The sequence below is a fragment of the Adiantum capillus-veneris genome, chromosome 2 (genome assembly GCF_014529385.1).
Source record: "Adiantum capillus-veneris isolate H3 chromosome 2, ASM1452938v2, whole genome shotgun sequence".
Classification (NCBI taxonomy): Eukaryota; Viridiplantae; Streptophyta; class Polypodiopsida; order Polypodiales; family Pteridaceae; genus Adiantum; species Adiantum capillus-veneris.
The window spans coordinates 64,159,857-64,304,035 of record NC_140932.1 but is presented as its reverse complement, the minus strand read 5'-3'; the positions used below and the strand labels follow the sequence as shown (position 1 = coordinate 64,304,035).

The 144,179-nt window shown below is 43.0% G+C and overlaps 2 protein-coding genes across 5 annotated transcripts; both read left to right on the top strand.

The window, feature by feature from the left end:
- The first annotated feature begins 24,091 nt into the window (after positions 1-24,091).
- Positions 24,092-55,481, top strand: LOC147462891 (uncharacterized). Its single transcript, XM_086485924.1, has 9 exons — positions 24,092-24,564; positions 52,558-52,630; positions 52,706-52,780; positions 52,877-52,938; positions 53,020-53,088; positions 53,168-53,196; positions 53,674-53,869; positions 53,949-54,155; positions 54,245-55,481. Exons 1-9 carry the CDS (start codon positions 24,436-24,438, stop codon positions 55,202-55,204), a joined length of 1,800 nt encoding a protein of 599 aa, XP_086342050.1. The 5' UTR covers positions 24,092-24,435; the 3' UTR covers positions 55,205-55,481.
- Positions 55,482-84,645: 29,164 nt separating this feature from the next.
- On the top strand, positions 84,646-136,582 carry LOC147462890 (3'-5' exonuclease domain-containing protein). Of its 4 annotated transcripts, XR_015184717.1 has the most exons (10): positions 84,646-84,961; positions 133,080-133,459; positions 133,530-133,652; positions 133,977-134,097; positions 134,239-134,642; positions 135,321-135,391; positions 135,459-135,594; positions 135,669-135,872; positions 135,969-136,090; positions 136,194-136,582. XR_015184717.1 is itself a non-coding variant. In XM_086485911.1 (9 exons), exons 1-9 carry the CDS (start codon positions 84,718-84,720, stop codon positions 136,035-136,037), a joined length of 1,695 nt encoding a protein of 564 aa, XP_086342037.1. In that variant the 5' UTR covers positions 84,646-84,717; the 3' UTR covers positions 136,038-136,582. The 4 variants fall into 4 exon arrangements, 3 of the variants coding, with proteins under 3 accessions (XP_086342037.1, XP_086342029.1, XP_086342044.1); XM_086485911.1 differs by having other exon boundaries at positions 133,137-133,459; positions 135,969-136,582; XM_086485903.1 differs by having other exon boundaries at positions 135,969-136,582.
- The last annotated feature ends 7,597 nt before the right edge of the window (positions 136,583-144,179 follow it).

The following is a 144,179-nucleotide window of genomic DNA, read 5'->3' as shown; positions in this document are numbered from 1 at the left end:
GATTACTTTTAGAGACATTTGATACATAAATCATGTAAAGTCCTCCAGACTTTACTCCATGTGCTACTATCATAGAACCCTTGGATATCTTCCACATGTTCTGTCCAAAAGTGGTGACGTAGCCAGCATCATCAAGTAAACCTGTGCTGATCAAGCTCTTTGTAATTGCGGGAACATGTCTCACATTCTTCAGCGTGAAAGAAGAGCCATTCTGAAACTTCAATTGAACATCTCCAACACCTAAGATCTCACATGTCTGCCCATTGCCTAGCCGAACATGATCTTTAGTGGTCACATAAGAAGTAAACCACTCCTTGTTTGGAGACACATGAAGTGATGCCCCTGAGTCTATAATCCAATCACTCAGTGCATTTCCATCAAATGTTGTAAGAAGAGCTGAGTCCATTGTATTCTTCAAGAAGTAGATGTCTCCTGACACTAGACTGTCATCCTCTGCAACAGTGTTTGTCACATTTATTTCTTGAATCTTCACTGAGGACTTGTTCTTCTCACCATGGTCTTCAGCTTTCTCTTTGCCTTTTTCTGCTTTCCATTCTCTGCAGTCTCTTTTCATGTGACCCTTCTTGCCACAATGGTAGCATTCTATGTCACTCTTGCCTTTAGCACTGCGGGACTTGCTACGAGACTGATTCCTCTTTCCACCTTTGTACTTTTCTTTGGTCCTTCCCCTGACAACTAAGGCTGTTCCTTTGCCTTTGTCCATTGTCTTTCTATTGGTTTCTTCAGTAAGCAGACTTCCTTCTACACCTGCTATGTTCAAACCATCTGGAGGTGCAGAATTACTCAAAGCTGTGCGAAAAGTGTCCCAACTTTCCGGCAATGTGATCAACGGGAACATAGCTCTAACAGGTTCATCAAACTTGACACCTTGAGCTGACAACTGACTATAGATTGTGTTGAATTCATTCAGATGATTGGACATAGGCGTCCCTTCTTTCATCTTCAAGTCAACAAGCTTCTTAAGCCAGTATACCTGTGAAGCTGCACTCTGCTTCTCATAAAGATCACTCAGCTTTAACCATGCTTGATAAGCCGACATCTCGTCTGCTACATTGAAGTAAACGCTTTCTGCCAAAGTCAGCATAATGGTAGAAAGTGCCAATTCATCCATTTCGCTCCATTCATCTTCATCCATATCTTCTGGTTTTATCCCCTTGAGCTTTATAGGTTTTATTTGCTTCTACTGTACCAACACGTGCCAAATCTGCTGCTTCCACAATGGAAAATTGGTTCCATCCAGCTTCTTGATATTGTAAAGAGCAGTGTCTTGTGATCCAGCCATAGCTACGCTTCAGAGTAGTTTACTTTTCTGGGAAAAATTCGGCAAAGTTTCCCCTGTAAACTGACCTCTGAACCAATATCAACCTGTCAAATGAACCAAGAAAGCTTCAGATTCTGCAGAAATTTTGGCAGAGTCTCCTTTGTAAAATGGTTCTGGTGTACTCAAAAACAGACCAAAAACAACTCAAAAAACCACTCCTCTCTGACACTATAAGCTGCGGGTAAATCTGTCCTGCACCTGTACTGTCTCTGACTGTCCTGTCACTGTCCTGTAAGCATAGACTGCGACAATGCCTCAACGGCAATAAAGCAAAGATGCAATCCCAACTGTCTAACTCACAGTCAATACATCCTAGCTGCCTATCTAAGGGTGCTCGAGGGATCGCTCCAAGACCTGTATCACCGAAAGGATCTCAACATTCGAGAATCCCCCAGCTCAATAAAACCTCACTCGACCCTCAACAAAGGCTGCAGTAAATCTGACAGTACAAAGACTTCCCACAAAGTCATACATCCACAAATTTCCCACTGTATGTTGTAACCGCTGCGGCGGTTGTTTGCTGCGTGACTCACAGCCAGCAAACCCTCAACAGACATACATCATCTCTGACAATACACCCCATGTGGAAGTACCTGCAATGTCAGGATGAAATCTGGAATATCAAGCAGCAAACACAAGCTACCTGATGAACTAGTGGATGTCGCCTACAGTCTGTGTGTAGATGCGCCCGTGTCGTATATGACATGCCTCCAAGAACTGTGAGCCGTCCTTCGATGTGTAGACAGCCACAAATCAACACTCTGGGAGTGTCGATATCCTATGACCTTATTTTCTTGCTGAGGTTGCGATTTTGGGTTATGTTTGAATCAGACACGCTTGATATGTCTTCACCAGTACCCTCTTCAATCTCGGATAAATCACCATAGGCTGTTGTACTAGGCCTTGAGTGTTTAGTTTCTTGACTTGATTCATTAGTCATTTCCTCTAGTCCTGAATCAATCTCTCCCTGAGATTCCATTTCTGAGGTGTGTTGGTCAAAATCCCTTGAGGTATCCTTAGTTTCACTCTTAGGTAGGTCTGCCTCTCTTTTATCGTCAGAGGTTACATGCGTTATACCTAACATATTTATTGGTATGATTTGTGGGATCTCCTCCCCCTTATTTACATCGTTAGCTCCATGTTCGGAGCGAGTGGCTCTACTAAAGGTTTCCTTCAAGCGGTTAAGCACGCCCAGCCCGGACCATGGGCCCATGGCATGCATGCCTTGGCTTAAGCTATCAATATTAGGCATTGGGTAACCCTCCATGACGTTGTAGTCAGAGGAAGAGTCACTAGACGCTATCTGCTGGTCCTGAGTGGTACTACCTTGGGTCCGCGTCGAGGGCCTAGAGCCTAAGGTAGAGGAATAATGAGAACTCGCATAATTCAAAATGCTCGATAGTTGCTTGGCCTCAATCACACGACCAGAGCGCAGATGCATGTGCCTTTGGCACCCTACAAGCATCGGCAAATACCCTCAAAGGTTAACCGCCTAATTTTTTGGGCATTCGTTTTCACTCGTTTTTTGATGTTTTTTAATGTCTTTAAATTTCTTTTAATGATCAAATTTTGGATTAGAGCGTGTGATAGCTCGAAACAAGTGTATAGCTCAGGGGGTCATGGTGTGCTTTACAGCACAACGTTCGGTTACCCGAAGCTCTGTTGGTCCTCAAAAAGGTTGATTTTTATTTACGCGTGAAGCTAAAATACGTAATTTTAAGGGAGACTGAAGCTTGAGCGTGAGCGTGAGCTTGGGCTTGGGTCTGGGAGATATTCTCGATCCTGGTCCTACCTTTAAAATTTTAAATTATTTATTTATTTTTATTTTCGAATAAGGCCGCCGCGGCCGCGTGTGCGCGCAAGCACACATACTCCTAACCTACCTACTTACAACTAATACAACTACTATTACACACTAACACACTACTACAAAAACTCATTAGCTAACATAACTACTTACTGTACTTTACACAGAACTAACATTATGGATCTACTACCTTAATCCTAAAACCTTATCACAGAGAAAACACCTTATGAACAGCAAAAACACAGTACCTTTCAATACCTTATTAACAAAACAAGACACCCCAGCAAAACAAACTCCTTCTCAACACACACACCTTCCTTCTCTACCTTTCCTACATTTCAAAATGCACCACAAAGTAGCATAGAGTACTACTCGAGCTTAATGCAGGGCATTCCCCGGCACCGGCGCCAAAAATGTGGGCGTTTGTCGCACGTGTCAATGCAAGGGACTTGCCGATACACTATGTGCGAGCCACAAATGGCTCCAAGCACACAACTAGACTAATCTAGCAAGCTCAAGAGAGCAAGGGTGTGTCACTCACCGCCCTACGCTCGCCTTCGTGGAGGATTCCTCGCCCGTGAAGAAGAAGGAGCCGCCGATGCACCGCCCTCAACCGCTTTGCCACCGTCATGCCGTCATCACAATGCTCTCTCCCTCTCTCTCTCTCTCTCTCTCTCTCTCTCTCTCTCTCTCTCTCTCTCTCACGCATACACACACACACAAGGAGATGAAGAAGAAGAAGATGGATGGAGCAAGAGCACTCTTCAATTGCACAAATGAGAGAATAAGTGTTTTTAAGGTTCAGGTGACTTTTATATGAGCTCGCCCCATTCACACTTGGGCACCCATACTTAGCCAACTAACCCTTGATTGTTCCTGTTAGAGTGCACCTCTCATCGGCGATCACTCTTACCCCTTTTCCCATTGGACCTACAAGCCCGGCCCATGACTCAAAACAATGTAATGTCCATGGATGTGCCGACGCCTATTTGCCAAGGTCAACACCAAGCAATAGGTGGCATTGGGCAATCCCCACCTGGTGTTGACTTCACTATCGCATGTCATGTCTTCGTCACCAAGGTGAACACCAGGCGATAGGTGACATTGGGCACTCCCCAAGCCTCCTATTCGCCTAGTATTGACTCTACTGCCTCTTGTAGTGTCTTTAACCCCAAGGTCAACACCAAGCCATAGGTGGTGTTGGGCAGTCCCCAAGCCTTCTACTCGCCCAGTATTGACTCTCTACATGAATTGTAATCACCTCACCAAAAGGGTCTCCATCGTCTGTTACACCAAGGTCAACACCAAGCGATAGGTGGCGTTGGGCAGTCCCAAAGCCTCCTATTCACCTACTGCTAACTCACTGTCTGACTTGTCGGTTAACACTGACTTAGAGCTCCTTGCCGCACTCTTGCGTGCTATACAACCACCCCGAACTTTAAGACCACACTAGATTTCATAGATATGCTCTGTATCAGTACAAAAACAATTTTGTATGGTGACAAGTGCACAAAAAATATCAAAAAAAACTACACCAATCAAATCAAAAGAAGGATTTGGACAAATTGATACAAAACTTTTGGGAAGGCAAACCAAGATCAAATTTCAAAACAAGTACATGGAAATGCGCTCCCCTCACCTCGCAAAATTCAGCATTCTATTTTGATAGGATGGAACATGGATCACGATCCATGACCCCCCATCTCATTTTGCAAGAAAAAGTTGGGCAAAACTTTGTTGGTGAAATCGTTGTCTCACTACTGCAATTACAGTTCAAAAATCTTGTAGAACATGGATCACGTCGTGATCCATGTTCCCCAACATGGCTTAACAGGAAAAAATTTAGTGCAAACAGTTTGATACTACCTTGGGGAATGTGCCTACAAATTTGGCATGAAATGGACATTGCAATCATCAAAGTCAAGAGAAATTGGGATTTCATTCTGCAAATGGTCATTTTCACCCATGATTGGAAAATTTTGACCCAAATTCAATAAAAGTGCACAAATCACTAAGGGAAGATGTTTGGAAGCTGACCTATAAGTTTTGTGCAAAATGGTGTCAGAACATGGATCGTGATCCATAACCCCCTGAAGCAAACTAGTCAGGACTGAGTGCACATTGCTTGCAGTGATCTTAAAGTTAAGAAATGTGTGAAATTCTTATTGTTTTCTCATTTAAAGAGCTTCAATTGTCAAGATAAGCAAAGTCAAAGTGTTAAGTGCAAAATTTGTGATTTTGGGCAAGTTGCAGCGATAAGAACTTGGGAACTTGGGAACTTATTTGTGACTCAAGTAATGCTAAAAAAATGCTTGAGAGGTGACTCAAACTTGCCGGAGGGCCTAGAGTGTCCAAATAGGCTCCAAATGGGATAGAAATCAACAGGCAGTTGGGGTTGGGACTCTTCTTCAACTCCAAATCATCAATAAATCCAAACATCACACAGATTGACCCTAATCAAGGATCAAAAATTCCATCCAAAACCCATATGGAAAAGTCGAACCAAATCAGACCATAACTTGGAAAAGTGGGGAAACTAGAGATAAACTTGTCCAAATTTGAAAATAACTTCACCAGTGTGTTAGGATAGACTATAGGAACAAGTTCCCAAAGTTTCACCCCAGATGGTTGTCCAACATGGATCGCAATCCATGACCCCTTGTTAGTTATCCAAGTAAAAACCATCTTGTCTAGTTCCAAGTAGCGGGGACAACCTAACCCTAGAGTTTCAAGTCATTTGGATTGCAAAACCTTTGCCATAATGCCAAAATTCTCTAAGTCAAATAAAAATTCCAAAATCTGGCTTGAAATACCAACCAATAATCCAAATCCAAAAAGAAGTGAACCATAGTATCCCCAACCCTTGTCTGATAAGATGGTACCACTAGAAGTTCAAGATGCTATCCAACATGGATCGCAATCCATGCCCCCTAAGCCAGAATTGACTTGTAGCAATTTGACCTAGTGCCTGTAGCTACCCTAGATGCACTGGTGAAGTTTGGAAAAATTTGGACTTGTTTTGATCAAGTTATACTCATTTTTCAGTTTATGGTTGAAGTTTGTTTTTTTTTTGGCTTTTATCAACAACCTGTGGGCCAAATTTTGAATCTAATGTCTGGAATGTATGCTCACAAAATGCTTTGCAGACAACCAAGGAAGCAATGGGAAGCACCTCCCTACCAAGTGATAAAGATTGCATCAAATCAGAAAGCTCGTGTGTCAGAGGAAGAGCTTGCTTAAATATCGGCAAACATTATCATTGCAGATTTGAAGCAGCCAATGGAACTAAAGTGAAGACTACAATTTTCCCACAATAGCTCTAGAACCTCCATCAGCAACAAGAAGTAATTGAGGGAACAAGGTGCCTTAGATGGACACCTTCTTTTGGCTACAACCATGGGGCACAGATTTCCAAAGATCCCATGAATTGATGTATCAATTCAGTACAATGGAGAAGCCACTCTAACAGATAAAGATGGAGAGATAAAGTCAGAATCACTAAAGATATGATCAATCACGCACTGCATCTACCACCAAGCAACCACAACCTGCTATTGAAGACAAAAGTTGCAAATAATGACAAAGCCTTTGTCAAGAAGCAAGGGCATAAGTTTACCTATAAAGATCTGGTATACTCTAAACTGGAATTGCCATTGCGTCTGATCTCATAACACTTGAAGGTCCAAAAGCCACCTAGATACAATGAACCAAATCTCCATATTGTTGTGGTGATGGCCATAGGACTGTCATAGTAGAGGTTGATCAGATGTATCTTGGCACTTACATACTAGAGAATCTGGTAGAAGAAAACCTCAAGAACAGTGCCCAGAAAAGACATATATGAATGGGGGACCAGTGCTAACAAAAATTGCATACCAAGCATTGGGTATGCTAGGCAAGCTACCCCCGATGTAAACACAATTAGATTTACTCCATAGATCAAAACATGCAATTAGACGAGTGGCAAGGCCCTCAGCAACACAACCCCCTAAAAAAGCAGCTGGATAGATCTCTAAAAGGAAGAAGTCTGACAGTGAGGAGACGGAGTCAGACACAAGACTAAGCGGAGAATCAAACCAAAGAACACAGATACTCCTTCTAAGTACTAATCCTCTGATGGAGATCTAACAATGACGAAGAAGATGAAGAGGAGAAAGAAGAATACAAGCTGATGATCACCCTCGATGAAGTCATCAAAAACCATAGGCATGACATGATATCTCTACCACTGATGAGACAAGTCTTGACCTTACTTCGGAAAAAGAAGATGTTGCCTAGTCTCGAACCCAACCATAAGGGGGATTAAAGGGATGTCCCTATAACGGCTAATCAAGTTCAAATCATCCTCGAGAACCAGTCCCTATGGAGGAAGAAGTGGTTTGAGAAACGCGCCACAGATGAGACCTACTATAGGAATGCACGGCAACATCTCAAGATTGATCCAACATATTGTCTTATCAATAGAAAGCGATCCGGGATACTTTCTATTCATGGTAGCATCAAAGACCGGTGATGCTTAACTACCCAATCCTCACCAAGTCATTAGGGAACTTCCCTCCATCGAAAAAATATACGCTCAGCACTCTACAAGGAGTTATCAATCAAATGAAGGATGTCCCTGACTTGGCTTGCCATATAAGACCTAGGGTAACTGAACATAGGATCCTCCTCCCTACCGCCCCTTATATAGGCCTAGCTCCTAGCTCTTGCCCTAAGCGGATCCCCAGTCCGCACTGGTCCAGTCCAGGCCCTTGGCCTAGGTCCCTAACCCCCTAGGTTGGACCTTGCCCCGTAGGACCCTTGTCCTGACATGACTCCCGCCTTAAGGAAGAGTTTTCGTCCTCGAAAACTCAAGTAGTAATATCTTCTTAAGGATACTGATGTTTTCTTTATTGACGTCTCATACGTGAGCCAGTTGTCTGTATGGCCGATAATTGGTGCAGTGAGGAGGTTCAATGAAACCAAGAGCAACATCTTGATTTTCAACATTGTTGTCCTTTTGCAACCACTTGGGTCTAAATGGTAACTCTATTTAAAACTCACTTGAGTACTGTAAAGGAGTAACCGCAACTAAGAGTTGTCCAAAGGCATAACCAGTTTTCAGATCTTTTGAAGGTACTGGAATAATGCAAGGAAACCTTGGCGTAACTGTCCATGCAGTTGTGAGCCAGATTTCCTACTCGCGTGAGTATCTTGAAAAGTTCCTAGATAGGGAGTGTCCTCTTGTTAGAATTTTGAATAGTTTGGAACACAAAGAACTACATGTTCATCCCTAATGAAGGTTACTTGCCAACATACTTTGTCAGCACACCTGGTAAGTCCTTGACGTATGAAACTATTAAAACAATCTCCAACCCCACCACAACAGCTGTTCAAAGTTGAAAACCATACTTAAGAAAATTCTAGAATAGGGAGAAAATCATCTATTCAGAAATCATTGTGCTAACGTATGCTCTTAGCAAATCCTTTAGCAAAAGAAATATTTGCAAGTTGCCCATCCAACACGAGATGAATAGCAGCAGTAAGAGTGAGGGGTTGTTCCCCAACCACTTACAGACAGTCTTCCCTGACTGTCGATAAACTAGGACTCAATCATTGAGTATCCAGCCATATATTTTATATGGAGTGAAGACAAACAACTAGGTTGAAAGTGGGTGGACTAGAGTAGGCTCCTAGAGTTTAGACCATCCAACCCATAGACACCCATCCTGAGCCAGTACCTTGTATGGCAGGGTGTAAATTCATAATAAATTTGCAGGAGAGATTGCACATGCAGTGCAAAAAGGTTCAGAGAGAATAAAGTCCATGAATTGGCATGCCGCTCCAAATAAATCAATGTTAAACACTAGGGCCCATAACACCTAGTGTGCATGCATTTAACACAAATTTATCCAAACCGCAATTCCATGACGAGACTTTCCACAGTACGTAAGTGAAAGCCTTTCAACAAGAGTTGGACCATAACAGAATGTGAAAAATCAGTCACACCTAGGTACCAACCATGAGACATTCTCAGTAACTTAGCATACTTGGCTATATGTAGAAATGACCCTCTGTTAAGGTCGTTTCACAGCACTTGTCATCGCAACAAATCTGTACTGAGTACCCGACAATTTCTGGCCACTGAAATTGTTCCTGATACGGTGTGCTCCTAATGGTCTAATAAATGGATGCGACCAACACGTAGGGACTTTGTCGCGACACATCATTAAGAATTAGGCGCCAATGTCAGTCCCAGAGACTCATATTCACCACATGTGGAATATGTCTCAAAGAAGGATGGCCGAAAAAGCGACATCCATCAAGTACAAGATGTACTTGTGTGTGGAGGAACTGCAAAACAGTCCGCGACAAGAGTGAGAGGGACCCTCCTTATCTTGCTCCACACTGGCTAAACCGGACTCCTTGAGTTCCTAGACCATGTTGTATCCCATGTGACAACATGTGCCAAATTGAAGCCTACAAGTAGGTTCGTAACAACATAAGACAGAAAGATAGATTGGAAACTTGGCCCAAAATACTTTGTGCCGACATGCCCTTGGCATGGCTCTGTAACATTCAAGAGTACTTAGACGTCTTGAAAAACCAAGCAAAGCATACTAAAAATGGAATAACACCAAATCAATAGATGCGTACCTGGAGATTTGAACGTAATGTACACTTACCTGTATTCAAATGGAGAGGAGCACGTCCCCTACTTGAAAAAAACAAACAGCATTGCACTGGGAACCCTGGGTGTTGCCTTTGCAATCCAAGCCCTTGGAGTTCAATCTACATAGTCAAACCCCTTGGTAAGACTCTTTGTAGAAACTGCTCAACTAGAAGATAACGGTAACCAACATAGTCACCCGTGTACAAAATGATTGGAATCAACTTGAAAAATGTCTCCGTCCACTACCGCGTGTGGTAGATTGCGGAATTCTTTCCTTGAAAGTATAACTGGGAGAGATTAACTGTGATCGTCAATGCAGATCAAACTGTGATCCTTAATGCCTATGGAGTGATGTAACAATCACCCGCCGGGTCTTACCCCAAAACAGTATGTCCATAGACACGCCGTAGTGCTATAGAGAGAGCAGGAAATCCACACAAGTGAACTACCGATCTCTTATGGACAACCATGATGTCACAATTGAGTGCTGCGTCTATACTCCGTGGTAGAGGTCAGCCGGTGTGAGTTTAAGATTATCAAAAACTCACTTGAGCGTCGCACTGAAAGCATGTAGTGCAAAAATGACACCCTAAACATCCGTAATGACAAGACGCTTGCTTGTCAATTAACGTCCATGTGTACTCCACTGGGTAGAGCTGTCCGATCTTGAGAGCAATCATCTAAGGAATACCAACAAGTGGATCTTACCCTAAATTTAGCAATGGCTCTTAGCCAGCCTGTGTGTGGCTCCTAGCTCTTACTACAATTAGTGTTCAATCGATAAACCGATGAAAATGAATGTGAATGGCATCTTGGCCCATTTCTAGCTGAGAGTTAGAGCACCTTGGCCCATGCTGACTCCCAAACAAAACATGTATGACAAGCTTCTCAGAAGTTTGCATTATTCTTGAGAAAAATAAGAAAAAGAGAGAGAAGAAGAGCATGCTAGGCGGAGGAACATTCCTTAAATTTGTAGAGGGTGTGCCCAGAAGGTGTGCTCTTAGACATCTTATGCCTGAATTGCAGCTTATCCTATAAGCATACCACATTTTGTCTATATGACGCTCTCATCGAGAGAGGCAATAGAAAACACAAGTCAAATCTTGACCATCTACAATGTATGGTTCGTGACTATATGAGGATGCCTTGAAAAGGGCACCTTGCCGGTTAAGGTAGTCAAAGTTTTAAGTTCTTTTAGTGTTGTTGCGTATTGATAGCAACCAACAATCATATTAAACAATCCATCCGTAGTATGTCCTTGACAGAGGTGCGAGTGTGCTAGCAGAAGGGTAATGCATGAAGTGGTAGAATTGAATCCACTTCACTAGCATGCCTTGCATGAAGAATTGTAAGCCCTTGCGGAGAGTCAGGGCCTCAATCGTGAGAACCAAAACTATAAGTACCTTGCACAGTTTAGACTGGTAGGGATTCTGTGAGCTGATATTCCCTATTTTGCCAGTTCTATGAAGCCGTGCTTCATATAAAATTGCCAAAGCACTTTGCTTTGCACAATGACAATAATTGCCAAGTAAAGTGTAAACAGGGAAAAACCAGAAAAACTTAAACTTGGCTAACCTGGTCGTTGTTTCTGCAACCAATTGTCATGAAATTTGGAAGGAAAAACTCATTCCAAAATGGCTCATAGCCATATCTATTCCTTCCCAATTTTGTATGCGCATAGCATATGCCAAACGTGGCCAGCCTCAATGCAAGATGTATAAATTGAAGCTTTGCTTCATAGAACTATGTCTGGCCTCATTGCCAACAAATGCTATTGACGGCAGATGTCATAGCTTAGAGACTCGACCTTGTCGATCATGCACAAAAAATCGACCTTGTCTACTTGTAGATCTGCTGGAAAAACAGAATTATATGTGCAAAGTATGTGCATCTCGTACATACTTGAGTCTATGAATGATATCCACGATCCATCGTAGAAGCCCATTGCATACCATAGTTATCACGCCATGTGCAATAAACAAATACCAACTGCGTACCTCATGAAGTACACCTGCCGATGACATGGCCGTCGTAAGAATCGAATGAGTTGGAATCAAGGTTCACAGATGCTCCACTTCGTGTTGCCAAGGGCATTGCCCAATTTGCAAGCAATTTGGAAGCTTGTGAGCAACTTCAATGCTCTAGTGGTGTTACACAAACCATAGCCATGAGCATCTTTGATGAGCCTTGCTCCCATGTAATTCCATTGGATGAATTTATGCCTCACGCTTTGGACGATCGTACATGTACACTCACAAAGCGTCAAGATGAAAAAATTAAAGTTACGTGGATTCCGTTCTTCTGGATTCCATTAATGCCAAGAGTAGGCCTTGCTTGTAGCAAAATTGAGCTGTTAAAGAACCCTTCATAGAATCGGGAACTGCTACATGATTTCTCATACATGCTTTGCAAGTATCTTTCTGGAGCTTGTGTGTTCCTTGAACAACTTGAGGCTTGCAACCGTATCGAAATGTCAAAACTGATTGCATCAAGATCCCTTGAAATTTTGTAGTAGTCATAATCATTGGCCCACCCTGTCTTATCGTAGTTGTGGTGATTTTCCAGCTGAAGCTCAATGTTGCTGAAGCCACATTTGAAGACAAGAATAGGGTCATTCCCCTTGGGAAGTCTCGTGCATGCGGCCCTGAGGACCTGCACCTTCTTCGCATAATCGTGGAGTGGTTCCCGCAACCAAGATGTTCTTGGAGGCCTTGTTGAAACTCTGCAACAATGGCCTTGCCGTTTTCATGGGGTAGGCGAAGGCCTTGCTCGAAGCAGAGATGTCGCAGGCCTTTGCCATGGTGAGATGGGCCCTTTGGGTGGCCCCTTGGGCACCCTAGGGCGTCCAAAGTTTTTTTCAAAAAAATACAACGTGTGGACACACCTTCTCACCTCACAGCGATGACGACCATTATCTACGCAGAAGAAGACCCACGCCATGGAGCGCCGTACAAGCCGAACCAGGGGGCGATAGTGTGTTGAAAAAAGCTCCATGGGGTATGGCGAACAGAAAGAGGGAGAGAACTCCTCATTTGATGATGGTCGCAGGCCACCCCGTTCCTCGACTAAGACCCCCTTCCCGCGAGCTTCCATGTCGACCTTGCTCGGCTCTACAGGGACCGTTTCCTGCGGGCCGGGAGAGACAAAGAGACAGAGAGAGGAAGAGACCTTGCCATGCATGGCCATGCAACCACGACCCTACCTTTCCCCTCCATAGCTCGCTCTTCCCTGAGCTCTGATACCAATATAAGACCTAGGGTAATTGAACATAGGATCCTACTCCCTACCGCCCCTTATATAGGCCTAGCTCCTAGCTCTTGCCCTAAGCGGATCCCCAGTCCGCACTGGTCCAGTCCAGGCCCTTGGCCTAGGTCCCTGATCCCCTAGGTTGGGCCTTGCCCCGTAGGACCCTTCTCTTGACATGCCAAGTGCTAGTGAAAATTGAAAAGATGATCATCACATGCATCACAACATTTGAGGACATAGAAGCGGTAAAGCACCCATGGCAAGTATTCCTAGAAGGCAACAAAGGGATATGCTGGAATCTGGAGACAAAAATTTCAAGCCAGAGCATTATCATGGGGTTGTTTGCCCGTGTCATGTTCTTGCCCTCTCACTATATGCAAACCTTTGAAGAGGCATTCATGAATGGGTTCTTTATTTATCTATCTTCAACCCCATGACAAAGTATCTAGATGCTTTCCATATTGCCTATCAAAGCACTTTGAGTCACAATCCCTTCAGAGAGTTGGCAACAAAAGTGGAAATTGAAGCACGGGCAAAAAATTTCAAGAGGCTAACTCGTACATTCAAGAGGCATACACTAGTCTATTCAAGAAAGCTACATTCAACTACATCCAACAGATGCTAAGCAAGGCAAAGACACTAAGCAGCGCAGACCAAGACAGTTTGCACGAGGGTGTGCAAAGACGAGGAAGGGGGGAATGTTGGAAGTCAAGCCAGACAGGCACCCTTCGGGTCGATCCCTTCTTCCATGAGCCCAAAATTTTAATATGTCTTCATTATTTTTTCGAGAAGCCTGGTAATTATTTGATACACTTTGATTATAGATGGGTAAGCTCCAAGAAGCCAAGTTGTAAAGTCTATAATGGAGTCCGAATCTTGTAAAGTCGGCCAATGGCGCCAAAAGAGCCCTATGTATAAAGTCTATTTTGTAAAGTGGAAAAGGACACATTGTCATCGTCAAGTTTTGAGTTTGAAGCGTACGACTGAGAGATGCTACTCTCTTACAACTTGTAATCATCACAACTTGAACTTTGGTAATCACGTTTTGATTTTGAAACTTGCATTGTGTTCCTTGTCCTTTGCTCTTTCATTCAAGTATATTCATTGTCGATTCTGTTGTGATTTGTGACTATGCATTAGTAAGCTAAATCTATTGTTCTAAGTGCATTAATGACTATTTTTTGACATTTTGACCATAAGAGAGTGTTCCTAGATCCTAGGGCGACCTTTCCTGGTATGTTTTGTTGCAGTTTTTAGGACCTTGATCATGATGGATCGTGATTTTGGTACCTTCTCGGATTGCGATGAAACTTGGTAGGTTAGTGCCCCTAAGTGTCTTAGACCTCCTCCTAAAGTTTTGTAGCATTTGATGACTGAGTGCGGTGACATAGGACATACCAGATCCTAGAGTGATAGGTTTGCATGTGCTAGAGATATTGTTGTTTCGTAGGTTCACTTCTTGAGGTTGACACCCTCAAAGAGTTGTTGTGCCCCATCCAAGTCGCTTCTTTGAGTATTGACATTATGTTCGTGCCAGAAAGCTATGCTATAGACGTGCGTCGCGACGACCCACTAACATACATGAAAAGTTTTATGATTACACAGTGAGCAGTTATGGACCCTCATCATAAACACTTGGTAACTTACCCAGTTTATATTGCTCGGCTTGGTAGCACTATTACCAACCCTAGGTAAACCAAGGGGAAGATGTCCTCTCTACTATATAGTAGGTATGATGTGCACTACTACCATGTCTTGCTCACAAGAAAGACGCAAATATAGAAGCAAGTAAGAGAGTGGCATACAGACATTGAGTCCAATCGCGTTTCCATTGTTGAAGCCAATTTTAAAATCCACTCCAAAAAAGTACTATGATTATATTGACTTCTCTTAGTTTTCATCTCTTCACACCATGTTAACTTATCTGATCCATGTAATCAAGCTTGATAGCATTACTAGCCCAAGATAGAACAAAAGAAGCTCTCTCTCTCTCTCTCTCTCTCTCTCTCTCTCTCTCTCTCTCTAGAAGTAGAGCACTCCTAAGTTTGTCGAACAAGGGCTAGCAACTCACAAAATATATGTTTATGAGAAGCTCCCAAGTTTGGTATCAAAGAATGATTTGCAACCTCTTACACATATCCATGTTGAATCTGTCAAGAGGCTATGTCATGCATCACTTTTAGAAATGCAATATAGGTAGGAAGAGAGCATTGATAGTGCTACATCGGAAGATAAGATAGCACTATAAGAATGGAGGCCATGTTTCTTTGGCCGCAACAATGCATAGATCACATACTACTTCATGTGAAAGGAAAAAGGAAAACTTTTGTGGAGAGTTTAGAGAGGGAGGGAGGACGAGAGAGAGCAAGAGAAACTCAAGAGGGAGAGAAAGGTTTCCTGACGTCTTAACTCACTGAGTCCCCTCCCTTATCACACCATGATGGCATCTCAATTGCCCTAGCTCAACAAATTTAAATTCAAAATTGCATAAGCAGCATTGCAATGAAGTACGCACGCATGTGTGTGTGTGTGTGTGTGTGTGTGTGTGTGTGAGAGAGAGAGAGAGAGAGAGAGAGAGAGGTTTCAAATTTGCATGGAGGTTGAGGGTGTGCCACATGGAGGCAAGGGAAATCACCTTGTTTGAGTATTAGTTTAGATTTCTTGTACTTTTACTCCTTTTTCCTACTAAATTGAATTTTTACGTGTGTCTAGGATAAGCTGAGGCAAACCTTTCCCACACATTGCAACAAACATTGTTTGTTTTCAAAACAAGTGATAAAATCACGAGGCCTTCCTCCAATCAAATATAGCCTCCAATAAAATCACGAGGCCTACCTCCAATTAAATTTAGCAAAGGAATTTTAACAACTATTTTTTAACATTAAAATTACTTTAACAAGAAAAGATCTACATAAATAATTTAAGAACAACTATTTTTTATGTTTGCTTTAAATTTAATAACTATTTAAAGTTTTTTTAGTTAATTAATTTTAAACAAAAATAAATAATATAAAAAAAGATAAAAAATCAAAACAAAAAATGGTTTAATATTTTTTATAAAAAAAGATATATTAAATAAACATAGAAAATAATAAAATAATTTTTTTTGAATCCTTAATGAAAGAATTCTTTATCAATACCTTGTATCGTGTAAATCAACTCCTATGAATATAATGTTTATTCATTTGTTCTCTAAAGCATGCAAAAAAGTGAAAGCACCTTTGGACCTTTGGAGAATAGCATTTAAAAAGCTATGATCTCTTTCTATTCATTCACAAGACTTTTAAACACCCTCCGGACACTTGTCTAGCAAGGAAAATTGAACTACTTTCACCCTTTGGCGACAAAGGGACTTAAGAGGCCAAAATGGAAGGTAGTTAGCCCTTCATACTCCATTTAATTTTGAAGTACAATCAAAACTTCAATTTGTTTATAATGAGGAATTAGAGTGATCTTTAAGAATGGTCCCTTGCTAACCATATTCCAAAATCCAAGCGACTACATGGCAATCGGCCAAGAGCCGTGTAGAAGAGTGGAGTCCCAAATAATGGTCAATAGGGAAATGTTCTCAACCGTCACAATCATACGGGAGGAGGGCCAACCAATGTATAGTGCAAGAATCTCCCAGTGTTAAATTGGCACGTTGGGATTGCAATAGCTCTAGTGTTTTATTTGGCTTTAAGTTGTCAGCGGATTTCTGACGATAAGCTTATATGGAATGAAATGGTTGGTGAGTGTTATGCAGAATTTTGTGGGCGAAGATGACAAAAATCCATCTATTGGAATAGAACTTCCGAGCTAGAAAAGTGACTAAATTAATGGCCCTAATCTAGTGACCCCCGATTGTGACGAATTAAAAAAACGCCACACTTCAAAAGAAATCCCTTTCGAATGTTCAAAATGAAAAGTAGCGTGTGCCACCCATCAACTTCAACTTCAATGTGTATCCCCAACATGTGTCAATTCCAAGCAAAGTGCATGGTCAAGATATGCTTCAAATGCACCAATATACTTTACTAGTATCTTGGTCCATTATGTTAGAAAAGTATTATCTTTGACTAGTAGATTTGAAAACGTCAAACCGCAATTGGAGTTCATATACTACTAGTCAACAATATTGAAGGGTTTCTTCGAATCTTGTTTCTATTTAAAATTCCATAGAGTTTCTTTACCATTGAACAAGAACTTTCGTGCGAAAGCAAAGGTAGAGTCACAAATGCGTTCAAGAATACACAAAAGAGAAGGCAATGCTTACATCACTTGCCTATTTCAAATAGGCCTTGTGCATGTAACTAGGCCTTCGTTCAACTAAGCGTTACAAATGTTACTATGCCTCAATCAATACAAGCATTGTGTGTGACTTACAACTAAGCGTTGTGTGTGACCATCCACGAGGCTTAGGTGTACCTAAAGACTAAGCCTCGGGTGCATGCTCGTTTGAAACATGATGCTTGTAGAGTTATCTCTACTCATGCATCGTCCTAATGTGATGGGTCATTGAGTGGATGAGGAGTCACTCCCCAATCAGAACACCCCCAATCAGAACACCCTTGGATATTGTCTATTAACTACATGAAGAAATCCAAGTGTAGAAGCTCATGGTAGAGAATAACAACCTTGAGCACCCTTCTCTAGGCAATAAATATTGAATAAGCCTAAGGAGATACCCACCCATCCTTGTTCCCATATAGAGGAGTCCTTTCAACCCTAACTCACTCAACAAGGACCTTTCTCATGCGTTACTTCCCCCTTGTGCATGATTAATGCCCTTGAAGAAAAAGGTGGGACATCTCTCCTTGAGAGCACTAGTGTTGTCCCATATGGAACCCTCTTTAGGTCCATCTTTGCATGTGAATCTTCTCTAGGTCCATCATTCCATTGTAATGGTGTCATGTACAATGCTCATAAAAATCCAAATAACTTTTTGGGTCATGAAGTAGTACCAAAGGCTCTATGAAATTTACTAGGTCCACAATGTTGGCCTCAATGCCTAGGCGTTTCCTCAATTAACTACCATGAAACGATGGATGATGCAAGCTTGTGGTAGTAAATGAAGTAATATTGCAAAGGGTATATAGTGGAAAAGTGACAATTGTTTGGCACACGCCCTGTTTTTAAACTCTTTGGATGCTCAAGCACATGACAAAAACCCTTGAAAATGTTTTTTCATGATTATTACTCATTTTCTTCTATGTGTGTAGGGGTTATCATGGGCATGAGCTCGCTTGGTATTTTGATGAGGAACTTTTAACATGAAACAGTTTGCTAAAGAAAATCCATAATTGGCTTAGTTCTCATAGTAGCTTACCTCTCCATGTGAGGGTAACCTAGGTTGAAAACCATACATAGATATGCATGGACTAGACCCAATTCAACCACATACTAATAATTGGGGCTATCGTAAGAAATTCTAGGACTGAGAGATAATCACCAAGCTAGATCACCATACCCTCACAACGTATCTTCTTGATTGGCCCACTCAATTTGTTGTTGGTAGCCTAAGGGTGATCAATGGTGCTCACATTGAGCACATTGATCACATTGTCCGACCTTTTACTAGTTGTGATTCCTAAACATCAGTTGTGTGTCCACGGTTGTGTGCCCAAATAGCTAATAATATTCTTTGGATAGACCTGCTAATTCAAGAGGATTTAACAATTGTCTTGGTAGAAATAAACCTACACACCTTATTCAAACAATCAATTACAACCCCACTGTTGGAATTAGGGTTGCAAGAAAACACACACAGCTTGGAGAAGACGAAGGAAGCTCAAGGCACATGACAGAGAGTGTATTACTTAGTGTGCAATGGAAAGATAGATAACCCTAGAATGATGGACGTATATATAATGCAAGGGGGGAAAAACCTCATAAAGAGGGAAAAAATGCCCCGACGGTCCTAAGTGTGTTTACATAAATCACTACCACATGTATATGGTAACAAATCCCCCTTGGAGTGATGCGATGAACGAGAGCTAGCACATAGAGTAAAGGAAAGTGCCATGCCCTGAGGACATGATCAATCCACAAAGGGGAATAATCCCAAAGCTTTGAATTTCTCACAAGACAATGCCTTTGTGAAAAGATGTGCAAGGTTGTCCTATGTTGGCACATAAGCCAAGCTAATCTCTCCTGTTGAGAGCCTCTCCCTGACATAGTCGTAATGCACCTAAATGTGCTTTGTACGAGCATGAAAAACTGGGTTCCTTGGAATTGCCAATGTGCTCTAATTGTCAGTGTCGATAGTGTTGGCAGTGTCCTGTCCAACACCCAAATCAGCCATAAGGTGTATGAGCCATACACACTCAATTGTAGCTGTGAAGACTGCCTTATACTCAGCCTCACAACTGGAAGTGGCCACAGTAGGTTGCTTCTTTCTCAACCATGATATGCATGAGCTACCAAGCATGAAACAAAAACCACTTGTGGATACTCATGTGTCAAAACAATCAGCCCAATCTGAGTCCAAAAAGCATGTAAGTTTGGCAGCAATGATTCCCCCTTGGGATAAAACAAGCCAAGATGTAAAGTGCCACACAGGTAGCGAAAAATCCTCTTGACAACCTGCCAATGCTTAGACCCTGGGCTATGCATAAATTTGATGACCTGTGAGACTACAAACTAAATATCCGGCCTTGTGTTGCATACATAAATGAGGCATACCAACAACAGTTCTGTAAAGAGTGACATCTGTAGGATCACCAGCATCATGAAGACTCAATTTCAAACTTGTTTCCATGGGAGTGGAAATAGGTTTGCAATCCTCAAGTCCAAACTTACATAGCAATGTCTCTATGTAACTTTTTTGACACAAGGCAATACCACCATCACATTGCTTAAACTGTGTGTTCAAGTAATGATGCAATCGCCCCAAATCTTTCATCTTGAAAGTAGCATTCAAATCAGCCTTGAATTCAACAATATGTCTCTCATTTGGTCCAGTGATCAACAAATCATCCACATAAAGAACCACAATGAGAAGTACATCACCCTCATGCTTTACATACAATGTGCTTTCTGTTGGACTATTACGAAAGCTTCATTTGACCAAATGAGTGTCAGCCTTCTCATACCAAGAACGAAGAGATTTCTTCAACCCATACAAAGCTTTGTTACATTTGCATACCTTATCCTCTTGTCCTTTCTTGACAAAATCGCGAGGCTGCGTTACATAAACTTCCTCAAATATGTCACCATTCAAGAAAGCAGTAACAGTGTCTGATTGATGTACATCCCACCTAAAATGAGCTGCCAATGCACATAGAAAACGCACAGTAGTCATACGACAAGTGGGAACAAAAGTCTCTTCATAATCTATGCCTTTTTTATGTGCATAATGCTTTGCAACAAGTCGAGCCTTATAGCGATCAATCTCACCATCCGGCTTGCATTCAACTTGTAAACCCACTTTGTACCAATGGCCTTTTTGCAGGAGGCAAATCACATAGAGTCCATGTGTCATTTTATATACGTGCATCATATTCTGATTGCATGGCAGCCATCTAATTTTTTGAATTCTGTCCTTCATCAAAAGATAGAGGATTCTCAATATCATGTAAGCTAGACACAACCAAAGCATAACAATCTGATGCATAAGATGCATGGTGAGAGCTTGAACGAGTGCATCTAGACAAAGGTGCATCTAATTTACTATCATGCAATGTATGCACAATCCATTTTGGCATACCTCTAGCCTGCTCATTTTCAGTCCTTTCCTCATCAAGTACATCATGTACATCTACATCAACATTTTCAAAAACCCCCAGAGGCTGTACATTTGCCTCATTTGAATTTACATTCAAACTTCCACCACTGAAAAGAGGCAACAAATTGTCATAAATGTCTTGTGAGCTGACATTACTCTCTCTAGTACATGACAACAAGGGCTGAACAAAATTTTCCCACAAACACAACATCCCGTGAGACCAAGATATGCTTTGATTGCGGATGATACAACCTGTAACCTTTCCTTTCAACACTATAACCAACAAAAATACATTTGACAGCCTTATCATCCAATTTTCTACGCTGTGTTTGTTGCACCAAAGCATATGCCAAACAATAAAAAACACGCATGTGCTCAATAGAAGGCTTTCTATCATGCCATGCTTCATATGGAGTAATAGACTGCAAAGCTTTCGTAGGACACCTGTTAAGTACATAAGTGGCACACGTGAGGGCCTCAAGCCAAAAATAATACCGCAAAGCTTGTCTTTTGACCATACATCGTGCTATTTTTGTAAGTGACCTGTTTTTCCTCTCAGCAACACCATTTTGTTGAGGCGTATAAGGCACTGTACATTGGTGTTTTATCCCACGACTAGCTAGAAATGCATTAAATTCATGAGACATATACTCCCCCCCTCGATCGGAACGAAGGGTGCCCATAGTACATTTTGAGACATTTTCAGCCATAGCCAGAAATTGTTTGAAGCACATAAATACTTCGAACTTCGCTTTAAGCGGATATACCCATGCATGCCTAGAGTAATCATCAATAAAAGTCACGAAGTAAAGGTAATTTCCCAGGGATTAACACGGGCCCACAAACATCACTATGCACAAGTTGCAACCTGCATGTGGCCGTAACTGAAACATCCTTTCGAAACTTAGAAGGCTGCATCTTACCCAAAATACAGCCTTCACAAACATGTTTGATAGGTGCTTCAAGAGACGGTAAAGAAGCAACCATATCAGATTTCTGCAAACGCAGCAAATTGGAAAAATTCAGATGACCAAAACGTGCATGCCAAAGTTTTGTATATGAAATAGCCTTTGAATCCACAATTGCATTTGCAAAATTCTGCCCACACTTGTCATACAAAGTGAGCTTATACAGCCCACAACATAAAATGCTAGATGCAACAATTTCATCACCAAAACTGAGATCATGTACTGTACATCTGTCGTCCACAAATTTGACTACAAGACCAAGTCTAGCAAGTGCAGATACAAACAAAAGATTCTTCTTGATCCAGCATGGGGCATTTTTGCATGCACAGTGATGTGGTTCAGATTAAGGAACGCGCCCTCAACTTTTCAAAAAGATATGTTTCAAATTTTTGGTCCCTATTTGACAGATTTTATGAGGGTTTTTTTGGATGATCTCAGTGTTTTTGGAGCATACTGGAGCATTTGAAACAATTGCGGCTATGTTTTATGAAATGTCGAGAGATGAAATTCAGCTTAAATCCTCTCAAATGTGCATTTGCAGTTAGAAGTGAAAGGTTATTGGGTCATATAATATCTGAGGATGGCATCTCCGTGGACCCGGATAAAATAGCTGCAATTATGGAAGCGCCTCCACCGGTGAATTTGAAACAGTGTCAAGTTTTTTTGGGTCAAGCTCGGTACATAAAGTGCATCGACAAGTGTGAAAGAACTGCCATTTACAACAGTAAGCACAATCTTTCCAACTCCCTAAACCGGATAAGAGGCATTGTTGGCACAAGTAACTAAATTCCCATGAGGGAAAAACTCAAGAGAAGTGAACAAATCATGATGTGAGGTAATATGCTTTGTAGCACCACAGTCAAAATACCACACATGTGAATCTGCAACAACTGCCATGCATGCATCATGGACATCAAGATTATAGGTACACTCTGCACTAAAAGCCCATTTTGCATCAACATCAACATCACAGTCTCCTTTCACAGAAGACTCAACAATAACTGCATTTGTAGTGGAACTAGCATTTACAGTGGAACCACCCTCTTTCTTCTTTGCTTCTTTGGCCTTCAACTTAGGACACTGCTTGATCAAGTGATCATTAGCTTTACAATAATGAAAACGCATCTTCTTTTTTCCCTTATCACCAAAATTTCCAGACAAATTGTTGCCAGCAGAAGCATTAGGAACAAGTGATTTTCCACTCGCAGAAGAACCATAAGAAGTGGCTGCATTGATGTTACCACCCTTTCTTCTGTCATCTTTGCAACGACACTAGCTAGGTCTTTGATACCAAGGCCTCCTTTGTCTTTGGTGGGGAGACAACAAAACACTCCATTTGACCCTTGTCGATTTTGAAGTGAATAGGTCTCTTGCATAGAAAACTCTTGTAGACCTTAATGATTTGATCTAGATGATATTTTGCGGCTCTTCAAGATGTTAGGAAGAAAATCGGTCGTGGTTGATGACTAAAACCCTCCTACCAAAGGAGCCTTGGTAGTCGGTTCATTTGTTCAATTTGGTTCTAATATATGCGACCAACCCTACTTGGTAGCCAATTCATTTGTTAAGGGATTTAGGTTGGGTTCACAATGCCCAACCCTACTCATCTTTTTGGGTGCTGCCCCAATAAGGAGAAAAGCCCACGTCCAAGGTGTTCACAATGCACAAGATGAGCTCCAAGTCATGCCTACTCGGTGTGCTAACTCACAGACGACTGCGTAGTTGGTGATGCTTGGCATGTGTTTTGGCTCTGACAAGCACAACTCGGAGTGTGTGCAATGTGAATCGCAAGGCTACCCCAATTCCTCCTCAAAGATCTTCAATGCAAAAAAGGTAGCACAATTTGCACTTGTCGTGTGTGCAATTTGAATAGAGCCTAAGAGATGCATGGGACAATGGTCATAGTTTCAAATTTTAATGCATAACGTTGTGGATTCGATCTGGACTGCATCCCTTGTGCTTTTTGTGCTTTGCGCCTTTGCAAGGTGTTGCTGGAGCCACAATAGAGAGTTGCTACAAATTCATTTCCCTAGGAAACAACTTATTTAAGAATTGCTTTTTGTAAAGGCTCAAAAAATCAAAGACATTGAACTTTTGAAGGAAAGTTCAACAGAGCCAAGACAAAGTTTAATCCCGTGAAAAATTGATTATTATGGGCTGTCCAAAAAGCATCCCTTGTGCTTTTTGTGCTATGGGCCCTTGCAAGGTGCTAGTGGACCACAATAGAGAGTTGCTACAAATTCATTTCCCTAGCAAACAGCTTATTTAAGAATTGCTTTTTGTAAAGGCTCAAAAAATCAAAGACATTGAACTTTTGAAGGAAAATTCAATAGAGCCAGGACAAAGTTTAATCCCGTGAAAAATTGATTATTATGGGCGGTCCAGACAGGAATCCTTTTTTGACGAAAGTAACACAAGGTGGGCACTCGGCAGTCAGTGCACCATTGCAAGCACGCAACTGTGAGCGATGCTTTTTCTCTTGAGGGCAGTTGCGGTGATTTGGCTATGGTGATTCAGCTTTAGCTTTGTTGGCAACTCCGAAATGTGCTCTGGCGATCTTCTCGACAGCTTCTTTTGTCCTCTTCAAGTTTGCACGGATTTGCGCTGTGACCCCTGCTGCAGAAAAGATTCCGATCCTTGGAAACTGCTACCAAGGAACCTTTGCACAGTTTGATCTTGGATGAAGCTGACTCTTGATTCATTTGGGCACTCAAGATGAAGTCTTCGCTGAAGAAGTTACGTGACTTCACTCTAAACAAGGGTGGTGCAAGGGACAAGCGGCGGCCTTTGGATGCCCAGCACCAACATGGGGATGACACAGAGAGTATGGCACCAAGCATGCAGGTATCTATTGTTTTTTAAGTAATATAGTGGTCTGAAAGGCCAAGACATAGTTTTATGCTTCAAAATGCACAAAGTTTAATTTGAAGTGAATCACATGCTTTAATTCACTTAATTTTTAACGTTTCTAATAATTTTGAAATTTACCTTTATGCAAAGGCATCATTTCAAATTCTGGAAGGTCCATTAGAAAATGCAGCCCCGCCACATGCTCCATTAAGTAGCTGCAACGGAAATATATTCTTTGTTTTTATGCACATTTTCCAGTACCTCGGACAAGATGCAAAATGTGGTTTTTATTGCTCATGCTGAATGCTCAAAATGTTCGATACAGGGGCATGCTTTTATAGGACACATTGGCATATCGTATATGCCCCCCCCCCCCCCCCCCCCCCCCCCCCCCCCCCCTCCCTCCCGGGGCCAACATTGCCCTTTCCTCTTTCTCTTTCTCTTTCTATGTGAAATAGGGTATCAGCCTCTACCACCCAAATAGTCCCATCGTGAAAACATTGCGGGTGAAGATGGAAGGTAAGGATGCTCGGAGGTAATCACAATGGTTCCATGTCCACTGAAGTGCATGCACGCTACATTTGAATCTGAATGTAGAACAAGGTTAGGGACCTTGTCTCCAACCCCTTCCATACCCGCATACGAGGCAAGCAGATCTTGAGTAGCAGATCTTGGTACTCAAGATCTAGATCTTTGTGTATCCGATGCTCATCTTCGTTCAAAGGCATGGTGATGAAGACGAGAGCGGGCCTGATGTGCGATGGACTAAGGGTGGGCGTGGCTAATAATTCTAGGCAACAGGTATTTGTCCGGGGCAGCGCATTAGATTTCTCTGAGAAAAAAAAACTCAGATAGGTTCCTTGGGTTCCTGGTTCTTCTTGGGTTCTTGCTTCTTCCCTTGAGTTCGCAAATCCAAAACATGTCCAGAGCTCTAATACTAATGTTAGGTGCAGTAGAAGGGTTTAAGGATTTTAGCTCAGATCTAGTACTTCGCACAAACGCTAATATAATGGCTAAATGCTGAATACTGTGTGCTGATGCTTCATGCAGATGAATTGCAAAACGCTAGTTCTAATCAGATGCAAAACGCTATGCTGACTTGATGCCAAAAACGTTGGACTGATCTGATGCAAAACGTTGATGATGCTAGGGTGTCCGTGATTGAAACATTAGGTGTTACTGTGGACGTTGAATGGCCTTGCGGGTATTGGGTTCTAATGATCTAAAAATTGAAGGCCAAGTTACCCTTTTTATAGTTTTTTTTTTGCCATTTGTCCTATCTACTTCTTATAAATGTCATGTCAAAGTTGCTCATTAATAAATAACCTAAGTGACTGGTCATATGCCTATATATGCTAAGTGCTTAAGTGATTGTACTGTGCAAGTGACGGTATGCAACTATGACCTGCCCGATCATGCACCTCCTTCTAAAGGCTCACAAAGTGCCAAGCTAGATCCTAAGCTATCCAAGAGTGATGCTAACCTGTAGCAGTAGCTTGTCCACGTGGCTCAAGTGTAATGTGCACGTGACATGAACGGTCACATCACATTCTTATCATTATCCTCTTTGAGATCTTATATATGAATCATGATCATTGTAACTTATTTTGCAATCACATCCAGACTGTGATGATCTTTTGACGGATGTCTTGATCCACTATTAGATTCATAATATCTTTCTCCTATTTCAATCTGATATGCCAATGACTGTCCCAAACAAGACAATACATTCAGAGAGCATGCATTTCACTGTTAAGACTTACACCACTCTGTTGCCTCACAGGTCTAGGGCATACTTGTACGGCTAGTGTGCCTCCGGGCTGGCCACCCTTTGCATATGCATTTTCTTTGCACTGTCCGGGCGCCCATCTTATATTTCATTTATTTTTTGTTGGGTAGTGGGGGATTTTATCTGGCATTGCCCTACCTCCCTTGGGCACCTGTTTATGGGGCCAGGGGGTACCCACTTCCATCATTTGGTTATTGTGTATTGGGTATTTTGCTCATGGTAGTCATGGGGGGTCGATCGCCCCCTCTTCACCATATCTTGCATTTGTGGTCTCTCTCTCTCTCTCTCTCTCTCTCTCTCTCTCTCTCTCTCTCTCTCACACACTTTCGCACACGAGCACTCTCACATGGTATCAAAGCTAGTTGAATCCAAGGCATCACATGGTATTAGCAGCTTCACGCTCTTCATGGGATCAATGGTTCACCATCAGCATGCGGTTCTCCTCCCAAGGGATCAAATCAGCCTGCGATTTCTGCCCATCTGCAGCGTTTCCGCAAAGGTCTGCCAACGTTTTGCAAAAGCCAGGCACGCGATGGACTTTGGCGCTTTTCTGTCGTGGAAGACCCCCTTCCACCTGCGTTTTTGCAGATCAAGCCAGCGTTTTTGCTTCTTGTTGCCAACGCTACACTTTCTGGGCAATTTCGTTGCCGGAAAACCCCTTCAATCCATTATCATTTTTTGCTGCCTCTTGTGTTTTTGGGGAGCACTTGCGTTGGGACCTGCTGCGTTTTCAGCATGGAGGGGCTACGCTCAGCTTCTTGCCCACTGGAGCTTGCCTTCCACACCGGCTTGGCATTTGGTGCCTTGCCGGCCCGTATCCTCTCCGTTTCCACGAGATGTCAACCATATACACCTGCTGTGTTTTCTCTGTTTTCAGCCCACAACGGGTTGCTACTTTGATTTTCCACCCTCCCCACACCCTCTGCACCGCTCCGGACCATGCGGGGAGCGTAGGAGCACGCTGAAAATCGTTGGACAGTAGCGTTTTCATTACCTCGTAGTTGCGTTTTTGGGTGGACAGCAGACACTTGGCTTGTGTTTTTCTCAGAGGATGAAGTTACCTCCTACTAGGACACCATCCGGTGGTGGTCCATGCGGTCTCTCAGTGACTGCTGCAGTTCGACATTGGCTTGATCATCCACGGGCGTACGATTCTTGGGGATCCATTCATTCCAGCCATCATTTAGCGGTTGCGCACTCCAGAGGGGGTGGTGACTTGTGGTTTTCTATGGACACACCTATGCACTCATCAGAGGAGTTCACAAGAGATATGGTCATGCTCATGGCATCTGGGATTTCGACATTCCCAAAGAAGACACCACCATCTTGGGTGCACAGACACTTACCACTTGACCTCGACATGTCAGATCACTTGCCTACACAGGAGCATCTACATGGACTCAGGGAGAGGATCCTGGATTTCTTCTTGGGCAGGTTCATTGCTTGAATCTACAGATTGGACCGGGACTTCAATGCTTTGGACTCTTTTGGAGAGTTTACCTGCGAGATGCGGGAGATCAAGCATCCCGCGACTACATCCGGAGTCGCCCGGAGATTGGCTTGGATGGTAGTGTATTTGCTCTTCTACACACCTGATCATTTGGATTGCTACCTTCAAAGTTATTTACACTCACCCTCAGTAACCTTACAACAGATTTATACCCCCAACCTGGGAAGTAGGCCACACCCAGCTCATTCACATTGAGAGCCACACCAAGTTGCGGTTTGGTGGCGCGGATTCTGTTATGGTTGACACCGGAGGATTGGAGGCAGGATATACAGGCAAGACGGCTTGGATAGCCACTCCTCTTCTCAGAGGATCTTCACAGTGCAGACTACTCAGTCTGGCTTTCCTTCTTTATACAGGATGATTACAGTGCAGACAGCTTGGTCTGACCACACCTCTTCTCAGAGGCCCTTCACAGCGCAGACTGTTGAGTCTGGCTTTCCCCTCATCTTGGCTTACCCTACCTATTGACAGGACACCATCTGATTGTGGTCCGTGCTGGCGTGCGGTCTATCGGTGACTGCTGCAGCTTACGGTAGCTTCTATAGTGCAGACTGTTTAGTCTGGATTTCCTTGTTTCGAAGGACGTTTACTGCGCAGATCGCTACATGTGGCCTTCTTGGAGTTTTACATAGCTTAGCCACCTGGCCACCTTGGGTTGCAGGTTTATGCATTGACAGGCTTCCAGTCATTCTTAGGATGGTTCTTGGGCTTCCCTATTTTCTCCAGACGGTTTGACTACAAACACCACATATCTTATTGGGCAGGACACTTGCAGGTCTATTGGCCATAGTAACAGGGAATGGGCGGAACGGGGCCCTCACGTTTGCGGAACTCGTTCCCAAGCACGGCGCCTCCTCGAAACGGAAACGGGAACGGAACGTCGTTCCCTTCCCAAGTATAACTAGAACGAGGCCCGGAACGGCAGAATCCGGAACGCCAAAGTTAAAAAAAAATGATAGTTTGGGATAGGTCTTTTGAACTTTTGGGGGGTGTTATTTTAATCCTCTCCTATATAAAGAAGGGCTTTAAACCCTCTCTCGCAAGCTCTCTACCTCACCCTCTCCCTCAAGGCTCTCTCTCCCTCCCCCTCTCCCTCTCCCTTTCCCTCAAGTGTTAGGTGCAACGGAATGATTGTTTGTGCTTTGCTCAAGATGAGTGCTCTGAACTGTGCTCAAGGTTCCTTTTGTTCTTATGGAAGGTAGAGCCTTCCGTTCTTAATGAGAGAGTGCTATGATCACAAACAAAGTGAATGGATACTGTGCGTGCAAGTGTATGAGACTGAGAGATAGAGAGAGAAGAGAGATACGACACCAGAGACGTAAAACCCTCCTCCGAAGGCCCCACTCGTCGGCGAGAGTGGTCTACTTATTGATTGCACAAAGTGGTACAATGACGATGCAATGGACTGATGCAATCTGGGACTATGTCGGTGACGACGACGACTTTAGGGCTGAAATCTGTGGTCTTCTATCTGCTGAAACTCTGCTAATCTTTGGGCTGTTTTGGGTGGCTGAAAATGACTGTTTTGGCTGCGTTTTCGAGGGCTGAAAATGGGGTTCTTCTGCAACCAATTAGGGCTGAATCTGCTACTGTTGTGGAATGCTGAAAACGTTGAACATCTGCTGCGGTAAGGGCTGAAAACCAAAAACGCTGGGCTGCCTGCTAGCGTTAGTGAAAACGCTATGCAAATCTGGGACTGCTGCTGGCGTTAGTGAATGTTGATGCAACGCTAGGGATCTGGTGATGATGGCGATGATGCAAAGCTGAGATCGCCAAGGCTTGGTGCTTGATGCGGTGGAAATCTGCTAGGGACAGAAAACGCTAGGTAATGAGGGTGTGTTGGCGATGAGGTAAACTGCAAACGCCAGGTGCTTGTGGTCTTGAGGGGTTCCTGCTGAGAAGATGCCTGTTGAGCGGGAAGCTCCTGCTGCCTCTTCTGCTAGAAAGTGCTAACTTGGGTTTGCTTATATATTAACTTAGCAAAATTGGCCTACCTACTTTTGTTGGGAAGTCACTTAAAAATAATAAGTGAAAAATACCAAAAATAGGGAAAATAGGCTAAATGCACTGGAAAATTCCCCTGACTGAATCTGATGGATTCTGATGGGAATACTGATGATCATGCTGTGTGCAACCGGAGGATATGCATCTACACTCAGTGACTGGGCATGCACGGTCTACGAATAGACTCACAAAAGTGGCAGATCACTTCTAATCTAGACTTGACTGGACTGAGTGAACCCTGATTATGCTGTAGCTTGTCCACGGACACATAGGGTTGGATGTGTCACGTGACATCCCTTCCTTTTCAAAGTGAGGTATTGGTACCGAACTGTATGGCGTCGAGGGAGATCGCCAATAGCATCCGGAATCTTGGAAGGGACTCTTCGCCGGCCCACCCTGATGTGTGGGTCGTGCAGTACTTGGAACTTCATAAAGGTCTGCAACGCTTGCTTCTTTGGGCCGCGTCGAAAGCGACACCAAGTCTTTTGTGGCTCCTTCAATGCTTCAACTTCGTCTAGGGACTTGCTTCTTTCGTCTTCAAGAATTTCCATGGCTGAAAGTTCCTGAAACCATTTCCAACACAAAACCATGAACATACCCATTCCATGTAAAGTGAGTGGAAAAATTCTTGTCTTCGTTAAAGACTGTGTATGCAATGTAGATGAACATAGAGATGGAGTGACAACCCGTTCACCAAACATATGCAAACAATAAGATCGAATCTTTCTCTTTTGATCTAGAGCAATCAACTTTCGCAATTCACAACGGAAATGCCCATGCTTGGTGCTCTTACTTTCATGTGCTCGTTCGGAAACTGTGTCATGCCAAGGAAGAGACATGGAATGTGACTTTCTTACATACATACCTTTCAGCTTTTCATGAAAAATCCGCATACATTCGTGCTCATCCATGAGAGAAACGTGTTCAGCATACAATATGTCATGCCTAGGAAAAGGGATCACATAACGATGCTGACTAAAATACAGGAAACGATCACGAATGAAACATTCGAACAATGCGTGCGTATCAATCATGCGAACACATAATACTTCCTGTGAGGGTTCCTTGGACCTAGGCTCGAGAGCCAAGATTGGTTCTTCCTGAATGATCGAATCGTCCTGGGGGGGTTCTTTGGACCCCGACTCGAAAGCCAAGATCGGTTCTTCGTGATTGATCGAATCTACAACGAGGTTAGTTTCGCTAGAAAAAGCATCCACTAACACCTCATCCTTGTGAACAATCACATCCTTTTCATGCAACTCATCATGCTTGTGAGAAATCACATCTTGATCATGCAAATCACCATGCTCGTGAGAAATCACATCTTGATCATGCAAATCATCATGCTTGTCATTATCATCCAAATCATCATGCAAATCATTGTCAATCAAATCAGCATGCTTATCATTGTCAATCAAATCATCATGCTTCTCATAATCATGCAAATTCTGTGTGTCATGCTGTGGAGAAGCAGAGACTGAGAGTGTCCTTTTCCCGAATCTCTTGCATCTGTGCTTGCACTTGAGAAAAGAGTCACAAGAACTCTTGCATGCTTGCTTTGTCTCGCGATCAAATCTTGCTTCTCTTTCTTTGGTCTCGCAATCAAATTTTGCTTCTCTTGCTTTGGCTTCCAAGCGTGCTTGCTCGCTCTCACGCGCTATGGTTGCCATTCTTTCTTGGTACTTACGCTCGATGGCTGCGATTCTTTCTTCGCTTCCTAACTTCCTGTCCATCATCTTCTTGTCGAAAGCCTCCATAGAAGTTAGTGCAATCCTTGTCGTAGATGGGGAAGGGGGAGGGTCGAAAAAATCTCTTGGTGGGGAAAAATCTTCGCCGCCTCTCTCATGCTCATCACCTGTATGCGAAGTATCCATTCCGCTTCGGGTGACGACCATGCACTATGATCTTTGGTTCTTAAGTTCACGAGGAACTTGGGTTCTTGAGGGTCTTGGGTTCTTGAAGATCTTGAGGTTTTCTTTCGCTTGCAAATCTGTGTCTGAGAAGGATCTTCTCTTCACCCGAGTTCTACTCCTTTCTGCGGGCGCACCCCTTGGCGGCCTTGCGCTCACACCAAGGTTGCTTTTTCCCACCTCACGTCGATTGGCCGGCCCCTAAGTGCACGGTCCGCTCTCAATGAGTGAAAAGAGACACAAGGGGAGGCTGGACAAGCCCTTCTTTCTTGGGATTCCTGTCACTCTTCAACAAAACACGATTAGGAATCGACACGCCCAAGCGAACTTGGGTTCGTGCGACCTCAACAAGCAAAAAAAATATTCTTGTGGTTCTTTCCTTGAGTGATACAGAACACTGCCAAAGCTCTGATACCAATGTTAGGTGCATCGGAATGATTGTTTGCGCTTTGCTCAAGATGAGTGCTCCGAACTGTGCTCAAGGTTCCTTTTGTTCTTATGGAAGGTAGAGCCTTTCGTTCTTAATGAGAGAGTGCTATGATCACAAACAAAGTGAATGGACACTGTGCGTGCAAGTGTATGAGACTGAGAGATAGAGAGAGAAGAGAGATACGACACCAGAGACGTTGTAAAACCCTCCTCCGAAGGTCCCACTCTCGTCGGCGAGAGTGGTCTACTTATTGATTGCACAAAGTGGTACAATGACGATGCAATGGACTGATGCATTCTGGGACTATGCCGGTGATGAGGACGGGGATGACGACGACGACGACTTTAGGGCTGAAATCTGTGGTCTTCTATGTGCTAAAAATCTGCTAATCTTTGGGCTGTTTTGGGTGGCTGAAAATGACTTTTGGCTGCGTTTTCGAGGGCTGAAAATGGGGGTCTTCTGCAACCAACTAGGGCTGAATCTGCCACTGTTGTGGAATGCTGAAAACGCTAAACATTTGCTGCGGTAAGGGCTGAAAACCAAAAACGCTGGGCTGCCTGCTAGCGTTAGTGAAAACGCTATGCAAATCTGGGACTGCTGTTGGCGTTAGTGAATGTTGATGCAACGCTAGGGATCTGGTGATGATGGCGATGATGCAAAGCTGAGATCGCCAAGGCTTGGTGCTTGATGCGGTGGAAATCTGCTAGGGACAGAAAACGCTAGGTAATGAGGGTGTGTTGGCGATGAGGTAAACTGCAAACGCCAGGTGCTAGTGGTCTTGAGGGGGTCCTGTTGAGAAGATGCCCATTGAGTGGGAAGCTCCTGCTGCCTCTTCTACTAGAAATTGCTAACTTGGGTTTGCTTATATATTAACTTAGCAAAATTGGCCTACCTACTTTTGTTGGGAAGTCACTTAAAAATAATAAGTGAAAAATACCAAAAATAGGGAAAATAGGCTAAATGCACTGGAAAGTTCCCCTGACTGAATCTGATGGATTCTGATGGGAATACTGATGATCATGCTGTGTGCAACCGGAGGATATGCATTTGCACTCAGTGACTGGGCATGCACGGTCTACGAATAGACTCACAAAAGTGCCAGATCACTTCTAATCTAGACTTGACTGGATTGACTGAACCCTGATCATGCTGTAGCTTGTCCATAGACACATAGGGTTGGATGTGTCACGTGACATCAAGGCTACCATTCCGGCCTCTGTTCCCGTTCTGCCACCCCGAGGGCCCCTTGTTTCGGAGCCCCCCGTTCCCGTCCGTGTAGCTTTGCTATTGGCACTTCTTTTACGACAAGGAGTTGTTTTCACACTCAGTTTGGGACCTTCACGTAGTATCTTCACCCTGTATATGCAGAGTACAACAGTTTACTACACTGCTCGTGACGACACTTTACCATGGAGATTTCTTGGCGGTTGGGACACTGTCACAAATTGATGACGTGGCAGTGTTGTCCGGACCATACACAACGGCAGATTGATGACGTGGCAAACTGAACGTACTGTCCTAAAATTGTGCTAACTGGCTGATGATGTGGCAGTTGTACGGATGCCCGAAATTCGCACTGACATGTTGATGAGGCAACTGTACGGAATTCCGTAAATTGTGGAATTCCGTAAATTTTCTTTTAAAGTTTGAAGCTTTTGGGACTGTTTGCTTTTGAGTTTAACTGCTTTTGGGGCTCTGCTCTTAGGCATCCCTTGTAAGAATAAATAAGCCCCAAGGGCCTCGCATCTGTACGCAGTCTGAGAGCGGAGGACTCTGTGGGAGTTGTACTTTGCTCAAAGATTAATATAAAAGAAATACCGAAAGGGGCGCAAGTCTTTGGGGCCAATCTCTCTGGGCATGGAACTACGCCGGGCCGTGTCGACCAAGTTGAACTGTGATTTTAAAGTTGTGAAGTATTTTAAGTGATTCTTTCTCGTGTCGCGACAGAATCTAGATTGGGGGTGTCCAAGTTTGTTATAGTGGTATTAGAGCACAGAAAGATTCTTCTTCTACGGAGGATCCGATCCTTTTTGCAGCACAGACTTTTGTGAAAGAATCTTCGTGTCTCAATCCCAATCACGACCCCGGACTTATTAGCCATTGCCACCCTTACTTCATCGCGCATCGGGCGCGCTCCCATCTTCATCGCTCTGTCTTACAAGGCATAAAGCCATTAAAAATTCCAGATTACATATGGGTTCTCGTGAAGAATCTGATGGAGATAACACCTCTCTGTGAGAAGGCAAAGAAAAGTTAAAATCCGGCACGGGAACTGAAGAAAAGACTGAAGATTTGGGTTGACACGTGTGAAAAGATTGATGAAGTACTCCAGAGACCCGAGATTTGCGAAACACCTGAAGATTACCTGATTGATAAGATTCACTCTAGATGGCGTGAGGCCATTGATTTTCCTCTCAGGACGAGATGAAAGCTGAAAGGACGGACGAGTGCAGAAAATTGGAAGCTTTACTTACAAGAAGAGCTGGACAGAGCTGTTGACAAGAAGATGAACCAAATATTGGAAAGGACAGCGAAAGAGATCTTGTTGTGCTAAATATATGGTTGTTTGTGAACGGATAACCGGAAATAGGAGCGAGGAACTTGCTTTTGTAGGATTGGGAAGCATGGAGCTGGACATCCACTCTTTTGCAATGAGGTGAGCCATCTCCTTACCTACTTTGCAGGTGAAATCAAGCATGAGATGGTGAGATCCAGAGCAACGACAACTCAGGAATGAATTGGACATCCTTTCAATTTGAGATAAGAATGATGAATTCGAATGAATGAATGTCGACACATGTGAATGATTCTAGTGTATCAAGATTCCCATATGAATGAGATGACTAGATACTGTGGTGAGCGCATCAAGAGTTCCTACGGGATGAGATGGTCACACAGGGATCTAGGTGCATGAAGACTTTTGGACGGATGAGATGACTAGATGATTGAAACACCGTGTTCAATATGAACTAAGTGAAGAACTTTGAAATAGGAGATGATTATTGATTTATGAGAATAATATTGTCTGGAAGAACTCGCTAGTTGTGTATAGAAAACAGGTGAAATCGACGATGATGAATGCAATGGGGAGCAATGACCGCTCTAGAATGAATCTGATAAGTATCATGAATTTTAAATGAAACTAATGGAACTTGCTATTTGTGAACAGATAACAGGATTAAGAATGAGATGATGATGATTTTGGAGCAGTGACAGCTCTCGAATGAACTTGATAACGAATCATGAATCAAGACTGATTCAATGGAATGAATGACTGGACCACTCTGTTCATTATGAACTTAGTGATGGATTGGGATCCCCGAGTATGATTCTCGCACATGATAGTGCTTGAGGCGAATGATTTCTTGCACACGACAGTGCTTGAGGCGAATGATTTCTCGCACACGAAAGTGCTTGAGGCGAATGATTCTGGCACACAACAATGCTTGAGGCAAATGACTGCTTGCACACGACAGTGCTTGAGTCGAAAATCTCTATAGACATGATCGCAAAATGGGAGTAGTTAACCCGACATTAGTGAGGTCCAGAATGGATCTAGATGTGGTTACTAAATACGTTGCTGGCAGTCATGGTCTGAGATTTGGAATGAATGTTTCTGTGATTGATTCTCATGTGATGTCCTCTGATGTCATGTGCAGTGATATGACTATCGTCTTTGTACAAGTGCTAGATGTGTCATGTCTAGTGCGTCGGTACTTAGGGTCAGTGTCTACTGAATTGGTTTATGGCCCCTCTCTGTTTTGCAGGTGTAATGGAGGGCGACTACAATTCTTTCAAGAGGGGGGTATGTCACAAATTGATGACCTGGCAGTACTGCCTGGACACACACACACACAACGACAGATTGATTACGTGGCAAACTGTACGGATTGCCTGGAAATTGCGCTGACTGGCTGCTGACATGGCAGCTGTACGGGCCCCTGCAATTCGCGTTGACATGTTGACGTGGCAGCTTTACGGAATTCCGTAAATTGCGTTGATTGCTTTTTGGGCAGTTTTTGGAGCCAAAAGCTTTTGGGACTTATTTGCTTTTAAAGTTTGAAGCTTTTGGGATTGTTATCTTTTGAGTTTAACTGCTTTTGGGGCTCTGCTTTTGGGCATCCCTTGTAAGAATAAATAAGCCCCAAGGGCCTCACTTCTCAGGGCATCTGGACGGAGAGTCTGAGAGCGGAGGACCATGCGGGAGTTGTACTTTGCTCAAAGATTAATATAAAAGAAATACCGAAAGGGGTGCCAATCTTTGGGGCCAATCTCTCTGGGCACGGAACTACACCGGGCCGTGTCGACCAAATTGAACTGTGATTTTAAAGTTGTGAAGTATTTTAAGAGATTCTTTCTTGTGTCTCGACAGAATCTAGACTTGGGGTATCCAAGTTTGTTACAGACACCCCAGACTGCTTCTACACTCATGGAGTATCCTTTAGTGGACATGGCAGTAGACATCTTCATCATTTGCCTCACATCTTCGGCTTCATGCTGTTTGTTCTAGACTTACACCACTCTGCTGCTCCACAGGTCTAGGGCATACTTGTACAGATAGTGTGCCTTCGGGTTGGCCACCCTTTGCTTATGCATTTTCTCTGCACTCACATTCACAAATTGAACACTCAGTTCACACTGATTATTGAGGTGCAATGTCACGTGCACATCTAATTGCCCATGGCTGCCCCAAGTGTACCAGATGTCGCAAGGACCCCGAAGAATAGATTAGTATTACGGGGGGGGGGGGGGGAGACGATGGTGACGACGGGAACGAGACTATGGCTGAAAACTGAATGCTTCAACGCTGACTATGGATGGATTCTGCTGCGTCAAAACCACTGTTGTACTGCTGTCCAAAAATGCTAGGTATGGCTGAGTTTCTGCTAAAAAACGTTGCCTTATGGCGCTGTTTTATGGTGCTGTGGAACGGCTGCGATACTGTGCACTTTCTTGCTGTAAAAACCTGGTTGAAAACGCTAGATGGCTGACTGAAAAACGCTGAGAAAGCTGGCTGAAAAACGCTCGACAGCAGGTATCCAAAAACGCTGACTTATAGAGGCCTTTGTTGCTGAACTCCCTGGCTGAAAGCGCTATGTGCAGAGGGCTGAAACCGCCAATGAAGGGGGCTGAAAAACGCTGATGCTGTTGGAGCAAAAACGCCAGCTATGGTGGGGAGGTCTTGCTTAGAGACAGAGGGGGAACTTGCTGCACTTGTGCCTGTGTTCTCCTTGCTCTTCTGCCAAATGATGCTAGCCCTGGTTTCCTTATATATTATCTTACCCATTTTGCCCTACTCAGCTCCCAACAAAAGTCACTTAAAATAATAAGTGAAAAATGTCAAAAATAGGGAAAATAGGTTTAATGCACTGGAAAATGCTTCTGATAGATTTTGATGGTAATGGTGACGATCATGCTGTGTGCAACTAGAGGATATGCATCTATTCTAAGTGCCTGGGCATGCACGGTCTGCGAACAGACTCACAAAAGTGCCAGAACACTTCCTAAGCTAGACTGACTGGACTGGCGGAACCCTGTCATGAAGTAGGTCGTCCACGGACACATAGGGTTGGATGTGTCACGTGACATCCCCTTCTTTTTAAAGTGAGGTACGGTACCGATTTGCATGGCTTCCTTGTAGGCGGCCAACATCTCGGGATAATCTTTGAAAAAATCATCATCTACCCACACTGCTTCGTGGGTACCTCGATCCTTCAAAAAGTATTGTCGTACTTGTTTCTTTGAACCATTACGAAACCGATGCAACAACAGGTGCTCCGGTTTCATGACTTCAGCCTCATCAATGATCTTCGGTTCTTCTTCTTCCGAAATGTCCTTTGGAGGGGTTCCCTGAAACACTTTCAACTAAGAAACTTGGAAAACGTTGTGCATTGACCATGAGTTGGGCAATTGCAATTTCATTGAAACCTCATTTATCTTTTTAATGATAGGAAATGGACCATACATCCGAAAAGACAACTTTGGACACTTCTTCCCAACTTGCTTAAGACGTTGCTTCATGATTCTTAAATACACCCAATCCACTTCCTTGATTGAAACATCCCGACGAGGCTTATTGGCTTGTTGTGAAGAAGATTCTTGAGCTTTGCTTAGCTGAAGCTTCACACTCTCAGAAATCTCATCCAATGACTGACTTTCGGCATTGGCATCAGACATTTGACTGACTGAGCGAGTCAAAAGTGACTGGAACAGACGGCCAAAAGCTACCTCATACGAAGTTTGACCGATGGCAAAGGAAAAAGAGTCATTCAAAATAGCCTGAACCAATGGGAGATAGAGCTCCCAATGAGACTGTTGATCATGCATATATGACTTAAAGCCAACTGATTGTAAATCTCTGTCTGACCATCTGACTGTGGATGAAAAGCCGATGGAAAATTCAACTTAGTGCCAAAATTTTCAAAGAGTGCGCGTCAAAAATCGGACGTGAACTTAACATCCCTATCTGAAACAATCGATTTTGGCAAACCAGAGAGGGGGTACCAATGCTTAATGAACAACCGTGCTACATCTTGTGCTGTGACTGTGGCTTTACAAGGAATCAACATGCAAAACTTGCTGAAAGGATCAACAATTGTTAAACATTAAGTGTTCCGTGAATGCAAACTTGGTGGTAGGTTAGTCACAAAATCCATTGAGATATCCTGAAAAGGTCCATCGGGAATAGGCAGCGGAAGCAAGAGGCCTTGCTGCTTACCCCGAGGAGCTTTTACCTTTTGACATATAGTGCACTGTGTGACATAAAGAAACACATCTTTTCGCATTTTAGGCCAAAAAAAGAATCTTTCAATTTTTTCCAAAGTGGTGTTCACTCCTCTGTGCCCACCCGTGAGAGAGTCATATGCATCATGCAATGTGGTTGGCCTGAGAGAGGGCAACACACATAGACGTTGACGAAAATACAACAAACCATCACGAATGAGATAGTTGCTTGGCCCTTGGGAAGCAAGAGCCTGCAACCATTGCTTACCAAACTCGGAATCCGCATACTGGTTCTTTATGCTGTCGAAAGACACTCCCTGAAGAGAAACTGTGGACTCCGACTCAAGAGCCACGATCTGTCCTTTGCGACTTAACGCATCTGCAACAGGGTTAGCTTTTCCAGGCACATACCTCAATCAAACCTCCAAATTGCTCAAAAAATTGTGACCACTGTGCTTGGCGGTCACTCCAATGTGCACTAGGCATAGATTGGAGCCACTTGAGGGCTTGGTGATCTGTGCGAGCTGTAAACTCTCTACCATAAAGAAAATGCTTCCAATGCTTAAGAGAGTGAATGACAGACAAAAGTTCTTTATCATAAACTGAATAGTTCTTTTCTACACTATTGAGCTTCTTACTAAGGAAAGCTACGGGACGACCATGCTGTTGAAGCACAACGCCTATGGCAACATTGCTCGCATCCGTCCATACCTCTAAGGGGTCATCCCAAGAGGCAAGGATAAGACACGGTGTCTCTGTCACCGCAACCTTGAGAGCTGCGAAAGCTTCAATGGCTGCCTCGGGCAAGACTATGCACTGACGGCGAATCTTTACCCCTTTCAAAACATCAGTCATAGGTGCGGCAGTGCGTGCAAAATTCTCTATGTGCGAATTATATGCTTGACATAAACCAAGAAAAGAACGCACATCATATGCAGTTTTGGGCAAATCCCAATTACGTACCTGTTCCATCTTCGCGGGGTCTAGCTTGACACCTTCTGCAGAAATGATATACCCCATATAAGTAACTTCAGTAAGAAAAAATTTAGACTTCTAAGTGGCTGTCCACTTATTAAGTGGGCGGCCGGCATATTTCAACCTGCCCAAAAAACTCAATAAAACCTTATAAGTTTCAAACAATGCTTTTCACAACACTTTCAGGCGTCCCTGGATGCAACCACATGCACAAATGCACTGCAGACATAGATTCCTCCCGGGAAAGCGTTTGCTCTTCCCGGAAAACTCGTTCAAATTTTCCGCTTTTTAAGAAAAGCTTCTTAGAACCCATCTTTATTCTTGTGCTTGCGTATTTACGCGTATTCCTCTTTCCAGTTCGGATTTCCTCTCGACTATGGATATCCCCTTTCTGATGCACCCGTCACCCACCTTGTGACGCATCAAGAATACCCATCACCTAGTCCTTTCCTACCGAACTGATTGTACAATCCCCTTCACGATGCTCTATGTCACCCATCCTATGACGCATCAGAGATGTCCGTTCCCGGATGGTCGGATACTTCTTACTGATGCTCCCTGTCACCCATCCATTGTGACGCATCAGAAGTACCCGTTCTTGGTGGCCTTACAGATATTCCCTTTCACAGTGCTCCTGTCATTACTTTGAATGACGCACTAGGGATACTCTGTCAATAATTCATTTAGAATTATTTTCTTGGTGTTCCAAGCGAGAAAACCCTCTCACTTATAAATCCAATAATTCATTCAGAATTATTTTTCTGTCAAATAAAGCCAATTTAGCAACAGTATGTCTCTGGGCTGGCCACCAACAGTCTAGGTTGTACCTGGTCCGGTTGCCTGAGTGTGGGGCCGGCCGCCCACTTTGTCCGGGCGCGCTCATATATTTCCATATTCTTCTTATGTTGGGTCGTGAGGCATCCTTCTTGCTTGCTCGACCTCTCCTTTGGGCACCTATATATGGGGCCAGGGGGGTAACCCACAGTCATACTCTGACATACATTGTATTGCTGGTTTTGTGGTTGATGGTGGTCATGGGGGGCTGATTAGCCTCTCTCTCTCTCTCTCTCTCTCTCTCTCTCTCTCTCTCGGAAGGTGAATTCTAGCCCTCAATGATCGAGGAAATCAAGGTCATCAAGGAATAGGTACGGATGATCAAAGAGGAAGAGAAACAAAATGGGGCAAAGACATCTTCGTGGGTGGATGTAATCACGAAGACACAGAAGAAGGCGGACGAGACCGAGAAATGGATAGAAGTCGCTAAGAAAGGGAAAGGGAAAGAAACCACATCTATCCCCACTTCTACAATCATCAACATGACTTTAGAAGAAGAGCAGCGAAGGAAGACTAGAGCTCTGCACATACGAATAACCGGTCTAAAAGACCGAGATGATGTGGAAGGGGAAGTCAAAGAACTTCTCCACATGATGGGTAGTGAGGCTACTCATACGAAGGCATGGAGGGTAGGGAAGAAGACACAAGGAAATGGGGAGACTTCAAAGGAAAGAGCTCTAATCATGCGCTTCCCATCCATGGAGGCAAAGCAGGACTTTTTGAAGAAGCGTCCTACACCGGGCATATTCCTTGGAGATGACCTCACACTCACACAACTTGATCATATGAAAGAAGTTATGCCCGAGATAATGACAGCTCGAGAGAAGGGGAAAGTGGCCTTCTACAGGGATCGACGAGTGGTTCTGGAGAAGCGCCCTGCATGACGGTGTGAGACTTGTGGGACCACACTCAGAGTGGCTACATGTAATTGTAATGGATCTTTGCGCCTTGATGTAGTGGCCTTTGAGGATAGTTTCACATGGAGAGACATCATTTTCTACTCTGAGACGCATCAGGCCCAGGGGCAGTCCATGCCCCATGTGAGCGGATACAGATGGGAGAACTTGCAGACAAGAGACTAGATCAAAGCACAGAGGACGAGGTTCAGGAGGAGTGGCAGTCTTATTCAGGGAGGAGCTACAGTCTCTGATACATATAGCTCGGAGGGATGAGCATGCTAGGTACATGTGGGTGAGACTGAAGGCAGAGACAGGCAGATATCTCTACATCGCTATTTGCTATTTCCCTCCTAGTACGTTAGTATATGCATCACCTAGAGGACAGTCCCCCTTCTCTATTTTGGATGATGATATATGGGAGTTTTTCAGAGATGGCGACATTATTATTTCAATGCTAGGACTGCCCATCACCAGACAGTACTCTATGATACCTCAGAGGAGTTGATGCGGGAGCTTGATATTACAGAAATAGGTCTATCTAGATTATCACAGGATGAGGACACTGAGTATGGTAGATACTTGATCGATATGGGGACTGCACATGGATTGGCCATTTTGAATGGCCTACAAAGATTCCTTGCAACAGGTGGTTTTACATGCTTTCCACATCGTCATGGCGCTAGTACAGTGGATTATGTTATGGCTCTGCCAAGACTCATTCCTTCCTTTCAGGATTTCATGGTGGGAAGTAGGCCAGTTGGGGTAGCAGTCGATCATGCTATCTTGTCTTTCACTCTATCGTTCGAGTTCAACACAACTCCATTAGGAGAGGCCTCCACACATACTCGGTATACTTTCACGAGGGAGACGGATCACGTGTACACTGATGAGATATACAGGCAGCTATGCACTCAAGAGCCAGGATGACCACCACTGGATGAGCTCACCCAGATTCTGATAGAGACGCTCCATGATGCAGCATCAAAGGCATATCCCCACAGCCAGCCTACACGCAGACGATCTGGGAGCATGCCTCAGAATAGTTGGTATGATGAGGAGTGTAGAGAGACAGGATCAGATTACAAAGAGAGGTGCTCATGGGTACTACTACACATAGATAATCACGGATTATCTTCCAGTGCGATGAAAGAAGAGGGCTTACCTATCTCAATTAGAGCGTGATCTGTATCAGCTGTTTATGAGTCAGGACTCTAGTGAGGCATGGAGGCTTTTCAATGAGCACTCTCCACCGCCAGCCATCACTTCCACAAAGACATGGGGGGAATATGCTACATCTCTCTATACAGCATCGAGGCAACCGCCTTTGCCTGACCCTCCAGAGGCATGCCCAGAAACATGTACTTTCTTTATTGCTGAGAGGGTAAGGAAAGCCATTGACAAGATGAAGACAGGAAGAGCACAGGATCATGATGGTCTAGTAGCAGAGCACTTTATCCATGCCCAAGATATGCTTGCAGAGCCTATTGCTATGATGTTTAATAGAGCCATGTACGAGGGTTTCCCTGAGACTTGGAGTATGTCCACTATTGTGCCTATCTCAAGTTGGGAGACCCTATGTTTCCCTGGAATTACGGAACCATCATGGTTGGTCACACTTTGGCTAGGCTATACGCATCAATTCTTGAGCATGAGTTGAGTGGATGGGCAGAGAGAGAGGGCATACGGGCAACAGGACAGGCAGGGTTCAGGAGAGGTTTCTCCACTCTTGACCAGATTTTGACACTCAGAGCCATTATTGAGGAGGGTAGACACCATGGCAAGAGGATATATTGTAGCTTTGTGGATCTCCGCAAAGCCTTTGATACAGTGCCACGAGCCAGACTCATACGCAGATTGCAAGACATGGGGGTGCCCACAGAGCTGATCTGGGGGATCTTAGCTTTATACAGGATAGTGGTAGGACAGGTACGCACTACTCCGGGCATGTCCGACACGGTTCACTCCACCATTGGGGTGAAGCATGGTTGCCCCCTATCTCCGACTCTCTTTGGGATATATGTAGATGAGTTTTCAGATTATGTACAGGCAGAGGGTGATAGAGGTGCTCAGCTTGCAGGGACATGGATTCCGTTGCTATTATATGCTGATGCTATTGTGCTGATCTCAGATTCTCCAGAGGGGATGCAACGTCATTTGGATGCATTGCATGTATTTGCACGGGATAGTGGATTGTCTGTGAACCTTGGTAAGACCAAGGTAACGGCGTTTAACACCAAGGCGCAGTGGGTAAGGAGGTCCGTCCCCACTTTTACAAATGGTTGAGAGATTGTGGAGTATGCAGATACATATACTTATCTTGGGGCGGTGTTCAGTGGTCCAGTATTTTCTCTGAGGCGTGCAGCAGATACGCGATTGACCAGAGCCTATGCAACATTGGGGAGACTTGAGAGGATATGTTCGCAGGTTCAGTTCCAGGAACCTCGGACAAAGCTTTGGCTCTTTGACACTTTGGTCACTTCGGCCGTGCTGTACGGAGTGGAGATATGGGGCCCCTCAGTTGATCATCATAGCAGAGCTGGCAGTATTGATGGATGGAGATGTATGGAGAAGCCCTTGGTGTCTATGATTTCTCGGATGATTAGGGCCAAGGCTCAGTACCACATGATATTATTAGGGCTTAGCTCGCTGCTGCTCCACTGGTAGTGGAGGCACACACTCAATCAGTTTCATTTATGCATAGCACTTGGGCTCTCCCTAGAGACAGATATGCTCAATTAGCATTAGAGTCTTCGCGACAGCTGGCATTGCAGGGAGATAGATTATGTTGGTATGCAGAGATGGCATCTTGGTGTTAGTTACATGGCTTTAGTACTCTCTGGATGCACCCTCCATCTCCCTCACTAGGGCAAAGATTACTAGGCACATCAAACAGGACTTGATTCAGTTGGATACGAAGAGGACATGGATACAACCTACGCATGAGCTAGGTACGAAGATGACTTTCTATGGAGAGCATCTTCTCCAACTCACGGAGGATGGTTTTGTGATCAGACCAAGATAATGGACACTCATCTATCCCACGGGATACGATGTGCTATTGGTCAGATACGGACATCCTCACATCAGCTAGAGATCGAGACAGGCAGATTTAGAGGAGTACCCGCTGAGTCCAGGATTTGTCAGGTGTGCCAGATAGAGCCAGAGACAGAGCTACATTACATATGTCACTGCCCAGTATACTTTGAGATACGAGGCCGCTTTCAGTGTCTATTCAGAGAGGGTTTTGGACCACTTTCTAGAGTCATGAGATACTAGGATCAGAGATGCCTCGGATTATACTTACTGGAGATTCGCAAACACATAGAGGACCTCTTGAAGAGGGGCACAATGAGAGATATCCAGCAACAACGGAAGATTACAGATTTCTTTCAGTCTCACAGACTGAGGAGTCGAGCAGCCCCAGCAGCATAACAACACCAGAGGCATACTGCTTGATCGGGCGATAGAGTTGGGGCGGTGACATCGTCCACGGATGAGGGGGCCCTCTCGACATCGACGTAGATTGCGACAGAGGATTCATACCATATTGGCGCGACATAGGAGCCGTCCTGACAGAGTGCCTACCCTGGAGGATATTGAATCTCTATAGCCTTTTGGATACTGATGTATATGTATATCATGCCTCAACTGTCAGAGAGCTACATTGTATCAGCTCACCCCCCCCCCCCCCCCCCCCCCCCCCCCCCCCCCCCCCCCCCCCCCCCCCCTTTTTTGTATTCCCTTTGTATCAGCTTTCACCCCACCTCTACCCACTATTTTCTTTTCAGTTCTTTGTACTTTTTGTACCCAGACCTGATATTGGATTCACCACATGTAACCTTTTGGTCTCATAGGTCATTTTGGCCTTTTGAAGATGTTAATATTACATTTTATTTCATTTCATTTCTCTCTCTCTCTCTCTCTCTCTCTCTCTCTCTCTCTCTCTCTCTCATGCTTCCGCACACGCGCACTCTTACACGCTCACACCTATTCACGTGAAAGGGCAGCACCTCTTCACCTTGCTGGCACCCTTTCACATATAGGAGTACTTGCAGGTGTGGCGCTCTCTCTGCTGGCAGCTGAATACCTTTGCTAGTTGCTGCACATCAACGGGTACGCCTCTTCGTGGTGAAAGGGCACCATGGAAGGGCACCCCTTCACTCACGCCGCACCGGCTGTTGCACTTTGACATGCGCGCTGCTTTGCTGATGTGCCCCTTTGCGCACAATTCTCCAAATCGCTGGCTGCCCCTTCGTCAGCAATAAACGATTGCTGGAGTTTCTTTGTTTTACGCATCACTCCATTGACCGGCCAGCCCTTATTTTAAATCCTCACTCACTTGATCAATTAAAACCCCCAAATAAACAAACTTAAAAACATAACCACCCAGATCAAAATGAATTCCAGCATTCGTTTACAGTTAGCGCCACACTCTCTCCCACTCTTCTGCGCTGGCCTTGTGTGCACTTTGCAGTACGGGACATTTCGTCGTCATGGCCGACGATGACTTCCATGTTCCGATCCCCTTCCGCTAGTAAATAGATGCGCTTCCCGACACAGAATTGCCGGCGTACCCTCTCTCGGCGAATGATCACAACCCTTCGCTCTAAAGTCATGCCTCTTCACCAACAACCACACTCCTTCGACGACTAGTCATGCCCCTTCAACCAATGGTTGCTGCTCTTTATCTAATGGATGTGTCTATTCGCCTAAAGACATGTCTATTCGCCTAAAGGATGTGTCTCTTCGTGAAGGGTCATTGTCACGTGACACATCCAACCCTATGTGTCCGTGGACAAGCTACAACATGATCAGGGTTCAGTCAGTCTAGATTTAGAAGTGATCTGGCACTTTTGTGAGTCTATTCGCAGACCGTGCATGTCCAGACACTTAGTGTAGATGCATATCCTCTGGTTGCACACAGCATGATCATTAGTATTCCCATCAGAATCCATCAAATTCAGTCAGGGGAATTTTCCAGTGCATTTAGCCTATTTTCCCTATTTTTGACATTTTCACTTATTATTTTTAAGTGACTTCTGAACAAAAGTAGGTAGGGCAATTTTGCTGAGTTTGTATATAAGCAAACTAGAGCTAGCACTATTTGGCAGAAGAGGCAACAGGAGCACATGCTCAACAGACACCTTCTCAGCAGAACCCCAACAGAACCCCCCAAGTGACCTAGCGTTTTTGCTCCCAAGCAACAGCCTAGCGTTTTTGGATCAGACCACCGCAGATCAGCCAGCGTTTTGCATTTGCAGAGCCACGGCGACAAGACCACAGCAGATCAGCCTAGCGTTTTTGCATCTGCAGAATCCCGGCGATAGAAACACCAGAATTCAGCCCTAGCGTTTTTGGTTGCAGATCAGCCCCGGCGTTTTGCACCTTATCGCGACGGAAAGTCAAGAATCACCAGCGTTTTCAGTTTTCAACCTTTAGACATCGCAGATCAAGTCCCGAACCTCGCAGATCTCACCTTCCCGCAGCAGTTCCTCGTCGCATGGTCAATTTCCGCAAGGTTTACAGTTTCAGCCCAGAAAACGCAGATTTCAGCATCTGCGTTTTCAGCGCGTCGTCGTCGCATCGTCGTCATCGACATCGTCACCGACATAGAGTCAGAATTCAGCAGATAGAAGATTAGCAGATTTCAGCCCATAGCGTTTTTGGACAGCAGTAGAAAGATTGCAGATTCAGCCCTTAGGTCGACTTCGTCATCACCGTCGTCATCGTCGACATAGCCTAGACTTGCATCATTCTCATGCACCACCATTGTACTAGATTGTGCAATCAATAAGTAGACCACTCTCGCTAACGAGAGTGGGGCCTTCGGAGGAGGGTTTTACGTCTCTGGTGTCGTATCTCTCTTCTCTCTATCTCTCAGTCTCATACACTTGCACGCACATTGCCCATTCACTTTGTTCGTAATCATAGCACTTTCCATTAAGAACGGAAGGCTCTCCCTTCCATAAGAACAAAGGGAACCTTGAGCACAGTTCGGAGCACTCATCTTGAGCAAAGCGCAAACAATCATTCCGCTGCACCTAACAGTCATACCATTCCATATGAACCTGTTCATCTCCTATATAAGGAGCCTATTGTACTAAGCATTCATTCAATGAATCAAACACAGAGTCTTCTAAGTCTTATCTCAAAGTCAAGTTCAAGTCTTAATCACGAGTTAAAGTATATACAGTGCAGATTGTTTCGTATGGATTTCCTCGATTCGGAGGACGTTTACGGCGCAGATTGCTACATCTGGCCTTCCTGGAGTTTTACACAGCTTAGCCACCTGGCCACACTCGGTTGCAGGTTCATGCATTGACAGGCTTTCGGTCATTCTCATGATGGTTCCTGGGCTTCCCCATTTTCTCCAGACCGTTTGACTATAGACACCACAAATCCTATTGGGCAGGACACTTGCAGGTCTATTGGCACTTCTTTCATGATAAGGAGTTGTTTTCACACTCAATTCGGGACCTTCACGCAATATCTTCACCCTGTATCGGCGGAGTACAACAGTTTGCCACCTCGTGATGGCATCTCACCAGTATTGTCCTTCAGTGGACATCGCAGCAGACATCTTCATCATTTGCCTCACATCTTCAGCTTCATGCGGTTTGTTCAGCATCCGGTGCTGAGAGGGGGTGTTAGACTTACACCACTCTGTTGCTTCACATAGGTCTAGGGAATACATGTACGGCTAGTATGCCTCTGGGCTGGCCACCCTTTGCATACGCATACAGATTGCATTGTCCGGCCGACCATCGTCTGGGCCGGCCGTTCACTTTGTCCGGGCGCCCTTATATCCCTTTTTTTTAATGCAGGGTCCTGGAGCACTTTCTGGCACTGCTCGACCCCTCCTTGGGCACCTATATATGGAGCTAAGGGGGGTACCCACATATCTTGGCGTTTATCTGTCTGTGGTCTGTGGGGGGGCTGATCGCCCCCTCTTCCACATTAGCGTTTCTCTCTCTCTCTCTCTCATGCTTCCGCACACGCGCACTCTCACAAGTACATCGTTTGACACGGCCATTTTAATGTAAGTAATGGCCTTCTTGTTGAGTCTAGCCCAATCCTCATCAGACGTACCTTAGGCTTGCCCCATGTTAGCGGTTGTTCGCATTCTTTCAAGAAAAGAATGCCTTCAATGCGCTCCGCTCCTTCCACGCAATCAGCCCCAAATGTCAAGCTTTTGATGTAAGGTGCAACGGAATGAATGTTGTATTTTCTCAAGATTAGTGATCTTTATTTGCTCAAGGTTCCTTTTAGTTCTTAGGGAAGGAGAGAGCCTTGGAGTGCTATGATCACGAACAAAGTGAGGGGATATTGTGCGTGCAAGTGAATGAGACTGAGAGAAGGAGAGAGAAGAGATACGACACCCGAGAGGTTGTAAAACCCTCCTCCGAAGGCCCCACTCTCGTCGGCGAGAGTGGCCTAACTTTGATTGCACAAAGTTATGCGAATGGGGTCTATGTTGATGACGACGTTGATGACTTTGGGGCTGATTTGGGTCCTCTTCTATCTGCTGTCCACAAGGGCTTGATGGCTGAAAATCGGGGTGATCTTGGGGCTGCTCCTTGTGGCTGAAAATCCCTGATTTTGCCGATGGTTTTAGGCTGAAAGAAAACGCTGAGATCAAGGGTAAGGCTGCGTTTTTGAAGGGACTGTTGCCGGCTGAAAACGCTGAGAATCTGCTACATTTTTCAATGGCTGAAAAGAGATACGACACCCGAGAGTTTGTAAAACCCTCCTCCGAAGGCCCCACTCTCGTCGGCGAGAGTGGTCTAACTTTGATTGCACAAAGTTATGCGAATGGGGTCTATGTTGATGACGACGTTGATGACTTTGGGGCTGATTTGGGTCCTCTTCTATCTGCTGTCCACAAGGGCTTGATGGCTGAAAATCAGGGTGATCTTGGGGCTGCTCCTTGTGGCTGAAAATCCCTGATTTTGCCGATGGTTTTAGGCTGAAAGAAAACGCTGAGATCAAGGGTAAGGCTGCGTTTTTGAAGGGACTGTTACCGGCTGAAAACGCTGAGAATCTGCTACGTTTTTCAATGGCTGAAATCGCTGGGTTTCTACAGGCTGAAGGGCTGAAGCTTTGCTGCGTTTTGAGGCTGAAATCGCTGAGAATCTGCAAGGGAGGCTAGCGTTAGTAAAATGTTGGAGCTGCTGCCAGTTGATGGTGGATACGCCAGGCAAGTGAGGAATTGGATGGCGATGGCTGAATCTGGGAAGCGCCAAGGGAGGGAGAGGGCAAGCGATGGTGAAAACACTGGCTGGTGGAGTGGCCTCGCCAAGGGTTTGGGGAGGGTCTTGCTGAGAGAGGGAGGGACACCTGTTGCTTGGGGAAGCCTGCTGTGCCTTTGCTCATCTGTCCAATTGTGTTAACTCGGGCTTGCTTATATATTAACTTACCCAATTTGCCCTACTGAGTACCCAACAAAAGTCACTTAATAAATAAGTGAAAAATGTCAAAAATAGGGAAAAATGGAATGAAATCACTTGAAAAATCCCCAAACTGACTCTGATGGAAATGCTTATGCTTATGCTTATGCAGTGTGCAACCAGAGGATATGCATCTACACTGAGTGATTGGGCATGCACGGTCTACGAACAGACTCACAAAAGTGCCATATCACTTCTAATCTAAAACCGACTGGACTTGACGGAAACCCTGTTATGGTGTAGCTTGTCCACGGACACATAGGGTTGGATGTGTCATGTGACATTTGATATTTAGATTTTAAGCTCCTCGGTCGGTGCTCCATAAGTTGGTAGGGTTAGGCTTATTAAAAACTCTAGCTCCCTTCTGTTTTAGGCCCCTCGGCCACACTCGTTGGGTTCAGTTCATCTGGGTTCTTAAACCCCTTGTCATCACGACCAGTTCTATCCAGTTGGGCACGCCACATCTTCACTTTGTGACATGGTTTGCAGTTGCTTCTTTTTTTTGAGTGACCACAAATCTTTATCTGCAAGATTGGACACTTGCAAGCCTATAGGCACTCCTTCACAATTGTTGAGTCTATGAAAGGAGTTGTTTCTACACACAGTTAGGGATGTATTTCTTGGAACAGTCACACACTTACGTAGTGACGGAGTACAACAGTTCCTACATTGCTCGTGATGACATCTACTTGGAGATTTCTTGGTGGTTGGAGTTCCTCAAACTGCTGTTATGCTCGTAGAGTATTGCCCTCTTATGGACACCGCAGGAGACGTCTTCATTCGAGGCCTCACATCTTCGGCTTATGTCAGTTTGTTCAACATCAGGCTCTAAGAGGGGGTGTTAAGAGTTACACCACTTTGCTGTTTTATCTAGGGTTAGGGCATGCTTATATGGCTAGTGTGCACCCGGGTTGGCTACCCCTGGCTTCTAGGTTGGATCTTGTTTGGACCAAGCCACATTGGCTGACTAGACACTGTTTGTCCAGGTGCCCTTATTTAGGGTCTTCCCATTTTCACCAATTCTCAAGTACAAGGCAACAAAGCAAAGGAAGCTAATGTGGCAGTTGGGGCACTAGTTATGGAAAGTGTTGACTTTTTAGGGCCTTTTTGCCGTCAGTTTTTAATAGCGGTTGACTATGGTGCTTTTTGGCACTTTAAATATAACCGTGATTTTTAAAGTTGTTTTTGGATTGGTGCTTATAAAAGAGAAGTCAGGGGTGCCATTAGAGCATGACCAAGATTGTGGCTCTATGACTGCGACTCTATGGATGACTTAGAGGGAGAGTGGCTTTCTTCAACAATTGTGAACTTGTGACCTCGGTCTATAGAATAAAGAAAAACCGCAAGGGATACCTAGTTGAGGGGCCAATGCTCATGGGAATGGAACTCCACCACTCGGTCTCTCGTCTATTATGTTCTCTTTCAAGTTCAAGTTTGTTGTTTCGATGCAGTTCATTGTTGTTGCAATGTTTCTATCGCCTTGTTAGGTGACTTGCCGGTTACAGAGTGAGTATGGCTAAGAACAGGGGACATCTTAATGTCGTTCATTCTTTGAAACTTCAAATGTTGTTTCTTTTTAAAGCTCAAATAAGGATCTGCGTGATGCTTTACATTGTTGTCCATGTTCTAAATGGCTCTTGCTGGCAAGGCGAATTGCATGTCCAAACAAGTCAATTGATTATCTCCTGCCACAAGGCATAGTAATGTCCTCGGGACATTTCAGTGTTTGAGTCCCAAACTAGTGTTAAAGAAACTTAAGTTTCACAAAGGTGAAGTTTCAGAAACATTTCTTGAAGATCTTTTGTGGAAGAAACGGGTTCCTTGGCAACTATGCTCGGCTTCCATAGCCTCCTTCCACTTTGGCTGAGAAAGGGCTTCCTCAACTGAAAGAGGTTCTCTGTATTTAAAACCAAAGACACCAATGCATAGTTCACCTGTTAGCTAGGCTCCATTTGTCTCAATCTTGTGTAGGCATTGAGAGACCCTCATAGTACCTTATGTATGCCAATCTGGAGGCAAGTCTGTAACATTTGAATCTTGAAGAGTATCCAAGAGCCACCAATGTAATTTGATGTCTTTTCGTTCCTGCTTTGGCACTTTGGTCAACTCAGTATGATCTTAACCAATTCTCTCACACTTTCTATACATTAAGATGAGCAGGCAAACCATATTGACGTGCACTTTTCAAAGGGGATTTCAATCCAGCACTAGCACATAATTGCAGCACTATGTCCATCACGTCCCAATTGCCATGCGTTGTGACAACACACTGGAGCTGATACTTCAACAGTAATCAGAAATTAATCTTTGTTAATGTTGAAAAGGTGATGCTTTTTAAAATCTGTTGCATTAAATGTCAATCATGACCTCAAGGCCCTAAGTGCTTGCATCTGCAGATTGCAGAGGATAACGTTTACCTTTAAGAATATTGTGAAGTTTTTTCTTCTGGCTGTTTGCAAATTTCAGGTTTTGACAGATATGCAGGAGCAGTATGATGGTCTTTTAGCTGCTGCACAAAGTATATCAGGTTCTTCTTACGGTAGGCAGCATATAAACTTAATTGACTTTTGTATTGCCTTAGTTGTTTTGACTATATTCGAAAGTCTTTATCCAGATTTCTCAAGGTCAATTCATGAAATGGCCTCATACATGGTAGAGACGTTTGGAAAGACCGGCGATGGAGATATTGGTACCAAAACTTGATTAGATTTTGGACTTTTTCATTTCAGCTATCACTGTGGGATCTGGTCTGAAGGCCTAATGTGCTTTTCTTTTTTGAGATTAGGGAGCAGTTTTAGCATGCTAGCTAAAGTTCAGTATGAGATCTCCAAATTGCTAGATCTTTATGTGAGAATAATTCTTTGCCCCAATTTTGTAGCAGGTTCTGAAGCTCAGAATATGCTTTGATATTGATGTGATTTGATACAGGCAGCCCATGTTTCACAAACCATTATTAAGCCAACTGAGTCTCTCCTAAAAGAGCTGGAGTCTGTAGCGGTGAGCAAAGCAAAACAGATATCATTCAGTATTCACAAAAACTTTCTTGATTTTGCCTAACTTTGGTCTGGTTTCTCAGGAGATCAGACAACAGTACGACGAAAAGAGGTAGTTTTTGTGTTTCCTGCCAGTATATTACTAGTACCTATTGGCTTCTAAGACTTCTCTGCCAATCATGACTCGATATATGCTTGAAGATTTATGAAATGTAGCTGCTGTTGCTAATTAGAAAGCACAGTTGGGCAGTGTATTTCATTGCAAATGTTTCAAACTACATGAAAAAGCAAGCATACCCTCTCTCTATTGTCTATAAGAAAATATCCCTGCCCGAATAAAGTAGTGACAATGTGAGTCCTTCCATTATATTCTGGTCGTACATTGGCCATCATGACGGCTTGTTAATTATCATAACCATGGTGAATCATCTTCTCCTGCTATCTTGTGTTGTAGCATAAGCTTTTTTGGATTCAGCATGCTTCTAGCTCTAAAGCTAGTGTTTTATGTCAATTTGAGTCGCAACTCTAGCTTACAGTCGCTTGGACTTCACATTAAAGTCTTTTGAAGGGCATGCTTCTCTTCTTACAGGGATATCTATAACCAAATGAAGCTGCAAAAACCAAAAGGAAGGCGCAAGAAAGGTGATGCTTTAGATCAGCAACTGAATACCATCAAAGAGAAGTTAAATGAGCAAGCTACACAACTCGACCTTCGTTTCCAGTCTTTAAAGCACGGGCAAGAGCTTAGCCTCATGACACAAGCTGCCCGGCACCATAAGGCACAGGTATGTCTTGCAATCTGAAGGACTTTGATCCGATGGTGCTTTTTATCTCTGAACATCTCTGACTTGTGAACTTTTGCAGGTTCATTTGTTTGCTAAAGGTCTGAATTCACTTAATGCAGTGGAATCCATGATAAAGAAATTATCAACGGAATTTCATATTGATGAAACTTTAAGTGAAGGTGAGACTGGACTTCAGTTGAATGAAGATCTATATGAAGCAGAGGCTGATTTTGTAGGGAATAATGATGATGACGCAAGCACTTCTAGTAGTCCAAGGTCCTCTCAAGTAAGGTTTCTAGTTTGGGGCCTTGTTGCATTGCTTTTATCCTGCATTTGGGCCAAATGCTTTTGCTTAATGTTTGGGGGTCTTGGCAGCCTAAAACTGCAGAGACAAAGGAACATAGGGCATTGGAGAGGCTGAAGCCATGGGAAAACACCAGTAAGCCGTGGGAAAACACCAGCAAATCTGCTCCCCTTCATCCTTCGTCGTATGTGGGGACAATCCATGCTCCAGTCTTTCAGGATCTTGTTATAGAAGGGCCATCAGAAAAGTTAGCAACATACGCACTTCCGAGTCCAACAGGCCAAACTGCCAGATTCTCTAACCAGGCAGCAAATAATGCTAGTCGGGCAGAACAACTTCTTGTTGGCGAGCTCCCCGAGTTACCTCGAATACGAACAGGAAACAAAGGTCATGAAGAAGTGAGGCTTTCGAAAGTGGAAGCATATGATCATACTGATGCTCTTGGACGGGAGGAAGAGACCAATGCTTGGAAAGAGAGTAAAGGCTTCTATCATGGTAGAAGAAGCCCCAGCCACTCTCGTAGCACATCGTTTTCAGAGGGGCTAGACCCATTGTCTGCATTACAACCGGGGTTTTTGGAATCCACACCAACGCTCGGCTACAAGCGAGCGATAAGGGAGAGTGATATGCATATGCCAGTGACCCGTTTAGTGGACCCTTTGTACAAGTCGGGTCCGGTTGGGCGGTCTGCTCCTTGGGGTCTTGCTCCATCAAGGGTGTCACCATGTGCTTCGCCCCCTGTGTCACATCTAAGCCCCCCTTTAATTAGTGAGCTTCACAAGCTCCCCGCACCACCACCCCCACCCCCACCCCCACCACCCATGCTAGAGCCATCGATAATAGCTCATTCAGCTCCTTTGGGGACAAAGCTTGGACGTAAATCGACAACTGTGACCCCTACGTTTTCATCCTCAGCGGTGAATTCGGTAACGAAGAGCCGTTCCATTCCTTCATCTATCAACTTTTCTCAGAATCTGCATCACACGAAGCTCATCAGTTCTGATGATTCCCCTGTTGTAGAATCCCCATGAGCTCTGTAAGTTTCATAATTTTGTTAGATTCTCTGTTTAGGCCATGTATATGTGGGAATATATACAAGGGAGTTTCCATATTGGAAGGGTACGGGTTAAGCTTCAAAGTCACATCATTGTATGTATCTACTTTGCTTACCACATGTGCGCACACTCTCACAATTGCCTCCAACCAGATTCTCCGTCGTCGGGTTTTTGTATCATATTTGGGTCAAACATTCTTTACCATATGAGCCAGTCTCTGTGTATGATTAATGTATGGTAGTTGTTCTTGCTATTTTTCAAGCAAACCATGCAGCTCTTCATTCATTCATTGTGCTTTGGAAGGAGCATTATCGACCCCTTCCACTGCAGGTATACTGGTGTTTTTGGGTCTGTGCATGCATGTTCCTATTTTTGCATCTCCCATGCCTGTCTCCTGTTTTTTGGATGTAAGACTTTAAAAAAAAGGGCTGTTGTAAGTTTGTATGTTTATGATTTTAAGAGACCATACATTCTTTTGGCTAAATCTTGGTGCAACTAGATATCCCCACCCACTTTTCAAGCTCTTGCATGATCTTGACACCTTATTGCTGTCCATTTTATCTTATGTCTTGTAATTGCATTAGAGACCTCATTTTAGACTTCAATAAGGAAGGGAGGGAGGGTGGGTGGGTGGGTGGGTGGGGGAGGCAAATTGCTCTGTGCAACTAATCATGCTTACTATGCATCCTTGTCTTGTAGAATTGCCATTGGTTTTGGCTAACATGGTAGTGATAAAAAAGTTGGCATATATCTTGTGAAGATGGAGAAGAGAAGGGCCATTGGACGTGCAGTAAGCAAACCCAAGTTATGTGGTTGCATTTGTACACTTCAAGTATTTGAAAGAAAGAAAGGACCATTTACAAGTATGATAGGGAGTTGGCACAATCTTAATACAAAACGACGACCATAGAGTGACTTTGGCGTCAACTTGTCTTTAAGTAATAATCATACATAATCATAAGAATATATCACTGCTCCTTTTTGAAGAATTACTATCTTATTGGTTGTTTGGTGTTCTCCAAACTACAATTACCACTTTGGCAAAGTACTCAAAAGCATGGTTAGACAACTCACAAAATTGATTTAGATTGCTTAGTTCTCTTGTATGACTTTATATTGCCCACTTTAATAGAGATGCTTGGGGCAGATTTTTCTTTGTAGTTTTTGGTGTGGATGCATGGCACACACCTTCCTTGCCTCACACTTTGCAAATCACTAAATTTGTGGGGTTTTAAGAGGTTTTGTCTCATGTTCTGCTTGAAAGTTGCGTTGGATGTCGATGGCTCCATTTTCTATGTAAGAGATGCATGCTGCAATACTTGGTATTGATGTTACCTCTTGTCTTGGTGAGGATGGTTTGAGGCGCTAGTACTTGTAGCTTTGGGATATGCTATCTTGTGTTTTGCTCCAAGGTTTGTAGCATATTTTTGCTACAAGAGTAATGCCTTCTAGTGTCTTTTGGGTTGATTTCCTTATATCAAGAGGTGGAGATTGCTCCTACTTGTGATAGTGGAGAGGAATTACTCTCATATCATAGATTTTGGTTGATTAGAACACGCTTGAGGCCTTTGTTGCCTAACCTAATTCATGCTTCTTAGATTGGCTTTGTTCAGGGTAGATACATTGTTTGGCATGGCCAACAAGAAGCAGTGGTGGGCGACCTTTAGTGATGCTATTTTTTAAGTACAATGTTTCATTTCTTGATAGAAATAGTTTGTATATGCACTTTTGATGTATTTACACACTCTACATGAGTTCTAGATGGTAGATTTGATGCTACCATGATGTCTAAGAGCTGTAGAGATGCACATAGTTTTATGTATGTCATGGACTGCCAGACATATTTTGTACGCCCTAGGTATAAATGTGAAACTTAGGTTATTTTTCACTTATCCTCCTGAGAGTAGAGCTTTCATGGAAAGCTTGTAAAGAAGGTGGAGATGAAGATGCTTGTAGTGGAGCTTTCTCTTGTGCTTCCACACTTTCTATGGCATGCAATGGAAAGCTAAGTGCTCTTGTTCTTTTCTCTCTTTGTCATTTGTGTTAAAGGAGTGTGATTAAGTGTTAAGTAGTCTTTAATTATTGCTTCTTGATCTTATTTCTCTTCTTCTTCATTTGATTTGTGAGCTCATTTAGCTTTTGATCTATGTGTGAGAGTGATGATGAGAGTGTGACCATTGTTCACTTGATTGGTGAGATTAGAGTAGATTAGAGAGTAGGCATTGAGTAGCACTATCTATTAGCATTGTATTTCTTTCTTCTCTCTCTTGATTAGGACCCTTTTCTTGCACATTCTCTTGACTTCATGCCTCCATGCACTAGCCAGGTTTAGATCCATTGGTTTGGGATTGAGCTATGCTACAACCCCCCAACATACATCTTGGACAAGGCTCTTATGCTTCACGACTTTGAGGAGCCCACAATTAGAATAGGTTGCTAGTGAACAAAGAAAGTATAAATGATAGTCCATACATGGCTCTCCTCTAACAAGCAATGAGGTGGATTATTGGCGACACTTCTTTGTGGATAATGGCTACTTACTACATAAGGGGTGAGTATGTGTACTTGCAAACTTACACATACTTTATGAGCATGTGTAAGTTTATGAGTATCATCATAGTTTGAGTGTAGGTCATCTAGGGATACTGAAGGCATACACACTAGCAAGAGGCCAGTTTCATTGGCCAAAACTGTATCAAAAAGTTTAAGAATACATCTTACATTGTTAAGAGTGCCAAGTAAATAAAGCTAAGCATCCAAAAGAAAACAGCCTACTATACCTCTTAAAGATCCCAAATGGGAAGCTGGAAAGTGTCTCTATGGATTTTATTGGTGTTCTTACCACCATAAATCATGGACATGATTCTATTTGGATTATGCCAAACCAGTTGATTTTTCCTACCAATCTGCAAAGAGATAGAGAATGCAAGAGCTTGAGGTCTTACAAGCACACTACTAAGAGAGCACGTGATGAAGATGAGGGTTGAAAGTTGTTGTTTCTTTTTCACTGCTCAAAATGATGATAAGAAGTAATAAATTCAAAAGAATAAGAACTATGTACAATGGTGAATGTGAAACTACTAGTGGGCGATCTAGTAATTGGAGCACCCACCACCCTTGGTAGATACACCAAGTCAGTGAAGTCTAGTTGTATTATCATTCGTGACAATCCTCGTGTCTACTACCTTGTACCAGTGGTAAATGTAGATAAGAAATCATCCAAGCAAACCATGTGTTGAGCTTGATATCTAAATACTCCCCTCAACTTCAACGCCATCTCTCGTACTCCAAAGATAGCTCAAAATTGCCTCAACTTCCCTTCTCCCACGCCTTTATGAAGATGTTAGAAACTTGCTCATCTGTCTTCATGTATCTAAGGTCAATGTCGCCAATCAAGACACTCTCTAATGAAGTGGTAGTGCACCTTAGTTTTTTGTGTGATTGTGTGCATGACTGGATTCCATGTCCATTGTATGTTGCTATGGTTGTTGCAGTAGATGACAACATATCTGGTCATCTATACGTCCAACTCTCCAAGTAGCATCTATAGAGGTATGCTCATGCATGCTCACCCTCAAGTGATGTGTGACAAGGTTGTAACTTTTATATCATTTTTTCCCAAGGGAATAACCAATGAACACACAATTTTTAGCTTTTGAATCCAGTTGTGTTTACAAATCATGTGACACATGCACATAAGCAATACATCCAAATACTTTAAGGTGTGTCAAATCAATCTTTTTGCCAATAAACTTCTCCTTTGGCATCATGTTATGTACAGTAGCAGTAGAGTATCGTGCATACTAACAGACAACCAATACATGACCTTTCGTACTAGTCGGTTCTAAGATAGTGAGGAGTAGGATTCTCCTCAGGAAACATTGATGCATCATCCTATTCATCTTCAATGTACTCGCCGCAATAACTTTTACCCATGTGAAATTTGATCATTCTGAACTTCCAAGCATGGAATTTGTTCTCGTTTAGCTTCTTGTTAACAACTGTATTGATTCCATGATTGCTAGATACATTGGCAAAACATATGAATTCTCCAAAAAGCCTGTAGCGAACCAAAAATAGCTTGTATTTTTCACAATTTGTGACCACAATATGCATACATACACCCAATGTAATGCTCCACATTACTATATAATAGTTGCGAGAATTGCAACAGCAATTGGGCTTTTGACAACACCAAAATGAAAGATTTACAAAAGCCCGAACATTTGAATTCTTGCATGTCAACACACTCTAATTTCAAAATGAAGAACAAAATGTGCCCAAAATGGAAAACATGGCTGCTCAAGTTACGTCTAAAGGACTTAATAGAATATCAAAACACATGCTCTCCCATTATAACTAGCAAAAACAAAGATCGTTGCCGATACATCTCAAAATATCTCAAGCGGGGGGGGGGGGGGGTGTTTTACCTAAACATGAGGGAGGAGAATGAAGAAACCTTTACCTTTAACCACTTCTTCGATTGCTCTTGCTTGCCACTCATAGGTCCTTGACCACAATTAAGCTTTGATAGCATGCAAAGTGATAGAGAAGGAGAGAGCTTGAGCTCTTGCAACCACACACCCATACAACCAAAAGAGCACACAATGGAGATGGAGGTTGTGAAGATGCTTCTTCATCTTCACTAGTCAAAATGATGACAAGGTCTTCAAAAACATAAGTAGAGAGAGTACAACTGCCAATGTGAAATCCTAGTGAGTAAGTTGGCAAGATAAGTTGCCATCAATCTCGATAGACATATCAAGCTAGTGAAGTCTACTTATAGTACCCCTAGTAATAATCCTCATGTTTGCAATCTCATGCCACTGATAAATGTAGGTGATTATCATCCAAGCATACGATATGTTGAGTTGAGATGGTCAACATTTAGAACACTCAAATTAGAATGGATGTTCAAGAAGCCGATCAACAAGTTTTATGGCCTACACAATAACATTGTTAGCAATCAAAATTTATTTTTGGCAAGGCATATTCAAAAGGTAAGAATGCTTCTCAATTCAAGCATAGAGCGACAAGCTTTAGTCCACTTTAGAATCCTTAATTGAGATTCTTCTTGGGTATTAATGACTTCCTATTTTGATTACTTCTTTTCCATGGTTGAATGAATCTTGTTCAACATCTCATTGATTAATGGTAGATGACATTTATGCAAACGACGTCTGCTATTCCAATTGGCCATTACTTCCCCATCTAGGATTGCTAATTACATTGCCCCACTTGGTACGATGTCTTCAATGATAAGTGGTCCATTCCCCTTTTCTTGGATTTTAGGAACGCGTTGTTTCAACAAGTACACAAATACCATATCACTTTTTTAAATTCCCTATGTTTAGAGTCAAAGCACTATTTTTGTTTGTGTTTTTGCAATGTTTGGCTATCAACAAGTACACAAATACCATATCACTTTTTTTAAAATCCTTATGTTCAGAGTCAAAGCACTATTTTTGTTTGTGTTTTTGCAATGTTTGGCTATTAATGAAGGTCATCTATCATGATGGGCATATCCACAAAGAAATTTGACAAATTTAAGAATCGTCTCCACGATTGTATGGATATGTTACACCTTGCTTGATGAGGAGCACAAGATTTCTACAAATAGTGTGACAATGAAAAAGGAAACCTATTACTTTTGAGCAATGTGATTTGGTTTTCCTAAGGGTTCAAAATTTATCTACAAAGTTTAAAGAGTAACACAAGTTGTTTCCCTCATATTGTGGACCTTTCACAATACTTAAAACTATTGGTGAAGTTGCCTACAAGTTACAGGCATCAACTAGTTCCTTATTCATTTATTTTTTCATGTAAGTCATTTGAGAAAATGTCTCAACACTAAAAAGAATATGATATACACAGCTATGCTAGTAAAATTCATTAAACCTTTGGTTCAACCTGAAGAGCTTGAACATAATTTGGATTACCATGAACAATGTGAACAAACTTATGTAAGAAAACAGGTACTTTGTCAAGTGGAACGACGGGCCTAAGGAAGACTTGGTAGAGCATTAACGTTCTTAAGAACATATTTCCACTTTTGTTGTTGAGGCCAAAAACTACTTCATAAGGGGGGAGTGGTGTCACTACATGGGTCTTTGTGAGAGACAACACCTCAAGAAGGGGGCTAGTAGGGAAGTGGCTACATAGGCTTGGACAATATAGAGAATGAATGGGTGGTGAATCACTAGTCTCTAGCTACTTAGGTTCTAAGACAAGGACTCAAAGGAGCCTAAGTGGTGGTGATGGGCATGGAGATTTTTTACTCAGTGTTGTAATAAGTCTAATGAGCATGAAAATGAGACGTTGAACTTTGTATTGCAATGATATGACACCTTGAAGTTTTTAATGTTTTCCTTGAACAGAAGCAATGGAATACGCAAAAGCTAATCAAAATTGTCTCATGGATTGTCCTTGTTTATACAATAGAGGAATTTGTTGGTCTCCACTTTATAACTTTGCACAAACTCAAATCATTTGTGTTCCTCCTTGGCAGCTAGCTATAGAAGAGATCAATAAGCATCACAAATTCTAAAGTATGTACATCCATTGATGACCAATAAATAGTAATCAATTAAATCTAAATATGCATGCAAGGATATTTTACAAATATAGTGGTTCTTAGGATCATTAAATGCTTCAAGAAATGCATCTAAAGGTGCATCTAGGAGGATTACACTTGTTGTGGGTAATTGCCTCTTATTGCAAGCAATAGATAGGCCTTGTAGTGATGCCTGGTTTGGTACCTTATCTTACAAGAGCTCATGAGGCTACCTTCACACTTGTCATGGGAGTTAAAGCCTATGATTGCCAAGGATGGCTCATGCAAAAAAAAAAAAAAAAAACTATCCATAACAAAAAAGTAGAGAAGAAAAGTCTAAGATTGGCATATGTTTTGAAGGCCCTAAAATGTTTTGCCTCAATAATTATGATCATTGGAAAGATGACTATTAGGATTGTGACCATTTCTATGAGCTGAAGAAAATTTGTGACCATGCACTACACCATGATTCTATGTACCGAGAGAGAAATACTAACATTGCCACAAAGTTGTAATGATGAAGGAGTGAGGGTGAGACTTTGGTTATGTGTATGAGATAACTTCACTAAAATTTCAATGCAAGGAGAAGTAAGATGGTTTTGAGAAGCGTGTGCTTAACCCTAAGCACCATGAGTGTGAGCTAGGCTATGGTGGATGAAGCCTTATGCTCACCATGGTTTTAGGGTTAAAGTTAGGACTACGCCAAGAGTAAGAGTATAAAGAGAGTACTAAACAATGAATAACACTCAAAGTACAATTGATTCATTAGAGAATAGCCTATTAAGTAGGCTTAGTTCTTTACAATCATTGGCTAGAGAGGTTGCATCCTGTTGCTATTGGACCATCTCATCATATATCCTTTCCTAGGCAGCTACAGGGCTTTTCCATACAAGCCACAACTTGGGCTTACCCCAACAATGACCCCCTTAAGCCAAACTTGGGGTCTTACAAAGATTTCATGTGTTTTGGTTAATGTGTTCATGTCATGGTGTACTCCTAGTCTAACATGATTCATCTACCTAATACATCATGATATTTCAATTCGATTCATCACCATGGTTCAATGTCCTATGATACATCATAGTGGTTCTCATTTGGATTCATCACTATGGTTCACAAGTGAGGCTTAGTAAGTTCACTAGTAGTCCTAGGTAGTACAAAATTATTCATTCATTCATGTGTGAAGGGTTTGTCACATGTGTCCTCTTCAAAATTATGAAGAGTTTGTCAGGTGTGTCCTCTTCAAAATTATGAAGAGTTTGTCAGGTGTGTCCTCTTCAAAAGTGTCTTCATCTTGTTGTTGTTGTCATTTTTTGTTGTTTTTGTTGTCATCTTCATCTTCATGTCATTGTCATCATTTGTCTTAGGCTCTTTTTTCATGTTTTCATCATTTGTCTTCATCATGTCGTGATCTTTTTTATCTTCATTGGTCTAAAATGTCAAGGGTGCAGCCTTCACGGCTGATGGTGTAAAGTACACATACATTGAAAACGTGATGAGTATGTGTATGCTTATGATAATGGGCCGTCTTGTCATACATGTGTCGTGTAGGCAATGTCTAGAAACCATGGACATGCAAGTGTGAATACAAAGGTTTTGTGCAAATGCGAGAGTATGTGTATGCAAATGCATTGTGTTGGTGCTTCTAGGGCCTTTGATAATCTGAGGATTGAATCTGGCATATATTGCTTTATGCTCATAATGTGCATGATAGTCACCTCTATCATTTAAAGGCATAACTGATGTGTGTGCTCTTACACAAAGATACAATAACATTTGTGGGTATGCTGCATAGCATGTAACACCTTCATTCAACATGGTAGACTTTATCAATGGTTATGGTTGCATGCACGCTGGCCACTGAGCATATGAGTATGTGTGAGTGACCTTTTATTTACAACAAACAAGTTAAAGGAAATTATTTGTTTGTTTATTTGAAAAAAGTCGTTGCCAATCAATTCATGCAAAATCAAACCATGTGGGCCTATCATCTGTAGATGACGTGGACAATGGACCAAGTTGCACACAAAATCAAGGCATGACTTAGAGCTCTTTGGAGCAGTAGTTGAACACGCACGTGATGTTGACGGAACACTGTTGTGTACAGTGCGTGAGGCATCAAAAGCTATTAAGGTGTACCATGATAGACACAAAAGCGGAAACTTTTCCATTTTTAGGATGTCGTTAGATGCAAGTTCTTACTTGTTGACGTCATGTAGATGATGATGCCTAGGTGTAGTGACTGGAAACATGCAAGTGTAGCCTTTGGCCCTGCTCAATATGGAGCCCAAAAAAATGCACGCCCAATTTGTCTTCAACTTGCCTCTTATGCAGGAGGCATAAGAGGCATAGAAATGATTAGAGATGGGCTAATGGGGCTAAAATCTAGAGATTAAGCACTCTAATGAAAGATGAATGCAACGGGAGTTTAGGCATACAATAGGCAAAACCAAATCTTGATCAATTTTTGCACTTGGAAGCTCTATGAAATGCCCTTAAGAATTTTTTTTCACACACACAAATTGCACAAGGAAATGATGCCTACAATGAGAGTAATGGTGTGATAAAGAAAACTAAAAATGAATACAAGAAATGCATAAAAATTGAAATTTCCCACACACACAATTATTAGGATGCCACTATTCACCAATCAATCAATCAATTAATAAGGATCGTGGCTCATTAATATTGCCAAGAGCATGCCCAAGCCTAACCAATGATGAGAGAGAGAGAGAGAGAGAGAGAGAGAGAGAGAGAGAGAGAGAGAGAGAGAGAGAGAGAGAGAGAGAGAGAGGATCTAGTTGGTGATTAGGAGATGCTAATCACCTCCAAGGCTTTGATACCACTTGTTGGGAAGCGTGTGCTTGACCCTAAGCACCATTAATGTAAGCTAAGTTATTGTAGATGAAGCCCTAATCTCACCATGGTGCTAAGGTTAGGGTTAGAGAAATAAAAATTAGGGTTAGGGCTACGCCAAAAGCAAGAGTATAAAGAGACTATAGACACAATGAATAATACTCAAAGTGAAATTGATTCGCTAGAGAATATCCTCTTAAGTAGGCTTAGTACTTGCAATCATTGGCTCGAGAGGTTGCATCCCTTTGCTATTGGACCATCTCATCATCCATCTTTTCTTAAGTGGCAAGAGGGCTTTCCCATATGAGCCACAAGCTGGGCTTACCCCAATAGCAAAAATATTTCACATATGAATTGTCCCAAGTGGACCTTATATAAAAGAATGCTCTCATTTCCCAATTTACTCATATATTGCTCAATCTTTTATACTCAGGTATCTTTGTGTATCTTTTTCTCAATTACCTTTATAGTACAACGAGTAAGCTCCCACTGCCTACGGCAACATAAAGAGAAAACTTACTTAAAGTCATGTGAATTTGTATTCACATCTTGAATCATCTTTTAATCAGCTCCTTTTTTCATATAAACCTTTTGTCACTTTATTTGCAATTCAAAAATTACTCTTTATGGCTGTGTGTGTGTGTGTGTGTGAAAACATCTTTTAATCAGCTCCTTTTTTCATATAAACCTTTTGTCACTTTATTTGCAATTCAAAAATTACTCTTTATGGCTGTGTGTGTGTGTGTGTGTGTGTGTGTGTGTGTGTGAAAACATGCCCAAGGAGGAGGATACTCCCTCAAACAAATAAGAACATGTGACCTATGAGCCTGAGTTATATGTTTTTGGAATTGCAATGGATACCCATGGAATACAGATAGAATGAGGGGGTTGACATAGATGAACTAACTAGATAAGTTGATGTTGTACTCTTGTTGAAACTTGGGAGCATGATGGACACAAAGGATTGACGGGCTGGAGGATTACAATGTACATTCATCAATGTGTTCAAATAATATCAAGCAACCAAAAGAGAAAGGAGGAGTAGCATTTATGATTAAGAAAGGATTGAAAGATTTTGGATCAATTGTCAAACATGACAAGCATAAATGCTATGTATGGCTGAAATTTATGACAAAAAAAAGAGCACCCATTTTTGTAGCCAGTTGCTACATTCCTCAGAATGATTTTCCATTTTATGCTTGCATGGATAGAGATCAGCCATTTGTTGATTTAGAGGACATTGCTTATTTTAAAGGCAAAGTTAATGTTATTGTCTTTGGCGATAGAACTGTCCACACGAAAACATTGCAACATGATACTCAACAATTTGATATGCCATACATTTGAAGGGAGTTGTGTTAAGTATGGAGTCTGATTTACCTCTTGTAATTTTATGTAGTAAAAATGCACATTTGTAAGGCCCCCATTATGAGGAGAAGCCATCATGCGTGAAGGAAAATCACTCGCCGGAAACCAAAATTTTCAAGGCCAAAATTCAGGGGTAACTTGGTTTTTTTTCCCTTCACCGGAATATTATTTTTTCGCCGGAATATTATGGTCGGACGGCGGCCGAAAAGTGGTTGGAAAATGACTAGTTGGTTGGCCGGTGGCCGGTAGTCGGAAGTCAATAGCCAGTGGTGGCCGGTGGCCGAATTCAATGGCTGGTGGCCGAATTCAAAAGTGGACTCATTTTCTCAAGGGCGGCCACACATGGGATGGAGGGTCCGATTTGGACTTATCTACACAAGGGCGGCTACACATGGCTACCTCTCATGAGAGAGGGCAACCCTTTTGGCCTATAAAAGGAGACCATTTCTACACACATTATATAGTGTGAAGTTGATGCAACAAGGTGGATGTGACGTGGTGAGAGTGAAGCAAGGCGGGAGCTCTATTAAGGGTATAATCCCTTTGTAAACTACTTCTTGTTTGGAAGTACTAAAGCCATTGAGTGGCTGCTTTCCCGTGGACGTAGCCCATATTGGGTGAACCACGTATATCTTGAGTACTCTCTCTCTCTCTCTCTCTCTCTCTCTCTACTCTATAATCTCTTGTGTGTGAATTCTATCTCTCTCCATTAAGTAATCTACTCAAATATCTATTTAGCTACGTCATATTTCCTAACAAGTTGGAGGAAGTTCACTTGTATGAACGTACTTCAATGGATGAGTAGGAGTTGGATCTCTATGGAAAGTTACTTTTACATATGTTCAATAGCAAGGGTATGCTCATTGCCAATAGTCTATCTTTATGGAGTGGAACCGATGGATTTACATGTCAAAAACACAATGGGGATAGTGTGATTGCTATATGCTACTCTTTAAAGCCATCATGTATCGCATAAAGAGTTTTACGCTTGGCCGATGGACCCCAAAATAATACCATTAAACCTTATGTATTGACTTACATATGGAGAAACAACTAAGCAAGAAAATCTGAGCCAAAGCAAAGAAAAGTTATCACTTTGTATGGATTTTAGAGGAACGCTAATGTATATTGAATTGGTTGAGCAAAAGTTATGGATTTCAAAGCTTCAATATGATGCACCATTGGAAACTTAATGGGAATATTTCAAGAAATTTATTTGTCCTTCTGCCAAAGAATGTTTTGCCATAAAGCATGTCCATGGTATCAACAAAGATAGATCACGTTGTTGAGAAGTGTGCGGTCTAGCTAGGAAGGTGCATAACTTGCCAAGTGTTGGGGACTCTTGCAGGGCATTGGGTAATTGTGTTACAAATCCTCCATGTGTGCTCCACACTATTATTGCAAAACCACATGAATTGTGCCTTTGTTTTTCCATAAAGCATGTCCATGGTATCAACAAAGATAGATCACGTTGTTGAGAAGTGTGCGGTCTAGCTAGGAAGGTGCATAACTTGCCAAGTGTTGGGGACTCTTGCAGGGCATTGGGTAATTGTGTTACAAATCCTCCATGTGTGCTCCACACTATTATTGCAAAACCACATGAATTGTGCCTTTGTACTGGTCCCTTGACCAGTGCCATCTCCTCTCTCCCAAGTGCGAATCCCCCAGAAGGATGGTGCAACTGCACTTGCACCCACACTCGTGTTCTTTATTCTTCATTTGCCAAATCTAGAACCTAACCACCCTTGGCATTGTACCCTGCTCCCCTTCGGAGTACGACGGATTTTCCACATTGTTTTGTGAATATCTGTCTCCTCAACCATCATACCACCTTCTTGTTCTTCGACCACGTTATTTGCTCGAACGGATGTTTTTCGGGGTCCACCACGACTTTGTGGGTTTTTTTTGTGTGAGATATTTTGGTCTATGCGATGCATTCTCTTCCTCACAACTTACTGTTGTAGTATCTTTTTGCTTCTTGGCAAGTGTAATATATTCCCCCTCCATTGTCGATGTATGATAGAGTTGTGTACCTGCTAGCTCATCTGCAATCTCTCTAGCTATAGTAGTTGGACTCAGTGCCCGGCCTTCCTGGAGCTGACGACCAAGTTTTTTAGTAGAAGGTCCAGCTCCATGATATCTACCTTCGACAAAAGCAAGCATCTTTACACTTTGCAGTAGAGCGTTGAAAAGGTCAGAAACGCAGGCATCGTACAAGCTCAACGTTTCTTTGTTTCCCTTGCCAGCTAGCCAGCTTGTATGTTTTGTTTCAGCAAGATTTGTAGTAAGGCTGTATGACAGATCCTTCACCTCCTGCAACATATTGTTATCAATGTATTTTATTGAAGCAACATTATAATAATCTCCATTTAAATAAAGTCTTCCATTGTTTTACTCCCACAAAGTGATTTCTCTAGCAAGGGTGGCGCACATACCACCAATTTAGCCAGCAATCCATTGTGACAAGTTACAATCGAACACTTTTCTAGAAGCCCATCAAGCTTGAATAGTCCTATACAATCTAGTTGCCTCCTCCTCGCTTCTTGCACAACGCCAAAATGCACACATACGCTTGTGTCGTCTTGAAAGTTTTTTTGCACGTATTGCATGGTATGAATGTGCAAGCTTTGCTCCCAATGAAACAAGCATGACCGTTCTCTCCCTTCCATAACATTGCTAGGTCCTCCATTGAACACAGTTTGGAAAAATTTCCAATTTGCACCAGGTTCATCTGCCATGAATCCTCTAAAATCAGCTAATTGGTGTCCCCTTTCCAATAGCACTAAATTCAACATTTCCCAAAACATGAATTGTGCTTGTGTCTCCTCTTCCTTCATCTTGCAGATTGTAATTGTTTGCATTTCTTGAATCAAGTTTGAAGATTATTGTATACCATAATGGGATGACGGAAAAAACACACCATGTAAGTAGGACTTACTTAGGATCGTAGACATATGCTGCCACTGTTATCCATCCCACAACCCTACGAATGTGATCGAAACAAACCTAGCTTTTTTGAAAGTCTCCACTTCCATCTTGTCACATCCTATTCACAAGCTCCACACCAGAACCCAGGCCATTGATTGACATTTTGAAAATATGACATCTTTTGTTAAGATCTATGGATTGACCCAGAAAAAAATCATACTGTGGAAGAACCTATAGCCACAACTATTTTTTAGCCGCAACAATTGAGACTCAGCACCAATACCAATCCTTGTGGTAGTTGCTTCTCTCATCCAATGTTTGAATTTGAATTTAATAAAACGTATTTAAAGATCAGTCTCTAGGAGGACGTTTATTGTTTGGCAGTCGTAAACATAAATCAATACCTTTGTGTATGAATCAATGCCACATCTCCTCCAACACAAATAGTAGCTCTTTGCTATTTAGCTCCTCCCCATTTTCTCAAAACATTGCCCCCATTACCATCTGCTTTGCCAGATTCAACTGAAAATACCTATGTCCAGACTAGTGATTCAGACACCACACGAGACACGAGCTCCCTCGTCCTATGTATTGCCGAGCGCAAAACTCCCTTTGCGTGATGGGTGATTATGCCTTCCAATGTCGATGAACAAATGCATCCATTTGAATTCAGTGAGCACATAGTACACAATGCAGGGACACTCTCACGGTAGAACTGGACTATTACCACAGTGGAAGCAACAAAGGGTTCCATTTCCTAAGCTCAACATACCAACTGATGTTGTTGATTTTAGCAACTTCCCTATCCAAGAAGTCTCATTTGACTGCCCGTTCATTTCGTTGATCAAACATGAGCTATTTTTGTAGATGAGGTGTCCGCTACATTTACTTCTTTTGATCAATGTTGGATACCGCATTCTAGAATGAACAGGCTTCACCCAGCAATGACCATCATACTTTTGTTCCATTCCTAACATTTTGGGACACCATCTGGCACGGCCTTAGGCTCATAAACAAAATTTGAATTATACACTTGTAGAACTCCATCAACATGCTTCTTAATTGAACATCTAGAAATCATTCGACTCAACTTGGGATACTTGTGGCTATTTAAAGCAATGTACTCAAGTGTACTCTGAGTTTTTTCCATTTTGTCCACACACATAGACTTTTTTATGTGTTCTTTTTCTTCCTCTTTTGAACTGTCTAGCTCTGCTTGATGAAAAACAGAAAAAGATTCTTTTTTTTGTTGGTTAAATTTTTAACCGCAATCCCTTCTTGTTACTCAATGGAGCTATCCAACAACTCAACTATTATCACATTCGGCTTTGGTGACTTATCCACTCAATTATCTGTGAACAACAGAAACCTTGTAGACAAGGTTGAATCCAAAAGGAATTGAAATTGATGACTTAATGTCACACCATCTTTCGCCTCGGTCTGGATATCCCCATCCGGAGTGGAAATGATGGCAATCATCTCGCTGCCCCCACAACTGCCGTAATCCCTAGGGTTCACCATGGCAAATCTTGTTCTGCAATCAAGCATCATAGGGACACCACTAGAAATATTCAAAAGCAAAATCACCGTGCACGTTGAAGATGAAGCCATTGCTCAAAAATTCAGTCGAGGTAGCTAGATATCAAGCTATAATTTAGTTTACCCCCTATCCTATATTTATAGGCAAATGGCACACTCTCTCTATTATCCCTTTTGTCTCCCTTTCTCTTTCTCTAACATTGGTTGTAATTATCTCTATCGGTTCATCTATGATATTTATCTCACTCTTCATTGTTGATCTTGTTTCTATCTTATCTTGCAAGCTCACTCTCTACCTATCACCCTCTATATCTCTCTAACTCTGCATTCATCGCTCCCCTTATTCCCTATTCATCTAAACACTCTCTACCTCAATCTCAACATTTTTCTCTCTCTTTCTATATTTCAAACCTTACTTCTTTTGCTCTCTCTCTCTCTCTCTAAATACATATTTAGTTGTCACACTCTCTCTTACAATTCTCTCTGCTCTCTCTTTCTCTATCTCTCATATTTCATCTATCTCTATCTCTCCCTCTCTCTTATGTCTTTCAAGGTATTTCTCTTATGTCACTCTCACTCTATCTATGTCTTAATTATAATCTCTCTCTCTCTCTCTCTCTCTCTCTCTCATATTTCATCTATCTCTATCTCTCCCTCTCTCTTATGTCTTTCTAGGTATTTCTCTTATGTCTCTCTCTCTCTCTCTCTCTCTCTCTCTCTCATATTTCATCTATCTCTATCTCTCCCTCTCTCTTATGTTTTTCTAGGTATTTCTCTTATGTCTCTGTGTGTGTGTGTGTGTGTGTGTGTGTGTGTGTGTGTGTGTGTGTGTGTGTGTATCCTCTCTCTCATTAGATCTCCCAACAAATCTCTGTCTCTCTTTTTGTAGTAGTATAATAACCAGAGAGAGTGGTCAACTAATTCAAATGGTAATGTTTATTAGAGGACTTGATGCAGATTCATTAGCATAGAATGCTCATGCAATAAGGGTAGATTAAGGAAAAAATGGCTTCTCTCAAGTAGATGCAGCTTGTACAATTCAATGTAGAAAGAAAGCTTGTCTTAGTCTTTTGTCTGCATGTCAACATGCTGGGATTTTGGAGACGTGTCGAGCGGGCCGTCTGAATGAGATTGTTGCATGAGATCCACTATCGGCCTAATCTTGTCACATGGCATACATTCATCTACGAGGATTTTGACTCAAAGATCGATGTTTGAGATAAAATTATTGAGGCTTAGAAACGTGCTTAAAGTTGGGATCGTGCACAACGTTGAACTTTTTATCTATAACATTGAACTTTTTAATTAACACAAGGGAAAATTACTAAAATACCCCTCTCATTTGTGGAATTTCTTAAAATACCCCTCAAATTTCACAAATTCCCAAAGTGTGATCATATCCACAAGCAGTTCGCATGTTCCCTAGAAGCAGCCCAGAGCTTCGTCTATTAGGTTTGTCTCTAGTCACTCATTGCGACATGTGGAGAGAGAGAGAGAGAGAGAGAGAGAGAGAGAGAGAGAGAGAGGCTATTATCGTCCTTGGAGGTCAAATATGACCTATGGGACCAAATGAGCATGTCACGTGGTGTGAGTGGAGGTCATAAGTGACTCTCGATGCTCAAAAATGGCTCAAATGAGCGTCACAATAGAGAGTCCACATTGTGGTTGGGAGAGGAAGGTATGTAGGGAGAGCTCATGGCTCTGAATATATGGGGAAAAGAGGACCTAATGTGGTCAAAAGATGAGCACTCAAGTAGTGTGTGGTACTTGCTCTCTCTCACTTGAAGAGGGCATAAAGTGCAAGTCGATGAGACTCCTCGCCAGTGCCCCAATGTCTTGTTTTCAAGATTCTCACCAATTCTTTTCTGTGCAATTTGCCCATGCAACAACAATTTGGGCAAAACCAGAAAGGAGTACCGGAGACCTTTCAAACCCTGGTTATATTTTGCAGATCACCAAGCTGGAGAGTGCTTCGGATGCTTGCCAACTTGATGAGCACTCTCAAAGATCATATATTTTGTGCGATCAACCCATGACTGATGGTGTCACAGTGTTGGTGATGCAGACGGGAGAGGCCGAATTCAAAACAAAAAGAGTAAACTTGAAAGTGGACATGACGCCAGAAAGGCTGAGCGCTAGAGCTCAGAATCATGTGTGATGGCTAGCTGTGTGATTGTGCATCAATGTTGTCATGCATTTGGCGATGCAGATGACATAGGAAAAAAATAGAAAGAATAAACATTAAAGTGGACATGAGGCCAAAAAATCTGAGCGCTAGCGCTCAGAATAATGGCAAATAGCCTCATGTGTTATTGTGTATCAATACAAGATCTTGTATGGGTGTGTGTGTGTGTGTGTGTGTGTGTGAGAGAGAGAGAGAGAGAGAGATAGATAGATAGATAGATAGTTCTATTATCGTCCTGGGAGGTCAAATATGACCTATGGGACCAAATGAACATGTCACGTGGTGTGAGTGGAGTTCATAAGTGACTCTCGATGCTCAAAAAGAGAGAGAGAGAGAGAGAGAGAGAGAGAGAGAGAGAGAGAGAGAGAGAGAGAGAGAGAGAGAGTAGCTCATGCAGATTTAACAACCATGTGCCCTTGACCATCCTTCAATGTTCTCAAGATTCACACCAATTCTTTTCCGTCCAGTTTGCCCATGCAGCTACAAGCCGGGCAGAGTCGGCTAGGAGTATAAGAGACCTTTCAAACCGTGGTTATATTTCGTAGATCATCAAGCTGGAGAGTACTTTGGATTCTTGTTAACGTGATGATCACTCTCAAAGATTAAATATTTCGTGTGATCAACCCATGGCTGATGATGTCACATTGTTGGCGACGCAGACCACAGAGGCCAAAAAAATGGAAAGAGTGAGCGCTAGCGCTCAAAATAATGTGTGATGGCATCATTACACAAGATAAAATAAGATTTCAATTGATCGTTAGTTGGCCTAATTTTGAGTCTCTAAAAATTGAAAACCACTACTTTGTTATAGATTCCACTATTTGATAAGGTTGGCCTACATTTGCAAAATTGAATACACCCATCGTTGCCAATGCAACTCGCCTTTGCCATCTCCCTAGGTGCCCCCCCTCCCTGGGACCCCTCTACGTCTCCTCTATGGCCGCTTCTTGCCGACCTTTGTGTTTATGTGTCCCTCATACACAACTTCCTCGTCTTGCATGATCCCACAAGTCTTCAAGTCCAGCTCCAACTGCGTGATGCCACATGCCTTTTCTATAACATCTTGTGTGAGGCCATAGGCCTTCAAGTCACAGCTTGAATGCCATAGGTCTTGGAAAATACCCTCGTTGCAAGGATGAAAAATCTCTTAGTTGTGGACACGGCCGGACACGCGCTCTGAGAGAGACTTTCATGCACTTCAAAACCCATCTCCCAATTGGCGTTGAGCACTAGTGCTTGCAAGATTCCATCCAATCATCCTCTCCCTCCATCTCATTCGCTAGGGCCGGAAAGCATGAGACTAGTGCTGGGGCATGGTAGAAACTGGTGAGCGCTAGCGCTCAGTACTCACAAGAAAGAGGTAGAGGGGATATTTTGAGAGTAACTCAACTTTACAGGGAGCCTATATAAAGAGGTTTTGGGCGACTATTTTTTTATTGAAAAACTAACATAACGCACGGAAGGCAAAGTACTCAAGTTACACATAGCATCTTACCTCTCTCTCTTTCCCTCTCTCTCCCTCATCGCTCTCTCCCTTGTGCAGCAACCCGGTTGAGCGCTAGCGCTCGCCTCCGGCAGAGAAGGAGAATGGTGCATGAGAAAAGAGGTGTTCCCTGAAGTCTATATAAATAGATGTATGTGAATTCTTTTAATCATTCATTTTCTGGTGGTTACAAAGTCTAATACTATATATGTATTTTTGTCCTTTGGATTGGTTTCTCTCTTAACCTACTTGTCTCTACCTGTCTCTTTCTTCCTCTTTTGCCTACTCTCTTTCTCATGTAAGTGATTGAGTGCTAGCGCTAGAATGTCTTTATGAGCATGGGAGATGGCAAGGGAGGGTTGTAGGATTGGGGGGGGGGGGGAGAGAGAGAGAGAGAGAGAGAGAGAGAGAGAGAGAGAGAGAGAGAGAGAGAGAGAGAGAGAGAGAGAGAGAAGGGGGGGGGGGGGGTAGTAGGATGGGAGATAGGAGTGAGAGCGAGAGAGGTTTGTAGGATGAGAGTGAATCCAAGAGTAGGAGGTTGATAGAGATAAGTAAACAAATAAGATAATGGAGGGAGAGAGAGAGAAAGAGCGAGGATCAATAGAGGGTTGTAGGACAAGAGAGAGGAGAGAGAAAGAGGTTGATAGAGATGGTTGTAGGCCAAGAGGGGTGAGAGAGATAGACATAAAGGTTTGAATTTAACATTTGAATATAGTAGATAAAAATGGGAGAGAGAGAGAGAGAGAGAGAGAGAGAGAGAGAGAGAGAGAGAGAGAGAGAGAGAGAGAGAGAGAGAGCGACAGAGAGATAGTTGTTTGAGGTAAAAAGAAATTCAAGAGCAAAAGAGAAAAGAAATAGTCATACTAATATAAAGTGTGGTTTTTTTTTTTACAGATCATATTTTGTTTTAGGCTTTTAGTTCTCTTTCAATGGCCAAGAAATTTGATATTGGCGCTAGTGTTGAGTTCATTTATAACAGGGAAGCAATTGGTATAGGGAGAATAGAGAAGACTTCAAACTAGGTGAAGTTGCATGGAAGCAAATTGCCTTCAGGATGCTTTTCTGTTGCAGTATTAGAAGTGTATGATGGCAAGGATGCTCCTGTGCCTCATGTACCTTCAATGAACAAAGAGATGAATACCCTGAAGAAGGCGTAGAAAATCCTTGTCGCGTGGCCGAAAACCGATTTGGTAATTGCTTTGTTCATTTGCCCAGAAGTTTGTGTTTCTTGTATTTGAGTGTTATCTTTCAAATGATTGCCAAAAGTTTGTATTTAAATTAATTTGCACTGTGTTATTTATTTGATATTGGGTCACCAAGATCTCAAGGAAAGAATAGGAAGAACTGTCTTCATCTACTGCTATGACTATTTCAAAGAGCATAGCAGCTAGTACGGTACCTTCTCCACTTGTTACGACAATCGAGAAATCCAAAAAATCTGCAAAAGGAAAAGCTAAGGTGCAAGAAGGAGCATCGTTTGGGTTTATGGAGGACAAATAGAACTTCGACAAGGAGATTGATGATAAAGAAATGGAGGCTTATATGACTGCAGGGGCAAACGCTGGTGGAGAATTTCCCATCAACGAAGACGTTACAGTTTGACAAGATATGTTATCAAAGCATCTAGGAAATTTGAAGGTAAATTATAGCTTTTTGGTTTAAACTTACTATAAATGTCCTTTGGATTGGTCTTTGACATATATATTGTTGCTTGCAGGTAGAGCATGAATCTTGACTCCCTTGGGTTCCACTATGCTGTTTGTTGAAGCTAGAAAAATAAAGACAAGTTAGCTTGGATACCAAGCTTCTGCAACCTCTTGCAGATACATTCTTGTTGGAGGGGTATTACGAACCCAAGGAAAGCTTCATATGCTCTCTTGATGCACCGGGATATCCAATCATTGATGTGGAGACGATGACACCAAGAAGACAAGGGATCCCTTATGGTATCAATTTGCGGGTATGTTAAGAATTAATAATCCAAATTTATGATGTAAGGTATTGCTTACAAGAAAGATGCAAATCTACACCTTTGAGTTTGAGTGGAATTAGTCAAAGTAGACTCCACAAATGAGGCCTACATGTTGATCATAGTGATGCATATAAACAAGTAACATCTCTCTGGTGTATTTGAGTGTGCAGTTGACTTGAAATAGTGTAAGATTGACTAATATTTAACATTGCATCAATTTCTTATAGATTGAATGAAACAGGATACATGTCCACATCGCACACAGACATGTTATGGATTGTGCGAGCAATGGGTCTTGCTTCCAAGGAAGCAATCATGGAGAAACTACCATGTGTTGTATACAGCTAGATGCAGGCAGACATAGATAAAAGGGTGGGAAAGAAGTTCTGGTACAATGTTCTTGTAGCTCTAATGTCTCAGCTACTGCATCCAATATGTATTTTGAGATTGTTTGATTATTAAGTGGCAAAAAGTTTTAGATCCATAGATTCGTTTGGTCATTGTCTTCATGTCTGTAGGAAAAACATACGCTTGCCTTGAAAAAAATTGTGGTAGAGAAAAATAGCATGATGCCAACCGAGTTTTAAGCTCGATACAAAAAAGCATTCTTTGAAGCAGACATGCAATCCAAAAAAATGACAAGATATGCATTGGCGATAGTCGACCTTGCTTTAGGAGATGAATGGTGGAGGTTGGTTGGTCTTGGTTATCTTTCTGAGGTAGAACAAATACAACTCCTACTGCACGTTACCATTGAATCCTCTGGACTCTTGTGTAGGATATTGCGTGCAATCAAGTGGACCAGTCGGCCAAAGTGGATAACAGAGGAAAGATTATATGGGTTGGCGTGTGCAACTCTTCTGTCAGACAAAAAAACCTTCATCTTGCGTGCGATGGCATCCGGTGATCAGAGAGATGTGAAAAGTCTAGACATTCCTCATACTGGTGAGTACATTTGATTACCTCATTGTTGGACTATCGAGTCATGTAGATAGATCTATCCATTTTGACATATCTATTGTTTTCATTGTTACAAAAGAGTTTGTTGTTTTCCGAGAGTGGTTGAGGATCGAAGTATTTTGGTCTTTCATTGTTAGAGACATAGAGAAGGTATACAAATGTACTTGTAGTATACATTTGCAATCGTGCCTGGTTTGGACCTGGAGTCATTCGTTGAAGACGCTAAGTTGATACATAACAGAAAGTCCTTCACTTATGAGCTGGGTGTGATGAAAAAGGGAACACAGTCTAAGGTGAGCAACGCATTGGCATCCGTATATGGTTCGGTCTCGATTGTGTTATAGACATGTCAACAAGAGACGAGACGAGTCTCTTTCATGGATTGATGTGAATGATGTGTCTATTGCTACAGAGTTATAATGGTCATGCACTGGTGAGACACATCAAGTTTACCCTCATAGGATGGAGATGCCTCTTACTATTGAGATGGATGATATGGAGTTTTTTGATATGCTCATGCTAGAGACTGATATTTATGTGAGGACATGTGGATCGACTCCCTATGGATGAGGAGGAGGTGGTTCTTCAAGAGTTAGAGTTGACACATCCATATGTTATTAGTCCTAATGGTGATGATGCATTTGATGCAAATACTGCTGAGGTGACTAGGATAGCCAAGGTTTCACATACCTTCTAGTGTCAAGACCCGAGATAACACTTGCAGTGGGAGCATTTTCAATTGAGGTTGTCAATCGAGCAATGACTAATACTAGCATGATGCATTGTGGAGCTATGCAGGTCATTACGTGACACCTGTAGGATATGCATGTGCATTCTAGAGGAGATACGTGCTTTCGCACATTGCTAGAGCTTATACGACCACCATATGCATGTACTTTGAGATAGCCAATGGATGTAGGTTGAGAGATTCTCCCACCTACCATCATAAATTCTACTAGTTCATATAGTGGATCCACTTATTGATGTAGACGGAAGGTGCAGAGAGCCCTACAAAATACCAAAAACCGCATGCTGCAACCCATAGTGGATCCACTTATTGCTGCAGACGGAAGGTGCCAAGAGCCTTACAAAATACCAAAAACTGCATGTTGCAACCCATAAAACAGACAAATTTGCATAGTTGGATAATCCCACAGCACATAATCGGAGCTATACGTGAAGAGAGAGAGAGAGAGAGAGAGAGAGAGAGAGAGAGAGAGAGAGAGGAGAGGAGAGAAGAACAGACACAGGCACTGGGTACAATCTCCCCCATACAAGAGGGAGCATTTTCCTCTTGTATGTATTTATTTATAGATTTCTTGAATGCTCAAAGTGGATACATACTGGCCGGCTAGACATTAATGGCCATAGCTCATAAGGAGCACTTAAATAATGAAATGTCCATAAATGTGATATCCTTTAACATAACCCTTAGCTTTTTTCACTTGTCACCTACAATAAATAAGTCATTTTCCATTTTCATTACATACCTCTCCGTTAGAAAGCAATTGTCTTCAGTTGCTAAGTTACCTGCAAACAATACTTGTCAAAATAATGGTTAAAATGATGGGTTAAAAAAAAACTCTTAAATCTAAAGAAATGAATTTGCTTATGGCTGACGTCATCCACATAATGCATATTCTAGTGTCCCATACCTCTAAAATAAGCAGTATATGGCATACCCTGATGTATCAGAATATCATTGGTCACATGACTCATCAATCAGTAAATCCATTCTCATAAATCTCAAGTCCAATTCCATAAACATTGTCGTGATAGGAAATCATCATATACCAAGTCTAAAGTCAAATCCAATTTCAAAATATAAGTCCAAATCCAAATCACTTTCATTATACAAAATCATACTAGGGACAATAGTGGCCAACCATCGCATCATGATTTTGTGATTGGTGTTGCCTCAAACGAAAAATCTACACCAATGAGACATGCTGCCGAAATCAAAAAATCTGCACTAATATGCCTAAATCGATGGATCTGCACTTAATATTATTTTATATAGTGAATCTGCAGTTTGTTGGTGTGCTACCTAAATTGGCAAATCTGCACTCATGCTGCCTAAACCGACGGATTTGCATGTACATTGGCATTGCCTAAATCAACAAATCTACACCAAGATGAGAATTTACACACTACGTAAATCGGTGAATCTATGTGCATGTAACCAATGGACTAGACAAGGTATTTAAAAATGGGAAACATTATTACCTGTCTTGTACCAAATTGGACTAGGTTGAAATGATGAAGTATGTACCAAATATTGACGATCATCCCAAATCAACTGAGCTCATGTAAGTGGTTGAATGACAAATCATCTCAGTAGAGATTCCAATCAATGTAAGTACAAGCCATGCCTTTAAAAATAACTGATCTTGCAGCTTATAACACAATGTAAACAAGTGAAAAAATATTTGTCTTCTAAAATTATTCGAAAGGATTCATGCTTGTTGCAAAATTGCTTGAGTATAGCCTTGTGAAAATATCTAGAAAGAGAGTCACTTAAAAGAAATTAAATAAAATGAGCATTGATCAGCCCAAGTATATTAAATTGGTGGATTGTCATATAAGGGATGTTGTAAAAGGTGGTGGCAAATTTGGAGATCTTAAGATAAGGAAGGGAGTAGAATATGGATTAGGGTGGGTGTACCATATATGGCATCTGGGTGTAAAGATACATAGAGAGAGAATTATTCATCAAAGATTATTCAAATGATCTTGTTAGATGGATATCATCAATATGCATTGAGAAATTTTATACCTTGAGGGTCTCTGATATGTACCCGATATGTAGCAATGTAGCTTAGCGTTATCTGCAAAAGTGTTACTCAAAGACAAAGCACTAAAAGTGATTTCTTGTTAAATTCAACAACAATTTAACCGCACATTAACATTTTAAAAGCTGATAAAATTGATACACCAGAGTTAAAAGTGAAAGAGTTATAAATACCTACCAAAATATCCTTCGACTGATAAATCACTAGAACAGTATAATTCTTGTTTAATACAAGTGAAGATGGTAGTGAGAGGTGTTAAGATTAGATAAATGTTCATTAGCCATCCAATATTTATATTTATTTATTTAATATTATTATTTTTAAATTGGGCAACTTCAAAGACGTCTCATAGCCTTCATAAGGCAATTCATTTACAAGCAATGGCATGGTTGCCTTCACATGGCAAAAATTTGCAAGCAAGGACAAACATTTGGCTTAAAAAGAAAATTAAACAAAAGCTGATGTGAACCTGTCCATCCATTCTAATCAATTTTTAAAACCATCTTTCTCAGTTGTACAATCACTTATCAAATGAAAAATTCCATATTAAAAGGCTGTTGTGTCAAATCTTTTTTCCCGTGTAAATCTCAAGGGAGACCATACCAAAGTTGAACACATCAACTTTTTTGTTGAACTTTCCATAGAATGCATACTCAGGTGAAACATATCTTATTGTCCTATTGTTCCTATTATTCTCGTGCTAACGTCTATTGCATTCTCCTCCACAAGCTTGGCGATACCATAATTTGCAATCACTGGGTTTAATTGGTCATCTAGAAGAGTATTCACGAGCTAATATCCTTGTGAATACTGCAAATTTGGGATTCTTCATGAAGATAAGCCAGTCCCTTAGCCATGCTTAGAATGATACCTTATCAAGTCGACCAATCCAGTGTCATGTTGTCTCCTTCCACACAACATCCCAACAATCAAATGAGGTTCTTGTGTTGAACTCTTGTTATGAGATTGACTTCATTCACAAACTCTTCCTTGCCCTTCTTGCTTGGCCACACTTGTTTTCCCTCATGCAAGAAGAAGCAAATGGTCATATCCCAAATTTAAAATTGGTTTTTGACGTTCCCTTGTGCAAGCTCCATAGCTTGATCAACCGAGACAAACGAGTTTCATTTGAACAATTGCACGAAGGCGAAGATGAACTGGAGGATTTTTCATATGAGAGGAACACGTGCGCGTGGTAAATTAATAGAAGGATCAAGGGTAATAGCGAAGATGTTTTGCATGGGAAATTATAAATTAGGTAGTGTAACATTCATGATGCCATAGTGGAGATCGGCACGAGAAGTAGTAAAAGTCTCATTGATAGTGAGAAACAACCCCCATTGCCAAAATCATCATCAACGTCTCCAATATCTCTCCCACCCCCAGTCGCAACCTCTATTCAACAACATACCGCACCAATGGCACCAGCTTTGGCTCGCAGCGGCATGTTGGTTGTTTAATTAGCTGCAAGGGTCGGAAACTCCTCGACTACTTGACAATGCCTAACACCTTCAGGTCGTTTCTTAGTAGCAGAACAACTTGGCCAGATAGCGGTTCAAGAGCGATGGACAATGCAAATGAACTGTCAGGTTGTATAGTGCATGCATTGAGAAGGACCGCCTAAGGGCGGCAAGAAGCTGTAGCAAGTGAAAAGGTAAAAGATGACAAGGCATGGGTGGTGAGCTCTTGTTGATTGCAACAGTCTACGGGGGCAGCTCATTCTGCACCAAGTAGGGTTACGACACCAGTGTCAGTGGATGATGACAATTAATGATAGTCGTTTAAATAGTAGCACAGACGCCAGTCGTGCATGGAGAGAAGTCAATGAGAACGACTCAAAGAACTTCATATTGATAGTCTACACCCAGTACAAGCACCGATAGACTCGTGAAGACGCCATGCATCCAACTCGCCAACCTGATAGGGCATACACAATCATTTTTTCTTACTTTTTTTTTTCCTACCAACATGCACCAGTCGTCGCACCGTTAATCTTAGAGTAGGTTGATCACTGGGTGATGACTAACCAGCTCTTTGTGGCGTTCATCAGCTATCAGGCATGCAGACTTCATCTCTCTCTTGATTCTTTATCACCAACCACAGAAGTCAGTCTCTCTCTCTCTCTCTCTCTCTCTCTCTCTCTCCCCCTTCTAGCTTGACAACCGCCGTCCATGTCTCCCACTCTCTCTGGCCAACCACTCAGGATGGCTTTCTCTATTTCTCTCTCTCTCTCAACCAACCGCTAGTTGACCTCTCTCTCTTTTTCTTTGAGCCAAACAGTGGGGCTGCATGGTCTCCACTTACCCACCATCACATCCCCATGCTACATGCACCAAAATCTTAAAAGCACACCATCCTTTTCAGTAACCCATCTCCTTGATAACCCATCTCCTTGATATGCCTTGGTAGATTTGTGGATGGCCTCACAATTAAAGATTTTTGCGCTAGTTTACTATAAGTAGATACTTAATAGCACTATCGGCACTGAGTGTGCCTCTAAGATTAACATGCATGATCTCTAAACAAATTAGGGAGGTTTTAATTATATGGGGATATATGACCTACTAATTTTTCTTTTGCGGCAAAACATACAATTAAGGCTTGATTCACAAATATGGTTGATAATTAAGTGAAAACATTAAGCAAATTATATAAATTTAGATCATAATTATTTACACTTATCTTTGTATATATGTTTCTCCATCACACGTACGTTGAGAGGAGCGTCTCCCAAGCTTTGATACCACTGCTGCTGCAGACAAAAGACGCAGAGAGCCCTACAAAATACCAAAAACTACATACTGCAACCCATAAAATAGACAAATATGCATACCTAGATAATCCCATAGCACATAATTGAAGCCATATGTGAACAGAGAGAGGCTAAACACGAGAGAGAATAAGAGAACAAGTGTCAAAGCACTTCCTAGAGCGGAGTGCTACATCGACACCGCGAGAGAGAAGAGAGGGGAGGAGAGAAGAATAGACACATGCACTAGGTATAATCTCCCCGGCCCGTGCAAGAGTGAGCATTTTCCTCTTGCACGCATTTATTTATAGATTTCTTGAATGCTCAAAGTGAATACATACTGGCGATCGGACATAATATGGACATAGCTCACACAGAGCACTTAAATAATGAAATGTCCATAAATGTGATATCCTTTCACATAACTCTTAGCTTTTTTCACATGTCACCTACAATGGAGGTTGTTGGGGTAAAGGCCATGAGCTCTACCTCGAGCCAAACACATGTTTCTGGCCACTCACTTACTTTTCCCTTATTCTTTGTACACATACAAGAATAAGGAGCTCTCTCAGTCTTCTGCTTGAGAGGTTAGCTCCATCCCCACACAGTCTCCATCTTCTTCTTCCTCTCTCTCTCTCTCTCTCTCTCTCTCTCTCTCTCTCTCTCTCTCTCTCTCTCTCTCTGTCTCTCTCTTGCACACACATCTGCACACATGCTCTGTCAAGAGAGAGAGGGAGAGTGAGAGAGAGTATCATCTCCAGTGTGGTATGAGACCTCCGGTACAAAGTGCACCATCTAGCTTTGCAACATTTAATTTAATGTTTTCGATTTCTAATAAACACTTCTCTTTTTCATGATGTTCCTTTGTCGAGTGTGCGAGCAAACCTGGTGATCGTTGTCACACCATCATCTAGACCACTGCTAAAAAGAAACCTTAATTTAGTGTAAGTTCACTTGCAAATTTTAAAATTTACCTTCAAATGTTTAACTTTTGAGCTAAGAAAGCCTGCAACATTTAGAAAATTTTGGTGTAAAATCCTTCAAATATAGTTTACCTCGAAAATCTTCCACGTGTAGGTTTTTCAAGCCTTTAGTAAAAAAATTATTTTAAGCAATGGGACTCCATATTGAGTGACCATCCCACCCTTGCCTCAACATGCATCAGACACCATATACACTGTCGTAGTCTTGCTTGTGAAGAGTCATAACCTTGCTTGTGAAGTCGTGAGAATTGTTGTTGGATCCTTCTGCATTATAAGTGCTCCAACCAATTGTTTGTTACTACTTTGCTATGCCCACTGTTTTTAATAATTTTTGCAACATACCAAAATTGATGCCCCTCCTATGGTTTTAGGGGTGTATATATGCTACCATTAAATCAAAACCATCCTTGGCTTGAGGTAATTTTTATTATGTAGCTCATCTCTTAGGATTGTTCCTACTACTTTAAAACTTCTCCTCCCCCCTTTTTCTCTCCCCCCCCCCCTTCTCTCTCTCTCTCTCTCTCTCTCTCTCTAAAATTGGTTATCTTAGGGCAGGTTTAGGCAACGTGGAGGTAGACCATCGCTTTTGTCACTTTTCGCCACCCTAGCAATTCACAAAAATCAAGAAGACAACAATAAAAGGTCTCCTTGGATTGGCTTTGTTGAGAGAGCCCCAACACCACCACCAATCGCTGCAGAGGTTGAAGCGAAAGCGTTGTTCTTTCGAGGGGGAGGGTCGAACAAGATTTGATGGACCTGATAGAGAAATAGAGGCTCTTACAACCTTTAAGTAATGCCCAATTAATAGACGAGTGTTTTTCTTTCTTTGCAGTCGGCTCGTCTGAATCCAAGCTGAACAGTTCCCTCTTGAGTAGGAGGTCTTCAGTTCAAACCCTGTCGGATAGATCTTTGAGGTCTGTTGGATTTGTTCCTCTCTCTCTCTCTCGGGAAAAGTTTGATTCTATATTACATTTTGTTACATGTCTCTCTCTCTCTCTCTCTCTCTCTCTCTCTCAAACTTTGGTTCTATATTACATTTGTTACATGTTTCTCCCTCTCCCCGTCCCCCCCCACCCCCTCTCTCTCTCTCTCCCCGTTCATAATGTGAGAGGTTAGAGCAGATGGAGCCGTGGCCATTGTCGAGCGACGGGGTGCACTTCGTGAATTCGGTTGACTCATCAGAGTTCTCGTTGTTTCTGCGAGCTTTGGATCAAGCATATATTGTAGCCATGGATGCAGAGTGGAAGCCTCTCCGCTCAAAGAACACAAAGACCTTTCCCCGTGTCTCCATTATGCAGCTTGCCTGCAGGCTTGCAACCTGCAGCGGGGATCCTCTCCTTGCTCATTCAGAAGATACTATAGTCGGTATATTTTCTCACACACTTTTTTTTTGTAATGTTATTTCCTCTCTCTCTCTCTCTCTCTCTCTCTCTCTCTCACACACACACACACACACACACACACACACACAAAGAGAGAGAGAGAGAGAGAGAGAGAGAGAGAGAGAGAGAGAGAGGAAATAACATTACAAAAAATAACATTCTCTTCTTCTTCTTCTTCTTCTTCTCTGTGTGTGTGTGTGTGTGTGTGTGTGTGTGAGAGAGAGAGAGAGAGAGAGAGAGAGAGAGAGAGAGAGAGAGAGAGCTTTGCATTACATAAAAATAAACCCTGGAACAATAACAATGATATAAGTGGGAAAATAACCCATCAAATCAGACCATAAAAAATACTTATGTAATTAGTGAGAAGTGGCACGAAGTCCACTAGAGAGAGAGAGAGAGAGAGAGAGAGAGAGAGAGAGAGAGAGAAGAAGAAGAAGAAGAGAATTTTAATGTCGTAGGTAGTTTTCCAAGAGACCTTAATGATCTATCCAATGAGGAGAGTTGAATTTATTCAAGAGGGAAATGGCATAACCAATCTACTACACTTGGGTGATAGAAAGGTTTTACCATTTTTCTCTTTTTATTAGCGCACACACACACCCGAGAAGAAGAGAATTTTAACGTCGTAAGAAACTATCTCAAGAGACTTTAAAGATCTATCCGACGAGGAGAGTTGAACTCAAGGCCTGTTATTCAAGAGGGAAATGGCATAACCAATCTACCACACTTGGGTGATAGAGAGGTTATACAATTCTCCTCTTTTTATTAGCGCGCGCGCGCACACACACCCGAGAAGAAGAGAATTTTAACTTCGTAGGAAACTATCCCAAGAGACCTTAAAGATCTATCCAACGACGAGAGTTGAACCTGTTATTCAAGAGGGAAATGGCATAACCAATCTACCACACTTGGGTGATAGAAATGCTATACCATTTTCCTCTTTTTATTAGTACCCACACACACACCCGAGAAGAAGAGAACTTTAACGTCGTAGGAAACTATCCCAAGAGACTTTAAAGATCTATCCGACGAGGAGAGTTGAACTCAAGACCTGTTATTCAAGAGGGAAATGGCATAACCAATCTACCACACTTGGGTGATAGAAAGGTTATACCATTTTCCTCTTTTTATTAGCACGCACACAAACACACACACCCACACACACATCTGAGAAGAAGAGAATTTTAATGTCGTAGGAAACTATATATATATATATATATATATATAGAGAGAGAGAGAGAGAGAGAGAGAGAGAGAGAGAGAGAGAGAGAGAGAGAGAGAGAGAGAGAGAGAGAAGTCTACCACACTTGAGAGAGAGAGAGAGAGAGAGAGAGAGAGAGAGAGAGAGAGAGAGAAAGAGAAGTCTACCACACTTGAGAGAGAGAGAGAGAGAGAGAGAGAGAGAGAGAGAGAGAGGATACTGTTTGTAGAGGCAAAGAGAACTGGCCTAGGAGACAAAACCTTATACGAGGTGTTGGTGTCATTTAGATGTCGTAAGATACAATAATAAAAATAGAATCACCTCTCCGGTGTAGCCGAGTCAAAGATTATAGATGCATGTGTGCAATATACAAGAGGATGGACGTGGACATCCACTGTTGCAACGAGCAAAACCATCTATTTGAATTTTGCTTAAGAAATTGGTTGAAAATATTATTTGGAATTTGTTTGAAATGGATTTTATCTGTTTGAACTTATATTGGTGTCGATTTGAGATTGCTTGATGCTGGTTTCAATAATGTTTGAATATGTTCGGCTCGGGCCTCTTGAGAGGAGTGTTCATGTTAGTTGTAGAACCTCTGAACGACGCAGACCGGTGGTCTAGGAGCATTTAGTTGTAAGTAGGAAGCCTTTGAATGCCGTAGATCAGTCTTACAGGCGTAATCGAGGGCGATTACCATTCTTTCAAGAGGGGGGTATGTCACAAATTGATGACGTGGCATGGCCAACTAATAAGTTGTTCCAATTTATGGGCAATTGCCGACGTGGCCAAAGGGACACAAAGACATAAAATAATGCGTAAAAGCTACTAACGGGGCTGGCTGTACGGACGCCCTCGAAATGCGTTGCTAATGTGGCATTCTGTACGGAATTCGTGTCGGCTGTTTTGGGCGCTAGCTTTTGGTACCATATGCTTTTGAACTGAAGCTTTTTATGTAAACTGCTTTTCCAAGGCCAAGGGCTCTCTCTGGCTCATAAAGAGCTGACGAGCCGGTGAGCAGAGGAGAGCCTAGGGCACCTGTACTTGCTCAATTGTTAATACAAAAAGAAATACCAAAAGGGACGCCAGTCTTTGGGGCCCAAAAAGAGCCAATCTTTTTGGGCATGGAACTACGCCGGGTCGTGTCGACTCAGTTGTTCTGTGATTTAAATTTGTGAAGTTTTCAAAGTGGATCTCTCTCCTGTCGCGACAGATTCCAGACTTGGGGTGTCCAAGTTTGTTACAGTGATAGTGTGAATGAAGGTTCTGAGAGAGAGAGAGAGAGAGAGAGAGAGAGAGAGAGAGAGAGAGAGAGAGAGAGAGAAGATTGACACCAGATGGGGTCCCAAACCCCCCCTCCAAGGGCCCCCCTCTCGATCGCTAGAGAGGTATTCGCTTTAGATTGCGCAAATGCTGATACAATGGTCCTAGATGTTCATGGGCTCATGCACTGAATGCAGGGATTGAAGGTATGGAAGAGGCTACAACCGGGTTTGTCCAATCGGTCATACCACGTCATGAGTTTGTGACAGAGAGAGAAGACTGACACCGGATGGGGTCCCAAAACCCCCTCCAAGGGTCCCCCTCTTTATGGCTAGAGAGGTATTTGCTTTAGATTGCAAAAATACTGATACAATGGTCCTAGATGCTGAGATACTAATGGGATCTTGCTGGAGGTGCTTGGATCTGTGAGGCTAAGGGTTGGAATGCAACGCTAGTGATTCTGGCTAGGATCTGCAATGGCAACAAGACTATGGGCTGATCTGCTATAGCCACCACGGTGATGGGCTGAAAACTGAAAAGCGCTGGCCCATCTGCTACGATGGGCTGAATCCTGAAAAGATCTGGTAAGATGGGCTGAAAACTGATGGCGATGTAATTTGCTATTGATGGCTGGAAACACTGGTGGGCTGAACGTGCTGATGGTGGAACTGCTAGCAAAAACGCTAGAGGTGCTGAGGTATTGCGAGTACTGGTGCTGGTACTGAGGTGCTGACTTATGCTTGAGAAGTGACCCCTAGGGTTGCTTATATATGGGGTAAAAGCTAAGTCGGGCAATCCAACTTAAAAATCCCACGATTCTTAAAATGATGCAAAAATGTCACTTATCAATAAGTTGATGGACTATTAATAAGAGGCGCTTCGTATACGGTAATTGCCTAGGCTTGATACTAATGGTGCTATATGGGATGTGCAATCAGAGGGTATGTAGCTACTCTAAAGTTCCTAGACATGCACGTCCTGCGTTAGGCTCATCAGGGTGCCATAACACTTCCTAGGCTAAGCTAAACCCTAGTAGTAGGAGTTATAACTTGTCCACATGCACATAGGGTTAGATGTTCACGTGACATTACTCCTTGTGTCATACCTCTATCTTGGTATTGACAATGTGCATTGGGTCACCATGCCTATCGTTGTATCTATGATACAATGTAATGGTATAAATACCTTTGGACATTATTGATGACTGCCAAAGCATATCATTCTCTATGCAAATAATCATTTTCTACGTTAGTGAAGATGTCGTGGTATTTAGTCTATACTATGCATGATGGAGTTGATGGTTATATTGTCTTGTAGGTGACTACCATGGGTCTATAACTTGCACTTTCTTCAAAGGGTGAATTTGGGCTTATCTTGGATTCATCTAGGTATATTGTAACAATGTTAGACTTTGTAAATAAGTAATTTATTTACAAGGAAATAATTATCTAATCAGTTGTGTGCACATCAGAATAGAATCAGTAGTTCTAGGGCCTCAAGTGCGCCTAAATTTGGGCCAGAGCACCTCAGGGAGACCCTAGCAGAAAATACCCTGAAGCCCTAGTGATTGGGAAATTGGGTCTTTAATGAAGGGTAGATAGTAGCCTCAAATTTCATGTTCAGAAACATACGCGTGTCCGTGCAAGCACAGGAATGAGATGGGGTCCTTAGAACAGTAACCCTAAGGCCTAAATTATTTTACAGCCTTATGATAAGTCAGTTAAAATATTTTTAAATCGTTTATGCTGGACCAAATGGCCGGACAAGTGCGAACAGGTAATGCTAGAGCGGTGCCGGTACGGCAGTGTGCTGGGGAGCAGGTAACATTTCATTGGTTGCAGCCATGTGTGCAGTTGTGGTTTAATTTGTACATTTCATTAATATCTTGTGAACTTTTAAATGTGAAAGTTGAAAGGTTTTTAAGTTATTAAGTGTGCCAAGTGGCACACTTACCAATGCAAACTAGCTCTCTCACTCACTCACCCTCTCTCTTCCTAGCGCCCCCTCTTCCTGCTGGCTTGATAAGAGCGCCCCGTCCCTCACTTCTCAGGTTGGCAGTGCTCCTACCCTCCCTATTGTGAGTATGCTCTACGCATTGGAGCCCTCCATGGAAGCTTGAGAGCAGCCCCTTGTGACATATGTGGTGGCCTCGTGCTCCCATTGTCTAAAACAGGAGTTCTCATAGCCATAGCCAGCTTTTGGTGAAGACTCATCGCGAGAAGTTGTAGCAGGCACTCTCTCCATAGAGTGTGGTGGCTGTAAATTCTCTGTTTTCAGCCCCTAATCATCTCTTTTAGGGTAAATTTCAGCAAAGTACTCATAGAATTTAGTTCTTCTCTACCTACAGTACGCGTACACAAAGTTTGGTGCGATTCCATCACGAAAAAGGTCTCTATTTCGGCATTGGAACATGCTCAGGTAACATTTTCAGGTTATGTGTAGAAAATTACAGCAAGCATGTGTGCGTGCATTTTGCGTGTTTCTCCCTTGTTTTTATTGCAGGAATGATTATGCATAAAGGGACACAGTTAGCGGAAGGTAGACTCTCACTATCGAGACTTTCCGTTGAGTTTTGTGGAAGATAGACTCTCGTTTTCAAGAGCTTCCCAAAATCTCATAGCAGAGGGAAAATCCTCTCTCAGTAGAAAAGAAAGAATAGAGGACGGGCTATTGCCCCTTTTCTGTGCTTGTAAAGATTCTCCCTTAGTAATAAAGATAATCTCCTTATGGGGGGGGACCGACCCATCTTCTGGTTCCAATGAAGTGTCAAGCTCTCTCTCTCTCTCTCTCTCTCTCTCTCTCTCTCTCTCTCTCCATCCAATTCTCTTGAGTATTTGAAGTACAATTAAAAGTCAGTTTACGCTTCCGTATTTTTGTGAATATCAGAGCAAGGTCATCTCTCTCTTTCTTAAGGGATTGACCACTCTTGGCAGACTGCAGAAATGGAAGGACGCGTGATAGAGTTCTCTATCCTTCAACAACAGGTGGCAGAGTTGCAAAAAGGTCTCTCCCATCCAGAAGTCCAGAAGATTCTCCATACCCTTGAGAAAGGGAAGGAGAAAGTGCAGACGGGGTTGGGAGAAATCCCGCAGAACCCAAAGACGCAAGAACCAAAGAAAGACCCTTTAATTGGAACCTCCCGCATGCACGAGAGGCAGAGGCAACCAAGTCATGTGCGGTTTAATCCAAAGGTTCAAGAGCAGAATTCTCTTGATTCTCCTCAATTTTCTTTCATGAAGGATCTGGATGACATAGTCGCTCCAGAAGACATGTTTCTTGATGATCCGTCGCAGCAAGAAGTGCATTCAAAGGAAAGGACTCTTGTCCACAAGGAGTCTAAGCATAGAAAGAAGGAGCACCACAAGCAGAAAACATTCAAGTCAGGTGACAAAGACGTAAAAGTCGACACCTACAATGGACAGCGTGATGACAAAGCTTTGGCTTTCATGCGCCAATTTGAAGTTGCATTTGCCGAAGGGAACTTTAAAGAAAGATCCAAGTTTTGTCATGTCAGTATGTACCTGAAAGACACCGCCAGCAATTGGTGGTTAACCCTGATCCTAGAAAAACGCAAGCCCCAAGATTGGACTGCTTTCAAGGAAGAGTTCTACGCACAGTTCCTTCCTCCATACTATGAGGAAGAGGTAATGAAAGAATGGGATCAACTCTCACAGTCAGAGAACGAAACTGTTTCACGCTATGTGGATAGGTTTTGGGACGTTCTCTTGAAAGTCACTCCATTAAAGAAGATTGAAGATTCGGAGAAGATGCGCAAGTTTGAAGCAGGATTGCATGAAGCCTTGCAAAAGGCTATGAAGCTTTACCCTCGAGGTAACTTGCAGATACTTATGGAATCAGCTCGCATAGCTGATGGAATACATGAAAGGGTACTCCCAAGAAGATGGAGCAAAGCACCTATCATGCCAAGCAGAAGGCTCTCCATGAACAATCTACCTCTATTTCTTCTCAAAAGAAGAAAAGAACCGCCTCCGATGTAGAAGCAAAGCCAAATCAGCCCAAGAAAGGGAAATATCTCTCTTCTGCTGAATTGAGAACCTACATCAACGAGGAAGATGCTTAAGTGTTGACAAATTGGACATATGAAGGGTGATTGCCCTACCAAAACCCCGCAACCATCCTCTTTCAATGCCGTCCCAGATGTATAGGGGAATACAACCAAGGATGGAAAAGAAAGAGCTCTTCTCAAAGCATGGGGTAGCATCAACAACCAACGGGTTCTTATTTTGTTTGATCCTGGCAATACAAACAATTTCATCTCTACAAAGCTAGTTGATGACCTGAATTTACAGCCCAACCGTTGTAAGGTGCAGCGGAAATGAATGTTGAACTTTGCTCAAGATGAGTGCTCCGAATTGTGCTCAAGGTTCCTTTTTTTCTTATGGAAGGGAGAGCCTTCCGTTCTTTAATGAGAGAGTGCAATGGACACAAACAAAGTGAATGGACACTGTGCGTGAAAGTGCATGAGACTGAGAGATAGAGCGAGAAGAGAATACGACACGAGAGACGTTGTAAAACCCTCCTCCGAAGGCCCCAATCTCGATGGCAAGAGTGGTCTACTATTGATTGCACAATCTGTTACAAGATGCTGAATGCAAATCTAATGGCTATGTCGATGTCGATGGAGTGGACGATGAGGACGATGCTAAGGCTGAAAACTGAGTGCTTGATGAATCTGCAACGGGTCGAGGCTATCAGGCTGCTCTGCTACTGTTTAGCTTGCTAATGTACTCGCTGAAAATTCTTCTTACTGTGCCGTCCAAAAACGCTAAGAGGGCTGAAATCTGCTGATGCAAAAACGCTACTGAAAGCTGGCTTTTTACTGAATTTCATTGCTGAATTGGCTGTCGCAACCATTGCTGAAAAGCTGGTTCAAAGGCCCAAAAACGCTGGGCAGCAGTACCCTAAAACACTACTGTTGCTGATAGTTTCAAGTGCTTACGACTGAGGGTATTGGCGATGGAGAGGGTTGCTGAAAACGCTGGCAGGCTGAGGCTATGGCGATGAGGCAAAATGCTGAAAACGCCAGGGGGACTGTTGTGTAGGACGCTGGTCTTGCTGGGGGAAATCGCCACCAAGGGGGGAGTCTTGCTTGAGAGAGAACCTGCTGCCCTTGGCTTGTGCTCTCCTTGCTCTTCTGCCCAATAGTGCTAGCCTAGGTTTGCTTATATATTATCTTACCCAAATTTTCCTACTCAGTTCCCAACAAAAGTCACTTAAAATAATAAGTGAAAAATGTCAAAAATAGGAAAAATAGGTTTAATGCACTAGAAAATGCTCAAGATGGATTCTGTTGGATTCTGATGGTAATGCTGATGATCATGTTGTGTGCAACGAGAGGATATGTATCTACTCTAAGTGCCTGGGCATACACGGTCTGCAAACAGACTCACAAAAGTGCCAGAACACTTCCTAAGCTAGACTGACTGGACTGACTGAACCCTTGTCATGCTGTAGCTTGTCCACGGACACATAGGGTTGGATGTGTCACGTGACATTCCTTCCTTTTCAAAGTGAGGTACTGGTACCGAACTTTATGGCGTCGAGGGAGATTGCCAATAACATCCGAATCCTGGAAAGGACTCTTCGTCGGCCCATTCTGATGTTTGGATCGTGCGATACTTGAACTTCATAAAGGTCTGCAAAGTCTTCTTCTTTGGGCCGCGCCGAAAGCGACACAAAGTCATCTGTAGTTCCTTCAATGCTTCATCTTTGTCCATAGTCATGCATCTACCTTCTTCAAGAATCTCCGAGGCTGAAAATTCCTGAAACCACTTCCAACATAAAAACATGAACATAACTATTCCATGTAAAGTGACTGGAAAAAATCTTGTCTTCCTCAAAGACTGTGCATGCAATGTAGATGAACAAATAGACGGAGTGCCAAACCGTTCACCACACACACGCAAACAATGAGATCGAATCTTGTCTTGCTGATCTAAATCAATCTAACTGTGACAAATCACAATGGACATGCCCATGCTTGATGCTCAATCTTTCTTGTGCTCTTTCTGATACTGTGTCGTGCCAAGGAAGAGACATGGAATGTGACGTCCTTGAATGCATACTTTTCAGCTTTTCACGAGAAATCTGCATACATCCGTGCTCATTCATGAGTGAATCATGCTCAACGTACAATATGGCATGCCTTTGGAAAGGGATCACATAAAGACGTTGACTAAAATACAAGAAACGATCACGAATGAAACACTCGAACAATGCGTGTTGACTAATCATGTAAACACATAGTACTTCTTGTAAGGGTTCTTTGGACCTAGGCTCGAGAGCCAAGATCAGTTCTTCGTGTTGGATCGAATCTTCCTGTGGGGGTTCTGTGGACCTCGACTCGAGAGCCAAGATCGGTTCTTCGTGATTGATTGAATCTGCAATGAGGTTAGCTTCACTAGAGAAAGTATCAACTAACACATCATCCTTGTGAACAATCACATCGTGGTCATACAAATCATCATGCTTGTGAGAAATCACATCTTGATCATCATGTCAATCATCATGCTTGTGAGAACTCACATCTTGGTCATCATGCTTGTCATTGTCATTCAAATCATCATGCTTATCATTATCATTTAAATCATCATGCAAATCTTGTGTGTCATGCTTTGGAGAAGAAGAGACTAAGAGAGTCTCCTTAATCTCTTCAATCTTCACCTGCACATTAGAAATGAGAGAGGAAGAATGAACAACGTTCTTGCGATCCAATTCTGTTTTTCTTTCTGCGTACTTGCGATCAAATTCTTTGGCCTCCAAGCGTAATTGCTCCCACTCACGCTCCATGGCTGACATTCTTGCTTCGTGCCACGTTGTCATCATGTCCATCATCGTCTTGCACCAAGCCTCCATAGGATATGGTACAACTCGTGGCATAGATGGGGAAGGGGAAGGGTCGGAAAAACCTCCTGGTCGGGAAAATTCTTCTTCGTCTCTCTCATGCTCAGCACCTCCAAGCAAGGTATCCATTCCGCTTCGAGTGATTACCATCCATTGAAGTCTTGGGTTCTTGTGGGTTCTTGTGGTCTTGGGTTCTTAAGTTCACAAGGAACTTGGGTTCTTGGGGGTCTTGAGTTCTTGAGTGTCTTGAGGTTCTTCTTTCGCTTGCAATCTGTGTTAGAGAAGGATCTTCTCTTCACCCGAGTTCTGCTCTTTTCCGCGGGCGCACCCCTTGGGCCCTTGCGCTCACACCAAGGTTGCTTTTTCCCACCTTACGTCAATAGGCCGGCCGCTAAGTGCACGGTCCGCTCTCAATGAGGGAAAAGAGGCACAAGGGAATGCTGGACAAGCCCTTCTTTCTTGGGATTCCTGTCACTCTTCAAAAACACGATTAGGAATCGATACGCCCAAGAAGTCTTGAGTTACGTGCGACTGCAACAAGCAAAAAAATTCTTGTGGTCCTTTGCTTGAGTGATACAGAACACTGCCAAAGCTTTGATACCAATGTAAGGTGCAACGGAAATGAATGTTGAACTTTGCTCAAGATGAGTGCTCCGAACTGTGCTCAAAAGGTTCCTTTTTTTCTTATGGAAGGGAGAGCCTTTCGTTCTTTAATGAGAGAGTGCAATGGACACAAGAAAGTGAATGAACATTGTGCGTGAAAGTGCATGAGACTGAGAGATAGAGCGAGAAGAGAATACGACACCAGATACCCCCCTCTTGAAATCTCAAACGTCCTCGTTTGCACCTATGCAGTACATGCTTAGAGTCAGCACTCGGGTGTCCGGACACCGTGTCGACACATGTACAACACATACATGCTCACAGTCAACACCTCGTTGACACATGTATTGCCTGCGTGTGAACTCTGTCCCAATGACATAGTGGAAGCGTCACACTCTGCCATTGCTTTGAGTCCATAACTTTTCAATGACAAAATGGAAGCGTCACATTTTGCCACTGTCTTTTAGTACACGTTGGATCCAGTAACGTTTCGAGCATACCCAAACCGACAGTTTAAGAATGAAGTTACACATGTACTCTTCAATAGAAATAATTGTTGTACCCTTGACAAACTGACAAGAAATACTCACTTCTATAGTACTAAACAAACTTTTGGACATTCCATAAGAGCAATTGCCAAACTGACAATCTGTACAGCTCTAACATTCATGTAACATGCACTTCATTTGAGCTCACTGTAAGTAACATGTACATCATTTCTTTCAGAAGCCATTGTCACACTGACAATCCATGTAGCTCTGAATCTCAAGGGGTCAAGGTAGATTGCAAACCAAGGTTTTAAGTTCCCATACTTTTAGTGACTCTGCAAGTTCACTTTTTTCCATCCACTTGACATCCAGAGGTGAATAGCTTTTGAACTTTACCAAACAACACCTTGCAACCTTGCCTTTTCTTTTCTTTCTTTATGTGCCAAAAATTGTTCCGGGACCAAGATTTCGTCAAGTTCCTCGATTTCCGGCTGATCTTCAACTGGCATATCTTCTGGCACATCACCCACATAGGGTTTGAGAAGACTCACGTGAAACGCATTGTGAATCTTCCAACTCTCAGGCAATTTCAGCCTTTATGCAATATCACTGATTTGCATACTGAGCATCGAAAACAATCTTTCTCTGCTCTTCATCTTGATCTTTGGAGATTAACCTGTGATCTACCCTTATGCTGTCACTTTTATCGGGCTGAGAATTCTCTTTTTGACCCAATTTTGGCAGCATAACTGTAGTAGAAACCTTCACAACCAAAAATCCACATATCCAAGTGATTATCCACGCATAATAGAGCACTTTTGCAAACCTGTCCTGGAAATTCAGCACGCTGAATTCTCTGTTTTTAGCTCCTAAAATGCTTCAGATCACTTGTATTACTGTCCTCTAGCTTCCCCGAAGCTCTTGGGACAAAAAGGCATCAAATAGGGTCAAAACCCTAAATCTGCAGAAAAATACAGCAAGCCGTATTTTCTTCTTTCTGGCTCTGTTTTGCGTGCCAATCGCACCAATTCGTAGCCTTTGATCTTCTACATCAGTAGGACTACTTGCCCTTTGATTTACACGAGATTTCTCGCAAGAAATCTTATTAAATCATCCTGTACTTGTTTTGAATTAGCCTTTAGCTAATTCGGTACCTGTATGAAATCATTCCAAGTGGAAGGAGTCTGTCCTTGTAACAATAGTGTATTCCACCACTGACTTGCATTTTTTTTTTCAGAAAAGTGGCAGCTTTCGTGACTTTAAATGCTCCTTCCAACAAATGCTTTGTCAGACTGTTCGAGGAAAGAGAAAACCTTTGTCCTCTCATCAAAGCCATTGAATGTGTCAATGGACTCACTGATCATCTTCTTTGTATGGATTTAGCTTATCCATTGACTCTAAATTGTCAAAAGAGACAGTTTGCATAATGGGTACACCTGTGGGAGCCATCTGTACTCCCTGGCCAATAAAATGTTGATGTGCAGGTGTCATATTCACTGATGGGATTGAAAAACCAGCCGTACCCAAGTTGCCTTGTGACACCCCAAACTGACCTTGTGTGCCCTGAAATCTTGGGTGCAAACCAATGTTTGCATACATGGGGTTGGGCACCATGCCTTGCATACCCCTAAACACTGTTCCTGGCATGCCAAATGTGCCTTGAACTTGATGTGCTATTGATGAAGATTGTATGAACTCCATAAATCTTGGATTTTCCATCAATTGCTTGAACATGGTCACAACAGTAACAACCTGCAAAGCTTTCTCTGCTTGGCCTGAACTCTCGCCAATTTCATGTGCAGTTGGAATAGGCTGTCTATCCTCTGAAGAGGAACCCTCTTCCTTATTTCCATCCATCCTGTATCCAAAGAAAGACTCCTGTAGCCTTTCTCACCTGTAAATCCAAAGAAAGACTCGTAGCCTTTCTCACCTGTATCCAAAGAAAGACTCTCGTAGCCTTTCTCACGTGTAAATCCACTCGATCTACTTTCAAACTCTCTGTGTTTTCAAGGTCATCCCAAACTCTCTCTGTGTCTAACCCAAACTGACCAAGGCTCACTTTTTGAGGAAAAAGTGATTTAATCCCGGCAACGATGGAACCATGTAACCGGCCTATTAACTTCAAAAAGGACGGTAGACTTTACTTCAAACCTTGATTTAGCTTTCATCCATTATTAGTCGTCTATTCTACCTGTGCTATAATGACACAAGAGAGGGGAATGGGATACAGATGCTAGAATGCATCTGTATGCGAGTCAGACACCAGATTGGCCCCTAAATAGGCGCCCCTTTCGGTATTTCTTTATTCTTTAAAAGAGGGAATAAAAGCTGTGGTTCCCTACAAGCTGCTCCGCACAACCTTGGCTGAATTTCAACTGTTCTGGCCCGATTTCGGCAGCATAACTGTACTAGGACCCTTCACAGTCAGTATTCCCACGCATTGGATGACTTTCCCGACGCATACGGACACTTTGCAAAACCTGGCGAGAATCTGCAGCACGCTGAATTCTCTGTTTTCTGCCCCAAAAATGCGCCAGATCACCTGTACAGCGGTTCCCTTGCGTCCGTGAACCTCCTGGGGGTATTAGGGTCCGTTTAGGGCCAAAACCCTAAACCTGCAAAAATACACAGCAGGCTGTAATTCCCTGTTTTGGGCTTCGTTTCGCGTGCCGGTCGCATCTGTAGCAAGTCCTCGAGCTCCCGCACCTGTAGGGCTACTTGCCCTTTGAATCGGACGAGATTTCTCACGTGAAACCTCTCCTAATCACCTGTACGTGCAGGGGATTAGCCGCTAGCTAATCCAGTACCTGTGCAAGAGGCTCTTGCCTTGGCAATCGCGCATGAACCCACACAACTGTAAATTGGTCAATTGAAAAGCCCACTAGAGGGGCATAACCATAAAGAATAGGGGGGAGAGAGAGTAGTGAGAGGTATGTAGGTCATGACATCCTGCACCTCACTGTACATAGAGGGTAAGCAAGCACTCCATTGAAGCTCTCCCACCTGTGACAGCACTCAAAAACGAGCTCACAGCTGAAAATCATGTTTTTGCCTTCTCTTTAAGTAGTAAACTAGCCTCAGAGTGCCAAGTGTCACTCATTTGTGCATTTTCCTGCTTTAGACCCTCGGGTCTAAAAATATCTCACCTGCAGCCTCTGTTGACTTGGCCACAGAGTAACAAAATGATCCCCATGTCAAACTGCACGTAATGACGCGAAGACATTTTGCCGTCCAAAAATAGCAGTCCCTAAAATTTAGGAGTTTCTGCCATTACATTCTTCTAGGTCATCTGACCCTCTTTGTACACTGTAGCCACACAGAACTGAAATGTAGCCTATGTAGCAAAGGATTCCGCTTTGGCTGGCCAATGACCCCACTTTGGCTAACCATAGTCCTTGTCCAACCTTAATGCTCTTTATCCCTCAGGCCTGGACTCTCTCTGAACAGTTCCACACTGGCTATGCAATGCAGGGCAGTTAGATTTCCAGAGGGGTGTTTCCAAAAGGTAAAACAAACGAATTCCCCAAAGAAAGAGAAAATAAACAAAAATGGAATTGCCATTGGCTGGTGACACCAGAGACGTTGTAAAACCCTCCTCCGAAGGCCCCACTCTCGATGGCGAGAGTGGTCTACTATTGATTGCACAATCTGGTACAAGATGCTGAATGAAAATCTAATGGTTATGTCGTTGTCGACGGAGTGGACGACAAGGATGATGCTAAGGCTGAAAATTGAGTACTTGATGAATCTGCAACGGGTCGAGGCTATCGGGCTGATTTGCTCTACTGTTTGGCTTGCTAATGTACTCGCTGAAAATGCTTCTTACTCTGTCGTCCAAAAACGCTAAGAGGGCTGAAATCTGCTGATGCAAAAACGCTACTGAAAGCTGGCTGTTTTGCTGAATTTCCTTGCTGAATTGGCTGTCGCAACCATTGCTGAAACGCTGGTTCAAAGGCCCAAAAACACTGGACAGCAGTACCCTAAAACACTATTGCTGCTGATGCTTTCAAGTGCTTACAACTGAGGGTATTGGCGATGGAGAGGGTTGTTGAAAACGCTGGCAGGCTGAGGCTATGGCGATGAGGCAAAATGCTGAAAACGCCAGGGGGACTGTTGTGTAGGACGTTGGTCTTGCTGGGGGAAATCGCCACCAAGGGGGGAGTCTTGCTTGAGAGAGAACCTGCTGCCCTTGGCTTGTGTTCTCCTTGCTCTTCTGCCCAATAGTGCTAGCCTAGGTTTGCTTATATATTATCTTACCCAAATTGCCCTACTCAGTTCCCAACAAAAGTCACTAAAAATAATAAGTGAAAAATGTCAAAAATAGGGAAAATAGGTTTAATGCACTGGAAAATGCTCCTGATGGATTCTGTTGGATTCCGATGGTAATGCTGATGATCATGCTGTGTGCAACCAGAGGATATGTATCTACTCTAAGTGCCTTGGCATGCACGGTCTGCGAACAGACTCACAAAAGTGCCAAAACACTTCCTAAGCTAGACTGACTGGACTGACTGAACCCTTGTTGTGCTGTAGCTTGTCCACGGACACTTAGGGTTGGATGTGTCATGTGACAACCGTTTTGGGAGTTTCTATTCAAGCACAATCTGGTTTCAAAGGGCAGAACTCCAGCTCTACTCCAATCATAGGGAAGTTGAATTTAAAGGTCGACAACTACAAAGAGTCTTTCTTACTAGCTTCACTTGAAGGGTGTGATGTCATCTTGGGAATGCCTTGGTACTACAAGATGCATCCCATTCTTGACTATGTTCAGAAAACTTTATCCTTTGATCATAAAGGAAAGCAATATCTTGTACTTGCAGATGCAAATGATTGGCGTATCTCCATCACCAATCACATTGCAATCAAGAAAGTAATGAAAAAGTGTGTTTTAGCGTACTTAATTTTTGCAAGTGAGAGAGATGTGTCTGCTTCACAACTTTCTTCCTCTCTAGAGAGAAAAAGAATCAAGTTATTAGAAAGTTTTGAAGATTGTTTTGCAGATGAACTTCCAAATGAACTCTCACCTTCTCGACTTGAGGATCATACAATTGATTTGATCCCAGGAAGCTCTCCTCCAAATCAGCCCCCTTCTCGAGTTAGTTTAATGCAGCAAGAGGAAATCCTCAAGTAGGTTAACGAACTTTTGGAGAAGGGCTTAATAAAGCCTAGAACTTCTCCATATTGTTTACCTGTCTTGCTAGTACAGAAAAAGGATGGCACATTCCGCATGTGCATAGACTATGGATCTTTAAACAAGATCACAATCAAGAATTGATTCCGAATCCCACGGATTGATGACATTCTTGATAAGTTACAAGGAGCAAGTGTCTTTAGTCGAATAGACATGAAGAGCGGGTATCACCAAATCCGCATAGCTCCTCAGGATGTGCATAAGACTTCATTTAGAACAACCTTCGGGTTGTATGAATTCTTAGTGATGCCTTTTGGACTCACTAATGCACCAACCACATTCAACCAGAATGATGGATAGAATAGAAGATTTACAGGAGTTTTCTTTGATGACGTCTTCATCTTCTCAGAGACGGAAGACGAACACTATAAGCATCTCGCATTAGTGTTTAAAGAATTAGGCAAACACAAATTATTTGTGAATACTAAGAAGAGTGAGTTGTTTCTAAAAGAAGTTCACTACTTGGGCCATATAGTATCTCACAATCAGGTGAGAATGGACCTTGATAAGATTCAAGCAATTGTAGAATGGCCTACGTCAACTATAGTACATGACGTATGAAGTTTTCTTGGTCTTTGTTCCTATTATCGGCGTTTTATTCGAACCTTTGCCGCCATAGCGGGTCCTCTCCATGATTTGACAAAGAAGCGGATTCCAGTCGATTGGGTGCTTAGACAAAAACAAGCTTTTAAAAAGCTTAAGTATCTACTCAGTCACGGACTTGTTCTCACCGTCCTTGATTTTTGCAAACCTTTCGAGGTGTATTGCGATGCATCTGGAGATTGTGTAGGAGCAGTTTTGAACCAAGAGGGTCACACCACAGCCTACGAAAGTCGGCGCCTTAGAGATGCAGAGTTACATGCTTCCATTTATGAGAAAGAGCTAATGACAGTCATTCATGCTCTTTCCATTTGCAAACATTATATGTTAGGAGCTGACTTTATAATCAAGAGAAATCATCAGAGTCTTCGATACTTTCTCACACAGAGAAAATTATCAGAAAAGCAAATGAGATGTGCCAACTTTCTTTCAATGTTTCATTTTCAGATTTTACATACTTCTGGAACAAAGAATGCGGTGGCAGATGCTCTTTCCAGGCGTCCAAAGATCAATGCAATGACAACAATTTATCATGAGGAACTAGAATGTCTCAGTGAGATGTATCCTCAAGATCCAGACTTCGCTACAATTTGGGCAAATCTTCAAGCTGGTCACTCAAGGCCACCTTATTCCATTAGGGATAATACGCTCTGTCGTCAACAAGCAATATGCATAGCTCAGCCCTTACGACAAAAGGTGATGGATGAAGCACATAATTCTCCTTATGCCGAGCATTGGGGAATTGCGGCGACCACTAGTGCCCTCGAAAGATATTTCTTTTGGCCAATACTCCGTGCTGACATTGAAAAATATGTACACGAATGTTTAGTATGCCAAAAAGTGAAATATGACAGACATAAAGTTTATGGCAAGCTTCAACCACTCCTTGTGGCTAACACACCATGGGAAAGTATTGCCATGGATTTTATTACGGATCTTCCTCGATCCAAGAATGGAAATGATGCAATCTGGACTATAGTAGATAGATTCAGTAAGCAAGCACGTTTCCTTCCAGTTAAGAAGACGATTAAAGTTGATCACATGGCTAGAATATTTCTAGCTCAGATTTTTAAACATCATGGATTGCCAAAGACTATTGTCAGCAATAGAGATCCTCGCATGACTAGTCTATTTTGGGAAGAATTGTTCGAGAACTTGGGAACTAAGCTTGATTTTTCATCAGCCTATCATCCTCAAACAGATGGTCAAAGCGAAATCGCTAATGCCACTGTTTTAGACCTCCTCAAGTGCTTTGTTTCGGAAAGACAATCCGAATGGGAATAGTACTTACCGTTAGTTGAGTTTGCGTATAATAATACAATACGTTCCTCAACTGGTAAAGCTTCCTTCGACATTATTTATGGAAAGCCACTCTTACTTCCTATTATGGTCACCGTAGATGAATTTGTGCGCAATATTGATATATTGCTTACCAACAAGTAAAGCAAGCGATTCTTCGTACTCAAGTGCAACAGAAGAGAGAAGCAGACAAGCACAGAAGGAATCTCAATCTTGACAATATTCTTGCTTAGGTTTGACAGGGCTAGATTGAAAAAGCGGGTCGCAAAAGGGAAAGTTGTTAAACTATCCCATAGATTTTACGGCCCTTTCAAGATTACAGATAAAGTCAATGACGTGACTTTTAGATTAGATTTGCCTTCTCATTGGCGCATTCATAATGCTTTTCATGTAAGTCTCCTCCGATCATATGTTGGTCCTCCTCCAGTGGCGCTAGTACAAGAAGATCCTCCATAAGTCGAAGAGACTGAGTATATCCTTCAACCTGAACAATTAATACCCACTCTGAGCGACAATTAAAGTCCGGGAGTCTACATCGAAAGTATTTAGTCAAGTTTAAGAATTACACCCCTTTAGATGCAAAGTGGATGACTGAGTCCGATCTCAAGGACTACCCAGACATCTTGCACAGTTATGTTGACGCTCTACAGTTGAGGTCAACTGTTTAGAACCAAGAGGGATGTAACAATGTTAGACTTTGTAAATAATTAATTTATTTACAAGGAAATAATTATCTAATTAGTTGGGTGCACATCAGAATAGAACTAGCAGTTCTAGGACCTCAGGTGCGCCCAAATTTGGGCAAGAGCACCTTAGGGAGACCCTAGTAGAAAATACCCTGAAGCCCTAGTGATTGGGAAATCGGGTCTTCAATGAAGGGGTAGATAGTAGCCTCAGATTTCAGGCTTAGAAACATACGCGCGTCAGTGCGAGCACAGAAATGAGATGGGGTCCTTAGAACAGTAACCCCAAGGCCTGAATTATTTTACGGCCTTAGGATAAGTCAGTTAAAATATTTTTAAATCGTTTATGCTCGACTAAATGGCCGGACATGTAAGGTGCAGCGGAATGAATGTTTGCGCTTTGCTCAAGATGAGTGCTCCGAACTGTGCTCAAGGTTCCTTTTGTTCTTATGGAAGGGAGAGCCTTCCGTTTTTAATGAAAGAGTGCTATGATCACAAACAAAGTGAATGGACACTGTGCGTGCAAGTGTATGAGATTGAGAGATAGAGAAGAGAATACGACACCAGAGACGGTTGTAAAACTCTCCTCCGAAGGCCCGGCGAGTGGTCTACTTATGATTGCACAAACTGAATGCATGTGACTGATGCAAGTCTAGGCTATGTCGACGATGATGACGACACCGACGTAAGGGCTGAAGTCTGCATTTTTTTATCTGCTGTCCAAAAACGCTATGGGCTGAAATATACTGCAAATCCAAAAACGCTGATTTTGGGGCTGTTTCTGTAGGTCTTTGTCGTTGAAAATCTGCAGGTTTTAGGGCTGAAAACTGAGGTTCTTAAGGGCTGAAATTGCTAGTCTTTCCGGGCTGAATCTGCTACTCTCTTAGGGCTGAATTTGCAGGTTCTTCATGGCTGAAAAACGTTGCATGCTGAGGTTGTACCTGTTGAAAACGCTAGGCTAGAACCGGATGGCGATAATGGCTTTTACTAACGCTAGGGCTGAGACATTCTTGCGGTGAAGATCTGATGCAAAAATGCCAAGGACTGGGACTTGCTGGCGATGGTGCAAATGCTGAAAACGCTAGGGATGAAGCTAGGCGATGATGTCTTTGCTCGGAGGGGAAAACTGCCAAGGTCTTGCTTGAGAAGTTACCTGTTGAGCTTGGCTCTTGTTGCCTCTTCTGCCAAATAGTGCTAGTCTAGGTTTGCTTATATACAAACTTACTCAATTTGTCCTACCTACTTTCCAACAAAAGTCACTTAAAATAATGAGTGAAAAATGTCAAAAATAGGGAAATTAGGCTAAATGCAATGGAAAATTTTCTTGAAGGATTCTGATGGGAATGCTTATGATCATACTGTGTGCAACCAGAGGATATGCATCTACACTAAGTGCCTGGGCATGCACGGTTTGCGAACAGACTCACAAAAGTGCCAGAACACTTCTAATCTAGACTGACTGGACTGATTGAACCCTTGTCGTGTTGTAGCTTGTCCAAGGACACATAGGGTTGGATGTGTCACGTGACATCCCCTCCTTTTCAAAGTGAGGTACTGGTACTGAACTCAATGGTGTCGAGGGAGATTGCCAATAGCATCTGGAACCCTGGAAGGAACTCTTTGCTAGCCCACTCTGATCTGTGGGTCGTGCGGTACTTGAACTTCAGAAAGGTCTGCAATGCTTGCTTCTTTGGGCTGCGCCGAAAGCGGCACAAAGTCTTCTGTGGCTCCTTCAATTTCGTCGAGAGTCATGCTTCTTTCTTCTTCAAGAATCTCCATGGCTGAAAATTCTTGAACCCATTTCCAACACAAAACCATGAACATACCTATTCCATGTAAAGTGAGTGGAAAAAATCTTGTCTTCCTCAAAGACTGTGTATGCAATGTAGATGAACATAGAGACGGAGTGACAAACCGTTCATCAAACACATGCAAACAATGAGATCGAATCTTTCTCTTTTGATCTAAAGCAATCAACCGTGGCAATTCACAACGGAAATGCCTATGCTTGGTGCTCATACTTTCATGTGTTCTTGCTACAACTGTGTCGTGCCAAGGAAGAGACATGAAATGTGACTTCCTTGAATGCATACTTTTCAGCTTTTCATGAACAATCCGCATACATTCGTGCTCATTCATGAGTGAAACGTGCTCAACGTACAATATGTCATGCCTAGGAAAAGGGATCACATAAAGACGCTGACTAAAATACAGGAAACGATCACGAATGAAACACTCGAACAATGCGTGCGTATCAATCATGCGAACACATAATACTTCATGTGAGGGTTCTTTGGACCTAGGCTCGAGAGCCAAGATCGGACCTTCCTGAAGGGGTTCTTTGGACCTAGGCTCGAGAGCCAAGATCGGTTCTTCGGAATCTATGGAATCTTCTTATGGGGGATCTGTGGACCTCGACTCGAAAGCCAAGATCAGTTCTTTGTGATCGATCAAATTTGCAACAAGGCTAGCTTCGCTAGAAAAAGCATCAACTAACACATCAACCTTGTGAACAATCACATCATCTTCATGAAAATCCTCATGCTTGTGAGAAATCGCATCTTGATCATCATGGAAATCATCATGCTTGTCAACCAAATCATCATGCAAATCATTGGCATTCAAATCATCATGCTCATCATTATCATCCAAATCATCATGCTCATCATTGTCAATCAAATCATCATCATGCTTCTCATAATCATGCAAATGCTGTATGTCATGCTTTGGATGTTAGGTGCAGCAGAATGAATGTTGTATTTTCTCAAGATGAGTGATCCATATTTGCTCAAGGTTCCTTTTAGTTCTTATGGAAGAGAGAGCCTTCCGATCTTAATGGAGAGTGCTGTGATCACGAAGAAAGTGAGTGGACATTGTGCGTGCAAGTGTATGAGACTGAGTGATAGAGAGAAGAGAGATACGACACCAGAGACGTAAAACCCTCCTCCGAAGGCCCCACTCTCGTCGGTGAGAGTGGTCTACTTATACTTATGATTGCACAATCTGGTACAAATGGTATGCATGGGACTGATGCAAGTCTAGGCTATGTCGACGATGACGACGGGGATGACGAAGTTGACCTAATGGCTGACATCGGCAATCTTCCTACTGCTGTCCAAAAACGCTGATTTTAGGGCTGTTTTCGGTGGGTCTTTGACGCTGAAAATCTGCAGGTTTAGGGCTGAAAACTGAGGTCTTCTGGAGCTGAATCTGCAACCTTTTTAGGGCTGCAAATCTCTGCATGCGCCGGATCTGCAAGGCTGAAGGTGGAACCAAAAACGCAAAGCCTTTGTGTTCCAAAAATGCTAGGGAATGGAGCTGCTGGCGATGATGCTTGGGAGTGGAAACGCTAGATGCAAGAGTGCAAAGCGATGGTTGTCTGCTGAAAAACGCCAAGGGGAAAGGATGGCTGGCGATGAGGAAAACGCTAGGTCCTGGGTGAGGGAAAACGCTAGGCAATGGGTGCTTGAGGGTTCTTGCTAAGAAGGTGCCTGTTGAGCGTGGAGCTCTTGCTGCCTCTTCTGCCATTTAGTGCTAACTTTGGTTTGCTTATATATTTTCTTATCCAAATTGCCCTACCTACTTTTGTTGGAAAGTCACTTAAATTAATAAGTGAAAAATGTCAAAAATAGGGAAAATAGGCTAAATGCACTGGAAAATTCCCCTTATGGAATTTGATGGATTCTGATGGGAATACTTATGATCATGCTGTGTGCAACTAGAGGATATGCATCTACATTACGTGACTGCGCATGCATGGTCTACGTATAGACTCACAAAAGTGCCAAATCGCTTCTAATCTATACTGACTGGACCCTGATCATGCTGTAGCTTGTCCATGGACACATAGGGTTGGATGTGTCACGTGACATTGGAGAAGAAGAGACTGAGAGAGTCTCTTTCTCTTGAATCCTTTCAATCTTGTCCTGCATATTAGCAATGAGAGAGGGAGAATAAACAATGTCCTCTCCACGAATGACAATGGGAGAATCACTTTTGGCATAGAGAGTGAAAGTGTTAGCCTCCCAATCAATGAGAGGGTTAAGATCACGAAACCATTGAATGCCCAAAATCATATCACATCCTGAGAGAGGAGAGACAAAAAATCTTCTACTAAAGGCAACTTGTTGAATTGTAAACAACACACCAAGACACTCCTTCGTGATGAGAGAGTCCATACCGGGAACAAAGCCAAAGACCTCGAGAGGAGATTTCTGACTAACTTCTAGGCGGGCTCTCTCAACAAGAGAGGGATTGATCACATCATGGATACTACCTGGGTCAAACAATATGACAAAACGCTGCCCCGACACTGACCATAACATTTAATGAGAGAATCATCAATGGGAGGATCAAGAGAAACTTGGGGCACACTCGTGTTATCAGTAATTGCATTGACAGAGGAAGTGGGTTCTGTGGATTCTTTAGATTCATTCGATTCAAGCTTACGACATGTTCTTTTTATGTGACCCTTAATGTGACAATGAAAACAACGACCTTCCTTAGAATAAGTGCTTTGCTCTTCCGACGTGATGTATCCTCCTACAATTCCTTGAGCTACCTTTTCATATGGAGTAAGCTTAGGTTTAGCAATTGTGTTAGCCTTACCCTTAGGTTCATTGGAAGAATTCTTTTCAGAGAGACTGTTGGAAGATTGGTTAGAAGAGTTACCATTCTTAGTTCTGAGAAGTCTGCGAGGTATTTGCGGAAGTCTTGTTCTCCTTAGGCTTTCCCTTGTTGTGCTTCATCTCCTGTGCGAGAGCAATCGCTACCGCCTTGTTGAGATCGATTGGATCGAGCAACTCGACATCGTACTTGATATACTCGTCCAATCCATAAAGGAATGCCTCTTTGCGTTCATCATCCGACTTGTATAATTGGGTACCTAGCTGCAAAACACGATCAGAAAAAGACATAACCTGCATACCATTTTGCTTGAGAGCGCGCCAATCATCCTTCAATCGTGCGAGGTACTGAGGTGGCATAAACCGTGCCTTGAGCTTGTCTTGGAAATCAGCCCAATTGAAGGAAAGGGGTGTGAGTTCGTCGGCTTCCTCTAGGTGCGGGGCTAACTGTGTCTCTTGCCATGCGTGGTACCAATTAATGGCATCACCGGCAAGGTACATGGTTGTCGTCAAAACTTTGCTATTTCCTGTCTTCTTAGTTGTCGCAAAATAAGCATTAAATTGATGCAACCAAGAATGAATAACCATAGCATCCATCTTACCATCATACTTACTGAAAGTCAACTTCTCTGTGACTGGGTTGTTGGAATCTGCATCGTGGCTTGCGCCACTTGAGGAACTCCCACGATCTTTGGTTGGTTCGGACTTCGAGGCAAGTACTTGTCGAACCAATTCTTGAGTGCGTAGTTCTCTTTGAGCCTCACGCTCGACCTCCAAGGCCACTCTTTGAGCTTCATGCTCGGCCTCCAAGGCCGCGCGTCGTGCTGCCACTTCCTCCTTTCTTTGTTCTTTTCGTTCGTCGCGTTCACGGTCCAAGGCAATGCGAGTCTCTTCTTGTTTGGCCATCATGTTCATGCAAGTCTCTTCTTGTTTGACCATCATGTCCATCATCGACTTGACCATTGCCTCCATAGGATTTGGTACACTTTGTGGTGTAGATGGCGAAGGGGGAGGGTCGGAAAAATCTCTTGGTGGGGAAAATTCTTCGTTGCCTCTCTCATGCTCATCACCTGTATGCGAAGTATCCATTCCACTTCGAGTGATAACCATCCATTGAAGTCGTGGGTTCTTGTGGCTTTGGGTTCTTGGAAATCTTGGGTTCTTAAATTTACGAGGAACTTGGGTTCTTGCGGGTCTTGGGTTCTTGGGTTCTTGAGGGTTTTCTTTCGCTTGCAATCTGTGTTTAAGAAGGATCTTCTCTTCACCCGATTTCTGCTCTTTTCTGTGGGCGCACCCCTTGGCGGCCTTACGCTCACACCAAGGTTGCTTGTTCCCACCTCACGTCGATTGGCCAGCCGCTAAGTGCACGGTCCGCTCTCAATGAGTGAAAAGAGGCACAAGGGGAGGTTGGACAAGCCCTTCTTTCTTGGGATTCCTGTCACTCTTCAAAAACACGATTAGGAATCGACACGCCTAAGCGAACTTGGGTTCGTGCGACCTCAATAAGCAAAAAAATCCTTGTGATTCTTGTGGTTCTTTCCTTGAGTTATATAGAACACTTCCAAAGCTCTGATACCAATGTAAGGTGCAACGGAATGAATGTTTGCGCTTTGCTCAAGATGAGTGCTCCGAACTGTGCTCAAGATGAGTGTTGTTCTTATGGAAGGGAGAGCCTTCCGTTCTTAATGAAAGAGTGCTATGATCACAAACAAAGTGAATGGACACTGTGCGTGCAAGTGTATGAGACTGAGAGATAGAGAAGAGAATACGATACCAGAGACGGTTGTAAAACCCTCCTCCGAAGGCCCCACTTTCGTCGGCGAGAGTGGTCTACTTATGGTTGCACAAACTGGTACAAACTGAATGCATGTGACTGATGCAAGTCTAGGCTATGTCGGCGATGACGACGGGGATGACGACACCGACCTAAGGGCTGAAATCTGCAATCTTTTATCTGCTGTCCAAAAACGCTATGGGCTGAAATATGCTGCAAATCCAAAAACGCTGATTTTGGGGCTGTTTCTGTTGGTCTTTGTCGTTGAAAATCTGCAGGTTTTAGGGCTGAAAACTGAGGTTCTTAAGGGCTGAAATTGCTGGTCTTTCCGGGCTGAATCTGCTACTCTCTTAGGGCTGAATTTGTAGGTTCTTCATGGCTGAAAAACGTTGCATGCTGAGGTTGTACCTGTTGAAAACGCCAGGCCAGAACTGGATGGCGATGATGGCTTTTACTAACGCTAGGGCTGAGACATTCTTGCGGTGAAGTTTTGATGCAAAAACGCCAAGGATTGGGACTTGCTGGCGATGGTGCAAATGCGGAAAACGCTAGGGATGAAGCTAGGCGATGATGTCTTTGCTTAGAGGGGAAAACCGCCAAGGTCTTGCTTGAGAAGTTACCTGTTGAGTTTGGCTCTTGTTGCCTTTTCTGCCAAATAGTGCTAGTCTAGGTTTGCTTATATACAAACTTACTCAATTTGCCCTACCTACTTTCCAACAAAAGTCACTTAAAATAATGAGTGAAAAATTTCAAAAATAGGGAAAATAGGCTAAATGCAATGGAAAATTTCCCAAAAGGATTCTGATGGATTCTGATGGGAATGCTTATGATCATGCTGTGTGCAACAAGAGGATATGCATCTACACTAAGTGCCTGGGCATGCACGGTCTGCGAACAGACTCACAAAAGTGCCAGAACACTTTTAATCTAGACTGATTGGACTGATTGAACCCTTGTCGTGCTGTAGCTTGTCCAAGGACACATAGGGTTGGATGCGTCACGTGACGGGACAAGTGCGAACAGGTAATGCCAGAGCGGTGCCGGTACGACAGTGTCCTGAGGAGCATGCATGTAACATTTCATTGGTTGCATCCATGTGTGCAGTTGTGGTTCAATTTTCACATTTCATTAATAGCTTGTGAACTTTTAAATGTGAAAGTTGAAAGGGTTTTAAGTTATTAAGTAAGTGTGCCAAGTGACACACTTATCAATGCAAACTAGCTCTCTCACTCTCACTCTTACTCTCACCCTCTCTCTCTTCCTAGCGCCCCCTCTTCCTACTGGATTGATAAGAGCGCCCTCTCCCCCACTTCTCAGGTTGGTAGTGCTCCTACCCTCCCTATTGCGTGTATGCTCTACACATTGGAGCCCTCCATGGAAGCTTGAGAGCAGCCCCTTGCGACATATGTGGTGGCCTCGTGCTCCATGTCACGTGACACATCGAACCCTATGTGTCCGTGGACAAGCTACAACATGATCAGGGTTCAGTCAGTCCAGTCAAGTCTAGATTAGCAGTGATCTGGTACTTTTATGAGTCTATTCGTTGACCGTGCATGCCCAGTCACTTAGCATAGATCGATATCCTCTGGTTGCACACAGCATGATCATCAGTATTCCCTTCAAGATCCATCAGATTCAGTCAGGGGATTTTTCGAGTGATTTTAGCCTATTTTTCCTATTTTTGACATTTTTCACTTATTAATTTAAGTGACTTCCCAACAAAAGTAGGTAGGGCAATTTTGCTAAGTTTGTATATAAGCAAACCCAAGTTAGCACTCAATGGCAGAAGAGGCAGCAGGAGCTTCCCGCTCAACAGGCACCTTCTCAGTAAGAACCCATCAACCCTAGCGTTTGCAGATCCCCTCTCCAATGTTAGGTGCAGTGGAATGAATGTTGTATTTTCAGAAGATTAGTGATCTTTATTGCTCAAGGTTCCTTTTAGTTCTTAGGGAAAGACAGGGCTTTCCGTCTTATGGAGAGTGCTATGATCACGAACAAAGTGAGTGGATATTGTGCGTTCAAGTGAATGAGACTGAGAGAAGGAGAGAGAAGAGATACGACACCCGAGAGGTTGTAAAACCCTCCTCCGAAGGCCCCACTCTCGTCGGCGAGAGTGGTCTACTTTGATTGCACAAAGGTGTACAATGCGTATGCAATGGACTGATGCAATGGGACTATGCCGATGACGACGACGACGACTTGATGGCTGAAATCTGAGATCTTCTAATCACTGAATTTTGGGACTATTTCGGTGGCTGAAAATGAATGTTTTGGCTGCGTTTTTATGGCTGAAAATGGGGGAACATCTGCAACCAACTTGGGGCTGATCTGCTACTGTGCCATAGGCTGAAAATTGCGAGAATCCAACTGCTGTTTGCTACTGCTGAGCTGGCGTTTTTGACAAGGCTGAAAAAACGCTGAATCTGCAAGTGATGTTGGCGTTTTTGTCAAGGCTGAAAAACGATGGCTGGGATGTATCTGCTGAGGTTGGAAAACGCGAGGCAAGAGGACTTGTAGGCGATGGCTTGCTGGGAGGAAACGCCAAAGGGAAGGAGTCGATGGCGAGGGTCTACTGCTGAGGGGGGGTATTGCTGAGAAGTTGCCTGTTGAGCGGGAAGCTCCTGCTGCCTCTTCTGCCAGAAAGAGCTAACTTGGGTTTGCTTATATATTAACTTAGCAAGATTGCCCTATCTACTTTTGTTGGAAAGTCACTTAAAAATAATAAGTGAAAATAACCAAAAATAGGAAAATAGGCTAAATGCATTGGAAAATTCCCCTGACTGAATCTGATGGATCTTGAAGGGAATACTGATGATCATGCTGTGTGCAACCGGAGGATATGTATCTATGCTAAGTGATTGGGCATGCACGGTCTACAAATAGACTCACAAAAGTGCCAAATCACTGCTAATCTAGACTTGACTGGACTGATTGAACCCTGCTGTGGTATAGCTTGTCCACGACACATAGGGTTGGGATGTGTCACGTGACATCCCCTCCTTTTCAAAGTGAGGTACTAGTACCAAACTGTATGGCGTCGAGGGAGATTGCCAACAACATCCGGAATCCTGGAAGGGACTCTTCGCCGGCCCACTCTGTTGTGTGGGTCGAGCGGTACTTGAACTTCATAAAGGTCTGCAATGCTTGCTTCTTTGGGCCGCGCCGAAAGCGACACAAAGTCTTCTGAATCTTCTTCCTTGCTTCAACTTCGTCTAGAGTCCTGCTTCCTTCGTCTTCAAGAATCTCCATGGCTGAAAATTCCTGAAACCATCTCCAACGCAAAACCATGAACATACCCATTCTATGTAAAGTGAAGGAGAAAAATCTTGTCTTCTCTAAAGACTGTGTATATAATGTAGACGAACATAGAGACGGAGTGACAACCCGTTCATCAAACACATGCAAACAATGAGATCGAATCTTTTCTGTTTGGTCGAAATCAATTAACTGTGGCAAATCACAAAGGAAATGCCCATGCTTGGTGCTCATACTATCATGTGCTCGTTCGGAAACTGTATCATGCCAAGGAAGAGACATGGAATGCGCCTTCCTTACATACAAACTTTTCAGCTTTTCATGAACAATCCGCATACATTTGTGCTCATCCATGATAGAAACGTGCTCAACATACAATATGTCATGCCTAGGAAAAGGGATCACATAACGATGCTGACTAAAATACAGGAAACCTTTACGAATGAAACACTCGAACAATGCGTGCGTATCAATCATGCGAACACATAATACTTCCTGTAATGGTTCTTTGGACCAAGGCTCGAGAGCCAAGATTGGTTCGTCTTGAATGATCGAATCGTCCCGTGGAGGTTCTTTGGACCTCGACTCGAAAGCCAAGATCAGATCTTCGTGACTGCTCGAATCTACAACGAGGTTAGCTTCGCTAGAAAAAGCATCCACTAACACATCATCCTTCTGAACAATCACATGATCTTCATGCAAATCATCATGCTTGTGAGAAATCATATCTTGATCATGCAAATCATCATGCTTGTCATTGTCATCCAAATCATTATGCAAATCATTGTCAATCAAATCATCATGCTTTACACAATCATGCAAATCCTGTGTGTCATGCTTGGGAGAAGAAGAGACTGAGAGAGTCTCCTTTTCCTGATTCTCTTCAATCGGCGCCTGCACATTAGAGAATAGTAGAACAAACTCTTGCATGCGTTGATCGATCTGCGCTTCACGCTGTAACTGTCTTTCTTGGCGTTCGCGAGCCAATTCGGCTAGTCTTTCTGTGGACTCGTGATCTAATTCTGCGCTTCTTTTTGTGGCCACCAAGCGTGCTTGCTCGCACTCACGCTCTATGGCTGCCATTCTTTCTTCGTGCCACACTTCTCGTTGTCTACCTTGTCGTACCATCCTGTCCATCATTGTCTTGCACCAAGCTTCCATAGGATCTGGTGCAATCTTTGGCAGAGACGGGGAAGGGTCGGAAAAACCTCCTGGTGGGGAAAAATTCTTCTTCGACTCTCTCATGCTCATCACCTCCAAGCGAAGTATCCATTCCGCTTCGAGTGATGACCATTAAGTCGTGGGTTTTTGTGGGTTCTTGGGGGTCTTGGGTTCTTGAGGGTCTTGAGGTTCTTGAGGTCCTTGATTCGTGAGAATCTTGGGTTCTTGAGGTGTTCTTTCGCTTGCAAATCGCGTTGAGAAGGATCTTCTCTTCACCCGAGTTCTACCCTTTTCTGCCGGCGCACCCCTTGGCGGCCTTGCGCTCACACCAAGGTTGCTTTTTCCCACCTCACGTCGATTGGCCGGCCGCTAAGTGCACGGTCCGCTCTCAATGAGTGAAAAGAGACACAAGGGGAAGCTGGACAAGCCCTTCTTTCTTGGGATTCCTGTCACTCTTCAACAAAACACGATTAGGAATCGCCACGCCCAAGTAAACTTGGGTTCGTGCAATCACAACAAGCAAAAAAAATTCTTGTGGTTCTTGTGGTTCTTTCCTTGAGTAATGCAGAACACTTCCAAAGCTCTGATACCAATGTTAGGTGTAGCGAAATGAATGTTGTATTTCTCAAGATTAGTGATCTTTATTGCTCAAGGTTCCTTTTAGTTCTTAGGGAAAGACAGGGCTTTCCGTCTTATGGAGAGTGCTATGATCACAGACAAAGTGAGTGGATATTGTGCGTGCAAGTGAATGAGACTAAGAGAAGGAGAGAGAAGAGATACGACACCCGAGAGGTTGTAAAACCCTCCTCCAAAGGCCCCACTCTTGTCGGCGAGAGTGGTCTACTTTGATTGCACAAAGGTGTACAATGCGTATGCAATGGACTGATGCAATGGGACTATGCTGATGATGACGACGACGACTTGATGGCTAAAATCTGAGATCTTCTAATCGCTGAATTCTGGGACTGTTTCGGTGGCTGAAAATGACTATTTTGGCTGTGTTTTTATGGCTGAAAATGGGGGAACATCTGCAACCAACTTGGGGCTGATCTGCTACTGTGTCGTAGGCTGAAAACTGCGAGAATCCAACTGCTGAATTCTGCGTTTTTGCTACTGTTGAGCTGGCATTTTTGACAAGGCTGAAAAAACACTGAATCTGCAAGTGATGCTGGCGTTTTTGTCAAGGCTGAAAAATGTTGGCCGGGATGTATCTGCTGAGGTTGGAAAACGCGAGGCAAGAGGGCTTGTAGGCGATGGCTTGCTGGGAGGAAACGCCAAAGGGAAGGAGTGGATGGCGAGGGTCTACTGCTGAGGGGGGGTACTGCTGAGAAGTTGCCTGTTGAGCGGGAAGCTCCTGCTGCCTCTTCTGCCAGAAAGTGCTAACTTGGGTTTGCTTATATATTAACTTAGCAAAATTGCCCTACCTACTTTTGTTGGAAAGTCACTTAAAAATAATAAGTGAAAATAACCAAAAATAGGAAAATAGGCTAAATGCATTGGAAAATTCCCCTGACTGAATCTGATGGATCTTGAAGGGAATACTGATGATCATGTTGTGTGCAACCGGAGGATATGCATCTATGCTAAGTGATTGGGCATGCACGGTCTACAAATAGACTCACAAAAGTGCCAGATCACTGCTAATCTAGACTTGACTGGACTGACTGAACCCTGTTGTGGTATAGCTTGTCCACGGACACATAGGGTTGGGATGTGTCACGTGATATCCAAGCCCTGGCGTTTTTGGACATCCTCAGAACTTCCCCATCCTTGGCGTTTTACAGAGTTGCTTGATCGCCACAGATTGCCTGGCGTTTCCATGTTCCCATGATCGCGAGCCTAACCTCAGCCATAGCGTTTTTGGATTCCATCAGCAGTACCAGTTTGCTAGCGTTTTTCAGATCTGTCAGCGTTTTTGTTTCCAGCCATTACGTAGCAGAAAGGTCAGCGTTTTCAAGCCTATTGGACAGCAGCAGATTCAGCCCTAGAAGCATTGCGGATACCTCCATTTTCAGCCATAAAAACGCAGCCAAAACAGTCATTTTCAGCCACCGAAACAGTCCCGAAATTCAGCAGATAGAAGATCACAGATTTCAGCCCTAAAGTCATCCCCGTCGTCGTCACCGACGTAGTCCCAGTTTGCATCAGTCCACTGCATCGTCACTGTACCACTTTGTGCAATCATAAGTAGACCACTCTCGCTAATGAGAGTGGGGCCTTCGGAGGAGGGTTTTACAACATCTCTGGTGTCGTATCTCTCTATCTCTCAGTCTCATACACTTGCACGCACAGTGTCCATTCACTTTGTTTGTGATCATAGCACTTTCCATTAAGAACGGAAGGCTCTCCCTTCCGTAAGAACTAAAAGGAACCTTGAGCACAGTTCGGAGCGCTCGTCTTGAGCAAAGCGCAAATAATCATTCCGCTGCACCTAACATTGGTATCAGCGCTTTGGCAGTGTTCTGTATCACTCAAGGAAAGAACCACATAATTTTTTTGCTTGTTGAGGCCGCACGAACCCAAGTTCGCTTGGGCGTGTCGATTCCTAATCGTGTTTTGTTGAAGAGTGACAGGAATCCCAAGAAAGAAGGGCTTGTCCAGTCTCCCCTTGTGTCTCTTTTCACTCATTGAGAGCGGACTGTGCACTTAGCGGCCGGCCAATCGACGTGAGGTGGGAAAAAGCAACCTTGGTGTGAGCGCAAGGCCGCCAAGGGGTGCACCCACGGAAAGGAGTAGAACTCGGGTGAAGAGAAGATCCTTCTCAAACACAGATTGCAAGCGAAAGAGAACCTCAAGATCCTCAAGAACCCAAGACCCCCAAGAACCCACAAGAACCCACGAGTTCAGAATGGTCATCACTCGAAGCGGAATGGATACTTCGCTTGGAGGTGATGAGCATGAGAGAGGCGAAGAAGAATTTTCCCCACCAGGAGGTTTTTCTGACCCTTCTCCATCTACGTCAAGGATTGCACTAACTCCTATGGAGGCTTTGGAGCAATTGTTTCTGAAACAGAATTTAGAACGCGAAGCAAGAAATGCAGAAAGAATGACAGAATTTGATCTTGAATGCAAAGAAAGAAAAGCAGAAATAAAACGCAGACACGCAGAAGACAAAGCAGAAAGAGAAGCCGAAAGAAAGGCAAGACAAGAACGGCGCGACCGACGCATGCAAGAGTTCTTGCGACTCTTGTCTCAAGTGCCGGCAGAGATGCAAGAGATTCAGGAGACGGAGACTCTCTCAGTCTCTTCTTCTCCAAAGCATGACACACAGGATTTGCATGATTGTGAACAGCATGATTATTTGAATGACAATGATTTGCATGATGATGATTTGATTGACAATGATCAGCATGATGATTTGCATGATCAAGATGTGATTTCTCACAAGCATGATGAGTTGCATGAAGATGATGTGATTGTTCACAAGAAAGATGATGTGTTAGTGGATGCTTTTTCTAGCGAAGCTAACCTCGTTGTTGATTCGATCAATCACGAAGAACCGATCTTGGCTTTCAAGTCGAGGTCCAAAGAACCCCCACAAGACGATTCAATCATTCAGGAAGAACCGATCTTGGCTCTCAAGCCTAGGTCCAAAGAACCCTCACAGGAAGTATTATGTGTTCTCATGATTGATACACACGCATTGTTCGAGTGTTTCATTCGTGATCGTTTCCTGTATTTTAGTCAATGTCTTTATGGGATCCCTTTTCCTAGGCATGACATATTGTATGTTGAGCACGTTTCTCTCATGGATGAGCACGAATGTATGCGGATTTTTCATGAAAAGGTGAAAAGTATGCATTCAAGGAAGTCACATTTCATGTCTCTTCCTTGGCATGACACAGTACCCGAAAGAGCACATGACAGTATGAGCACCAAGCATGGGCATTTCCGTGGTGAATTGCCACAGTTGATTGCTCTAGATGATAAGCGAAAGATTCAATCTCATTGTTTGCATATGGTTGATGAACGGGGTGTCACTCCGTCTCTATGTTCATCTACATTGCATACATAGCCTTTGAGAAAGACAAGATTTTTTCCAGTCACTTTACATGGAATAGGTATGTTCATGGTTTTGTGTTGGAAGTGGTTTCAGGAATTTTCAGCCATGGAGATTCTTGAAGAAGAAAGAAGCACGACTCTAGACGAAGTTGAAGCATCGAAGGAGCCACAAAAGACTTTGTGTCGCTTTCGGCGTAGCCCAAAGAAGCAAGCGTTGCAGACCTTTATGAAGTTCAAGTACCGCATGACCCATACATCAAAGTTGGCCGGCGAAGAGTCCCTTCTAGGATTCTGGATGCTATTGGCGATCTCCCTCGATGCCATACAGTTCGGTACCAGTACCTCACTTTGAAAAGGAGGGGATGTCACGTGACACATCCAACCCTATGTGTCCCGTGGACAAGCTACAACATGATTAGAGTTCAGTCAGTCTAGTCAAGTCTAGATTAGCAGTGATTTGGCACTTTTGTGAGTCTATTCGTAGACCGTGCATGCCCCAGTCACTTAGCATCGATGCATATCCTCTGGTTGCACACAGCATGATCATCAGTATTCCCTTCAAGATCTATCAGATTCAGTCAGGGGATTTTTCCAGCGATTTTAGCCTATGATTTTAGCCTATTTTCCCTATTTTTGACATTTTTCACTTATTAATTTAAGTGACTTCCCAACAAAAGTAGGTAGGGCAATTTTGCTAAGTTTGTATATAAGTAAACCCAAGTTAGCACTCAATGGCAGAAGAGGTAGCAGGAGCTTCCCGCTCAACAAGCACCTTCTCAACAAGAACCCATCAACCCTAGCGTTTGCAGATCCTCTCTTCAAGTCCTAGCGTTTTTGGACATCCTCAGAACTTCCCCATCCCTGGCGTTTTGTTGAGTTGCTTGATCGCCACAGATTGCCTGGCGTTTCCATGTTCCCATGATCGCCAGCCTAACCTCAGCCATAGCGTTTTTGGATTCCATCAGCAGTACCAGTTTGCTAGCGTTTTTCAGATCTGCCAGCGTTTTTGTTTCCAGCCATTACGCAGCAGAAAGGTCAGCGTTTTCAAGCCTATTGGACAACAGCAGATTCAACCCTAGAAGCATTACAGATACCTCCATTTTCAGCCATAAAAACGCAGCCAAAACAGTCATTTTCAGCCACCAAAACAGTCCCGAAATACGACAGATAGAAGATCACAGATTTAAGCCCTAAAGTCGTCGTCGTCATCCCGGTCGTCGTCACCGACATAGTCCCAAGTTGCATCAGTCCACTCCATCGTCATTGTACCACTTTGTGCAATCATAAGTAGACCACTCTCGCCGACGAGAGTGGGGCCTTCGGAGGAGGGTTTTACAACATCTCTGGTGTCGTATCTCTCTTCTCTCTCTATCTCTCAGTCTCATACACTTGCATGCACAGTGTCCATTCACTTTGTTTGTGATCATAGCACTTTCCATTAAGAACGGAAGGCTCTCCCTTCCATAAGAACTAAAAGGAACCTTGAGCACAGTTCGGAGCACTCATCTTGAGCAACTCGCAAACAATCATTCCGTTGTACCTAACATCCCATTGACTAGAACAAGGGTTCTCATAGCCATAGCCAGCTTTTGGTGAAGATTCATCGTGAGAAGTTGCAGCAGGCACTCTCTTCATAGAGTGTGGTGGCTGTAAATTCTCTGTTTTCAGTCCCTAATCATCTCTTTTAGGGTAAATTTCAGCAAAGTACTCATAGAATTTAGTTCTTCTCTACCTACATTAGGCATACACAAAGTTTGGTGCGATTCTATCGCAAAAAAGGTCTCTATTTCGCCATTGGAACGTGCTCAGGTAACATTTTCAGGTTATGTGCAGAAAATTACAGCGAGCATGTGTGCGTGCATTTTGCGTCTTTCTCCCTTGTTTTTATTGCAGGAATGACTATGCATAAAGGGACACAGTTAGCGGAAGGTAGACTCTCACTTTCAAGAGCTTCCGTTGAGTTTGGTGGAAGATAGACTCGTTTTTGAGAGCTTCCCAAAATCTCATAGCAGAGGGAAAATCCTCTCAGTATTCAGAGAGTAGCTTTCGCACTCTCTCAGTCAGAAGCAGAAAAGAAAGAATAGAGGACGGGCTATTGCCTTGTTCCTGTGCTTCTAAAGATTCTCCCTTAGTTATAAAGATAATCTCTTTATGGGCGGGGACCAGCCCATCTTCTGGTTCCCAATTAAGTGTCAAGCTTTCTCTCTCTATCTCTCCAATTCTCGAGTATTTGAAGTACAATTAAAAGTCAGTTTACGCTTCCGTATTTTTGTGACCTATATAACCATAGGAGTAGCGTATATGTTTTCCCCCTAATCTTACTTCCGTTCCCTATTCTTGCGCGTTCCTCGTTCGGAGTTTTATGTGGCTATGGCAATTAGATGTGGGTTGTCTGCACTAGTCTCCATTGTTGTGCGTCGCCATGACTTGCTTTCAGAGGTATGCAATCGAGGTCGCTTGCATTTTTTGAAGAGGGTGGTGTCTCACCAATGGGTATTTCTTGGCTTCTATTTAGGTTTATGTTGTTTTATTTAAGTTTTGTTTTCTTTCATTTCCCCCAAAGCTCTTGATACAGGCAAGTGGACGATACTTGGAGTGTAAGGTGCAACGGAATGAATGTTCTATTTTCTCAAGATTAGTGATCTATATTTGCTCAAGGTTCCTTTTAGTTCTTAGGGAAGGAGAGAGCCTTCCGTCTTTATGGAGAGTGCTATGATCACGAACAAAGTGAGTGGATATTGTGCGTGCAACTGTATGAGACTGAGAGAAAGAGAGGAGAGATACTACACCCGAGAGTTTGTAAACCCTCCTCCGAAGGCCCCACTCTCGTCAGCGAGAGTGGTCTACTTTTGATTGCACAAAGGTGTACAATGATGATGCATGGGCTGATGCAAACGGGGACTATGTCAATGAAGACGATGAAGACTTTAGGGCTGAATCCGATGCTCTTCTATCTACTATCCACAAAGGGGTATAGGCTGAAAGTCTGCACCACTTTGGGAGGCTGAAAATGAATGCTTCACTGCTGATTTTAGGGCTGAAATGGACTGGTTTTGTCGGGGCTTATGTGAAGATGAAAAACGCTGAAGTATCTGCACTTCTGGCTGCGTTTTTAGGTCAATGTCCTAGGCTGAAAAACGCTGGAACTGCAGGTGTTTTCCACAGAGTTACCGGGGAACGCCCCCTAGCCTCCGTTCCGGCGTTCCGGGGGGCAGTTCCCTTCCCGAACGTTCCGAAACGTCCCGGAACGTCTGACGTTTCGGGTGGCCAGTGCAAACCGGAACGTTCCGGAATGCCCCTGGAACGGCCAACGGCTACAAACAAATTTGGCAAAAATTGAAAAAATTGAAGTAAATGTTTGGGCTTCTGTTTGAAGTGTGCAAGGCCTCAAGGACTCATAAAATGCACCCCCCTCCCCCTTTCTCTCCACAAGCTAATCCTCAAGGCTCAAGCTCTCTCCCTTTCACACTCTCAAGATCTCTCTCTCTCAAGACTCACTCTCTCAAGGCTCAAGGCTTCAAGCCTTCAAGCTCTCTTCCTCTCCCTCCCACTCTCTCAAATCTCTCCCTCTCCCTCTCACTCTCTCGAGTCTCTCCCTCTTCACTCTCTCTCTCTCTCTCTCTCTCGCGCTCATCATCTAGTCATAGCAAGGTTGAATGGTCTTCAAAACGAGTTTTTTGTGAGTATTAGAGTCAAAGCACTCTAATACTCCTTGTATTTAAACACAAGGAGCTAAAAAATGCACTATTTGGGTGTTTTTTATACCTCCCGTTCCGCGCCGTTCCCGTTCCGGACCCCTAGCCGTTCCCTCGTTCCGCGGGGATCCCGTCGCCGTTCCCGTTCCGCGTTCCAGGTAACTATGGTTTTCCATGCTGAAAATGGCAGCATTTCTAGCGTTAGTAAATCCCTGTAGTGGCTGTGTTTGCTTGCTGAATTTGCTGAAGTAAAACGCTGAATTTGCAGATGCTAGCGATCCCAAAAACGCTAAGGCTGAGAGTGGTTGTTGCGGGGAAAACGCCAGGAACTGGGAGTTGATGGCGATGGCTGTGGAAGATGGAAACGCCAGGGTCTGGAAGAGCTAGGCGATCCCAAAAACTCTAGGGCATGAAGGGGGTGGCCTCACCAAATGGCTTGACGAGGTTCTTGTTGAGAGAGGGAGGGAACACCTGCTGCTTGGGAAAGCCTGTTGTGCTCTCTGCTCATCTGCCCAATTGTGCTAACTTGGGTTTGCTTATATATTAACTTACCCAATTTGCCCTACTGAGTACCCAACAAAAGTCACTTAATAAATAAGTGAAAAATGTTAAATATAGAGAAAAATAGGATAAACTCACTTGAAAAATCCCCAAACTGACTCTAATGGAATCTGATGGAAATGCTTATGCCTATGCAGTGTGCAACCAGAGGATATGCATCTACCCTGAGTGACTGGGCATGCATGGTCTACGAATAGACTCACAAAAGTGCCATATCACTTCTAATCTAAACTGATTGATGGGAACCCTGCTATGGTGTAGTTTGTCCACGGACACATAGGGTTGGATGTGTCACGTGACATCCCCTCCTTTTTAAAGTGAGGTATTGGTACCGAGCTGCATGGCTTCCTTGTAGTCTGCCAACAACTTTGGATAATCCTTGAAGAACTCTTCGTCTACCCACACCACTTCGTGGGTTCCTCGATCTTGGAACTTCAAAAAATATTGTCGTACTTGTTTCTTCGAACCATGGCGAAACCGATGTAACAAGACTTGCTCCGGCTCCATGACTTCAGCTTCATCGATGATCTCCGGTTCTTCTTCTTCCGAAACGTCCTTTGGAGGTGTTTCCTGAAACATTTTCAACCAAGAAACATGGAAAACGTTGTGCATTGACCATGAGTTAGGCAACTTCAATTTCATTGAAACCTCATTGATCTTTTTGATGACTCGAAATGGACCATACATACGAAAAGATAACTTAGGACATTTCTTTCCAACTTGCTTAAGACGTTGTTTCATGATTCGTAGATACACCCAATCTCCTTCCTTGATCGAGACCTCGTGACGATGCTTGTTAGCCTGTCTAGAGTAAGATTCCTGAGCCTTGCTTAGCCGAAGCTTCACACTCTTAGAAATCTCATCCAATGACTGACTCTCAGCATTGGCATCAGGCATTTGACTGACCGATCTAGTCAAAAGTAATTGGAACGGATGGCCAAAAGCTGCCTCATACGGAGTTCGACCAATAGCAGAAGAGAAGGAATCATTTAGGATAGCTTGAACCAATGGGAGATAGAGCTCCCATTGAGACTGTCGATCATGAACATAAGATTTTAATACATCAAAAGCCAAATGATTATAAATTTCGGTTTGACCATCTGACTGTGGATGAAAAGCGGATGAAAAATTCAACTTTGTGCCAAAATTTTCAAAGAGTGTACGCCAAAAGTTGGACGTAAACTTAACATCCCTATCTGAAACAATGGACTTTGGCAAACCACAGAGGGGGTATCAATGCTTTATGGACAATCGTGTAACATGTTGTACAGTAATTGTGGCCTTACAAGGAATCAACATGCAAAATTTGCTGAAACGATCAACAATAGTTAAACATTGAGTGTTCCTTGAATGCAGACTTGGTGGTAAGTTAGTCACAAAATCCATAGAGATATCCTGAAAAGGTCCCTCGGGAATAGGCAGCGGAAGCAAGAGGCCTTGCTGCTTACCCCGAGGAGTTTTTACTTTTTGACATATAGTGCAATGTGTGACATAACTAAACACATCTTTTCGCATTTTAGGCCAATAGAAAAATCGTTCAATCTTTTCCAATGTGGTGTTCATACCCCTGTGCCCACCCTTGAGAGAATCATGTGCATCATGCAATATGGTTGGCCTGAAAGAGGGCAACACACATAGACGCTGACGAAAAAATAACAATCCATCACGAATGAGATAGTTGCTGGGTCCTTGGGAAGCAAGAGCCTGCAACCAATACTTACCAAACTCTGAATCTGCATACTGATTCTTCATGTTGTCAAAAGACTCACCCTGTATAGAAAATGTGATTCTTGACTCAAGAGCCAAAATCTGTCCTTTGCGACTCAACGCATCTGCAACAGGGTTAGCTTTTCCAGGCACATATTCAATTAAACCTCCAAATTGCTCAAAAAATTGTGACCACCGTGCTTGGCGATCACTCCAATGTGCGCTAGGTATAGACTGGAGCCACTTGAGGGCTTGATGATCTGTGCGCATTGTAAATTCTCTACCATACAAAAAATGCTTCCAATGCTTGAGTGAATGACAGACAAAAGTTCTTTATCATAAACTGAATAATTCTTTTCCGCACTATTGAGCTTCCGGCTAAGAAAAGCTACTGGGCGACCATGCTACTGGAGCACAGCGCCTATGGCGACATTGCTCGCATCCGTCCATACCTCAAAGGGGTCATCCCAAGAGGCAAGGATAAGACACCTTGCTTCTGTCACCGCAACCTTGAGAGCTGCAAAAGCCTCAATGGCTGTCTCGGGCAAGTCTACGCGTTGACGGCGAGTCTTTACCCCTTTCAAAACACCAGTCATAGGTGTAGCAATGCGTACAAAATTCTCTATGTGCAAACTATACGCTTGACATAAACCCAGAAAAGAACGCACATCATATGCAGTTTTGGGCAAATCACAAATACGAACCTGTTCCACCTTCGCGGGGTCTAGCTTGACGTCTTCTGCAGAAATGATATAACCCAGATAAGTGACTTCAGTAAGAAAAAATTCCGACTTCTTAGCTGCAATGTACAACTGACACTCATCCAAACGAGTTAGTATCCTTTCAACATCTAATTCATGTTGCTCCCACGATGCAGAAAAAATGAGAATATCATCTAAAAGGATGAACACACATACACCTACCATATCGCCGAAACGACCTACCATAAGACGATTGAACGTACCCATGGCTCTTGTCAATCCAAAAGGCATAACAATATACTCCCATTGCCCTCGCTCGGTGCGAAAGGTGGTCTTGAAACTGTTGCCTTTGAATACCCGTACCTGATGGTATCCACTTTTGAGATCGACCTTGCTGAAAACCTTTGCCCCATTGAGCCTATCGAGGATATACTCAATGCGAGGCATCGGAAACTTGTTCTTTACGGTCATCTTGTTTAATGCCCTGTAATCAACACACAAACGAGACGAACCATCTTTCTTGCGAACGAACAAAATAGGGGCAGCAAAAGGACTTACACTAGGACGTATGAATCCTCTAGCCACCAATTCCGTGAGTTGTCGCTCTAACTCTTCCTTCTGTGACTTGTTCAAACGGTAGGGAGCCTTACTGACAGGCTCCGCTCCCTCCATAAGCTCGATGCCATGGTCCTCCGGCTGCTCGGGTGGGAGACGAGGTGGAAGATCATCTTGCAAAAAGAGATGTTTAAACTTCGTAAACAACTCCGAATACTTACCTGGAGCCTGAATGCTCTGGGAAACTGGAGCAGCATAAATGAATGCCGCTTGCGCTCCTCGTCGTAATTTACGCTATATCTGTACATGTGAGATGAGAGGGAAAGAATGCAAGCCCTCTTCAGCACGAATGATGAGAGGGGAATCAGTATCGGAATGTAAAGTGATCGTGTTAGCACCAAATTTAATGTGAGCATCAAGTTCACGAAACCATTTAATGCCCAAAATCATATCACATCCTGAGAGAGGAGATACAAGAAATTTCCTACGAAAAGAAGCTTGTTGAACAGTAAAAAGCACATCAAGGTACTTCTTCATGATGAGAGAGTCCATACCAGGAGCGAAGCCAGAAACCTCGAGAGGAGCTTTCTGACTAACCTCTAGGTGGGCTCTCTCAACGAGAAGGGGACTAATCACATCATGCATACTGCCTGGATTAAACAATATGATAAAACGCTGCCCTTTTACATGATCATAACACTTCAAGAGAGATTCATCAATGTGTGTGTCAGAGTCAGGAGAAGATGCAGGTTGTGTTGTGACAGTGCTTGTGGTAGCTGTGGGTGTCTTTGGTTCTTTAGGTGGGACTGTCTTAGGACAGGCCTTCTAAATGTGCCCCTTGACGTGACATTGAAAACATCTACCTTCTTTGCATAAATCACTTGTTCTTCAGTCGTGATGTATCCTCCTATAATTCCTTGTGAAGCTTTTTCATCAGGGGTTAGCTTAGGTTTTGCAGGTGCTTTAGCTTTACCCTTAGAGTCATTGTTAGAGTTCTTTTCCGAGGAATTAGAAGAAGAAGGGCTAGAAGAATTACCATTCTGTGTGTTCTGCGGGGTTCCTTGAGAAGTCTTGTTTTCCTTAGGCTTTCCTTTGTTGTGCTTCATCTCGTGGGCGAGAGCAATAGCTACCGCTTTGTTGAGATCGATTGGATCAAGTACCTCGACATCATACTTGATATACTCGTCCAATCTGTAAAGAAATGCCTCCTTGCGCTCCGCATCCGATTTGCATAATTGAGTGCCGAGCTGCAAAACACGATTAGAGAAAGACATAACCGGCATACCATTTTGCTTGAGAACGCGCCAATCGTCTTTCAATCGTGCAAGGTACTGAGGTGGCATAAACCACGCCTTGAGCTTGTCTTGGAAATCAGCCCAACTAAAAGAGGGGCGTGAAATCGTCGGCTACCTCTAGATGCGCGGCTAGCTGTGCCTCTGCCATGCGTGGTACCAATTGATGGCATCACCGGCAAGGTACATAGCTGCCGTCAAAACTTCGCTATTGCCAGTTTTCTTAGTTGTCGCAAAATAAGCATTAAATTGATGCAACCAAGAATGAATAACCGTAGCATCCATCTTACCGTCATACTTACTGAAAGTCAACTTTTCTATGACTGGGTTGTTGGAATCCGTATCGTGGCTTGCACCACTTGAGGAACTCCCACGATCTTTGGGTGGTTCGGTTTTCGAGGCTAGTGCTTCTCGAAGCAATTCTTGAGTGCGTAGCTCTTGTTGAGCTTCACGCTCGGTCTCCAAAGCCAATCTATGAGCGGCACGATCGGCCTCCAAGGCCGCGTTTCTTGCCGCCTCGTCCGCCTTTCTTTGTTGCTTCCGTTCTTTGCGTTCGTTGCGCTCGCGTTCTAAAGCAAGGCAATTTGTCTTCTTGTTTTGCGGCAAGTTTTGCGTTTCTTTCATCGCGCTCACGTTCCTGAGCAAGGCGATTGTCTTCTTGTTTTGCGGCAAGTTTTGCGTTTCTTTCGTCGCGCTCACGTTCCTGAGCAAGGCGATTTGCTTCTTGTCTATCCATGGAGGCCATCATCTGCTTGACCATTGCCTCCATAGGGTTTGGTGCACTTGGTGGCGTAGATGGCGAAGGGGGAGGGTTGAAGAAATCATCTCTGGGTGGGGAAGAGTCTTCGTCGCCTCTCTCATGCTCATCACGTGTATGCGAAGTATCCATTTCGCTTCGGGTGACGACCATGCACTAGTATCTTGGGTTCTTAAGTTCGTGAGGAGCTTGGGTTCTTGAGGGTCTTGAGGTTCTTGAGGACCTTGATTCGTGAGAATCTTGGATTCTTGAGATTCTTGAGGTTTTCTTTCGCTTGCAAATCGCGTTGGGGAAGGATCTTCTTTTCATCCGAGTTCTACTCCTTTCTGCGGGTGCACCCCTTGACGGCCTTGCGCTCACACCAAGGTTGCTTTTTCCTACCTCACGTCGATTGGCCGGCCGCTAAGTGCACGGTCCGCTCTCAATGAGTGAAAAGAGACACAAGGTGAGGCTGGACAAGCCCTTCTTTCTTGGGATTCCTGTCACTCTTCAACAAAACACGATTAGGAATCGACACGCCCAAGCGAACTTGGGTTCGTGCGACCACAACAAGCAAAAAAAATTCTTGTGGTTCTTGTGGTTCTTCCCTTGAGTAGTACAGAACACTTCCAAAGCTCTGATACCAATGTAAGGTGCAGCGGAATGAATGTTGTATTTTCTCAAGATTAGTGATCTATATTTGCTCAAGGTTCCTTTTAGTTCTTAGGGAAGGAGAGAGCCTTCCGTCTTTACGGAGAGTGCTATGATCGCGAACAAAGTGAGTGGATATTGTGCATGCAAGTGTATGAGACTGAGAGAAAGAGAGAAGAGAGATACGACACCCGAGAGTTTGTAAAACCCTCCTCCGAAGGCCCCACTCTCGTCAGCGAGAGTGGTCTACTTTTGATTGCACAAAGGTGTACAATGATGATGCATGGGCTGATGCAAACGGGGACTATGTCGATGAAGATGATGAAGACTTTAGGGCTGAATCCGATGCTCTTCTATCTGCTATCCACAAAGGGGTATGGGCTGAAAGTCTGCACCACTTTGGGAGGCTGAAAATGAATGCTTCACTGCTGATTTTAGGGCTGAAATGGACTGGTTTTGTCGGGGCTTATGTGAAGATGAAAAACGCTGAAGTATCTGCACTTCTGGCGGCGTTTTTAGGTCAATGTCCTAGGCTGAAAGACGCTGGAACTGCAGGTGTTTTCCATGCTGAAAATGGCAGCATTTCTAGCGTTAGTAAATCCCTGTAGTGGCTGTGTTTGCTTGCTGAATTTGCTGAAGTAAAATGCTGAATTTGCAGATGCTAGCGATCCCAAAAATGCTAAGGCTGAAAGTGGTTGTCGCGGGGAAAACGCCAGGAACTGGGAGTTGATGGCGATGGCTGTGGAAGATGGAAACGCCAAGGTCTGGAAGAGCTAGGCGATCCCAAAAACGCTAGGGCATGAAGGGGGTGGCCTCACCAAATGGCTTGACGAGGTTCTTGCCGAGAGAGGGAGGGAACACCTGCTGCTTGGGGAAGCCTGTTGTGCTCTCTTCTCATTTGCCCAATTGTGCTAACTTGGGTTTGCTTATATATTAACTTACCCAATTTGCCCTACTGAGTATCCAACAAAAGTCACTTAATAAATAAGTGAAAAATGTGTAGAGCGCGCGGCGGTCTGTGCAAGTGAAAGAGCACGCAAGGAAGTGCAGTGTGTGTGTAGAGAGGGGTGGCGAAAGCCAACAGGAGAGAAAGTGCTAGCAGAACCATGAGGGAGAGAGAGAGAGGGCTCACGTTTTTGGGGAAAACTCAATAAGTGAGTTTTGGGTTTTCTCACTTTTATTATAAGTGACCTTTAAAAAATGTGTCCAGGTTCATATTGAACCTGGACAAACTATAAAAATGTACAAAAAGGGGTTATTTAGGCCTTTAACCCAACAACCTCCCACTTAAAGGCATAAATGACGCCTTTAAGTTAACTAACTCCCACCAGCTGTATGCAATGTTCATGTTGAGCCTTAGCAAGACTCTTGGTGAGAACATCTGCAGGGTTATCCTGTGTGTGAATCTTAGTCAAGGTGGCTAGACCATCCTCCAATACCTGTCGTATGAAGTGGTATCGCACATCAATGTGCTTTGTCCGTGCATGAAACATGGCATTCTTGGCCAAATAGACAGCACTTTGGCTATCACATCCCAAGACAGGAGTACTAGCAGCTGTATGCAATGCTCATGTTGAGCCTTAGCAAGACTCTTGGTGAGAACATCTGCAGGGTTATCCTGTGTGTGAATCTTAGTCAAGGTGGCTAGACCATCCTCCAATACCTGTCGTATGAAGTGGTATCGCACATCAATGTGCTTTGTCCGTGCATGAAACATGGCATTCTTGGCCAAATAGACAGCACTTTGGCTATCACATCCCAAGACAGGAGTACTAGCAGGCATACCAAGCTCTTTGACAAGTCTGCCCAACCATATGGCCTCTTTAGAAGCCTCAGTGGCTGAAATATATTCAGCCTCAGTAGTACTCAATGCCACAATTTTCTGCAATCCCTTTTAATCCCATATTCTTCGCAATAACGCTGAAATTCAGCAGACGTGTACTCCCCCCCCTTGTCAGATCTCAGACATTTAAGCTTACTACCCTTTTGCGTGGTCACAAAAGCATGAAACCTCTTAAATGCATTAAATGTCTCACTCTTATTCTTTAACAAATATGCCCAGCCTTTCCTAGTGCAATCATCAATGAATGTAACAAAGTATGATGCACCACCAAAAGACTTAACAGGCATTGAACATACATCGGAGTGAATTAAATCAAGAGCATTAGCTTTGCGCGAGACACCAGAATAATAAGAAGACTTCTTTTGTTTACCATACAAACAGTCATTACAAAAATCTAACTTGGTGCCCTTTACATCAACCCTCTTCAAAGAGGAGAGCACATCAAGTCCCTTCTGGCTCATATGGCCAAGTCTTTTGTGCCAGAACTCCAAATGAGAAGAAACTTCGGCCACTGCAAGAAACTTGCCAGGCAAAGCTTTGCCATGTAAATAGTACAATGTACCACTCTTGCATCCCTTGACAATGAGCATTGATCCCTTAAGCAACTTCCATGAACCCCCAGCAAAAATGGTTGTATAACCCTGTGCATCCATCTGGCCAACAGACTATAGAATCTTCTTGATGCCTGGTACATACCTTACATCTTTAAGCATAAACTCTTGGCCATTGTTTAATGCCAAGCGCACAGTGCCCATTTCTTCAATGTCACAAGCATGGTTATCCCCAAGGTAAACCTTGCCGTACTTGCCTGCATGATAAGAAGCAAAACACTCCACAGATGGAGTCACATGAAATGAGGCACCCGAGTCTACTATCCAAGACTGTGTAAGGCCATCATTTGCATTTAGCAATGTATCAATGACATCTCTACGTGAGATAAGCATGTCTTCTGCATTTGCTACAACAAAATCTGAGGGGCATGAAGCTGCAACCAAGATCTCCTCACTATCGGATAACTCTGTGATAACCACACTAGAGGATACATTGACAGTCTCCGAATCCTTGGAGGAGGTACCTGCTGATTTTTCCCCTTTCTTATCCTCTGTCTTCTTCTTCTCCTGTGATTCCTTTCTTTCCTGCTCTTTCTTGAAATACCTGCAATCTGGCTTCTTATGGCCTTTTCTGCCACACTGGTAACAAGTCACATCCTTATCCCTAGACTTGCTTTTGCTCCTGTTTTGAGTCTTGGTACCTGTATTTTGCTTCTGACTTCTGCCTCTCGCATTGTAAGCAGAACTGCCACCTTCCCCACCACTAGACTTGCGTCTAATTTCCTCATTTAAGATGGAGCCTCGCACTCCATCATATGTGAGGTTGGGGCTATTACTCCAAGAAACCACAAGCGTTTCCCAAGAGTCTGGCAAAGTCATCAACAAAAATATGGCTTTCAACTTGTCATCAAAAGGTTGAAGCGCAGTATCCTGCAGCTGACTCATAACATTGGTGAAAGCACTTAAGTGCTCAGAAGCCGACTTGGCTTCGTCAAGCATCATGTTCACCAGTTTGCGCATCAAATGCACCTGATTCACAGGGGTAGCACTCTCATAAGTGGCCTTCAACTTATGCCCTCTCATTAATTTCAGTCTGTTTTAGGCTGTTTTGGAAACCCTAATCACCCTAGGTGACACCAGAAGCAAGGGGCTTCGCGATGAAAGCGGAAATTTGACGCGAGAGAAGCCTTTCGCCTGCTGTCTAGCCACCTGCGCAAAGCTTCTGAAACCCTAATCTGGCTCTGATACCAGTTGTTGAGCGCGCGGCGGTGTGTGCAAGTGAAAGAGCACGCGAGGAAGTGCAGTGTGTGTGCAGAGGGGGGTGGCGAAAGCCAGCAGGAGAGGAAGCGCTAGCAGAACGATGAGGGAGAGAGAGAGGGCTCACGTTTTTGGGGAAAACTCAATAAGTGAGTTTTGGGTTTTCCCACTTTTATTATAAGTGACCTTTAAAAAATGTGTCCAGGTTCAATATGAACCATATTGAACCTGGACAAAGTATAAAAATGTACAAAAAGGGGTTATTTAGGCCTTTAACCCAACAAAATGTTAAATATAGGGAAAAATAGGATAAACTCACTTGAAAAATCCCCAAACTGACTCTGATGGAATCTGATGGAAATGCTTATGCTTATGCAGTGTGCAACCAGAGGATATGCATCTACCCTGAGTGACTGGGCATGCACGGTCTACGAATAGACTCACAAAAGTGCCAGATCACTTCTAATCTAAACTGACTGACGGGAACTCTGCTATGGTGTAGTTTGTCCACGGACACATAGGGTTGGATGTGTCACGTGACATGGAGGTCTTAGGATAATGCATGGCTAGTGTGGAACAGGCCAGTGCTTGTGGGCCACGACCATGGCTAGTGTTTGAGGCAGTCGGCTCTGAAATCCGAGGTGTGCACGGGAGTTTATGAGGCTTAGACAACCTTTTTAAATCCAGTTATGTGTGATGTTGAATTAATGAGAGAAGTGTTGTTTGACATAGTCATGACAGTGAATGACCATTTTCGGTGCACATTCTCATGATGGGTGAGAGATATTGAGGGCGAGGGCCTGCCATGTATATGCTAGTAGGTCCAGGAGGGGACAATACCAAGAGCAACACAGGTAGAGCAATTGCCTTTATCTTGCACTTTCTTGCCGGTCTTCTTCTCATTCCAGATGGGTATATAATAATGCTCACACAAGTAGGATGAAATGGTGACCCTGCCCTTAAAGGGCTCTTTTTGTCAGCCGGACATAGCAGCGGGAAGGGCAGTCACAGGGAACTTTCATTTTTGTATGCAAATTCCCATTCCCCCTTCCCATTTTCCATTCATTGCATGTGAATAGCTATGTACAGGGAATGGTAATTCATGCCATCCCCCGTCCCCATTCCCTATACCCTGTCCCCATATTTCTGCTCCATGTGGCTATGATGACAATTGCCTCTCTTAAAATACAAATGTAGGGAATTAAAGGGCATCCACATAAGAAATGACATGTGGCTATGATGACAAAGGCCTCTCTTAAAATACAAATGTAGGGAATTAAAGGGCATCCACATAAGAAATATACATCTCTAACACTATCAGATTTCCTGATCGCTACATGTCTTTATGTGAGTTTTTCACTCCAATAAACTACAAAGAAGCAGTATCTGTTTGTGTGTCAAATTTCTACTTTGTCTAATTCCCAATAGATACCAATTGTACTTAAATTCTTTAAGAATCATCACTTTTGGGCTCTATTTTCAAAGTGATACATGAGGTAGTTGATGTAGAATTACTTCAGTGTAAAACTACAAATCTGTGCAGATGATAGAGTAGAATTGGCATATACTGCAAATGCAAAGAGAGATGGGAAATCTGCAGGGGGCTCAAATAATGTATCTGAAGACCCAACTGTGTCTACAAGTCACGCCAGCAGATCTGCAGTGGTCATACATCAGTCTGCACCTTCGTACTCAGAAGGCCTCCAAAATGACCTTGAGCTCAGCCTATCCAAGTTGAAAATTCAGAAGGAAGTTATCTTTTTGCTGGACATGATGTCGCTTCCAGTCAACTCATTCTGGGAACCTATGAAAAAAATGCTAGTTTCGCCAACAGTGTTGAAGTTAGGTTTTAAATTTAAGCAAGACCTGGTGAACCTTTCGAAGTCATTCCCTGGACCAGATGCCCACTCTTGTTTTGACAAGGTATTCTGTAAAATAATCCAAAGCTTAACCAAACCAATAAATTGAACCTTTTTGCTTTGAATTTGAGTAGGTGGACCCATATTTGGATATTGGGAAGTTGTTTCTCGAGGTATGTGGTTGGGATCGCAAGCAGAGTAATAGCATGAGTTTGGCTGCAATCTGTGAGGAGGTTGTAGGATATACTTTGTGCAAGGTAAAGTTAAGGTAATAGAAAATTTCACTTTGTTAATCTTTTTTCCTTGTAGCATGCCATGAGTTCATTTAATGACACGCACTCAGCTCCTGCCACAGTTGCAACACAATTTTGCTCCTTTTGAAAAGTTGAAGAGTTTTTCAAAAGTTTTAGTTGGCTTGAGGTATTTTGCCATGAGTTCATTTAATGACAAGCACTCAGCTCCTGCCGCACTTGCAACACAATTTTGTTCCTTTTGAAAAGAAGAGTTTTTAATTACAAAAGTTTTAGCTGGCTTGAGGTATTTTGTCAGATGTTGATGTTATCCTCTTGTTCGGGGTGCAGGATTTGCAGTGCAGCAATTGGGAGCAAAGACCATTAAGTGAGGAGCAGCAGGTTTATGCTGCTGCTGATGCTCACTGTCTTTTGGTTATATATGATATACTTGAAAGCAAGGGGTTGGAAGGTTGGACTGCACAAGTTATTGCGTGCTTTTAGCTATATTGCGCTGCAACTGTTTGTGCTGTGTCACTTCGCTGCTTGCATGCAGTCCAAGGCTGTTGTTTTGGTTGATTAACTTTTTTCCTTGTTGTGGCTGCTTGCTCAGGTCATAGCCTTTCTGCTGATTCTGTCAATGCCAGCACAGGGGACGGTATTGGTGGCATTTTATATGAATCATCGAGTCCATGGCTTGCAAATTCTAGTGGTAACATTGTACACACTCGCCATGGAGTCGCAACAGTCATGGTCAAATCAGCAGTTGCAAAGGGGATGCTGGCAACTGTTGATACACCTAGAGATGCCTTTTCTGCAGCTCACACAGTTTTGGTCAGAAAATTTTGTGAAAGAATTTTGCTTAGTGAAGAGATGAAGAAGTCTATCAAGAAAAAACCAAAACGTATTCTAGGAAATAGGGACACCCGCCTAAGCGAGCATGGCTTTTTTGGACCGCCACCTTGGGACCCTTCTTGTGGTGGTGATGGGACTCCAAAATTTCTTTGCGACAACATGGTAAGTCTTATTTTTTGAAGCTTTCTTTTGCAGATGAGCTGGATAGACACGAAACAGGCTAGTAGAAATATGCTTACATTTACATATTGAAATTATGTTCTTACTGTTCAGTCAATTGAGCATGTGCGTACCGTAAATTGAAAACAAACTCCTTCAAATTGAGAATAAATGCCAATGGGTAGGAAATGGCAAGGATGGATGAGGAAACATACTAGACAGAACATATATAATACTCTTACAGCACTTGACACCCAACTTTGGGCTTAATACTTCTAAAGAATGCTATTGAGAAGGGCGCAAAGGGGTGAGTTGAGAGAGGGGGCAGGCTGAGGGAGCGCGAGGGGGTGGGCAGCGGGGCTGAGAGAGAGAGAGAGAGAGAGAGAGAGAGAGAGAGAGAGAGAGAGATGAAATGAAATGAAATGTTATATTAACGTCTTCAAAAGGCCATAATGACCTATGAGACCCGAAAGTTACAAAGTGGTGGATCTGATACAAAGTCAAAGTAACAAAATAACCTAACAACAGTACAAAACAAAGATATATACTATGGGGTCCTAAGTTGATCGATGTGAACCAAGCAAAAGACTAAGCAAAAAATGGGCGGCTTGTTGGGATAGCTGAATCACGAGAGAGAGAGAGAGAGAGAGAGAGAGAGAGAGAGAGAACATATTTTCTCAGGTTGAAGGCTTAGCCAAACAACTACGCAATGTGGGTTTTGATACAGTGTTTTTAAAGAAGTCTGATCCAAGGTGAGCTCTCATTGAGTTATCTCTGTTCTTTGATATGCACTGATGATGATATGGATGTGCTCGTCAGGAAACTGGTTGAATTAGCAGAAAAGGAAGGTAGAGTGCTTCTAACCCAGGATGCGAATCTTCTGCGTCGAGGTTTTATCCCTCGTAGTTATGCATACCGTGTCAAAAGCAATGGCAAACAGGAGCAGCTTGCTGAGGTTTGCCAGGTTTCGTTTTTGTTCAATGTGGGTTGAGTTGTTGTGGCCTAACAACAAATTTCAAACTGAAGCAGGTGGTAAGAATATTTAACCTGGAAATTTTGGAAGATAACCTATTATCACGGTGCAACAAGTGCAATGGGGAATTTTTTCCAGATGCGCTCACACCTGAGGAGGCTTTGGCAGCATTATCAGAAGGGCAGACTTTTCCTCAGTATGCTTTAGAGGAACGTGTTTTGTTTTGGCAATGTTCTCAGTGTTTGCATATGTACTGGCAGGTAAAGAGGTTATGAAGTGCTGGTAATGAGCAATGCTTAAGGAGCAACTTGTATTATTTTTTAAAGATGCTAAGAAAAATTCTTTTACGTTTGTAGGGCAAGCAATTCTACAGGGCACTTCAAAATTTTCAAGCTTTTGCACGCAAGGTGCAAACATCTGAGTAGTTCAATGCAACATTGGCCCTGAACAAATTTCCAAGGGTGTAAGTATGTCAAAGGTATCGCCGAGCCCAATTAAGTATTTCATTCTGATTTCCATGTGCAGAGGTGTGACTTGTACTTCTTATAATTAAACTTATTAATCTGGTTTCCCTTTGGCAGAGGTGTATTTAATACATCTAGAAATCAAATCTGAGGCCTTGTAACTCATATCAGAGCTTTAGGTTTGAAAGGGCCCAATGCCTTTAAACAAGAAAATTGAATTCTTGTATATGGAAAACTTATCATGCTCTTCCGTCCTTGGTGACATTGACCATGCCAGCTTGGTGCAATTTTTTTCCGTACCGAGGGTAGAGTGCCCAAAAGTCTCTCTCCTGTGTAAAGGACGAAGGGCGTAAGATCGAGCTACTGGGACTCGCTTTGTGACATTGTCAATCAATAGAAAAGTTTGTAGATTTGGCATTTAGACTTCACTCTTCTCATGTAAAATGGACCTTTCAACTCCCATGTTTCAGCGCATTGTTTGTTATCATCCAGGTTGTGGTGCCCAATACTTTATTTTTCCTACATATGCAACCTGGCAGTACTGTTTTTCCTGTCACCAATTTAAATAACTGCATGCCATTTTGGGATTGGCTTTTTATGTGGGATTAAACGCATTTTGAAGGTAGTGGTATGGACATTGTCCGTCTTAATGATAGCATGGAGCTCAATGTTTTATATAGCAAGGAATGTTTTCTGAAGTTGACTTGTTTCTTGGATGAAACTTGACTACATGTTTATTTGCCTGTGATTGCATCACTAATGCTCTCTCTCTCTCTCTCTCTCTCTCTCTCTCTCTCTCTCTCTCTCTCGTGCGCAAGTGTGCGGGCGCGTCTACACGTGAAAAAAATTGAAATGTAAAGATAAGTGCCCCCAGCACCAAAGCTTCCTGTAATGACTGGTGTATGCATAAGTTGCCAGTAAAACATGCAGTTGGCCATCTCCCCATAAGGCTGTTGCAGATTTTACCCTATCAAATACCCTAGTGCTTGTATCGATGTAGTCATTGAAACTTCAGTGGGAACAGCTTAATATTTTGCATGGCCTTTTATGATGCAGGTAAGTTGCACTTGAAAGTACAAAATTTTTGTCCGTCATTTGGGTTAGCCATGATCTAATGATACACTTATGTTGAAAAACTTTTGTATAGTGCTTTTATAACACATCATCTACATCACAATTGAATGCATATTCTATTCACCCTCACTGCTTAATAAAAATATGTCAAAGATGGTAGCCTTGGGGAGTTCATTTTTTCAACTAGGAAGCCACTGCTTCAATTAGTTCAAAAACACTCTTAAGAGTCTCCACGGCTCTTACATGAAACAACTAGGTGTTTCCTCTTTGTCTACTTAATGAAGTATGAGCGGTTGTGTGTGTGTGTGTGTGTAAATGTGTGTGGGGAGAGAGAGAGAAAGAGAGAGGAACCATCATATTAAGTTGCACTTCTTCATAGGATCGACATTCTCATAAGGTAGTATTGCATCTTTGTCCTTATCATTAGTATTGTTTGGTTATTTCTATTTCGTATTCTTTGTCTTTTGGGTGTGTACTTTAATGCATTGTTAAGCATGCTTGTGTGTGTTGCTCTATTAAATAATACTTATACACAAAAGAACACTTTTTCAAAAAGTAACCAACTTTAACATTAGTTTTGTAATTGAACACTTAAATGTCTTGTTTCTCTATCAAGTTTTGGTAATCTATTTGTCAAGTTAGAAAGTTCTTCACACCTTGCTTCTGTCATAGGTTGGTTATGAGGGAAAGAAAACATTGGATTTTTCTTCATGTCAAAATACGATCCCTATGGAGATAATTATGGTAAGTTTTAATTTTAGTAATATTTCAAGTTTTATTAAAAAAAATCATAAAATTCTTATATCTTTTTGTAGAGATGGTTTTTTTTAATGTTATAAAAGCCAAGTGTTAGTATCTAGTGTTACAAAATAGTGGAATGTCTTTCAAAGACTAGTTTCCAAGTCACATGCAAGTTATAGACATAATTTCATACTTAAACATGTGTTAAATAAGGGCATAATTTTGGTCTTCCAAAGGTCTTGTTGGAATTAGGGTTGCATAGAAATGCACAGAGCTTGGAGAAGACGAAGGAAGCTCAAGGCAGACAATAGAGTGTGTTACTTAGTGTGCAATGGAAAGATAGATAGCCCTAGAGTGATGGACGTATATACAATGCGCGAGGGAAAAAACCTCCTAAAGAAGGAAAAAATGCCCTGGCAGTCCTAGTGTGTTTACACACATCACTATCACATGTATATGGTAACAAATCTTCCCTGGAGTGATGCGATGAACGAGAGCCCGCACGTAAGTAAAGGGAAGTGCCATGCCCTGAGGACACGATGAGTCCACAAAATGGAGTAAGCCCAAAGCTTTGCTGAAAGCTTCGAACTTCTCATGAGTCAATGCCTTTGTGAGAAGATTTGTAAGATTGTCCTCCTGTGTTGGCACATAAGCCAAGCTAATCTCTCCTGCTGAGAGCCTCTCCCTGACATAGTGGTAATGCATCTCGATGTGCTTTGTAACGAGCATGAAAAATTCCTCGCAATTGCCAATGTGCTCTGACTGTTAGTGTAGATAGTGTTGACAGTGTCCTGTTCAACACCCAAATCGACCATAAGGCGTCTGAGCCATACACACTCAACCATAGCTGTGAAGATTGCCATGTACTCAGCTTCACAACTCGAAGTGGCCACAGTAGGTTGCTTCTTGCTCAACCATGATATACATGAACTGTCAAGCATGAAACAAAAACCACTTGTGGACATTCGTGTGTCAAAACAACCAGCCCAATCTGAGTCTGAAAAAGCATGTAAGTCTGGCGACAATGATCCCCCCTTGGGATAAAACAAGCCAAGATGTAAAGTGCCACTAAGGTAGCGAAAAATCCTCTTGACAGTCTGCCAATGCTTAGACCCTGAGCTATGCATAAATCTGCTGACGTATGAGACTGCAAACTGAATATCCGGCCTCATGTTGCATACCTAAATGAGGTAGCCAACAGTAGTTTGGTAAAGTCCATGGGAGTGGCAATAGGTTTGCAATCCTCAAGTCCAAACTTACATAGCAATGTCTCTATGTAACTTTTTTGACACAAGGAAATACCACCATCACACTGCTTAAATTGTATTCCCAAGTAATGATGCAACAGTCCCAAATCTTTCATCTTGAAAGTAGCATTCAAATCAGCCTTAAGTTTAGCAATATGTGCCTCATTGGGACTAGTGATCAACAAATCATCCACATAAAGAACAACAATGAGAAGTACATCACCCTCATGCTTTACATACAATGTGCTTTCTGTTGGACTGTTACTAAAGCCTCGTTTGACCAAATGAGTGTCAGCTTTCTCATACCAAGCACGAGGAGATTGCTTCAACCCATACAAAGCCTTCTTACATCTACACACTTTGTCCTCTTGTCCTTTCTTGACAAAACCCGGAGGCTCCGTTACATAAACTTCCTCAAATATGTCACCATTCAAGAAATCAGTAACAATGTCTGATTGATGTACATCCCAACCAAAATGAGATGCCAATGCACATAGAAAATGCACAGTAGTCATACAACAAGTGGGAGAAAAAGTCTCTTCATAATCTATGCCTTTTTGCTGTGCATAACCCTTTGCAACAAGTCGAGCCTCATGGCAATCGATCTCACCATCCGGTTTGCGTTTCAACTTGTGAACCCACTTCGTACCAACGTCCTTTTTACCAGGAGACAAATCACATAAAGTCCTTGTGTCATTTTCTATAAGTACATCATATTCTGATTGCATGGCAGCCATCCATTTTTTTGAATTCTGTGCTTCATCAAAAGATAGAGCTTCCTCAACATCATGTAATCTAGACACAGCCAAAGCATAACAATCTGATACATAAGATGCATGGCCAGACAAAGTAGACAAAGATGCATCCAATTTACTGTCATGCAATGTAAGCACCAGCCATTTTGGCATACCTCTAGCCTGCTCATTTTCAGCCCTTTCCTCATCAAGTACATCATGTATATCTGCATCAGTAATAGGCTGATCTGTAACATTTTCAAAAACCCCCATAGGCTGTGCATTTGCCTCATTGGGATTTACATTCGTATTTCCACCACTGAAAAGAGGCAACAAAGTGTCATAAATGTCCTGTGAGCTTACATTACTGTTTCTAGTACATGACAGCAAGGGCTGAACAGAATCTTCCACAAATACTACATCGCGTGAAACTAGAATACGCTTTGCTTGCGGATGATACAACCTGTAACCTTTGCTTTCAGCACTATAACCAACAAAAATACATTTGACAGTCTTATCATCCAATTTTCTGCGCTGTGTTTGTGGCACCAAAGCATATGCCAAACAGCCAAAAACAAGCATGTGCTCAATAGAAGGCTTTCTATCATGCCATGCTTCATATGGAGTAATAGACTGGAAATCTTTCGTAGGACACCTGTTAAGCACATAAGTGACACACATGATGGCCTCAAGCCAAAAAGAATGCGGCAAAGCTTGACTTTTGACCATACATCGTGCCATTTCCGTAAGTGGCCTGTTTTTCCTCTCATCTACACCATTTTGTTGAGGCGTATAAGGCACTGTACATTGGTGTTTTATCCCACGACTAGCCAAAAATGCATTAAATTCATGAGACATATACTCCCCCCCTCGATCGGAACGGAAGGTGCCCATAGTATATTTCGATACATTTTCAGCGATAGCCAGAAATTGTTTGAAGCACATAAAAACTTCGGACTTCGCTTTAAGCGGAAATACCCATGCATGCCTATAGTAATCATCAATGAAAGTCACGAAGTAAAGGTAATTCCCCAAGGACGGAGTTTGCATGGCCCCACAAACATCACTATGCACAAGCTGCAACCTGCATGTGGCCCTAACTGAACCATCCTTTGGAAACTTCGAATGCTGCATCTTACCCAAAATACAGCCTTCACAAACATGTTTGACAGGTGCTTCAAGAGGCGGCAAAGAAGCAACCATATCAAATTTTTGCAAACGCAACAAACTAATAAAATTTAGATGCCCAAAATGTGCATGCCACAGTTTTGCATTTAAAATAACCCTTGAATCTGTAACTGCATTTGCAAATTTTTATCCACACTTGTTATACAAAGTGAGCTTATATAGCTCACGGCACAAAAGGCCAGATGCAACAATTCCATCACCAAAACTGAGATCATGAATTGTACATCTGTCATCCACAAATTTGACTACAAGTCCAAGTCTAACAAGTACAAATACAGACAAAATATTCTTCTTGATCCCAGGTACATAAAGTGCATCAACAAGTGTGAAGGAACTGCCATTTGCAGCAGTAAGTGAAGGTGCAGCAGGAAGCATGTGCGAGTGCAAGTGCGAGAGCAGAGAGAGAGAGAGAGAGAGAGAGAGAGAGAGAGAGAGAGAGAGAGAGAGAGAGAGAGACCTGCTTTGGGTGGAGCGCAAAGCAACGTTATCCTATTGTATTAAAGAATACGTGTATACATGGTTAAGTTAGTAGATGGGTTAGTAGTAAGTGGGATGTCCGGCTAGTTGGCCTGAATCCCAACAAACTCCCACTTGAAGGCCAATGCAGCCCAAGTGACCTGGTATGTACAACCATGAAGCAATCTAGTGGCTTCAACCTATACCCATCAACTCACTGCAATGTGTAAACCGCTCCAAAGCTAAGCCTTTTGTCAAAATGTTTGGGTTGTCGTCAGTGTGTACCTTGACCAAATCAATGAGCTCTTTGGCCAAGAAATTTCTCACAAGATGATACCTGACTTCAATGTGTTTCAATTTGGAGTGAAACACGGGATTCCTTGCCAATGCAAGAGCACTCTGACTATCACAATATATCACTGGAGTCTCATCAATGCCAAGATTTTTGACCAAGCGAGATAACCATACAGCCTCTTTACTTGCATCCGACAATGCAACATACTCTGCTTCCGTAGTGGAAGACGACGTACAATCTTGAAGACATGACCTCCAAGATATTGCTGCTCCAGCAAATATGAAGACATAGCCAGATATCGATCTTCTATTGTCGACACAACCCGCATAGTCTGCATCCGCATAACCCACGATGGATGCATCACTATTCCCGAAGCGTACACACCTACTGACCGTACCTTTGAGGTACCTAAGAATGTGCTTCACTACTTCCCAATGCTTGCTGCCAGGATTTGCCATATATCCGCTCACCACTCCCACTACAAAAGCAATGTCTGGTCTTGTGGCCACCATAGCATACATGAAACTACCCACTGCCGAAGAATATGGTACCTTAGCCATTTCAACTCGCTCAGCATCAGATTTGGGTGCATCTTCCTTACTGAGTTTCAAGAATGCATGCATATTGAAACGATGTAAAACTTTCTCAATGTATGTTTCCTGAGATAACTCAAGAATACGACGTTTGTGATCTCTTCTGATTCGCATGCCAAGAAAGTGTGTAGCATCCCCTAAATCTTTCATTGCAAAATCATTGCTAAGTGTTTTCTTCAAGTTGGCAATTTCTGCAATGGATTTCACAGCTATAAGCATGTCATCAACATTCAAAACTAGAATGATCATCGAGCCATCATCTAGCTTTCTTGTGTACAAGCAATGATCCTCTTTGCTCCTTTTAGATCCATGAGACCTTATACATGCATCAAATTCATGATACCACTGCCTTGAACCCTGCTTTAAGCCATAAAGTTTCTTTTTGAGCTTACATACTAGCTCCTCACGAGATGCGTTCTCCTGAACAAACCCTTCCGGCTGCTGCATGTAAACATCCTCATCGAGATCCCCGTGAAGAAATGTTGTCTTCACAACATCCATTTGGACAAGTTCCATGTCCTCAATCGCTACAAGACCAAGTACGGTTCTAATCCGAAGGATTCACTCTATATACAAAATGGAATGCCACCTACGAGCGTACAACTTTGATAAAACCCCTATATATGACTCATATTAGGGAATATGACCCCCCTTTCTACACTTATACAACAATCCATGCAAAAAACTATCATACCCCTATCTTACATATAAAATTTAGGTCTTACATTATCTAAATGAGTAAAACTAGTCAAATAGCATGTAGCATAGTGACTGGCAACGTACTAAGGAGGTACTTCTAATGATAACTAGATGTACCCTCAATGTGTCTTAGTTTGACTTTGAAACTCTGTGCACGACAGCCTGCACTCTACCTACTCGTCCAATTCGGGTCCAATTTTGACCCATCTAAATTACTCAAAAACCATCTATATGCACGACAGCCTGCACTCTACCTACTCGTCCAATTCGGGTCCAATTTTGACCCATCTAAATTACTCAAAAACCATGGTTATAAAGTTTTGCTAGGTTCTCCATGTAAATTTGCATCTATACAAACTCAACAAATGGATGTGTTAGTTCTTTCATGTATCTTTGTAGCTATTGACTCACAAGTTCAAGGGAAGAATCTTTGTAGTTCTTGCATGTATCTTTGTAGCTTTGTAGCTATTGACTCACAAGTTCAAGGGAAGAATCTTTTGGGAAACCATGATTTTGAAACACAAAAACTTCCTCTCATGTTTCCCTTTTCTCACTTCCCCCCTCCCCCCCCCCCCCCCCCTCCCCACATAAATATGATACCCCTTCCCTTATTTTTAAGCTTGGAAGATGAATTACTGGAGGCCTACCCCTAACTTATACACTTATGTAACTTGTACAAAAACCCCCCTCCCCTGCACTTATGTGGTACGGTAAGTTTTCCATGGTGAATCCCCTGGGGATTCTAAGCGTTGTCATCTTGACCACAGCGAGAAGATTTCATCAAAATCGACTCCCTTGTGCTGTTTGAACCCTTTGGCTACAAGTCTAGCCTTGTACTTTGGATTTGGATCACCTAAGGTAAATTTCTTCTTTTAAACCCATTTGTAAGATAAATCTTTCGCATCATTTGGCAATTCTACCAAGTCCCAAGTGTCATTAGCCAGAATCGAGTTACTCAGATTGCATAGCCTACTCCCACTTCACCACATCATCCGCCATCATGGCTTCTTGGTAGCAGCTTGGCTCACCACAATCGGTCAACATGATGTAATCAAGACCTGGCTCGAAACGCGCAG

Excerpts from the sequence above, each read along its gene's own strand:
- LOC147462891 (XM_086485924.1), top strand. The coding sequence starts at position 24,436 with ATGAAGTCTTCGCTGAAGAAGTTACGTGACTTCACTCTAAACAAGGGT. Across the intron at positions 24,565-52,557 it reads GTATGGCACCAAGCATGCAG|GTTTTGACAGATATGCAGGA; the intron begins GTATCTATTGTT and ends TGCAAATTTCAG. Across the intron at positions 52,939-53,019 it reads CCAAATTGCTAGATCTTTAT|GCAGCCCATGTTTCACAAAC; the intron begins GTGAGAATAATT and ends GATTTGATACAG.
- LOC147462890 (XM_086485903.1), top strand. The coding sequence starts at position 84,718 with ATGGAGCCGTGGCCATTGTCGAGCGACGGGGTGCACTTCGTGAATTCG. Across the intron at positions 133,460-133,529 it reads CCCACTCTTGTTTTGACAAG|GTGGACCCATATTTGGATAT; the intron begins GTATTCTGTAAA and ends GAATTTGAGTAG. Across the intron at positions 135,595-135,668 it reads AACAGGAGCAGCTTGCTGAG|GTGGTAAGAATATTTAACCT; the intron begins GTTTGCCAGGTT and ends AAACTGAAGCAG.